General features: G+C 46.0%; 4 protein-coding genes across 12 annotated transcripts; 3 read left to right on the plus strand and 1 right to left on the minus strand.

Annotated features, from left to right (window-relative positions):
* Positions 1–5,773: 5,773 nt before the first annotated feature.
* LOC137769706 (uncharacterized) lies at positions 5,774–26,037 on the plus strand. Its single transcript, XM_068551727.1, has 5 exons — positions 5,774–5,819; positions 5,904–6,050; positions 6,323–6,499; positions 23,713–24,031; positions 25,836–26,037. Exons 1-5 carry the CDS (start codon positions 5,774–5,776, stop codon positions 26,035–26,037), a joined length of 891 nt encoding a protein of 296 aa, XP_068407828.1.
* On the plus strand, positions 26,006–32,964 carry PDCD2 (programmed cell death 2). The gene is made up of 6 exons (XM_068551730.1): positions 26,006–26,340; positions 26,949–27,191; positions 27,556–27,687; positions 29,642–29,745; positions 30,968–31,081; positions 32,357–32,964. The coding sequence occupies exons 1-6, from the start codon at positions 26,058–26,060 to the stop codon at positions 32,513–32,515; spliced, it is 1,035 nt and encodes a 344-aa protein (XP_068407831.1). The 5' UTR covers positions 26,006–26,057; the 3' UTR covers positions 32,516–32,964.
* A 2,967-nt stretch (positions 32,965–35,931) lies between these two features.
* TBP (TATA-box binding protein) lies at positions 35,932–52,565 on the minus strand. Of its 8 annotated transcripts, XM_068551005.1 has the most exons (11): positions 50,910–51,037; positions 48,944–49,010; positions 48,621–48,682; positions 48,044–48,084; positions 47,699–47,903; positions 45,089–45,477; positions 42,361–42,448; positions 40,519–40,610; positions 39,310–39,477; positions 38,002–38,096; positions 35,932–37,303 (listed from the first exon to the last, which is right to left on the minus strand). In XM_068551005.1, exons 5-11 carry the CDS (start codon positions 47,750–47,752, stop codon positions 37,224–37,226), a joined length of 966 nt encoding a protein of 321 aa, XP_068407106.1. In that variant the 5' UTR covers positions 47,753–47,903; positions 48,044–48,084; positions 48,621–48,682; positions 48,944–49,010; positions 50,910–51,037; the 3' UTR covers positions 35,932–37,223. The 8 variants fall into 8 exon arrangements, with proteins under 8 accessions (XP_068407106.1, XP_068407105.1, XP_068407104.1 ...); XM_068551004.1 differs by lacking the exon at positions 48,621–48,682; XM_068551003.1 differs by lacking the exon at positions 48,621–48,682 and having other exon boundaries at positions 48,913–49,010.
* Positions 52,566–52,642: 77 nt separating this feature from the next.
* PSMB1 (proteasome 20S subunit beta 1) lies at positions 52,643–70,394 on the plus strand. Of its 2 annotated transcripts, XM_068551391.1 has the most exons (6): positions 52,643–52,808; positions 57,297–57,404; positions 60,239–60,320; positions 62,758–62,887; positions 68,950–69,056; positions 70,107–70,394. In XM_068551391.1, the coding sequence occupies exons 1-6, from the start codon at positions 52,696–52,698 to the stop codon at positions 70,290–70,292; spliced, it is 726 nt and encodes a 241-aa protein (XP_068407492.1). In that variant the 5' UTR covers positions 52,643–52,695; the 3' UTR covers positions 70,293–70,394. The 2 variants fall into 2 exon arrangements, with proteins under 2 accessions (XP_068407492.1, XP_068407493.1); XM_068551392.1 differs by lacking the exon at positions 57,297–57,404.
* The last annotated feature ends 33,113 nt before the right edge of the window (positions 70,395–103,507 follow it).

Genomic DNA, 103,507 nt, shown 5'->3' on the forward strand with positions numbered 1-103,507 from the left:
GTATACTTTGGAAGGGCAGCAGCTGGGGGGGTCCAGCACTCCAAGGCTCCCTCTCAGATCACTAGAGACTTTCTCAGCAAGGGCACATTGTCCCTCATTCTCATCTCCTGTCAGGCCAGCAGAACCACTTCAAGAGATGGCAGGACTGGGCTGCACCTGGGGCGTTTGTGGCATGGGTAAGCAAACGCCCAACCTGAGCATTTATGGTGAGGACTGGAAAAAGTCTGCGCTGCCTCAGGCTCACCTGTTTGCCACATGCGAGGGCTCGCCTGAAGTCTGACTGAGCCCCTCTCTGTGCTGCCCAGCCTGCCACTATTGCACACAAGTCCTGGCAAAAAAAGGTATTCATGGCATTCACCTGGCAACCTCAGTCCCTCTAGCACAGTAAGGATGAGCACAATGAGGTACTTCCCCCAAAAGTGGGACAGGTGTGCCACCTTACCATCAAGGCGCCCAGGAAAGCTACTCACAGGACACACCACCACAGTGCTGACACAAGGGGCTTGGCTGGGAATAGGAAACAGCACTGCTTGGTTTTCAGCACCTGAGGGACAACCTGTACAACTCCAGAGGCACCACAGAGAGTAGGTGACACATGCTCACACACCAAGGAGGCATGCAGCAGAGCGGTGGGATGGCTCTCCCCAGGGCAGAGAGGGCCACTTGCAAGACACGCCAGGAAAGTGAAAAAAGTGTCTGTTGCATCAGACGACCACAACCACACTGATACCCTGAAGCAAAGGACAAAAGAGTAAGTTCAGGATAGAGTCGGCACTCCTGCGTTCCACACACCACCAATAGGCAGGGGGGGAAAGGCAAGGGCCCCAAGGGCAGGACAACAGTGGCCCCATTTGCTTTGAACTGCCAGCCCTCATCTTGTTCATCTTAGCCCCAGCCCTGGAGAGCATGACAGAACCACCAATCCACGTGCATGCAATCCCCAAAGGGGAGATCCAGGGAGACCGTCACCAGCAGGGCCTGTTTCAGCCTCACCACCACCTCTTCTCAGGTGACAATTCTGGGAACATTACATCTCACACATGACATGACACCTGTGAGATGAACTCATCACAGCCACAGCAGAGTAGAGGACCCACACTGCATGGCCTCACTGCCCTTGGGTTGCCAGGGGCCAGAGATGGAGTATGATGTAGGATCAGGTCAGCTGCACGCACACCTAAGAGCCGATGCACACACCCAGGCAGGCAGCTCAAGAAGCAAGGGGAGAGCCAGGTGCAAAGTTGTGCTCAAACCCAGAGCACTATGCACGTCCAGAAGCCCAATGTCCCTGGCAACACGCACTGAAGAAAACCACACCTCTCCAGCAGCAAAAAAAATGCCCACATTAGGTGAAAAACTTACCACACCCAGCAATGGGGGCTGGCTATTCACAAATTGCAGGGGGGGCCCCCGGCACCTCAGCCCAGCCACTGGTCCCCAGCACTACCCCATCTCTGCCAGCCCCAGAGCTCTCACGGCCATCTCAGGGTAGCGGGGCAGCAAAGGGGGGTGGGGGGCAGGAGCGGCAGGAATGAGGGAGAGAGTGGGCGGGGTATGCCCTCTCCAGTTCGCCCAAGTTGGCAGGTACCGGTCCGTCAGTGTCTCTAGATGGGGACTTGGGGAAAATTCTGCAGACGCACCTCTGACGACTGGGCCCCAAGAGGGACAACACCCAGACCCGTGCCGCCCTATCCAGGTTATCTCTCATGGCCCGGGGCCGTCCCCACCTCCTGAGTGCGACTCCGAAAAATCTATCAGAAAGAATCCAACCCCCAGGACTCACGCGTGCCCGCCACTGAGTCCATTCCACGCTCCACGGGCCTCAGCACACACCGGTCAGTCTTCACCTCGGGAGCAGGAAGTGTAGAGGGAGTGGGGAAATTAGTAAGGTTGACAAAGAACAACCGCGCCACAGGCGTCTGGGTGCAGGACACTCTCGCTTTCCTCCCCGCAGCGCCGGGCCATCGTAGGGTGGGTCCGTGCAGCCAAGGGGCGCTGGCGGACACTGGTACGCCGGCCCAGGCGGCTCCACGTCCGGGCGGAAGCGCGGCGCGGACCGCTCCCCTGTGAGCCTGCGCGCCCAGCCTCCGGCGAGAGAACGACACGCCCACGCCCCTGCCTGACCAGGAGAGATGCCGCCAGCTTCGCCGGGCTCCCGGAACTCCGCTTCCCGCTCGGAGGCCGCGTCCCATCCATCGCAAAGGTCGCCGGAGCTCCAGAGGGAAGAGACGATATAAAAGAGGCCGCCAGATGGCGGCCGACAACCGGCGCGAACGTAAGCGGGAAGATCCCGAGCGCCCGGGAGCAAGGACGCAGCGCTGGCCGCCCCAAAGCCAGAGCTTGTCCCGGGGCGGGTGGAGGGCGTTCGCCCCGGCCCTGAGGCATCCTCGTGGCACTTAGCTCCCGGTTTCGCACGGCACAGCACGGCACGACCGACCCCGGCAGCACACAGGGGGAGCGGGGGCGGGGAGAGGAGGCTGGGAAGATATTGGCTGGCGTCTGCCGCCATGGAAACACACTACCCACGCGATTTCCAGGTGGTTAAAATTCCACGGAGACGCCGGCGCGGCCTGGTGGCCAGCAAGGGCTGCCCAGAGTGCAAGAGCGAGATCCTGGCTCCTAGAAAGGAGGGAAGCCGTGGTCTGGCAAACCGAAACCCAGCAAGTGCTCAGAGAACAACAATGCATGAGTCGGTTTTCATTCCATACTTTCGAACGGAGGAGGTCTTTCGAATGTACAGGCAAAGCCCAGAAGCTGGAAAGGAAAGGCTGATACGCTCAAACCCATACAAGTGGAAATAAAAATCTATCTCTGCATAGACCGTGACAAAGTCCAAAGACAACAAATTGGTGTGTGGGGGACACTGGGGAAAATGCACTTGTGGTCATGAGGACATGGATTTCAGCATGACTTACCACAATAACAGGGGGGAAAAAGTGTGTGTGTGTCAATAGCTATCCACTATACACCCAGTTCCATTACATCTATACAGTGCAACATTGTGTGTTTTGTGTGTTTGAAATATGTTAAATGATGATGATAAACTATAGTCCAATAACAAAAACAAAATAAAACAACCACCCAAAACTCAAGATGTAGAACTTCCAATGTCAGGCATTAAAAAATAAATTTTAAAAAATGGAAAAAATATATATATCTGATAAGGGGTTCCAATCCAATCCCTAACCCTAACCCTAAACCGTGCCCTAACCCTAACCCATACCCTAAACCAGTACCCTAATCCTAACCCTAACCCTCACCCTAAACCCTACCCCTAACCCTAACCCCTAACCCTCACCCTCACCCTCACCCTCACCATGACCCTCACCCTCAACCTCACCCTCACCCTACTGTTTTTCCAAGTATAGTTCCTGCTTCTTCTTTTCTCAATTATTCTAACAAAGCCCACAAATGTCCTCAACAATCTGGCTTAAACTTTCTTGAAGTCCACACCCCATTATGAGCTTATGCTCTGGAACATTCATAAGGGGAAATACAGAGACCATCAGATGCACCTGTCCATGGGTTGAACATGAAGCCCACCACTATCTGTCCTTCTCCCACCCATCACCCTGGTCAGGAACTCTTGGTGTTATCATCACTGGTAACCTGCAAAAGAATATGACTGAAATCTCACTAATTCATTTTACCATCACCCATTGGTCATCTCTAATGGATATTCCCTCCAATATCATAAAATGATCTAATCTCCAGATATAATTGCTATTATCTTCACAAAGCACAAGATAACATTTTAGTGCTTATGACCTAACTCATTTTGCCTAGGGGTAAAGAGACCCTAACAACACATCCCCAATCACTGAAACATAAAGACACCGGTTATATTTCCTTCTATGTGAACAGGAATTTGTATGGGTTTCCTCCAGTCTACTAGCTCATGAAGGCCATGTCATATGCCAGTGTATCTGTTCAAATGCAGGCTCTGATTCCACCTGGTGAATAATGCGCTCACCTGGTTCTAGGTGTTGGATACCATCCCTTCCCCTCCCCTGTCCCACAGCATCTCAGCTCACTTTTCAGGTCCAGACTTTTCCTATGACTCTTGCTCATCCTGCTTTAGTTGACTCTCTTATTATCTACATTTAGTCAGTGAGATTATTACTTACTTTTCTCTATTACTGTTATTGAAAAAGCTAGAAGCAATAGGGTACATTTGGGAATATGTTCATGAAATAGTATGGAGGAAAGGGCTTTTCATAGACAGCAGGTTCTACATTAGTAAATATGCAGGTGATATCACAGGACTGAGGAAGTGCTGATCTGCCCCAGACACACAGGTATGACATCTCAGTGCAGGAGAGGAGCCAGTGTTACATGTACAAATGTGTCAGTCAGAGATGAGGACTCAGATTGGTCTTTCCTGGTTCCCAGGAGAGATAACATCACTGATGACGTTGATTACACATCCAACACTCATGGCAAACCCACTATAAAGTTCAGACATGCTGTTACTATCGTGATCCCCAATTTACATCCTTGCAGACGGAAATGCACATGGTGAGGCCACATCCTCAGTGCCCACAGTGAGATGGGGTGGAGCTGTGCTCTGCTCTCCAGCACCACTTTCTTATATGACCTCAGGCACAGTCCCAGAACTCACTGTCCCAGGGACTCGGGAAAGCTGCTCTGAGGTGGCCTTTTCAAGGGAACCTGCTTCCTGAAGTGGGGGCTTTCCTCTGACCATGACACCCTCAAACTCTGCAAGCCATTCAATGTGAAGGTTTACTTCTACGAATCATGCATGTTCTCTCACCCAGTGTGGTGGGAACTGTGTTGCCTGAGCTCCAGTGTCACTGGCTGTGACAGAGAGAGTTAGAAATAAACACTTCTAGAAGGAGTGAGTGTGCGCACAGTGACCAGGTCACCTGCCCAGCATGTTGGAGTCCTGAGGAGCTTCCAGGAGCTGTCTGTTCTTAGTCCTTGGTAGCCTTGGGGATTCCGCAATGTCCACCCACAAGGAGGGAGTCCTGAGCTTCCTGGTGTTCCTGACACTCAGTTGTGCACAGGGAAAAAGCAGGACAGGCTACTCGCCAAGTCAGCAATGCTGGGAAAGATGACCATGTCAGCAGAAATGACTACCTTGTCCACACAATTACCTGTGTGGTTAGTTGTAATGAACAAATCCACCTCCAGAACAACTCTTGAAAATATTTAAGCTGTTTCAGGTGAAGAATCGGTCACCCCAGTTAAGTCAGACAGTAAATGTCTTGTAAATTATGATGAACAGTGAATTTTACACAAATTTGTCTGAATTCAAATTGGTTATTACATGTATGTTTTGTCTCCAACATTTGAATATCCAATAAATAAACATGAGCTAATGTGGAAAGCCAAAAATAAGAGTTTGTGTCTGACAACTTGGAGGACCCTGAAGGTGAGTTGGGGATTTGATAAGTGAAGATATGTACCTCCATGGGATTAAAGTCTATTCCCAAAATCTACCATTGAGCCTTGAGCCTTGACCACATCTGTTTTCCTGACCAGCCTTAAAGCATTGTTTCATTCCTGGACAAAGAGGCACCAGGAATGTGAGGAGGATCCCAGGTGGGGGCTGAGTTCTCTGAGGGCAGTCAGCGCCCTCCTCACAGGGGGAGCCCCAGAGACAGGGGCCTCCTTTCACTGCTTGTTATATAAAGGTCCCTCCCACATGAAAATATCCGTGTAAGTCAGAAGATAAAAAAACACTTAAATTCAGGTATCTCCTCGTACTTGAAGAGATTTTCTGGGATTCACTCATCTCACCCACAAGAAGATGAACCAGCTGTGGTTCTTCCTCTCTCTGCTGTCAGCTCCCAGAGGCGAGTGTCTCAGGGATTCAGACATGAACATGCGGGGAAGCTGCATCTGAGCCCATGAGTCCCGGGGGTTCACTCTGTCCACAGGTGTCCTGTCCCAGGTGCAGCTTCTGGAGTCAGGACCCAGCCTGGTGAAGGCCTCACACACCCTCTCCCTCACCTGCACTCTCTCTGGTTTCTCATTAACCAGCTATGGTGTAACCTGGGCCCGCCAGCCTCCAGGAAAGGGGCGATGTGGAGCAGTCGAAGCACAGACTATAACTCAACTCTTTTTTTTTTTTTTTAACATCTTGATTGGAGCATAATTGCTTTACAATGGTGTGTTAGTTTCTGAGTTATAACAAAGTGAATCAGCTATACATATACATATATCCCCATATCTCCCCCCTCTTGCATCTCCCTCCCGCCCTCCCTATCCCGCCCCTCTAGGTGCTCACGAAGCACCGAGCTGATCTCCCTGTGCTATGCGGCTGCTTCCCACTAGCTATCTATTTTACGTTTGGCAGTGTATATATGTCCATGCCACTCTCTCTGGGACGAAGTGAGAGAGTGGCATAACTCAACTCTTAAGTCACGGCTCAGCATCACCTCCAAGAGCCAAGTTTATTTATCGCTGAGCAGCCTGACAACTGAGGACACAGTCGTGTATTACTGTGCGAGAGACTCAGTGAGGGGAAGTCAGTGTGAGCCCAGACACAAACTTCCCTGCACGGGGACCCATAACAACCAGGGAGTGCCCAGGACACACCAAGTACAAAGCTGAGCCCCAGGAGCAGGTGCGGATCGGGGCTGGGAGGGGATTCCTGTTAGAACTTGTGCCTTCCTCTTCCTGCCCAGTAGTTCCACCAGAGACCCTCTTCTACATCCTAATGTTTCATCGTTGTGGTTTACGTCATGCTCACAAAATTGTGTGTGCATATATATTTTTTTATTTTAATTTTTTTATTGAAGTAGGGTTGAGTTTAAACACACACACTTAATGCTCAGCAGTTACAGTTGTTTTTTCTGCTTTATTTTTCTTTTTATCAAAGGATCTCAATACAACACCAAGGCTCACCATCATTTTCCCCGTGAGTCTGATTCTCGAAACTGGTGAATATCCCGAGAAGGCACATGAGATTTTTAAGCATTATTAATTTCAGTTTTGTTTTTGTTCATGTCGATGGAAGAGACACACCCTCCTTCTTTCAGTTAACCTTCACAGTGTGAATTCTGTAGCTTGCTTGCATTGGTATACACACTAATGTCAGAATGTCCCAATACTTCATATACAATGATCCTCATTAGTCACAGATACCATATCTGCAAATTCACTTACTTGCCACCTTTTATTAGCACCCTAAAATAACTTCTGTCATTTCATGTTCATTCATGGAAAATTGCAATGTGGCCGGTTCTTTGAATCACCCAAAACAGACACACACACTTTCCCAGCTAAGGTCGGTCAAGGTGATACTTTCTATTCTTGTTGCAACTACTGTCATAGAAATGAGCACTTTCTGGGGTCAACCTAATGCCATGCTTTTTCCTTTTCTGTGATTTTTGGCAATTGTTTAAAGTACCCCCAGGCATAGTACTGAAGAACAGTACAGTGTCCCTAAGCACAAATGGTTGTGAGTGGACCTAGGAGAAAATATACATGACAGATCAGCTTCATTCAGGCATGAGGTATGTGGCCATGGGCTGTGAGATTGATATTCATATTTCCAATATAAATCTCATGCAAAACATGAAGACAAAACTCACTGCTGCATATTTGAGGCAGCTTTGGAAACTTAGCTTAATTCCAACTGCAGCATGGCAAATGGGGGCTTGTGGCCAAGAAGAGGGTGGGGTGGAATGGATTGAAAATTACTAACAAAAGAAATATAGGCTGAGGGGATTCTGGTTACATAGACTCAAAAGGATTCTTGCTAAAGGGAGACCATGGTGATCAGATATCACATATGTGATAAGATATTTGATGGATTTGATCAAATATCGAGGGTGATCAGAGTTCAAGGGTTGGGAGTTCATATTAATCTGAGGTAGTGGTTTCTTGACAAAACTTGGTCATGTAAATACAAACACAGAAGCCCACAGGTCAAGACTAGTTGAGAAGAGCATTTCAAGTAGCCTGTTGCCTAAGATGTGGTCAAGGATCATTCTCACACTTGAGAAGAGAAATGTTGAACACAAAAATAAACCAGGGATGCACACACACACACACACAGAGAGAGAGAGAGAAAAGACTAGCTGAGGACTCATTGAGAAGGGGTCCATCTGCAAACGAAGGAGAAAGGACTTAGAAGAACCCAAATCTGCTAACACCTTGATCTTAGACGTCTAGCATCCAGATCTGAGAGAAACGTATTTCCTTTGTTTACGCCACTCAGTCTGCTATTCTGTAATGGCTGCACTCACCTACTAATACACAAATGATATAGAAACAGACATGTATATGGAAATAAAAGTATCATATTGTAAAGGAAAAATCACCCATTCTTCAGAGGTGACATGATGTTCATACCCAAAAAGACATATATGTGCCTATTGTAACATTCTTTAGAATTTAGAATAGATGACAAATGATTTCTGGATAATTTAATGTCCAAATTATATTGGTTTGAGTATAACTTGGAAATGAATAATATAAAAATTGATCAAAGTTACAGTGCAATTTTTCTTATCAAACAAAACTCGAATTTTTAAGGAAGGACGTTTTAAAGTATATCCAAAATTTGTGGGGGTATTGCTATGTAAAGCATTGTAAACATAGGATGAGAGGTGAAGAATTATGATATAGAACAAGAAAATAATAGAGCACGTGCTATTGAACTGTGCTCACTACATTTGTAATAAAAATGCCAACACAGTGTGATGAAATGTGTAAAGCTGGTGTGTGACGAATGAGAAAGTGCACAGCACTTGTTTAACAAGCATCTCAGAGTTAGAACAGAGATACAGAGAAGGTGTGCAGGAGGCAGAGGAGGAGGCCGGAGGTGGCCGGGAAAGGACGAGAGGAGGAGTGTGAGAGATGCCCAGCTCTAGGCGTTAGGATCGGATGTGTCCTCAGGAAGTTTTCACATGAAACCCTGGAAGGGAAAGGAAGTCCTGCTGTGCTTACTGTCACACCCCTGCCCTCTGACTATCCTTTGTCCAAACACTCCTGTTCTGGAAGGGCAGGACCTGTGGTCAGTGAACAGAAGCTGTGTCCACCGTGGATCTCAGCAAGCACACTCCTCCAGAGCCCCAGAGAGGGACCAGCCATGACCATCTTTATATAAAAACATTCTCCCCACCTGCACATCACATCCTGGGCTCAAGGGGAAAGCACAGCACCTGTGCTGTGCGGAGTCAGGGTTCTCATCTTCACTGACATAACTCTCTGAAAGTCAAACATTTAATCAAAAAGAACATGAAATCCTTCTGGCTATTCCTCCTCTTGCTGGCGTCTCTCAGCTGTGAGCATCTCCTGGGTCTGAGGAAGGTGGAATTATGGGGTGACATCTGTGAACTGCATGTCTCATTACTTTTCCTTCCCCAGGTGTCCTGTCCCAGGTGCAGGTGTAGGTGTTGGGCCCAGGACTATTGAAGACCCTCTACCTCACCTGCCCTATTTCTGGATTCTCCATCCAAAGAATGCTGACTGCTGGGACTGGATGCCTCAGCCCCCAGGGAAAGGGCTGGAGTGACCGAGGTGCTTTGGTTCTAGGAATAGCACAGCATACAACCTGTCTCTCCAAAAATGACTCTCCACCTCCAGAGACACATCACAGATTCATTTTTCCCTGCAGCTCAGCTCCGTGATGACCTAGGACACAGCCCTGTATTACTGTCCCAGGAGGCACAGTGAGAAGTCAGGGTGAGTCCAGACAGGACCCTCCCTGCAGGGGCCGCTCCAACCACCAGGGGGCGCTCAGGGCCATCAGGAAACAAGAGGACCAATTTCAGGGCAGGCGTAGAAGTCATGGAGGGGTTTTTTCTCAGAAGCTGGGGTTTCTCCACTGGATCATTTCCGCCCCTGCAAGCTCCATCCATCATGATTCCAGGGAGCTTTCCTGTTTCTGAACTTGGGACTTTATTTCATGGGGTCAGGCTTGTCTGTCTTTCCCCATCTATCTTAGGACAGGCTGCACAGAAATTTTACTTCATGGATTATGAGACCTGGACGACAGCCCTGTCTGTGGTCTGACCTGAGTCTCCAGAAGACGAGACAGGGCCAAGGCTGGATGTGATTGTTTTAATATTTACAACTACCTACCTGTACTTAACTATTTCAGAGTTTTATTTTGTGATGATAATTTATCCCCAAATTAACTGATCTTTAACATATAAAACATAACAATTTTTAATTTGTTTTATACATAGAATAATTTGGGTTGTAATTCTTCAAATTACATTAAAACAACCAAAATGCATGCAATTTGTTTCCCAGACACAGTATGACAGAAGTTAATAGACCTTCACCAATAACCATATCCCTCCCCTCAGGAGAGCACAGCTAATCATCATTTCCTCTTGTCTCTTACATGTTGGTTGTGGCCAATTTCTCTCTTCTAAGCAAGGATGCTTGCAGGAATTTCCACAAGTCCATCCCAGTGACCTGCTCAGTAAATTACAGAAAAATAAAAAGTAATAAAGTGAAAAAAAAAAGTGTCATAGGAAGTAAATCTTTTTTGACATAAAACAGGCTGCTGGTTATTTCAATAGCAAAAATGAGTTTATTTGGGACCAACCAAGAATTACAATTCAGGGACTGTAGTCATGATGAGCCACGTGTACGTCCCCAGTAAAATAGGAGAGAATAACTCTTTTATCAAGCTAAAAAGGGAGTTGAGTCAGCTATAGTGAACTGAGTCCATGTTTTGTTTCTTTTGTTTTTGTTTTGTTTTTTGGCTGAGTTCTTGCCAGAAAAGAAGATGTAAACTTTCTTCCCCTTCTTGGATTCTGAGATCACCGAAGGGCATGCCAAATTGCCCTTCTGTTCACGCAATTTTATTCAATTGAGGTTTCTCTTTATTATTATTATTGCTGTTTCTGTTGTTGTTATTTTACATTTTCCACTTTTTTTTACACCTGTCTGTTAATTTTAATCACAGGTAAAAGCTGAAATAGACAATAACCTTTTGAACCAATTAAATATAATTTTATGAATTTCTCTCCATGACTTCTAATTATCCCACCATGAGATTACAAATTTCATTGCAGAGAAAGGTTTATTGTTTGGGGCTTTTTAAATTTTTTAATTAGTATATTTTTATTGAAGTATAGTTGATTTACAATGTCGTATTAGTTTCAGGTATACAGCAAAGTGATTCAGTTATACATACATGTATGCATATATATTCTTTTTCAGAGTCTTGCCCCATATATGATATTACAAAATATGGAGAATAGTATCCTGTGCTATACCATAGGTCCTTGTTGATTATCTATTTTATATATTGTAGTATGAATATGTTAATCCCAACTTCCTAATTTATCCCTCTTTCACACCTGTAATCTGCTGTTTTCGGATGGAATGTCCTATAAACATCAATTAAGTCTCTTTGTTCCATTGTGTCATTTAAAGCTTGCATTTCCTTATTAATTTTCTGTCTGCATGATTGATCCATTGCTGTGAGGTGTTAAAATTCCCACTACTATTGTGTTACTGTTGATTTCCTCTTTTATAGCTTTTAGAATTTGCCTGTGTATCGTGGTGCTCCTATGTTGGGTGCATATATATATTTATAATTGTTATATCATCTTCTTGGGTTGATCCCTTGATCGTTATGTAGTGTCCTTCCTTGTCTCTTGTAACATTCTTTATTTTAAGGTCTATTTTATCTGATATGAGTATTGATACTCCAGCTTTCATTTGATTTCCATTTGCATGGAATATCTTTTTCCATCCCCTTATTTTCAGTCTGTATGTGTCCCTAGGTCTGAAGTGGATCTCTTGTAGACAGCATATATATGGGTCTTGTTTTTGTATCCATTCAGCGAAACTGTGTCTTTTCTTTGGAGCATTCAAACCATTCACATTTAAGGTAATTATCAATATATATGTTCCTACTACCATTTTCTTAACTGTTTTGGGTTTGTTTTTGTAGGTCCTTTTCTTCTCTTGTGTTTGCCACTTAGAAGAATTCCTTTACCAATTGTTGTAGAGCTGGTTTTGTGGTGCTGAATTCTCTTAGCTTTTGCTTGTCTGTAAAGCTTTTGATTTCTCCATCGAATATGAATGAGATCTGTGCTGGGTAGAGTAATCTTGGTTGTAGGTTCTTCCCTTTCATCCCTTTAAATATATTGTGCCACTCCCTTCTGGCTTGTAGAGTTTCTGCTGAGAAATCAGCTGTTAACCTTATGGGAGTTCCCTTGTATGTTATTTGTCACTTTTCCCTTGTTGCTGTCTTTTTTTCTGGAATAAAAATTTTTATTAGTATACTTGCTATGCAATATTATATGAGTTACAGATATACAATACAGTGATTCACAATTTTTAAAGGTTATACTCCATTTATAGTTTTTATAAAATATTGGCTATATTCTGTTGTATAATATATACTTATAGCTTCTTTTTTTTTGAATTATAGAATTTTATTTATTTTTTTATACAGCAGGTTCTTATTAGTTATCCATTTTATACATATTAGTGTATATATGTCAATCCCAATCTCCCAATTCATCACACCACCACCCCCTGCGCCACTTTCCCCCCTGTTGTCCATACGTTTGTTCCCTACATCTGTATCTCTATCTCTACCCTTCAAACATGTTCATCTGTACCATTTCTCTAGGTTCTACATATATGCATTAATATACGATATTTGTTTTTCTCTTTCTGACTTACTTCACTCTGTATGACAGTCTCTAGATCCATCCACGTCTCTACAAATGACCCAATTTCGTTCCTTTTTATGGCTAATATTCCATTGTATATATGTACCAATCTTCTTTATCCATTCGTCTGTTGATGGGCATTTAGGTTGCTTCCATGACCTGGCTATTGTAAATAGTGCTGCAATGAACATTGGGGTGCATGTATCTTTTTGAATTATGGTTTTCCCTGGGTATATGACCAGTAGTGGGATTGCTGGGTCATATGGTAATTCTATTTTTAGTTTTTTAGGGGACCTCCAGACTATTCTGCATAGTGGGTGTATCAATTTACATTCCCACCAACAGTGCAAGAGGGTTCCCTTTTCTCCACACCCTCTCCAGCATTTGTTGTTCGTAGATTTTTTGATGATGGCCATTCTGACCGGTGTGAGATGATATCTCATTGTAGTTTTGATTTGCATTTCTCTAATAATTAGTGATGTTGAGCAGCTTTTCATGTACTTCTTGGCCATCTGTATGCCTTCTTTGGAGAAATATCTATTTAGGTCTTCTGCCCACTTTTTGATTGGGTTGTTTGTTTTTCTTAATATTGAGCTACAGGAGCTGTTTATATATTTTGGACATTAATCCTTTGTCCATTGATTCATTTGCAAGTATTTTCTCCCATTCTGAGGGTTGTCTTTTCGTCTTGTTTGTAGTTTCCTTTGTTTTGCAAAAGCTTTTAACTTTCTTTAGATCCCATTTGTTTAATTTTGTTTTTATTTCCGTTGCTCTAGGAGGTGGATCAAAAAAGATCTTGCTATGATTTATGTCATAAAGTGTTCTTCCTATGTTTTCCTCTAAGAGTTTTATAGTGTCCGGTCTTACATTTAGGTTTCTAATCCATTTTGAGTTTATTTTTGTATGTGGTGTTAGGGAGTTTTCTAATTTCATTTTTTTACATGTAGCTGTCTAGTTTTCCCAGTACCACTTATTGAAGAGACTGTCTTTTCTAGATTGTATATCCTTGCCTCTTTTGTCATAGATTAGTTGACCATAGGTACATGGGTTTATCTCTGGGTTTCCTATCCTGTTCCACTGATCTATATTTCTGTTTTGTGCCAGTACCATATTGTCTTGATTACTGTGGCTTTGTAGTATAGTCTGAAGTCAGGGAGTCTGATTCCTTCAGCTCCGTTTTTTCCCCTCAAGACTGCTTTAGCTATTTGGGGTCTTTTTTGTCTCCATGCAAATTTTTAGATTTTTTGTTCTAGTTCTGTAAAAAATGCCATTGGTAATGTAGATTACTTTGGGTATTATAGTCATTTTCACAATATTGATTCTTCCAATCCAAGAATATGGTATATCTCTCTATCTGTTTGTATCATCTTTAATTTCTTTCATCAGTGTCTCATAGTTTTCTGCATACAGGTCTTTTTTCTCCCTAGGTAGGTTTATTCCTATGTATTTTATTCTTTTTGTTGCAGTGGTAAATGGGAGTGTTTCCTTTATTTCTCTTTCAGGTTTATCATCATTGGTGTATAGGAATGCAAGAGATTTCTGTGCATTAATTTTGTATCCTGCAACTTTACCAAATTCTTTGATTAGCTCTAGTAGTTTTCTGGTGGCATCTTTAGGATTCTCTATGTATAGAATCATGTCATCTGCAAAGAGTGACAGTTTTACTTCTTCTTTTCCAATTTCTATTCCTTTTATTTCTTTTTCTTGTCTGAATGCCGTGGCTAGGACTTCCAAAACTATATTGAATAATAGTGGTGAAAGTGGGCATCCTTGTCTTGTTCCTGATCTTAGAGGAAATTCTTTCCGTTTTTCACCATTGAGAATGATGTTTACTGTGGGTTTGTGGTATATGGCCTTTATTATGTTGAGGTAGATTTCCTCTATGCCCACTTTCTGGAGAGTTTTTATCATAAATGGGGTGTTGAATTTTGTCAAAAGCTTTTTCTGCACCTATTGAGATGATCATATGGTTTTCCTTCTTCAGTTTGTTAATATGGTGTATCACATTGATTGATTTGCGTATATTGAAGAATACTTGCATCCCTGGGATAAATCCCACTTGATCATGGTGTATGATCCTTTTAATGTGTTTTTGGATTCTGTTTGCAAGTATTTTGTTGAGGATTTTTGCATCTTTATTCATCAGTGATATTGGTCTGTAGTTTGTTTTTTCTTTTGGTAGTATCTTTGTCTGGTTTTGGTATCAGGGTGATGGTGGCCTCATAGAATGAGTTTGGGAGTGTTCCTTCCTCTGCAAATTTTGGGAAGAGTTTTGAGAAGGATAGGTGTTAGCTCTTCTCTAAATGTTTCATAGAATTCACCTGTGAAGCCATCTGGTCCTGGACTTCTGTTTGTTGGAAGATTTGTGATCACAGTTTCAATTTCATTACCTGTGATTGGTCTGTTCAGATTTTCTATTCTTCCTGGTTCAGTCATGGAATGTTATACCTTTCTAAGAATTTGTCCATTTCTTCAAGGTTGTCCATTTTATTGGCATAGAGTTGCTTGTACTAGTCTCTTAGGATGCTTTGTATTTCCGCAGTGTCTGTTGTAACTTCTCCTTTTTCATTTCTAATTTTATTGATTTGAGTCCTCTCCCTCTTTTTCTTGATGAGTGTGGCTAATGGTTTATCAATTTTGTTTATCTTCTCAAAGAACCAGCTTTTAGTTGTATTGTTCTTTGCTATTGTTTTCTTTGTTTTTATTGCTATAAACTTCCTTCTTACAATTGCTTTTGCTGAATCCCATAAGTTTTGGATCGTCGTGTTTTCATTGTAATTTGTCTCTAGGTATTTTTTGATTTATTCAGTGATCTCTTGGTTATTTAGTAGTGTATTGTTTAGCCTCCATGTGTTTGTGTTTTTACGGTTTTTTCCCTGTAATTGATTTCTAATCTCATAGCTTTGTGGTAAGAAAAGATGCTTGATATGATTTCAATTTTCTTAAATTTACTGAGGCTTGATTTGTGACCCAACATATGATCTATCCTGGAGAATGTTCCATGTGCACTTGAGAAGAAAGTGTAATCTGCTGTTTTCGGATGGAATGTCCTATAAATATCAATTAAATCTATCTGGTCCATTGTGTCATTTAAAGCTTGTGTTTCCTTATTAATTTTCTGTTTGGATGATCTGTCATTGGTGTAAGTGAGGTGTTAAAATCCCCACTATTATTGTGTTACTGTCGATTTCCTCTTTTATAGCTGTTAACAGTTGCCTTATGTATTGAGGTGTTATTATGTGGGTGCATATATATTTATAATTGTTATATCATCTTCTTGGATGGATCCCTTGATCATTATGTAGTGTCCTTCCTTGTCTCTTGTAACATTCTTAATTTTAAAGTCTATTTAATCTGATATGAGTTTTGCTACTCCAGTTTTCTTTTGATTTCCATTTGCATAGAATACCTTTTTCCATCCCCTTATTTTCAGTCTGTATGTGTCCCTAGGTCTGAAGTTGGTCTCTTACAGAAAGCATATATATAGGTCCTGTTTTTGTATCCATTCAGAGAGCCTGTGTCTTTTGGTTGGACCATTTAATCCATTCACGTTTAAGGTAATTATCCATATGTATGTTCCTATTACCATTTTCTTAATTGTTTTAGGTTTGTTTTTGTAAGTCCTTTTTTTCTCTTGTGTTTCCCACTTAGAGAAGTTCCTTTAGCATTTGTTGTAGAGCTCGTTTGGTGGTGCTGAATTCTCTTAGCTTTTCCTTCTCTGTAAAGCTTTTGATTTCTACGTCGAATCTGAATGAGATCCTTCCTGGGTAGAGTAATCTTAGTTGTAGGTTCTTCCCTTTCGTCACTTTAAATATATCATGCCACTCCCATCTGACTTGTAGAGTTTCTGTTGAGAAATCAGCTGTTAATCTTATGGGAGTTCCCTTGTATGTTATGTTATTTGTCGTTTTTCCCTTGTTGCTTTCAATAATTTTTTTTTCTCTTTAATTTTTGTCAATTTGATACTATGTGTCTCGGCGTGTTTCTCCTTGGGTTTATCCTTCCTGGGACTGTCTGTGCTTCCTGGACTTGGGTGGCTATTTCCTTTCCCATGTTAGGGAAATTTTCGACTATAATCTCCTCAAATATTTTCTCGGGTCCTTTGTCTCTCTCTTCTCCTTCTGGGACCCCTATAAGGCGAATGTTGGTGTGTTTACTGTTGTCCCAGAGGTCTCTTAGGCTGTCTTCTTTTTTTTTCATTATTTTTTCTTTATTCTGTTCCATGGCAGTGAATTCCACCATTTTGTCTTCCAAAGACAAAATGTCTTCTTTGTCTTCACTTATCCGTTCTTCTGCCTCAGTTATTCTGCTATTGATTCCTTCTTGTGTATTTTTCATTTCAGTTATTGCATTGTTCATCTCTCTTTGTTTGTTCTTTAATTCTTCTAGGTGTTTGTTCTTTAATTTTTCTATGTCTTTGTTAAATATTTCTTGCATCTTCTCAACCTTTGCCTCCATTCTGTTTCCGAGGTCCTGGATCATCTTCACTATCATTATTCTGAATTTTTTTTTTCTGAAGGTTGCCTCTCTCCACTTCATCTAGGGTTTTATCTTGTTCCTTCATCTGGTACATGGTCCTCTGACTTTTCATTTTGTCTATCTTTCTGTGAATGTGGTTCTTGTTCCACAGCCTGCACAATCGTAGTTCTTCTTGTTTCTCTCAACTCACCTTTTGGTCTGTGCATGAGTCATGGAGCTTGGCGAATCACAGTAGATTATTGTGAGCTTCACTGTGTGGTGGTGACTCCAGTGAAGCTACTCTATCAGCTGTGATTTTATTGCTGAGAAAATTAATCTAACACTGGTATCTTGTTTGTGGCTATTGACCTGGAAAATGCTATTTTTTCTCAATATCTGTTAATGGAGCCATAAATATTAGAATGGAGTAATGATGATCCAGATATTGTACTGATGCAAGGAAAAAATGTGGTTTTTGAGGTGTGCAATGGAATGAAACTTCCTGTGGACCCACCTGGTGCTTTCACCACAGGACATCCTCTCAAATCACAGATTCACAGGACGAATGGTGCACAAGGGTGGTCTGAAACTCAAGTTAGGAAACAACAAAACAATATAATAAGCGCCTGGGGTTGGTGAGAACCACATCACAAGAGAGATGACAGGGAAAGAAAGAAGGAAGGACGAGGGAAGCCTGACTCAGTCCCTCGCCAGTTGAAAGAACAGGCTTGCCCACATTCAAATTTACTTCAAGCTTGAGGGTAAAATCCACCCTTTGTCTGTGGGAGCTCACAGCTCTATCCTCTGAAAGACTGAGGTCTTGGGGGGAAGGCAGAGCTGTGGTCTAGAAGAAGATGAGGCTGTGGGATCTTCTCCTCCGCCTGGTGACAGGTCCCCAAGGTGAGGGTCTCAGGTGTCAGACACAGGTCTATGGTGTTGGCTGTGACTGCAGGTGACTGACAGTGACTGATTCTCTTTGTTCACAGGTGTCCTGTCCCAGGTGCAGCTGCAGGAATTAGGACCCAGACTGGTGAAGCCCTCCCAGACCCTCTCCCTCACTTGTGCTGTCTCTGGATTCTGCATCACAACCAATGCATATGATTGGACCTGGATATGCCAGCTCCTAGGGAAGGAGCTAGAGTGGATGGGATGCATACATTTTGCTGGTGGCACAGCATATAACCCATAACTCATGAGTACCGTCTCCATCTCCAGGGACATATCCAGGAACAAGTTCTCCCTGCAGCTGAGCTCTGTGACCACCGAGGACACAGCCCTGTATAACTGTGCAAAAGATACACAATGAGGGTAAGTCAGTGTGAGCCCACACACAAACCTCCCTGCAGGGAGATAGGAGAGGGGATGTAGGGAGCGCTCAGGAACCACAATTGTGTGCTTTAGCTCCAGGAACATGTGCAGATATAAGTTAAGGGCTGGTTTCCTGTCAGGGTCTGCAACTTCCTATCCATGTAGCAGTTTTCCCTGTGGAACCTCTCTGGGCTCATGATTCTCTGCATAAATATTCAGTATCTCATAGAAGATTTGTTGGAATAAGAGAAAACTACTCTCACATGCACAAAAGGCAGAGTCAGTTACAGTCGCTGACTCCTGTCCCTAAATGTCAATCAATTATCAAATCTATGTTGAGTCAGCTGCATCTATAGAAGAGTCTCTGTGGAACTCAAAAATGCAGATCAGCAAACCCCAGTCCATCACCCCAGCTAGCCAGCAGGGAACGGCATAAAGTGCAGGCTGGGGTCAGGCGGAAGAGGTGTTATAAATCCGAAGCCATATAGGAAACATTGCTGGTGGCCATGCTCTTTGTCTTGACACCACACTCACAGCTTTAATAGTAGGTGACACCAAGAAAGGACACAACGATCCCAACTGAAGCTAGGTATGGATGTCTCCTTTGATGATGGGACACACGCACACCCCAAAAGAATATGAGTGTTATCACCTCCACTATTAAGGTGTCTGTTGAGAGAATGTCAGGCCTTTCAGCAAGTCAGAAATGGCCTTATATAGAGAGGAGTGGGGACTGGTTCAGGGTTTTTACTGTGCTTCAGGGGTGGGGAAAAGCAAGGGCCCCTCTCTCTGAAGGGGCTCCTGTGGTTCCAATCTTCCACCAATATCAAAGGAGACAGAAGCTATGCTTTCCTACCAGATGTCCCATGTGTGAGCAGAATCAGTAGAGTGAGAAATGAGCCTTAAGGTTCAGCCATCAAACATCAACTATAGAGTATGACTACCTATTTCACTTCAAAACTAGAAAATGAGTTAAAAAAAATAGATAAATGGGGGAGGGATCAAGATCCCTCACCTTCTCCCCACAGATACATCAAAGATACACCTACATGTGGATCGAATCTCACAGAACATCTACTGAATGTTGGCAGAAGACCTCAGACCTCCAAAAGGGCAAGAAAATTTCCATGTAACTGGGTAGGGCAAAAGGAAAAACAGAGAGAGAGAAATTAATCAGGACAGGTTCTGCACTGCTGGGAGGGAGCACTGAAAGAGGAAAGGTTTCCACACACTGGGAAGTCCTCCCACTGACAGGGACAGAGGGGGAGCTTTGGAGCCTTGGAGATGAGTGCAGCAAGAGGTGTGCAGAGGGCAAAGCAGATAGACACGTGCAGAGACAATAGGTGCTGACTGGCATGCACCAGCCTGAGACACTCTTCCGCTGGGGTGGGGGCTGGTTGCTGGGGCTTGGGCTTTGGAGGTTAGACCCTGTGGAGAGGACTGGGAGTGGCTGTGCGAAGACAGTTTGAAGGGTCTAGGGTGTGGTGCGCCGCAACCGAGGGAGTCCAGGAAAAAAACCTGGGCCCGCCAGAGAGGCAGGGTGCCATTGTTGGGAGGTGTGGGAGGAGAGGGGCTGGTCCACCAAAGTAACATCTTTCTCCGTGGCCTCTCAGCCATCAGGGCACTGCCTACATGAGCTACGGGAGCTGGCACTAGCCGCTGCCGGCATCTCGGACTACAGAAGCAGTGCAGATCACTGCTACAGCCGTATGTCCTGCGTGCAGGTGCAGCTCACTGCTCCCACCTTCCAGCGAGCATTCGCGGCCCAACAACACCAAGGGTCCCACAGCCCGGTGCCAACTCCTGCCCCCGCCTCCCTGGGAGTGCATGTGACCCACCACCACTGCCAAGCTTCCTGTGACCCAGTGCCACCATTACCCCCCCCCACACCCTGGGGGTGAGCTCAATGCCCCACCACTGCTGAGGATCCCGCAACCCAGCACCAGCCACTGTCCCACCTCCCCAGGGGTGTGCACGGTACCCGCCGCCACTGCTGAGGGTCCATGACTCAGTGACAACCACTGCCCTCGCTCCCCTGGGTTGTGTGTACTCTGCTACCTCTGCCAAGGGGCCCTCAGCCGTGAGCCAAGTGCTACCTCCACCTTCCTGGCAAAGTGCACACAGGCCAGCACATGCTGAGGAAAGAGACCATAAGCATCCAAACCAAGAACAACCCTCACGCCAAAAAAAATTAAACCCACGCAAGCTACGTAGGGACGCTTCAGCATATAAATAGCCCTCCAAGACTACAGTAGATATTTGTTTCTGCTGAACTCACAGAGTAAGAGAAACGTAAGCCTAACGAAGAAGCAGAAGAACCACTCTCAGTTAAAAGACCAAGAGAATTCCCCTGAAGGAACAAACAATGAAACAGACCTCTTCAGTCTAACAGACATCAAGTTCAAAAAGTCAGTAATGAAAATACTGAAGGCATTAAGAAAGGCTATTGACAGAAATGCAGATTACTGTAAAAAGGAACTAGAAACTACAAGGGGAAGCCAAGAAAAATTAGAAAATTCATTTGCCGAGATGAAAGCTGAGCTCAAAGCAATAAATAGCAGAATGAATAATGCAGAAGAAAGAATAAGTGACCTGGAAGATAGAATAATGGAAATTACCCAATCAAATCAGCAGACAAAAAGCCAAATGCAAAAAACAAAATGAAAGTAATATGGGATAACATAAGATGGGTCAATCTACACATAATAGGGATTCTAGAAGGAGAAGAAAGAGAAAAAGGGGTTGAACATGTATTTGAAGAATTTATGGCTGAAAATTTCCTAAACCTAAAGAACAAAACAGATATCCAGATACAGGAAGCACAGAGGTTCCCAAACAAGATGAACCCAAATGGACCTACACCAAGACATATTATAATAAAAAATGGCAAAAGTTAAAGAGAAGATTCTAAAGGCACCAAGAGAAAAACAAAGAGTTAATTACAAGAGAACCCCCATAAGGCTATCAGCTGATTTCCTACAGAAACTCTTCAGGACACAAGGGAATGGCAAAATATATTCAAAGTCTTTAAAGAGAAAAATCTGCAACCTAGAATAATCTACACAGAAAGGTTATCATTTAGAATAGGAGAGGATATAAAAAATTTCTCAGACAAGAAAAAAACAAAAACCAAATCCAAAAAAGAGGGGATATAGGTATACATATAGCTGATTCACTTTGCTGAACAGTATAAACTAACACAATATTGTAAAGCACATATATTCCAATAAAAATTTTTTTTAAAAGGGGACACCAGGGTCACACGGCCTGCATGGCCCAGAGTGACCACTAAGGGACACCGTCACCCCGACAATCCAGTAACTGAGCATCTCCTGAGTGCTTGTCTTAGCAACTTCACTGGAGAACATTCTTTAAACTCCCACCACCCATCCAGGTTCAAGGGATCTATCACACTGCAAGTCAAGCTGAGAGGGGTGAATACCCTCCACACGTTCATGTCTTGCAAGTTCCGTTCTCTCTTTCCCTTGTTTTCATGTTAGTTCTGCACAAATGACTGTACACATTGCTCTTACTGGGATAAGGAACGTTCTCAGACATTAGCTCCAATGAATCCTCTTTATGTCTCATTCTGCACAACCTCTCTGTAGCTTTAGTCCTCGCTGGTCACTTCCATCTTCTTCAAATCACCCCTCAGGTGGTTTCTCCTGTCCTCTCTACTTAGCACGTCCTTTGATGTATCTTCCACATCTGCCTGACAATTAAATGTACAGTTTCTCAGGGATAAGTCTGCTTATCTAGGCTAAAATACACTACAGCAATTCACATTGTAAAGTCCAATCAAATGAATTAATCTTTGAGGTGAAACAGTACTTCATGCTTGGAAATGTTGGTCTCCTGGTCAGAGGGCAAAAGAAATCAGATTTCAGTGACATTAAGGATTCTAACACAGCTCTACCAGTTTTAGTGCCCTCTATGTTCATATCAGGCTTTTCCATCCTGTGGACAATAGAGGATGACCATTGTCTGATGAGTTTTTAGATAAAACATCAAAAAAAAAGGATCCATTCAAGAAGATATTGATAAATTTGACTTTGTTAAAAAATTAAAAACATTTGTCCCACAAAAGATATCATTAAGGAAATGAAAAGACAAATGTAGATTGGGAAAATGTATTTCAAAATCATATATATGACAAAAGATGGTGTTCATAATGTGTTAAGAACTTTATATACTATGTGGGGAAGCCCTGGACCCTCTGACCACGGGGCCCAGCCCCAGGGACACGGGAGAGGGAGGCTGGGAGTGAGGGGTTTCCTGTCAGGGTTAAAGTTTACATTACTATGACCAAATGTATGCTATGAACCCTTTTCAATTTCCCACCCTGAACTCGAACTTCACAGATAATAGTAGACAGAGACAGTAGATTAGTTAATCCTCTGCCATAATCATTTCAACCCTGGAAGAGGCTGGATTACACAGATGCACAGTCACTTTTTATTTTCAATGTTTTCTTTGTATAAGAGTGTGATTATTTCTGATGTGATTAGATTGGATCCTCTGCAATATGACATGAGCTGGCATAAGAGAGGACTTTGCCCAGGGTACCATAAATACAATAATAAAACTTCCAGCATCAATAACCCATACCATGCCTCTGTTTGGAATGTAGTTACTCAAATTACAGTAAAATTGTAAACGGTTAAATTAAAAATATATATACTGGAAAGATCTGTTCTTTATATTAAGAGCATTTTTAAACCAATATAGACATCAAATAATTATTTGCATATGAAATTATGGTTATAAAATTTTGACAGTTGTAGATATATAAATGTGCTGTGTTTCAGAAAATATCTGAACAAATGCTAAACCCTTTAATATCAATTTGAAAAACACATGAGATTTGAAATAGTCCACCATTTATTCTTATGCTTAGGAAGGAGATGCCTTGTTTTAAACTGATTTCAATGTATCTCTTAAACCAAGAGCTCCCCTAACCCAGATTCAAATACCGAGTGAGTTTGAAGGGAAGAGAACTCACAGGGGCCCAGAAAGATCACAGGGAGTGTAACCTCACTCCATCCCCACTTATAAGAACAGGGCTTCCCCACATGCAAACTTGCCTGCAAGCTCTAGGGTAAAATCCACCCTTGGGTAGTGGGGGCTCAAAGCTCGCTCCTCAGGCAGGGCTGAGGTCTCTGGGGAAGGCAGAGCTGTGGTCTAGAAGAAGTTGCAGCTGTGGGGTCTTTTCCTCTGCCTGGTGACAGGTCCCCAAGGTGTGTGTCTCAGGTTCAGGGCAAGGGTCTATGGGGATGATTGTGGCTGCAGGTGACTAAGAGGGACTGATTCTCCTTGTCCCCAGGTGTCCTGTCTGACCTGACACTGCAGGAGTCTGGCCCAGGACTGGTGAAGCCCTCACAGACCCTGTCCCTCACCTGTGCTGTCTCCGGGGGCTCTGTGACCAGCAGTTACTACTGGAAGTGGATCTGCCCGCGCCCTGGGAAAGGGTTGGAGTGGATGGAGTACTGGACAGGAAGTACAAGCTACAACCCTGCTTTCCAAGGCCGAATCTCCATCACTGCTGACACGTCCAAGAACCAGTTCTCCCTGCAGCTGAGTTCTGTGACCACCGAGGACACAGCCGTGTATTACTGTGCAAGAGACAGTGAGAGGAAGTCAGTGTGAGCCCGGACGCAAACCTCTCTGCAGGGAGACAGGAGGGGCTGGGCTGCAGGGGGAGCTCAGAGACTAGGCCCAGGAGCCGGTGCAGAGGGTGGCAGGGAAAGGGGCTTTCGGTTGGGATCAAGAATTACCTCTCCAAAACATTCAGCTGCCCCAAGGGACATTTCATGTTTTTTCTGTCTCTGAATTCTCATATTCTCAGCACAGCCAACAAACAAGAAAGTTACATTGTCTATTTGCAGATGGGATATCATCAGTCACTAGGGATCTGTCCATCAAGTTCCTATATCTTATTTATTTTTCTTGACAAAGAGAACATCCAGAAGACTCTCAGCTTCCCTGTGATTCGAAAACATTTCCACAAAGGGAGGTACCAGCACATTTCATCAACCCTGTGTCCAAACCCAACTTCGACCCCCTCACACACAGGTGGCCCGCATATAGGCCCTCCTGTCAGACAGGTACATATGACCTCAGGGGGTTATGATCAGTGCACCCCCAGGACCTCTGTCCACAGGGTCTCTCTCCCCCCAGGATATGTTAACCTCCTGCTTCTGATTTACTGGGGTGGATGTTGAACCCACCCCAACATAACCCTCTGCCTTCTACCTTTTAAATTCTCCCTCTACCTGTCCTAGACCCTGAGCACCATGGGGTTAGGGTTAGGGTCAGGGTTAGGGTTAGGGTTAGGGTCAGGGTTAGGGTTAGGGTTAGGGTTAGGGTAGGGTTAGGGTTACGGTTTAAAAAAAGCACACAAGATCTCAGAAAACCAAGTAGTGTTTCCCTCTGTGAGGGGAATTTATGAGGTAAATCTCCATTTGAAAGGGTGTCTCCCTCCCTGACCAGGAATAGGGTGACTGAAGCTCAAGAAACTTTTACCTATGGAGAAGGCCTGGACTTAAATCTATATAACAAACATACCCTTGTTTACTATGCACTGCCTGATAACCTCCTTTAACTGGCTTCCCCCCTCTCCCAACACCTTTCTTTTTTTAACTGAAGATGGTATATAAGGGGGATTAGGTCATTTCCTGAGTTAGTTTTCCTGGTGTTGACCTGAAACAGACAGCCAGATATTTCTCCAGCAAATATGGGTTTATTCTCAGGATCGGGAGGAAATCACAACTTGGAGGGCTGCAACCACAGCAATGCACACGCGCATCCCCGTGAGTCAAGGGAAGGAAAACACCTCTGTAGAAAGGAAGAGGACACTGGGAAGCCTATAGCAGAGTACACAACTTTTTACTGGCTGAGTCCTTGAGTCCTGGCTCAGTCCTTTCCTGAGGCCAGGAAATGAGAGTCTTTCTTCTTACTGTGGGGCTCTGCGATTGTGGTAACGCATGAGAGCTCTCGGTTCTGGTCTCCCAGTCCTATTTAATTGAGGTTTCTGCTTATTAATTTTTACAACACTAACCCCTAACTCTTAGCCCTTGGCCCAATCCCTAAACCCAAACCTAACTCCTAACCCTTAACTCTAGGCCCTAACCCCTAAGCTTATCCCTTCCCCACCATCCTAAACCCTCTCCCTAACTGCACCCTTCACGCCACGCTCCATCCCTTTCCCGGACCAACTGGGCCAATGACATTTCTGAATCCTTCAGCATCTCCACCCTGCCTCTCCCCAGCACCCTACAGCCCCACCTCCAGGGCTCAGTAGGCGACTGGGGTCATCCGCCCCTAGGTGAACGGATATGTGCCCCCACACCTAGAGCGCTCAACAGTGTCCGCAGGACGTGCCCAGGCCGTCAGGAAGTCAGAGAGCCCGCCCTCCGCTGCACGTAGCTCACCTAAACGCCCTCCTAGACCTCCACGAGACCCCCGAGGACTCAAGCGGCTTCGCGCCCCTGCCCCAGCAACCAATCGGAAGTCAGGGACAACGAAGCGGGCCCACGCCGGGCCTCCCCATGGCCCCGCCCCCTCTCCACTGCCGTCCAATCCCTTCTGGCCCGCCGTCCACTGCGCTTCCGCGCCGACTTCCGCTTTCGGCAGCGGGGCGGCAGTCTGAGGGGCCTGCTGCCTGCGCCCATGGCAGCCGCGAGCGTCGGGCTGGCTGAGCTGGGTTTCGTGGAGGCGGCGCCGGCGTGGCGGCTGCGCAGCGAGCAGTTCCCCAGCAAGGTGGGCGGCCGGCCGGCGTGGCTGGGCGCAGCCGGGCTGCCGGGGCCCGCGCGGCTGGCCTGCGCGCAGTGCGGCCGCCCACTGGCCTTCCTGCTGCAGCTGTACGCGCCGCTCCCGGGCCGCGCCGACGCCTTCCACCGCGGTCTTTTCCTTTTCTGTTGCCGAACGCCACCGTGCTGCGCCGGCCTACGCGGTGAGCGGCCCGAGGCCCGGCTAGCGCGTGCGCGGTGAGCGGCCCGGGGCCCCGGTCGCGCGTGCGCGGTGAGCGGCCCGCGGCCCCGGTCGCGCGTGCGCGGTGCGCGGCCTTGCTCGCGGTCAGGGCCCAGAAACCGTGCAGCCTCCTCTGCGCCCCTGCCGCGGCCCTCTCCCCTGTACCCCGCGAGCGTTTCCGGGGGTGGGGGGGCGTTCCAAGGGCTCGCGCCTTCTTCGCCCCTAGATTTTTGTTAATCAGTCGGTAGTAGGTGTGGTACCTTACGTTCAGATAATAGAATCTGTAATTTTTTGGAAACCTGGGTTCCAACACGTTTCTCATATGTATGTAGTCTGACTTAATGTTACTTTTGTTACTAATTTGAACAAGCTCAAAGAGCCTGCTTAGTTGTATAGACTTTAAAAAGTTTCTCGTTTTCACTTTTTTTTTCTTCCTTTCCAGAAAATAAGCTCTTTGAAAGCAAAAACTTTATTCTGTGTTTCTTTTTAAAAAATGACTGTCTTTTCAGTCCTGTGTGAAGGCTCAAATATTTGAATTGCTGTGTTGTTTTATGTAAAACATGTATAACGTTTCTCCTTCTGTCTCCTTAGTTTTTAGGAATCAGTTGCCCAGGAGAAACGACTTCTACGCCTATGAGCCACCTTCTGAGGATCCCCCGCCAGAGACAGGAGAATCCGTGTGCCTCCAGCTCAAGTCTGGGGCTCATCTCTGCAGAGTTTGTGGCTGTTTAGGCCCCAAAACATGCTCCAGGTGTCACAAGGCACATTACTGCAGTAAGGAGCATCAGACTCTCGACTGGAGAGTGGGACATAAGCAGGCTTGTACACAAGCAGGTCAGTCAATTCTGTTTTTATTTTTAAATCTCAGCTCAGTTTCATAGTGTCTATCAGGCCAAATCTTTCATTTTGAGGATAAACGTTAACATTAGAAAAGATGTAATACTTTTCAAAGTTTTGGTTAACTAGTGACATAAACACCTTTATGAAGAAGTCACTGTGAGGTCTCGCCCGCTCACATCCCAACCTAGCTTTAGTGTAGTCATTTAATTTATGACCCATAATCTAAAATGCTGGAGCTACATATGTTAATTACTAGGGAAAACTGTTAAGACATGGAATACGCTTCAGATGTAGGAAATTATTTGACCTTCCAAATTAAATGATTACAAATGATGCTAGTTACCTTACTTTGTTTCAGGTGATTTGGACAGTACAGTTCCAGACCACAGCTTCCTTTTTCCAGAATTTGAAATTGTAATAGAAACAGAAGATGAGATTATGCCTGAAGTTGTGGAAAAAGATGATGAATCAGAGATTATAGGTAGCATGGGTAAGGAATCAGTTTCAAAACTTATTCGTTAAATATACACTACTATGTATAAGATAGATAACTAATGAGAACCTACTGTATAGCATAGGGAACTCAGTGCTCTGTGGTGAACTAAATAGGAAGGAAATCTAAACAAGGGGATATATGTATAAGAAAAAAAGGAAAAAGGTGGGGGGAAGAATACTGAATCTAGTTGAAGCAGAGAGAAAGTAGAGGGTCCAGTGTCCCAACATTCCAGCCTCAAGGGACATGTTCTCACTCATTTCAGGGGACACTGAGGACCTGCCATGGAAACCTAGGGATTAGAGAACCAATTTGGAGACACCTGTCTTAGATCATTGCTAAGACAACGTTTTTCTTTTTAACTAATATATGAGAAGATTCAGTGCCAGATGTTTAAAAGCACCTAGGAAGAGGGGTGCTATGTTTGTTGGTGGGTAGCAGTGTTAGAGAGTGTGCTTTGGGGAAGAATTCACTGATGAAGGAGTCTGATAGAAAATTTCCAACAACAGGTGAGAGAGAACTCCCTGTATTGAGTGTCCAGTGAAATGAAACCACGCTGTATCTAATCTGGACAGTGCGTGCCATTGATCCATGCTGTCTCTACTCCCTCAGACGTGGGGCCAATAAAGTAATAAGCAATAAAAGTGTAAAAAAAAGAAGAAAAAACCTCTTTCATTAAGTGATTAAATATAATGCTTGAAAGGGAGGGCTCAATATGCCAAGAAGAGAAGCACTGATAGGAAAAGGCAACTCACTTGGGAGGCTGCAACCTATACTTTTCAAATATTCCCTCATTTGAAGATATCCTTTCTGTACTTCCCTCCTTGGCATATATAAGGTATGTTCTGGTTCCTGTGAAGATGTCAGAGGAAGCATCCAGGTGGTCAGTTGGGTGGGGCTGCACAGGATGCTGGAAACTTGGAAAGTTTATCTGGCTCCAGGATTTGTTTCTCTGATTGAGATGGTGGACATGAGAGTGCCTCGCAGTGTTTGGTGGGCAGCAGGGGCCCTTTTATCTGGCAAGTTTCAGATACTTGATCTTGTCAGTTACCACAAGGTTATCATACTCTGGAGCAGTGCCTGTGCTGCGGCTGAGCAGTAGCCAAAATTTATCCCACACTTACTCTGTACCACGGGCCTTTTGTGCATGATCTTACTAAAATCTTGACATCAGAACAGTATGTTAGAAACTCTGCCCCATTTTGCAGTGAGGAATTTGAGGTTCTGGGTATAACTTGTTTGGTTGTATAACTGACTAAAGTTGTTAAGTTCTAGAACTGAAGTTTGAACTCACATCTTATTGACTCCAAAACTTGAGCTCTTAACCACCACAAAATGTAGATTTCAGAATCTAAATTAAATTTTAGATTAGAATGTCAGCTTACTGGCTTACAGTTCCCATTCAGGGTATCAGAAATGTCTTCTGAGTTACAAAGACTCGATCCTGTTGGGGATGGCGGTGTTTCAGGTAGCTGAGATTCCAGAGGTGAGTGTGAAGGAGTGAGCTGGTAGGGTTAGGGCATGTGATAACTGTATGAGTGTAAGGGAAAGGAGAGATGAAACATGAAGAGATTGGAAATAAGAGTCCAGGTGGGTGAAGGACACTAGTGATAAGCGGGGCTCGTGTTTTTGGGGTGCGCTTTCGTGGGCTGGGCACAGCAGTCCTCAGACTGGGACTTGGGGTCTGTTCTTTTAATTTGCAGTTTTAAAGAGAAGCTCTTACTAGGAGCCGGCATAGTAATAATGCTTCATGGAGTACCTGCAAAGTCAGATGGTCTTAAAGCACAAACATTAATGAATTAAAATAGGAAAGCCTGTGGAAACATCTGGCCTTCACTGTCTGATTTAACACTAAGTTGGTTGTTTAAAACTGGCCTCCCTCAGCATGTGTTTATTGTCAAGACATGGAGATTATTCCTGTTGCATAATAGTTATGTTGATAATTTTTTAGGTGAAGCACCTGAGGAAGAATTGGATTCCATGGCAAAACATGAATCTAGGGAAGATAGAATTTTCCAGAAGTTTAAAACCAAAATATCCCTTGAACCAGAACAGGTAAAATAGAATTCATATACAGCTCCTTCTGTTCTTTTCAGGTGGTGTTTTAGGGGTATAAACCCTGAGTTAGGGAATTCCTGGCAGTCCAGTGGTTAGGACTCTGCACTTCCATTGCTGGGGGCCCAGGTTCGATCCCTGGTTGGGGAATTAAGAAACCAACCTGCCACATTGGCACGAAGGCCACTGTGGTTTTGTGAAAATAATAATGGGTTTTGCTGTTATGAAGAATTCTGGCTTCTTGAATTACACATCGACCTTCTGATGTAACTATCTACAGCGTGGGGGAAAAAAAAAAGAGTGGTTTTGAGGATTAAGGTACATTGTAGACTCACAGTAAGTATTCAGCAAATGTTTCCCTTTGCCGCTTTTCTTCCATTAACTTTATTCCCCTTAACTTCCCTCACCATAAACATAAATCACTAAAGAAGACAGCTAAATTCCCATAAGCCAGTCGCTAGAGCAAATAAATATCCAGGGGCTTATAGGAAGAGTAGGTCTAGGTCCTAAATACTGAGAAGGTAGTTTTTAGCAACGCATATGCTTTTAACAAGAAATATTGAGGAAAGTCACTCATTTGTTATATGAGATGTTATTATAACAAAATTTACTTCTGTTTTATTTATCTAAACACTGTGGCTCACTTGGTATTTATTCCTTTAAAAATTGTAAACTAAGGTTCCGTATATCTGTGTGAAGGTAAGCACAAACCCTGGGCTGCATTTTAGATTCACAACCTGGTAATGGGGAAATAGGATTATTGTTAGTCTCTTCACAAAATAGTCATAGGATTCAGATTCTAACCATATGGACACCTAAGAAAAATAATTTGGATATCCTGAATCAGATAAGCGGAAACAGTCCCTTTGATCAGGGGTCCCCAAACCCGGGGCCGAGGACTGGGACCATGAAGCTTCATCTGCCACTCCGCATCGCTCGCATTAACGCCTGAACCACCCCCCTTCCCCCTCCCTGTCCGTGGAAAAATTGTCTTCCACGAAATGAAACCGGTCCCTGGTGCCAAAAAGGTTGGGCACCGCTGCCTTTGATGACACTGAGAACGGTATTAATGGTGCCCAGTGGAGGGGCGCAGGGGAACAGACAGTAAAGTGGTTTTCAGATGAGCGTTTCATCAATTGTAAGAGTATGTACAGAGTTTCTCTAGATGATCCTCAGATCACATGAGATGTTGGTGATTTAAACTGATCCTGATTGATTTTAGATTCTCAGATATGGCAGAGGGATTGCCCCCATCTGGATCTCTGGTGAAAATATCCCTCAAGAAAAGGAGATTCCAGATTGCCCCTGTGGTGCCAAGAGAATATTTGAATTCCAGGTATGACCTTAAATAAGTACTATTTTAGTATATAATTACCCTGATTTATAATTTTAAGCATTAAAAAACTGCCAAAGCAACATATGTGTATGGGTCCCTATGGTATTATGGAAGGTTCCCTATAATGAAAATTAGTAGTTTCCTGCCCCACCTTAGGACTTGTTGCAAGGAGGGAATTATCTTTTACTGGTTATCTGGTAGTTATTTCTATGTTTAAATAGCATGCTTTTTCTGAGACTTACCGGTTTACTAGTTTTTTAGACATTATCTGTTGACTGACTTTTGCAGTAGTGAGGATTTAAATGTAGTCATGCACACCATCTAGACCATCGCCCACTTCCCAGTGTGGTTAGGGTTAGGGTTAGGGTTAGGGTCAATATTATTTTAGTGCCTCTATTGTTACCTTTATAATTTAAAATAATATACCTTTTTTACAGTCTTTGACTCTGTCCTTTGTGAGAGTGTTTCAGAACGCTTACTCTGTTTAGTCTTGGTTTGTAGATTTGTTAGGAGAACAAATTAATGTAATCATTAAGGTAAAAATTTTTTTCCCCCGAAAGAAATTGTTAGCATCAAGATCCATTTGGGTTGTGCGGAAGTGCTCTTGAACTGTGGATTCACTAACGTTATAAAGCGATATTTGTTTCTTAGGATAAAAAAAGGATTTTTGAGGACTGATCCAAAACTGATTGGTTCTTACTGCCAGAGCTCTGACTGACGCCCAAGATGAGCTGACGGTGGTTGTATAAGGCAATTTGATAACAGTAGTGGCAGTGCTGGCTCTTAACTCTTTCCCATGAGACCACTGACTCATAAGACCCATTTCTAGTCTATACAAATACATCAATAGATTTCCTTTTTGTATTCTACTAGGTTAGTGTTTCTTCAGAGTCATAGTAACAGCATTTGCTATTCAGGTTGTAAATAACCCAAAATAAAAGTTGCCCAAATAGAAGCCTCATCCCTATTTTGTGGCATATTATTAATAAATAATTAGGTTAACAGCCAGGTCAAATAGATCAGCTGATCTTATTATACTTAGGAACTTCTTCCTCAAATGAAAAAGAAAGACACCAAATAGAGAGGGACTTTAAAGAAACAGAGTTGCAGAGTATTTTTAGATTGTTAAATACGTTAACACCGTAATGTCTGTAATCTTGCTGTGGAGTGTGGAGATGGAGAGACCAGGATCCCCAGGAAGGCCTGGTCTGTTGAAAGCAGAGACCGTGCTCCTCACCGCCGAGGAGCGCTCTGACTGTGCCATCCTTTTCCCAGGTCATGCCTCATCTGCTCAACTACCTGAAGGCCGACAGACTGGGCAGCAGTGTCGACTGGGGCGTCCTGGCCGTCTTCACCTGTGCTGAAAGCTGTGGCCTGGGCACTGGCTACACAGAGGAATTTGTTTGGAAGCAAGATATAACAGATGCCACCTAAAGACAATGGTGTAAAGCCTTAAAATATTCATCATCTCTTAGACCTTCCATTTCTAGGACTTTATCCTAAGGAAGTAATTATACCAGAGATACACAAAGATGTTGTTTTAGGTGTTGTTTACATTGTCTAAATATTAGACAGAAATGTCCAGTGGCAGGGAATTAAGTAAATTCTGCTGTATGTCCAGCAGGAGGCTACGCAGTCTTAATGATACAGACTTATATGCACATCAAGTAAGATAAAGATGCCACGGTACCATTATAGATGGTATTCACAGTATGCTATTTTTGTAAAAATATTTATACATGTGTATGTACACCAAAAATATCTGGAATGATATGCACTAGATGTGAACTGGTTAACTGAACAGTGGGACTAAGTGACATGATCTTTTTATATGTATATTTCTTTCTATAATAAAAATGGGTTATGTGCCTAATTAAGTCAAACCATCACTCAGGCTTCCCTGGTGGCGCAGTGGTTAAGAATCCGCCTGCCAGTGCAGGGGACACGGGTTCAAGCCCTGGTCCGGGAAGATCCCACATGCCACAGGGCAACTAAGCCTGTGTGTCCCAACTACTGAGCCTGTGCTCTAGAGCCCGCGAGCCACAATTACTGAGCCCGCGCACCTAGGGCCCATGCTCCACAACAAGAGAAGCCACCGCAATGAGAAGCCCACATACCGCAACAAAGAGTAGCCCCCGCTCTCCGCAACGAGAGAAAGCCGTGTACAGCAACAAAGAACCAAAGTAGCCAAAAAAAAAAAAAAACAACCATCACTCAGAGCATTTCGCCCCTAAAATTTGCAAAGTTAAAACAAGGAGAAAAATATTTGGGTAAAACCCCGAGACTTCCTAAGTTCAAAGAGAAGCTATACTTCAAAACTCACCTTGGTCAGCCAGTGGCACTGCTTATAGACCAGAGACTGAAAGGTCTTCTTTCTCCATCTCCCCATCTCATAGTACTGTCCACATGGCAAGTAAACCCAAATAAGGACAGGGAATCAGCCACTGGAATTTTTCCCTGGGTCAGCCTGAGGGAAGGCCCTGAGGTAGCTTTCAAGTGAGGGATATTGTTTCCGATGCCTCTGTTTACACAAGCGGTTCCTAAATCAATGCCATCAACCATGCTAAGGCTCCTTCCAGCCCCAAGTGATTTATACTTACCTTGTGATAATTCCCAATTCTCTTAGTGCTGGGCAGGCTTCACTGCTGCGAAGGCAAACCTAAAGAAACATTGCTGTTGATCACTGCTTGAAGACCAGCAACTAGTTCTCGTAACATCCCTGCTAACCCTGAAATGCACTGCCACCATAAACATCTTTTTGGAGGTAATGTCACTTGGTAACATCACTGACTTGGCTATTTCACTATAGTTTTATATCAGGAAATCCTGGCGTTTTAGTCCATATCCCGTGTGTGTGAATATGTATGTAATTTATATAAAGATACATAAGATACTGGACTAGTGGGGCCTTCATAGCCCAAACTATAAATAATTCAGAAGTTTGCCCAAGTAGGACAGCATCCTGACTGCTAAGGACTTTTTAAGCAAATTGATTAGGGTCTATTTGGAGAGATCCCCAGATTATGTAGACATTCTTGCAGGCATGTTGGGAACCCGCCAAGCTATCCTTTAGGTGTGTATCCCTGCCAAGGTCTGGAGATGACAGCAAGTTCACAGGGCATTTCCACTTGGAGACGGACTTCCAGCACTGACTTGGCAACCATGTCCAAAAAAAGCAACTAGTTGAGACTAAAACAAAAATAAGAAAGAAAATTTAGATAAATAAAAAAACAACTCAGTTGCCTCTAGATACGTCAAGACATTTAAAAACCTTCATGCCAACCATGAAATGATGGACACATCTCGCCCAGCAACTGCTCCTGCGGAGGACATCAATCACTACTGCCGACCCATGCATTGCTGCCCCCCAAACCTCTGCTTGGCCCAGATACTGCCTGACCAGGCAGCTCGCCCTACTGTAGAGAGCAGTGCATTCACCTGTCCTTTTTTATTTGATATATTATTGAATGCTGGTCTCATCCTTTGACAATTCAGAAATCATAGCAAAGAAAAAATGTTTCAGTGCTTTTGATATTCATATTAGTGGTAGTGTTCTGTTATTCTAACTAACTCATCGTCCCACGTGCCTTTAAAAATTAAGGGTTCTCAGCGTAAAATACTTAATATAGAACTGACCAAATAAAAGCCCTGTAGTCTGAATCTGGATTGGATATATTAGTATGAACTCACGAGGTATTTTATCTTGAAAACTTTTAAAGGGAAGGAAGCAAGCAAGCACTTATCCTGCTATGTGAAAGAAGTATATCACTATATAAAAAAGTGTTCTAACAAATCATGAAAAAAATAATTAGAATTTTATCTTTTGCAACCCACTAATGAATTAGTGGATCAATCAGAAGATGACAATCAATCAGACGTTAGATTCCTAACAAACACTACTTACAGTCTTTACAAAGGGATCAAGCCTTTAGATGCAGTCAGCCACCGGCACGAAATGCAGAGAACAGAGGAATACGCTGGCTGCACCTTCCTGAGTTTGCAAATAGCAAGACAGACTAAGAAACTACTAGCCAAACAGCCTATAAATTTCCTTAAATGAGATGGCAGGGGAGCTTAATAAAACAGACATAAAAAAATCAATTTATTAAAATGGAAGAGTGACCTACATTGGTGTTTAGGTAATCACTGTAAAAGGATAATGGCTATTTGGGTGGGTGGTGTGGCTGGACTGGAGCATACAGAGTAACAAGAATTCAGTAAAGTGACTGGAAATAAATCTGTCACCAATAATTTTAAAGTCTTATGAAAAATGCCATTAATAACAAACTAAAATACTTAGGAATTAACTTTTATGTAATGTAAAGCCCTATACAAAAAAAATTACGAAACTTTACTGAAGAACCTAAGAGAAGACTCACACGTGGGGAAACAATTCTTTCTTGAATAGAAGGAGATCATATTGGACTGATGTCTTTCCAATTCATCCATACATTACTGACATCACTAGTGATTGGAAAATGCAAGAAAAGGGCCCTTCATACACCATGTTCTCTCTGGAGTATAATCTGGTATGGATCTATCAAAACCTAGGATGTATAGATGCTCTTAATGCAGTGACTCCTCTTCTAGGCATGTTACTACAGAAATACCTGTACTTATCCACAAATACACATAAAAGGATGTTCCCTGCAGCACCTGTTTATAATAGTGAAACACTACAGATAACATAAATGACCATAATTACGGAAATGGTTAAATACATAAACTTGTGTAACCATCAGATTACACCATCAGATTATATCATGTGGCACCATCAGATTCCATTTCATGGCAGTATGTTTGTCATGGAAAAATGTGTATGATACAGTGACTAAAAAAAGGAAGCTATAAAATCAAACATATGCTTTACTATTTTTTCAATATGATAACAAAAGCACCCCCAAAGGAAAAAATCTGAACAGAAGAGGGCTGGGGAGGCACCCACCAATCCGGTAGTTAACCTGGGGAAACAGACAGAAGGGAGAGGAAGGAAGAAACTTCCTGGTTGTATACCGCTGAGCCGTCTGAAAAAATATTTTTACAATTAAAAAGAAAAACACGCACCCGAACAATGAACCCCAAGAACTTACACACGCTCACCTGATATTCGTGAGAAAAACAGATACACACCTCAGCAGTCAGTGGATGACCCCAGCTCTAACACTGAAGGCCTTTGGCTTAGAGCCCGTGTTTGCCACTTACGGGCTCTGTAACCTTGGGCAGACCCTCAGCTGGGGCCTACCTTGCCCTACTTGTGAAAGAGGAACAAAACCTAACTGCAGCTTTTGTGAGAAGGCAACGTATCTGGGAAACGGGAGGTGCTCAATGTATGGGACGTAATAAACACGTTTTGTGAGCAACTTAAAATTTTCAGACAATTCTTCCATTTTCACTGCAACATACAATGAAATGTTGATTGAAACAAACAACAAGCAAGCAAGCAAGCAAACACACTGAAATGGTTTCAGGCATTATATCTAAAATACGACTTTTTAAACAGTATGAGCACATGAATCTTACAAAGTTTCATTTATAGCATCAATCTTAACACTTTTATAAACAGCATTTATTGTACAGAGTACTCTGAAGGAAGAAAAATATGTACAGCCATTTGTTTTCATTAATACATTTCTATTCTGTCCTGCAATACTGAAAAGGCGGAATGTGGCACAAAAATAACCCATAGGAGTTACAAATTAGAAAACAACACTTTTAAAAAAGATTTTTACTTTTCTGGTAGAAATATAAAACCTGTGGTTTATGGGGAAGAAATTAAACAAAATAAAGTCCAATCGATTGTTGAGGTGGCTTTAACACTTAAAGTTTTGTCCCTTAAACCAACTTGTCAACAGCAGTAAGTGTTTAAAATCTAAATATAAATAAACGGGCAGCGCTGCCCAAATAGCAGCACAGTTCGAGCAACTTACAGTAACACTTCGGTGTTCTCTGTGTAGAAATAATACCCCCTTCCTGGCATCCCTATGGGGTACACATGCAGGAGAGCTTCACCTCGTGCTGCAACCTACAACCGGACATCCATCCTCTCATCACATGGGGCCGTCCACAACACCACTAAATGTACCAGAACTGATTTGTTTTAAAAAAACAAGTGGGTGGGGGAGGCAGGAGTACATGACAGCCATTACGTTGTCTTCCTGAAACCCTTTAGAATAGGGTAGATGTTCTCAAAGGCTTCATAAATTTCTGCTCTGACTTTAGCACCTATGAAGACAAGTTGGAGTAGAGAAGAGTCTGAAACGGCATTTGTTAACATAAAACCACAAGCACAATTCTCTCCACACCCAGTAAGACAGATGCATTAAAACATCAACGATGGACCCTTGTCATAATCCTATTTTTGTTTTTAAGGTGTTATTTTTTTAAGTTGGCTTTTTAAAAAAATTACAAAAGCAGCGCCCCAGGTGACTCCAGCTTCCTTCCCCACAGTCTGCCCATGTGACCGGTGTTGGTTTCTGGACTGTGTCAGAACCCAGCAGGGCAGCAGGGAGAGTGGCTGAATCTTATTCTCCCAATCGCTGCCTTCAAACAAGCTCTTTTGAATCTTCCTTTGTTGTCGCAACATGATAATGGTGATGAACCCCAAAGTTTTAGACGATGGTACCCAACTTAAAACGCCATCTGTTATGCAATGTAATGCCCACCTCCCCCTTCCCCCCCCCAAGGTCAGGCTTCAGCTGAAGCACCAGCAGGGCTGTGCTCTGACTGCCCTCGGCTCACTCCCTCTGCTGGGTACGTTTCCCGTCAGAGTGTCAGGGTCAGGGGAAGAGGAAAAAGGGGCAAAGCTTCTTTACAAGTCACTAGTCAACTGTCCCGACAATGTGATATTACTTCTTAGCACTGAGAAAATGCCAATCTTCACACTTCCAAAACTTCGAACACTACTTCCTGTTGCAACTTACCTGTTAATACAACTTTTCCAGAAACAAAAATAAGGAGAACAATTCTCGGTTTGATCATTCTGTAGATTAAACCAGGAAATAACTCTGGCTCATAACTAGAAGGAAAATGGCAGAAACAGTTTAGAAATTTACAGCTGCTCATGCCTTTAGGAAAAATGGGGACCTGAACAAGGCAAAGTACTGGGTAAGCAGCACACTAATGAGGAGGTGAAGCCCAATTCTTAAGTAGCATCACAGGAGAGAGTACTCAAGGCCAGGGAGGCCAACTTGTAACTGGCACTTGAAGACCAACTAACTCTATTTCTAATGAATCTGGATTTCCGGACATAAGAACAAGAGCTTTATTAAGTATGTTCTATAGTCTCCGACCTTTATCAAGTTTCATTCTGGACAAGTTTACACCGACTTACAAGAGCCCAATAATCATTTATTTATAAGATCTGACAGTCACACATTTTACCTTCTAATCATTCACATCTCATCTCCTTAAACTGAAATATCTCTAGCTGTTAACTTTGTTCAGGCAATTTAACCAAAGCGATAGAAAAGATACTAGTAGGAGACTGAATCTTTCCCTGACTATGCTGTCTGACTAAATGCACTATTGGTATGTTTTATTCTAATCCTAGTAATCTCATTTTCTTAGGTAGAGAGATTGAAAACAGTTAGGATATGTGACTGTGTTTAACCTAGTGGAAAATTCAAGATAGGCTTCTCTGAGGAAGAGATGCTGGGGTGGATATGTGAAATGCCAGTGGGACTTTCCTAGGTGAAAAGTGAAACAAGAGTGTGCCAGGTATAAAAGTGGGATGTGCAAGGGCCCTGGTGCAATAAGGGCATGATAAGCCTTGGGGGTGCTACGAGCAGAGAGGCTGGAGAGGTGGGCAGGGACTACCTGCCTTGCAAGTCTTCGTCAGGAAGTAGCAGGGAAAATAAATGTTGCCTAGCACAAAAGATTCAAACAACTGGGGAAAAAACTGATACAAGAGGTTGTGGACTTTGTTCATGCATTTAAAATGTATTTAGTGAGCAATAAAATGATAAAACATACAGAAGGGGAATCAATTTCATCCCAGTAAAGGGGAGTTTTGGGTGTCGTTAAGTGAAATGACAGGGAAGTAGGAGGCTGGTGAGAATAACAGGTGTTACCAAAGACATCAGGAAGAAACTTCAACAGTAAATATACCTATAAGTATATCATTTGTTCTTACATATTAATTAGTTTGCATATGTTTTCTCACGAACAGTGTTTCAATAAATTACAAATTAATTGTTGCCAAAAGCAATCACAATCCATTTCAGACTCACCTACTGAACTGTTGGTGGGTTAGCACAAGGCCTTCTAACCTTATAGGGAACTTCACGTCGCAGCTCCCCACCATGTTCTGAATCTTGAAGTCCAAGAACTTAGCTGGGAAACCCAACTTCTGTACAACCCTGGCATATTTTCTTGCTGCTAGTCTGGACTGTTCTTCACTAGGGAAAGAAAAAGTGAAATATTCATACTCAAAGACAGCTAAAATAGTTATTTAGATGAAAAACTTATAAAAAGCCCAAATTAGGAAAGATATTTTATAAAGTGTAAACTGGTCACCCCTTCCAATAAAGAAAAGCTCAACAGACATTAACAGTTTTAGGTACAAAGTATTCCCATGTCCTTGACAGAAAACTTAGGCCTACCAAAATGAATACTTTCAATTCACCAAATTACTGATAGTCCTAGATTTTTTAAAAAAAATATTTATTTATTTATTTGGCTGTGCCGGGTCTTAGTTGCAGCACACGGGACCTTCATTGCGGCACGCGGGATCGTTAGTTGCGGCATGTGGAATCTTTAGTTGTGGCATGCAAACTCTTAGTTGCCGCGTGTGGGATTTAATTCCCTGACCAGGGATCGAACCCGGGCCGCCTGCATTGGGAGCACAGAGTCTTAAGCCACTGGACTACCAGAGAAGTCCCGACAGCCCTAGATTTTAAACATGTGAAACATAATATCATCATCACCATTATCATTAATGTTATTGTATTTTAGCTCACAGGTTTCTACTGAGATGAAAACTAGCAAGCTTCATTTGGACAGGAAAATAATGATGAGACTTATACTCAAAGAATGCATACACTAATTCCTCTTTTATGTCAAGTCTTTCTTTATCCATTCCTAGAAGTCATCTCTTGGACAAAACTATGACTTAGCAGGGCAGGCTCATGTAACAAAAGCAGAATGAAAGCAGTATCATCGTCGACAAAAGGCCCTCAAGTGCAGGGTCATGCATGACAAAAATGAGGCATGCATACATGCTGAATTGTATGGAAATAAGGTGATAGCATACACCCTAAACTAATGCCTGATTTTAAGAAAATGAAGTTACTGCTGTCTAAAAGTGATGAGAATCAACTATTTTAATAAGAAAGCAACAGTAACATTTTATTAAAGTATTAGCCTAACACCTAGAAACCATGACACAGCCATTTCTTTCGTAACATACAGACCAGGACGATGAACTCCTTTAAACCCACCTCTTGGCTCCTGTGCACACCATCTTCCCAGAACTGAATATCAGTGCGGTGGTCCGGGGCTCTCTTATTCTCATGATTACAGCAGCAAACCGCTAAAACAGCCAGAGACAAGAGTTAATGATGTCATGCCAGACTGCTGACTTCTGTCAGGAGAACTAGACAATGAGAAAGAACACCCCAAATAGGAACAAGGACCTGGTACTTAGACAGTTATCAAGATATCTGTCATGTGTTTCCATACAGGACTCCCTCACATCACCATGTGCCACACATCTTTTGCATACGGAGCAAACACATAAGCTGTGACTGCTAAGGCGGCTGGACCGAGATCTCTGTGTTCTGTCATACACATCCCAACAACTGAAGACAAGGAATATCTGCAAAATATTTTGCTTTAACTATACATTTTGTGTTATTAATTTTTTTTAGGCAAATCTACTGATAAACCTTTTCCACCTCCAGAAGGAATTAATAAATCAGATTACAAGCATATCAACGCATAGTGACGTTACCTCCTGTTTCCAATACTTTTAGAAACTGAATTGGTGGATTGGCATTTATATAAATGCAATGGCCTCAGTGATTAGGTTACATGATATAAAGCAGAAAATTAGTTTCAAAATAACTGAAATTTTAATATCTGCTATCCAATTACACATGAAAAAATTCATATTATTTCTAATCAAGATCACTCTTTGACAAATTAGATTGCTTTCACAATTTTAGCTTAAAAACTACTCTATGTCTTCTGATTTTACCACCATGTAAAAATGTTAGCATTATATTCTAGTTTATACAAGTCCCAGGAAATGCCTAATTATTTTGCATTTCCTAAATTCCCTCTACTGGTTTTACTGCTTGGATAACTAATATCATTTCATTAGAAAAAATTATGTAAAATCATGTATTCAACTTAATAAAATTCTGACAAAAGATTCTTATAATGCTACAACTCATATGGATTTGCCATATGCGTTAGGCTGTTATTTTTTTTTGTTTAATAAATTTATTTATTTTATTTATTTATTTTTGGCTGCGTTGGGTCTTCATTGCTGTGCACGGGCTTTCTCTAGTTGTGGCAAGCGGGGGCTACTCTTCCTTGCAGTGCGCGGGCTTCTCATTGCGGTGGCTTCTCATGTTGCAGAGCACGGGCTCTAGGCGTGCGGGCCTCAGTAGTTGTGGCTCACGGGCTCTAGAGCGCAGGCTCAGTAGCTGTGGTGCACGGGCTTAGGTGCTCCGCGGCATATGGGATCTTCCCAGAGCAGGGATCGAACCCATGTCCCCTGTACTGGCAGGGGGATTCTTAACCACTGCGCCACCAGGGAAGCCCTAGGCTATTATCTTAAAATCAGAAAACTTGTAGGTATTTTTCCCTTAATCTTTTTATTATAACAAAATCGGCAGTTATACAAAGGTAGAAAATATAATAAACTTCTTGTACTTATTATCCAACTTTAACAATTATTAACTTTTGGCTAATCTTGTTTCATCCATGCCCCTTTCCCAATTCTCCAACTGGATTATTCTGAAGTAAATTCCAGGTAGCATGGCATTCTATTCTATATAGTTTTCAAAACATAAATGGGATCATACTATATATTTTGTTCTGTAACTTCACATGATCCCCTCACAATGGATATGTCAAACTTTATCTTGTGGACTGCTTTATTCCTAGAGTCTCTTACTTGGCAGCTATTCAATAAAAATGCTGCATATTTTGCTTTAAATCCTTGTTTTGCTGGTGTCAACAAACTTAAACACAACATATTCTTTTTGATCTAGAGACCTTTGGAAGAAAATTCTGTATTATTATAGTCTGAAATACATTAAAATTGTTCTGACCTTGGGATTATATTCAGCATTCCGGGCACGAAGTGCAATAGTCTTTAGGTCAAGTTTACAACCAAGATTCACTGTGGATACAATATTTCTGTAAGAAATTAGAAAAGAAAACATGATTATTTACTGTCAGTGTTAGATGATTACCTAGAAATCGTACTCTTTCATTAGAACTAATTTAATGAAATTTAATGAGATTAAATTAGTTTAATTTAAACTATCTTAATGTTTTAAATTAAAATTTTAAAAAATTGCTGACATTTATTAAGTGTTTAAACAAGTACCAAACACCATGCCAACATTTTACAAAGATAATCTCACTTAATACTTACAATGCACTATGAAGTAATAACTATTAATACTGCCATTTTCAGATGAAGAAGCTGAGGCTCAAATGGGGGTAACTTGCTCTGTATACACATGGCTCCTAAGTGAGGTATGACTTTCTCACTTCTCTCAAAATAAGTATCTTTTGGAAGAACAAAAGTTCAATTATCTTTGACAAAGGAAGAAAACCAGTGTTTTCCTCTGATTAACCCTCAGTAAGTCATGAAAAACAAACATGACCATTTATTATCTGGGTCCAATGAACACTTTTCATTTTTTAATATTCTTATATAATTTTATAAATAACTTATAAATTAGTTGTAACATCACTCTCTTGTGAATACTGATCCCAGATTGCAAATACATCTCCAACTGTTCCAGCTCATGGCTGCTTCTGGGTCTTTTTTTTGCACTGTCAAAATGCAATACCTTTGAAAACTTGATGGCTCATAATTAGGTTGAAAAGACGTTAGGTAGTCTTCTTTAATACACAACTGTAATGCCAGTTAGGATGATCAACTCAGTGTTCTCATTTCTACATCACCTATTTCCTTCCAATCAATTTTACATACACAAGTTCACAGAACTTTCTTATAATCTATGTTATTTCTGTAGAATTGGTAGTAACATCCCTACTTCCTTTTCTGATTTTAGTAATTTGAGTCTTCCCTTTTTTTGTTAGTCTAACTAAATGTTTGTTGATTTTTTTCAAAGAACCAACCTTTTGTTTCACTGATTTTCTCTATTGTTTTTCTTTTCTCTATTTCATTTCTCTCTGCCCTAATCTTTACTATTTCCTTCCTTCTGCTAGCTTTGGGGTTAGTTTGTTCTTTTTTAGTTGTAATGTTAAGTTATTGATTTGAAATATTTCTTGTTTTTTAATGTGATCATTTATAGGTATAAATTTCACCCATAGCACCACATTTGCTGCATCCCGTATGTTTTAGTATGTTGCATTTTTGTTTTCATTTGTCTATAAGTATTTTCTAACTGCCCCTGTGATCTTCAATCCATTGGCTGTTTAAAAGTGTGTTATTTGGACTTCCCTGGTGGCGCAGTGGTTAAGAATCCACCTGCCGATGCAGGGGACACGGGTTTGAGCCCTCGTCCGGGAAGATCCCACATGCCGCGGAGCAACTAAGCCCATGCACCACAACTACTGAGCCTGCGCTCTAGAGCCCACGAGCCACAACTACTGAGCCCACGCACCGCAATGAAGAGTAGCCCCTGCCCGCCGCAACTAGAGAAAGCGCGCGCGCGCGCAGCAACGAAAACCCAACGCAGCCAAAAATAAAAATAAATAAATAAGTAAGTTTATAACAAAAATAAATTAAAAAAATAAAAGTATGTTATTTAATTTCTACAATCTTGTGAATTTTCTGGGACGCTTTGTGGAATACCAGAAATATTACGGTGTTGGCAAGAAACAAACACCCCATCTGAACTGGGTAGAATTTACGATTTAAACCAAAGGTGCAAATTAAATGCACACAGGAGCCAGGTAAGTGTGCAGGACAATAGGGTATGGTGTTTATAGAGGTGAGCTAACAAGTGCTTATCTTTCTAAAATCATTAAGATTAAAACTATTTTGTTTTTTAAATTGTTTCAGATCAAACAAACACCCAAGGCAAGATTTAGGTCACTGGATAACAGTCAGGATCCATGGCTAAACACTACTTAGTTCTAAAAATGATCAGGAATGACTTACAAGAAAACTGGGTAACACAGTTGTTACAAATAACCCCTGATGTGGCCATAAACTTCCTAAAGGCAAAAGCTATATACTTCTCAGTGACAGATATTTAACAATATTTGTTTGTTTTTCAGGAAGGAGAAATTTTCCCTACCCGTCCCCTACCCCCCAGTTCTGTTATATATAGGACCTATTTCAATTAGATAGAAAAATTCATTTAGGACAAGAACAGCCATCCTCAGCTTGTGGAAAGGGCACAGTTCTTCAAAAATTTACATGCAGCCCTTACAATAACCAATGAGGGAAAACAAGGACCACTATGAACTATAATGATTCTGCGACTAAGTTATTAATCTTCCCAAAGATTAAAAATATCACAAGGGAAGGAGACTACATAAAGCTTCATTTGGTAAATCAGCTACAGCAAAATGTCTACAATAACAATAATGCAATCCAAATTGGACGTCATTGGCCCAAGCATATAAGCACAGCTACTAAATTTCTCAAGATGTTATGAGAACCTTTTACTGGGGGCACTGACTCACTAAGACAGCTTTCCTTTTCTTTCTCAAGTGAGAGATAAAGTGCGTTTGGATGCATGGTCACCATTAGTGCCACACAAATCAATCAATCCATCTGAGAACAAAGAACAGCAGCACAGCTCCAGGGGACCCTCCAGGGCAGGGAAAGGACGTCCAACAAGTACTCACTGCAGCTGCGGCACAATCCCAGAGCTCTCCGAGGCAGGCGTGGCGGGGGTAATGGGGGTCATGGGCGTCATGGGGGAGGGATACAGCGGAGTGGTGCCCGGCAAGGGCGCGGTCGTAAGAGTCTGTGAGTGGAAGAGCTGTGGTGTCTGGCCGGAGGCCCCCTGGGTTGCCTGCTGGGACGTCGACTGCTGAACGGCTGCCACTGCCGCCTGCTGCTGCTGCTGCTGCTGTTGCTGCTGTTGCTGCTGCTGCTGCTGCTGCTGCTGCTGCTGCCTTTGCTGCTCTTCCAACACAGACAGACTGTTGCTGCTCTGAATAGGCTGCGGAGTCAGTCCTGTGCCATACGGCATCATCGGACTAAAGATAGGGATTCCAGGAGTCATGGCACCCTGTGGGAAGTTAGGAGAGCAATGGGTTAGGCTGGCTGCTGTGAGTGTCTGCAGGACTTGGCTGGTAGAACAGCAGGTGAGATTTGCAAAGACAGGCCCCTTCCGAGTACAAATGGGGTTATTTCGCAGTAATGGGGAGGAACTTGCTATTCTTACACACATCACTTTCTTCTTCAGCATAACACAGTAGCTAAGAGCTTAGGATGTGGACGTAGACCTGGGTGTGAAATCCAACTCTGCTACTTACAACACGTGAGAATTTAAGGAAGCTCCTTAACCCTTCAGGCTCTACAGGATAACAATGCTCTAAGACTTAGAAAAAATCGAGAACTTCTACTCTTTGAAAGATACCATTCAGAAAATTAAAACTTGGGACTTCCCTGGTGGTCCGGTGGTTAAGAACCTGTCTCGTAATACAGGGGACGCCGGTTCGATCCCTGGTCAGGGAACTAAGATCCCACAGGCTGCGGGGCAACTAAGCCCATGCGCCACAACTAGAGAGCCCGAGTGCCGCAACTACAGAGCCCATGTGCTCTGGATCCTGTGCACCACAATTAGAGAGAAGTCCGTGCACCACAACTAGAGAGAAGCCCACGTGCCGCAACGAAAGATCCCATGTGGCACAACTAAGACCCTACGCAGCCAAAAAAATAAAATAAATAAATATTTTTTAAAAAAAGAATTAAAAATTAAGCCAAAGACTACGAGAAAACATCTACCATACATATATCTGAGACAGAACTTGTATCCAGACTACAAAAAAAACAATCAAAATTCAATAAAAGATGAAAAAATAGACCAATAAAGAATGGGCAAAAGATGTGAAGGACATTTTACACGTGAAGATCTGTAAATAGCTAATAAGCACTTGAGAAGACGTTCAAGATCATAAGTCAACAGGAAAATGCTTGTACTTCTAGAATGGCTGAAGTAAAAACCCAAGTGCTGGTGAGAATGTGGAGCAACTAGAACTCTCACAGGTCGCTGGCAGAACTTCAGAACACACTTTCTTATAAAGTTAAACACGCACTTACACAATGACCCAGCAATCCCACTCCTGAGTACTCACCCAAGAGAAACAAAAACATAGCAGACATGGGGAATGTACACAAATGTACAGCACCTTTATTCATAATGGCCCCAACCTGGAAACAACCCTAATGTCAGCAACTGGAAAATGGACAAACTGTGGTACACCCATACAACAGAGTGCTACTTGGTGATAAAAAGGAACTTGCTGATATACAGAGAAGACAGACACAAAAAAAGCATATACTGGTATGATGCCATTTGCATGATATTCTAGAGTAGGCAAAACTATCTCTAACTCTGGAAAGCAGATCAGTAGTTGCCTGGAGCTAGGGGAGTGACTGCAAAGGGGCAGGAAGGGATTTTTAGGGTGACTGAAATGTTCCATAACTTTCACAGGTGCATACACTTATCAAAACACATACTTAAAATGGGTGTTTTTGGACTTCCCTGGTGGCACAGTGGATAAGAATCCACCTGCCAATGCAGGGGAAACAGGTTCGATCCCTGGTCTGGGAAGATCCTACACGCCACGGAGTAGTGAAGCCCGTGCACCACAACTACTGAGCCTGTGCTCTAGGGCCCACGTGCCACAACTACTGAAGCCCACACACCTAGAGCCCATGCTCTGCAACAAGAGAAGCCACCACAAGAAGAAGCCCGTGCACCGCAACGAAGAGTAGCCCCTGCTCACCGCAACTAGAGAAAGCCCGCGTGCAGCAACGAAGACCCAACGGAGCCAAAAACAAAATTAAATCTTAAAAAAAAAAAAGAGTGTTTTTATTTAAGTATGTAAACTACATTTCAACAGAAGATACTTAAAAAATTTAAAAGTGGCTACATTATTTGGAACCTTAAACATAAAAATGAAAAGATAAAACTAGAAAATAATTTGGCTAGAGTTATCTCCAAAATCAAACACCCTATAATCACTCGGACCACTTTCATAAGTGTTTATCAAAAGATTAAGTTTTATAGACAAATACACATTTTAGCTTCCAAACAAACTCCCCAAATCAAACACTATCATGCCTATTTAAAGCCTAATAGAACTTCTCAATGAAATAAAGGAGGCTTAAAAAATATAAATCCATTTTCAACAACAGATGGTTAAATTCCCTTGCTTCCCTTTTACACTGTCTCTAACAATGCAGATTCTGTCCTACGTGTACCCTCCCTCCAGTTGTGTTACCTGAGGGGAGGCCAGGCCCTGGGCATAAGGTGGGAGGCTGTTGTTCTGATCCATGAGGTTCACTTTCTTCTCGCAAATCAGAAGTCTTTGGACTGGGAATCACCGCGGCACTCAGTCTTCTCCTAGAGCATCCCCAGCACACTCTTAGCGACTTCCGCAACTCTCTGGGTTATCTTCACGCACACCAAGAAACAGGGACGCTGCTCTGAAAAAAGTTTGAAGTTTAACGTAAGAATACAGGTAAGCTATACAGTCTTATAAACCAGTTTCATGGTTAAACAAAAAACAAACAAACAAAGAATGAAAAAAACCAACGAAACTATTTTGGAATATATTTCTTTTTACCTTACAAAGCTGAAATCTTATTCCTTCCACATTTCCTGTGACTGCATGCAAAATTACCAACAGGACAAAAAATTAGTTTTTTATGTGTTTAATTTATATATAGTCTTATAATGTTAAAAATTAAGGTACATAATCAACATTAAAAACTTTTGGGGAAAAACACCCAGGGAAGACAAATTCCTAAGGAACCTGTCATATCTGAGTAGAAATATTTATTATGCACTGTATACACAGCGCTATTAGGCTAAATTCAAGTTTTAAAGTATTCCATTCAGCATTCTATCCTCTGCAATGTCTTGGGCATTAAGTTTAATAAATTTTGAATTGGATCCAATACACTTTAGTGTGCTCATTTATTGAACAACTACTTTAAATAAAACACTGTGTTGGGCTTCCCTGGTGGCGCAGTGGTTAAGAATCTGCCTGCCAATGCAGCGGACACGGGTTCGAGCCCTGGTCTGGGGAGATCCCACATGCCGCGGAGCAACTAAGCCCGTGAGCCACAACCACTGAGCCTGCGCGTCTGGAGCCTGTGCTCCGCAACGGGAGAGGCCGCGACAGTGAGAGGCCCGCGCACCGCGATGAAGAGTGACCCCCGCTCTCCGCAACTGGAGAAAGCCCTCGCACAGAGACGAAGACCTAACACAGCAAAAAATAAATAAATAAGTAAATTTATAAATAAAACACAGTGATAGAAACCGTACAGACATAAAAATAAGCATCATGTTTTTATATATGTAATAACTTTACTTCTTCAGAACACATAAATACAAACTATGCCTGTATCTGGCTTTCCTCAAATCATCTCTTTACTGGCTACACGTTTGAAATTTCTTTTAGTCAAAAGAACCGAGTGACTGATGAACTACCTCTTATTGTTTAGTTCAGATGGATTCCTACCGTGCCCGGGGCTGCTGTGGGAACTGACCGATTCAAACAGGACCGATTAACACCTCAAGAACAGCATCTAATTATCACACAGTAAGCACAGGATAAATGTTAGCTATTGTTATTAGATTTCAGTTTAAACATTACCATCTAATAAGATATTCTCACACAGAACTTACAGATCTTAAAGTTACAAGTTATACGTCAAAGACACACATGTAACTCAAGCACGTACTGGTACAAAATAGGCACTCAGAAAGAATCTGATAATGACTTTGAAAGGACAAAGGACTCCAAAGACTATATATATCCTACATATTCATCAATGGAAAACAGACCAAAAAAAAGAGAAAACTCTGCTTCAGAAAACATCAGACATATAAGAAAATTATGCTCTTTCGGACACTGTTATCCTCTTACAACAACAGAACTGCTGCAAATATAAAAATGAAGAGGCATTTGATCCCTGGCATCAAAGAGTTCAATTTGAAGGGTTTGTAAATAATCACTGCAAAACTTAAGTGCTATAATAGCAGATATGCACTATGCTAAGCCCCGTGAGTGAAGAAATCAGCAATATATGTCTTTGTAACCTCTGTACTTAGTACAGGGCCTGGCATATAGTATGTGATCATGAATGAATGCATACATGCCACACAAGACAATATAACTGCCGAGTGTTCTGAAGAGTATGTTCATACAGCAGGGACCATACGGCTTGGGTCTAGCAAGGAGAGAAGGAATTTACATCCAGCATTTCAGGCAGAAGAAAGATCAAGCAGAAAGAGACAAACACTGAAGGAGCATGCAGTATGCAAGCAACAAATTTAGCATGACTGCATGGAATGTTCCTGCAGGGGATGCGACAGCAAATATAAGTGGGGTCACATTATCAGGATTTTAAGTCATTATTACATAAGCAATACGAGCAGTGACAAGGTTTTGCAGTGCACCATGAGTAGATCTACTCTGGCAAGAGTGTGGATGAATTCCAAGAGATAAAACTGGAGGCTGGAAGTTCGGTTTAAGACTCACTGCTGTGGTTCAGGCAAGAGCTAATGAGGGCAGGATTTAAACCACTCATTAATATGACTACAGATTATCCAGAAACTGGTGGCTCCAGACCCCTTTTTACAAACTAAGTCTAGAGAAGAAATCTGAGGAACTAGGTTGAGGCCTCATGTTACCATCTTCAGAGCTCATCTCTCATTCCCAGTGACGGAACTGACCATCTTTCCTCCCCTGTGTCATTAAAACCGCACAATTACTACCGCACTACTTTATCCTCACAAAAGAGAGTTGTTTGCAGAATCTCCTCATTTTTTAGTCAAATTCGATAGTTTTTGGAGATAATCACTGATGAGGGAAAAGACTCAATTAATTCTGCATAGCCTTCTAGTGACTGCATATGTCAGTCAAGCATAACCTTTTCGGAGACGCCTACCTGGAGTTTTAAACGAGAAAACCACACAGTCCAGGGCCTAGAGAGGGAGACCTTGTAAGGAAAGTGGTGTGTATTTGTATCTTACGCTCTAGCGTGCCTGGAGTCTCCGGCCTCTGACAAAACGTTAAAAAGTCTCAAGGGCAACTTTATTATATAAAACCACCACTGCTGGTAGCAAAACAGGTGGGCACAGGCCAGGGTGAATCTGCCTTTCAATATCGAGAAAAATTAACGGATGGCAGGACATAAAGACTCCGCGTCTTGGAAGAGCGGGACTGTCCTGTCCCAGGCCCCTCCCGGCACCCTGCACCCCACGCTCGTACAATGGGAAGCCGCTTTCGAACCACGGCAGAGAAAGGCACCCGGCGGGGTCGGCAGCCGGTACAGGCCGAAGCTGCGGCAGCACGAGCAGGAGGAACAGCCCCCGCGCGGTCTCCCCATCCATTCCGCGCCTCCTCCCACCATCACCCCAGGGCCCCGCTGCAGTGGTCACCTCTACACGAAACCTCAGAGAAAAGCTAAAAGGGCTGTTACCTGGAGTCACTGCAGAGACAACTACCGGTCGGCGAACACGAAGTTTAGCCGCTAACGGCCAAGGCGCCCGCTACGGCGACCCTTCCCGACCCTACAGAACTCCTAGCGCGCGTTGTTAACGTCACTTCCGCCAGTTCCGCCCTCGGCTTCGGCCGGCTACCCGCCCTGGAGCGCCGGCCATGGGAAGAGTGGGCGTTGCGTCACTTCCTGTGATTTGCTGGGTATTCGGCTTAAGGGAAACAAGGGGCGGGGCGGAGCTCTTCTGCCTTCCGGGCGAGGCCACCCTGCCCCAGAGTATTCTACGATTGGTTGTTGCTGGATGTAGTAGGCAAGACATTGATTTTTAAATGTTGACTGTTTAAACCCACTAGCGGTGTGACATTTAGCAAGTTACCAGACCCCTCCGCCTCAGTTTCTTCGTCTGTAGGATGGAGTAATAATAGCACGTGTCCTCTACGGATTGTGAGATGGATTAAGGAAATGCATGAACAGTGCCTGGCACATGGTAAGCATGTCAGCTATTCTCAAACATGTAGAATGATAAACAAACAAACAAAAAAACACCTGGTTTACAAATTCGATTATATTTTAATTCTGCTGCTACCATCTTATGCAGTATTTTCACATTGGTCACAAAGAGACTATAGGTAGTTGGACCCCAGAGTACCTCTCCTATGGCTCATTTAGGCATAATTACATGTTGTAATGCTTGTTAATTTGCTTCCTTTGTACTTAATATAATCAATGAGGTTGTGAGCTCCTTAAGGATAGGAAATGTTTTACAGAATTTTTGTGTCCAGGACAGTACCTGAATAAGTACAATACTTCTCTGTCCATAACCATCAAAGAAAATCCTTTGTTTACAGTAAAGTATGGGGAAAGTTTTAATTAAAAAAGTACTTTTCAAAAATCTTTTCTGCTTCCAGAATTGCATGTATATATCAGACAGTCCATTCGATATTAGCCAGCTGCTTGCTTGCTTTTTTACATAACATTTTTAAATTGTAAAATATAATATTCATATAAAGAAGTACATAAACCCATGTACAGATTAACAGACGGTATTAAATCAAGTGAAGACAGCCAGTACTGCCGGCACCACGACCCCCTACCCGTCCGCAGCCACACAGGCCCTTCCTACTCACTGTGTACCCCTAAGGTATATAGTACGTATTCTTTCGCTCAACGTCGGAAGACTCATCCACGTTGATGTGCCTTCTTCGCTCTAGCTGAAGTAGGTTAATTTTTTTGCTGTGACACACCCCTCAGTTGCTTTATCCATTCTGCAGTTTATGGACATTTAGCTCATTTCCACTTTGGGGCCATTAAGAACAATGTTCTATGAACATTCTTACACGTCTTTCTGGCTAGGGTACATACCTCGGCGTGAAACTGCTGGGTCATGATGCGTGTGTATTTTCAACTATGCCGAGTAATGCCAATCCCTGTTCGAAATATGGCTGTACCAATTTACGCTCCAGTAGAGTCTTCGAGCTTCCGTTGCTCCATAGTTTTGCCAATTTCTTTGTAAGGTCAGACTTTAAAATTGTTATCCATCAGGAGTGATTTCGAATGTTTCCTTGGGAGAGAGAGCCTTTACCTCGCTGTCAGCTCTCTTGCAAGAGCGGGCGCCGGCCACTCACTGGAAGGCTACCGCGCTTGCCTCTAGGACCGATGACCGGCGTGAGACCGAGCGGCCGGAGGCAGCGCCGCGGAAGCCGGAAGTGGCGCCATTTCCGGTAGGGGCCGCCATCTCGCCGTGAGACAGCAGGAGCGGAGCCGCGGGATGTTGTCCTCGGTAGCCGCGTACTCGGGCCTGGGCAGAGACCCGGCCATGGAGCCTCACAGCGCCGCGGGCCCTTTGCAGCTGCGCTTTTCGCCCTACGCTTTCAACGGAGGGTAAAGCCCGGAGAGCCGCCGCTTCCTCCTTCTCCCCCCACCCCATGTCCCTGCCTAAGGCTGTCGGCATGGCTACCCGGCTTTGCCCCGCCAGCCGCAGGCCTCCCTCTCCGTGGTTGCTCGGTTCGATCTTGTTCCTCAGGGCTTCACCTTACAGGCCAGTCACTGGGTCTCGATGTGGACGGGCAGGTTTGCGTGGACAGGAGGTAGAAATTGGTATCTGGGCTCTGCTCTGGAAGAGCTTTAAAAATGGACCGAACCTTTCCTTACTATCTGAATGGGTTTCTCGCGCCAGCAGGCAAGGGGCAGGTTGAGCACCTGAGATGAAAGAGGGTTGATTGGCCGTGTCGTTAGATGTAGTTGTGTCTGCAGCTAAATCAAACTACTTCATCATTTTCTGTTATGTTAAATAGCGGGTAGGATTAGTCGGCCAGACTTAGTTTCATAGATAAGTGTTTATTTTTAAGGGTTAGCGTAAGTTCAGGAAAAAAAATACTCAGAAGGGGGACCTTTGAATATTGTATTCTTGCATGTTGCATTCAAGTTGTCTTTTTTTTTTTTTAGTTACCATCTTTATCTTATATAATACTTTTTTCCTTGATAGTGCACTAAAAGAATCAGGGTTGTGGAAAAACACTCTGTTTAGGACTCCTAACAATGAAGAGCTGTATATTTAAGCACTGATTATAGTTGACCAACCAAACTTTGTACTTTAAAATATCCCCACCCAATTGGAACAAACGGATGGTCCTTTAAGGCAACCAGGTTAATTAATCAGGTCCTTATGGATTTGAAATTTTAATGCAGATTTTTGCCGTATGTTGCAAACAGGGTGGAAGGCCATGATTTTAGCCTTGTTTCTGCTACTAAAGAGCAGTGTGGTCTTTGGGTACCCCTCAACTTCTTGAACCCAGATTTCCTTGTCTTTCTTAGCTACTCATATTTTGGCGGGGGGGGGGGGTGGGCGGGAGGAGAATCAAAAGAGAAGCATTTTGTAAATTGAAAGCAGTTACCTTTTTTAATCCTCACGATGACTGAGTGTTAGATGGTATATGCCTCAATTTTACAAATGAACCTGGGCCCTTAGAAGTTAAATTTTTTTAGTCACGGAGCTGGTGTGAAGTTGAGCCCCAGGATTTGAATCCATAGCTGTGTTGCCATGGAGTTTATGTATGCTTTTATTATTGCACTTCTAAATATTTCCTATGACAACTAATGAAGTAGTTATACCACAAAATGCGTTAATAGACCCATTTCATGAGGCAGTTGCAGATTCTATATAAGACTTATAAGGTATTCAGCGTTCATTATTCACTTTTTAACCTTTGTAATCCAATTACTGCCCTAAAGTTAGTTGCTGTGGCTTTCTCATTATTGAATTACCTTTTCTCAGTCTTCGTTCTTTTTCTTTAATATTTACTCCTGCTGGCTCTTGGGCAGCGTTTGCTTCTACAAAATAAGACTTAGTCCTGTGTCTTTTTCTATTCTCACTAAACGTGGTTAAACTCCAGTTGGTGAGCCTCCACGTTTGTCACTGAGTGCTCGCACGTGTTTCATTTATGGGACGATATTCCCAAATCTGTTTCTCCAGTTGTACCTTTCATGAGCCCCTCGATTCTGGCTTCTTAAATACAACTTTCCACCCGGATTTTCTGCCCTCACCATAACTTAAGATATTAAAACAAAAAGCAAACTAATTATTCCTCTCAGTCACTTCTTTTTTTTTAAACATCTTTATTGAAGTATAATTGCCTTACAATGGTGTGTTAGCTTCTGCTTTATAACAAAGTGAATCAGTTATACATATACAATATGTTCCCATTTCTCTTCCCTCTTGCTTCTCCCTCCCTCCCACCCTCCCCATCCCACCCCTCTAGGTGGTCACAAAGCACAGAGCTGATCTCCCTGTGCTATGCGGCTGCTTCCCACTAGTTATCTATTTTACATTTGGTAGTGTATGTATGTCCATGACACTCTCTTACCCTGTCACATCTCACCCCACCCCCTCCCCATATCCTCAAGTCCATTCTCTAGTAGGTCTGTGTCTTTATTCCCGTCTTGCCGCTAGGTTCTTCATGGCCTTTTTTTTTTTTTTTTTTTTTCCTTAGATTCCGTATATATGTGTTAGCATACTGTATTTGTTTTTCTCTTTCTGACTTACTTCACTCTGTATGACAGACTCTAACTCCATCCACCTCATTACAAATACCTCCATTTCATTTCTTTTTATGGCTGAGTAATATTCCATTGTATATAGGTGCCACATCTTCTTTATCCATTCATCTGTCGATGGACATTTAGGTTGCTTCCATGTCCTGGCTATTGTAAATAGAGCTGCAATGAACATTTTGGTACATGACTCTTTTTGACCTATGGTTTTCTCAGGGTATATGCCCAGTAGTGGGATTGCTGGGTCGTATGGTAGTTCTATTTGTAGTTTTTTAAGGAACCTCCATACTGTTCTCCATAGTGGCTGTATCAATTAGTCACTTCTTATTTACACTGCTTATAATTAGGCCATCATGCTGCTTGTCAGAGTTTAAAATCTTGGATGTCAAAATTGGCTCTTCCAGCTTCTAAGACATTTTGGTAGTTACAGAAACCTGTACAGTTTGTGTGTTTATGTTTTTTGGATTTACCTGTTTCTTCCTGTTCACGTCGCTACCTTCCTACTGCATTAGTCTTACTGAAAGAGTTTCCATCCTATTTCACATATAGTGTTATTGTCACAGTAGTCTTCTTAAAACTCCACTTTGCAGATGGAACTTTTCTCATTCTGCTCGTATAACCTTTGGTTCCTCACAAAAATTCCGAGATCTGTGCTTTTCCATGTGAGAGCTTCTGCGGTTGGATCCGTCCATGACATACGCCTTATGCCACTCCGCTTGTATACACAAAAAGGGACACCTGAATAAGTTGTTTGAATGTCCTGTTTGAATTATACCAGTTTTCCTTTATTCACTGTTCATGTTATGTGCAATACCATCCTTTTCTACTTGGGACTTCTAGTGCCATCCCACCTCGGTAAGAATAATGGCCGAAGTTTTCTGAGCGCTTATGTTCTGTGAGGCACAGTGCAGGTGCTTTATGTGGGTCATGCCGTCTAACTCTCACAGCCACCCTTTAACACAGCAGCTGCTGATACCATCAACTTGAACTTGGATGATTTGTCCAAGGTCACAGAGCTGTTAAGTGGCAGGGACGGGTTTCGGGTAACTCCAGAGCCCAGGTTCTCAGTGATCACACTCTGCTGTCTCGTGCTTATGCCACAAGGATCATAGCTAACACTTTCTGGAGGACCAGTTATGTGTCAGGCACTGGTATGAGGGGTTAACAATTATCAACTCATTTAATCCTCTAATACCCAAATAAGGTAGCTACTGTTATGATCTCTGATACATATATGAGGACACTGAGGCCTTGAGAAGTTAAGCAACTTACCCACCGTCTCATTACCTGCTAAGCAGGAGAGCCAGACTTAGAACCCAGACGGTCTGCTTTTAGAATTCATGCTCTAGGCCTCCACTAAACTGCTATCATGAGCCACACAGCCACTAAGGGAAAAGTTTGTTCTTTGTTGGTCCATTTTCCAACGGATATTTGGGTGTCTTCCTGAGTGCAAGGCATTATATAAAGACTTGGATATAAAGAAATGAAAAACATTAAGCCTTTGGACTTCCCTGGAGGTCCAGTGGTTAAGAGTGTGCACTTCCAATGCAGGGGGCAGGGGGTTCCATCCCTGGTGAGGGAACTAAGATCCCACATGCCGCTTGGCGTGGCCAAAAAATAAAAACTACAGAATTAATTTTACGGGGGTCGGGGGTGGTGGTGTGATGAATTGGGAGGTTGGGATTGACATGTATACACTGGTGTGTATCAAATGGTTGACTAATAAGAACCTGCTGTATAAAAAAATAAAATTAAAAACATAAAAAGGGGGATAGGTTCTTAAAATGAGCAAAAAATATATGTATATATTTATACATACGTGCTTATGACTTTTATGTGCAAGAGAATATAGATTTTTAAAAAAGAGAAAACAAGATAAATTTAAAAGAAAAGAAAAACACTAAGCCTCTCTTCCCTGAGCTCGGATGGCTTGTGTTGTAGTGCCACTGTCTACACCTAACTGCCCTTCCACCCCCCCGGCGGGCAGGGCCATGGCCTTTGGCTGCTTTATAGTATCGGTAGATGTTAATTTTTTGATGATGGTGATAAGTTAGTGATTTTTTTCTGTTACCTTCTGCTGAGGAGCCTGTAGCTCTGATTCAGGTTTGTGTTTTTTACGGAGTACTTAATATTTTTTTCCCGGATGACCTGTAGCCAGGGATCCTTTCCCCTGATCTTTCCTCTTCCGTCTGAACCCTGCACTTGCTTACGTCTAGTATATTTTATCCCAGTATATGCTGTGGAGCATTCTCATTTTGGGAAAGCTCTTGTTACCATCCAGAAGAATTCATGAATGTTTTGTCTTTCTCTTCCCCTCAGTACCGTATTGGCAATTGCAGGAGAAGATTTTTCAATTGTTGCTTCTGACACCCGACTGAGTGAGGGGTTTTCAATTCACACGCGGGACAGCCCCAAATGTTACAAATTGTAAGTAGATATTTCTAAGGACGTGCTCTCAGCATCTCGTGATTTAATACTGCAGGAGATTTAACTTCTAAATGACTTGTTGCATGAATTTTTAAATTGCCTGTTTGGAGCTTAGCTTGCATTTTTGTTAGGAAATTGTTTTCTAATAATTCAGTATGTAATCTTCATGATATTTGCCATATCTAGGTACCAGCAGTGTTTTTGGTAACTTAAATATTTTTTACCTCAACGTCTTATGAAAATTTCAAATATACGACAAAGGTAGCATAATTTTGTAGTGAACACTCACACACTATCACCTAGATCTTATCAGTATTTTATTATTCTTACTTTATCATACATATTTTCATCCTTCTATGCATCCATTAATATGTTGAAATTTTTTTTTTAATCTGCACCTTAAAAAAGAAAATAACCTGAAACGTGCAATTCAACCATATTGTAAGCAGTTGTATCCAAGGTTCACAGTTTTAATGGGGTGCTTATATTCTTTCTAAAACATAAGAAAGTCATGTGTACGGGGGAAGAAAGTCTGCATAAATTACCTAAATGCATCTTGCATGTTAGCGGTGTTTGTACTCAACGTTTTTAGACACAGTTAAAAGTGGTGGTTACGCCTGCATTGGTCCACGAGATCGTCTTAACCTTGAATTGTAGCAGGGGTGGACTGATGAGGTTCGGGTCCTCTGGGTGGGCCTTGCGGTGCTGCAGGGCGTGGGCTGGCCCACATCTTAACCTAAAGGACAGTGACCTTGTCTTCATCTTCCCAGTTCCCTTTCTGTCCACTTCTGTCTTTTGATACCCCTTTCTCTTCTCCAATTTGTAGTGCACCCATGCTATAATTTTTCCTTCTAAGTTGTAACTTTTATAATTTGAAAGTAGTAACGTCATAAATACAATTTAAATACGTCATTTTATATATATTATCCTTGTGCAAGATTCTGCTCATCTTTGTAATGTTCTGTTTTAGTTTGTGTGCTGCCTAAGTGAATACCCAGTTTTTTTAAATGAAGTTCTTCAGGTATATAGAGACAGAACATTAATGACTTCCTGTGTTCCTGCCGTGCATCTTTTGCGCTAGACCATACATGCAGGTGAATTGCCTGCGTGCCCCTGATCCCATGCCCTTTGGGGCTGACCTAGAGCCAAGTCTGCCTCTTCCTCACCTGTTGGAGACTTACATTTCCTCTTTATTCTTTGCATAAGAACGCCTCTTCATTTATGTACCTGGATATTTGGCAGAATCATTCGGAAGCTCAGGTTTTGTTCTACCCTCTTGGTACTGTCAACTCTTCTCGGTAGTATAGGCAGTGAAGCCTTATGGTGTATTGGGGGGTCCTTGGCTCAGTGCAGTGAGGTTGGTTGTAGGGGTAGATCAGGAAGTGCGGGTGATGCCCCTGGAGGTGCCAGTGGTCTCCGCAGCTGGACAGGTACGTTCTGTGTGAGTCATCCTTGTATTTCTGAAAGGAAGGGTATCATGTGGCCTCTGCTGATTATTTCTTGATGAGATTGGTTTGTGTTTCCTTATACATGTCAAGACTTGGGAATTAGTTTTTGAGACATAGATGTGCCAAAATTTTATCTGTTTCCCTCTGGTGGGCATTTGGGTTGTTTTTGTTTGTTTTGTTTTGGAGAGCCATTAAAATAATATGTATACTTGCACACAGGTGAACCTAGAGTATATCTTTGCAAACTTGCATAAGTATATCGACTGGATGAATTTCTAGCAGTGGAATTATTGAGTGAAAATGGTGTGCATTTAAATTTCTACTAGATACTGTCAAACGAGCCTTCTAAAAGCTTGCATCAGTGTATACTCTTTGCCAGCATCTTGAGAGTACACATTTCCCACCACGTCACCAGCATTAGGCATTTTTCGTCTAATAGGTTGAAATCATCTCGTATTTAGATTTGAATTTCTGATTGGCGTGGAGGTTCTTTTATATGTTTATGGTGACTCGTGTCTCTTTTTATGTGACTTTTCATATAAGTTACCCATCTTTCCATTGTGTTTTTTTTTAATTGCGATATAATTGACATATAATAGTTTCAGGTATGCGACATAATGATTCTGTATTTGTATATATTGCAAAATGATCACAGTTAGTCTGGTTAATATCTGTTACCACACATAGTTACGACATTTGTTTCCTTGTGATGAGAACTTCTAAGATCTACTCTCTCAGCAACTTTTAAATATGCAGCACAGGCTTATTAACTGTAGTCACCATGCCGTGTATTACATCCCCATGAGCCATTGTGCTGTTAATGCTTTTCATATTTTTAGGAACCCTTTGTAGAATAAGGAAATTAAAATTAGACTTTGGTGGTATGTACTACACATATATTTTCTTAGTTCTTTTTTTTTTCCTTTTTGGCTACGCCGAGTGGCTTATGGGATCTCACTTCCCCGACCAGGGATTGAACCTGGGCAACGGCGCTCTCGGTTCTTTTTTTTTTTTTTTTTTTTTTTAAAACTTTGTTCATTGTATTTTTATAGAAGTTTTAATTTTTTATGTAATCAAATTTATAAAGCTTTTCTGTGTGGACACTGGATTATATCATATGTAAATTGGCTGCCCTCAACCTAAGGTTGTAAAAAAATTCAGTCATATTCTCCTTAGTCCATTCATAGTTTCATTTATTCTTTTGAGTGAGATGCTGGGGTACAGGACCTTCCCCCCGCCTCCCCCCAAAAAGAGCTAACTAAATAGTTGTCCCATTACCATTTGGTGAATGATGGGAATGGGAGTTTTCAATTTAAAATTACCCAAGACATGTTTTCCTGTACTGTCAAACCAACTCAGTTTCCTGAAATGTGGTTTTCTTTACAGAACAGACAAAACAGTCATTGGATGTAGCGGTTTTCATGGAGACTGTCTTACCCTGACAAAGATTATTGAAGCAAGACTAAAGGTAGATGCTTTTGTATATGTCTACACTATGGAAAGCTAATAACAGTTCTTTAGACTCTTTTAAGCGTGCATCATGACTTGCTCAGAATAGCTGGAGAAGAACTAGTTTAGCAGGTGAAACTATCACCTCCCCTGGAAAGGAAATGATACTGTTGCTGCAGCATCATCGAAGTAGCATAATGTGAAACTACAGCAAGTCCCTCTTGTTAAAATACATGTACAGTATAAAGTAAAGGATTATCTACCTTTTTTGAGGCAGACTGGGAGGGGTTTCTTCTGAAGATACTCTTCCCTCAGAAATGAAACAAATCTGTTTCTGCAGAGGAGGCAAGCTTTTAGACCGAAGCCTGGTCTGGAGTACCGTCAGCTGACGTGCTCTCTTCATAGCACTGCACTGTTGGCAGGAGCAGGGGAAGAAGGAACAAACCAGCCGTTGGCGCTGGAGGCACGACCCACGCCATTGTCACCACCTACCCACGCCGTTGTCACCTACCCCTCAACAGGCTTTCGTTGGTCTCTAGCTGAGGAAGGAGATTTGACCCAAGGTGGATGAGGGTGGAGGAGACGAAGAAAAGGGTGGTATTCGGAAGAAGTAAGAGAACGAGACAGACTAACCTGTTTTACAGTTTTTAAAGGGCTGACACTGCCTGCATGTCTTCCGTGGGAGCTGGGGAGGCATAGAAAACAAAGGAATGCTGACTTGATGAAAGCAGAGGCCCGTCTGGATTTTCATTATCGCCCGTGTGCATTAGCAGTGTTTGCTGCAAGTGGTTTCAGGGAGAATAGGATAGGTGTAATTTGGACTGTACTAAAATGGATTTTATCTGTAATAATAACCAGTAACTACTCTCTTAGTTGGTAACAGTATAGGGTTAGAGTAGGATTCTCAATCACCATGTGTCAGTATTCAGAAATGTAGCTCTGTTGCTTAATCAGTTATAGCCTGCTGACATTTTTTAAACTGCTGACATTTACAGTGTCAATATTATATGCTGTTAATTTTCTTATTTAATTTTGTAGGCTACGTGTCGTAATTTTTAATTTAGTAGTTGGTAAGTCCAGCTGGTACATGAAAAAGTTAGTCGGGTTGGTCGCGTTCTGTTTTGCCTATTTGTGAATAACCCTTAAGATTATGAGTGATGTCACTGGAGTATGTAATGAATTTGTTTAACTGATACTTGCTTTCTGAATGTGTAGAAGTGATTTCATTCAGCATTTATCAATTGTTAACATTTATTTAAAACCTATTTATATTGAAAGCTTTAGTGACTTGTATTTATTGATGTATTTGTATGATTCCTAATGCATATTTTATAAATGGCATTTAGAGGACAAAAATAAACATTGACATGGAGAGTAATGTTTTGTTAATAAAATAAAACAAGCAACAGTGAGTTCAACTCAATGTACAGTCCTTGGAATTTTTCTTTCATATAGTATTGTGTAGATGGTGAGGTGAATAAATGTTGGTGCTTGGTTTTGAAATGAAATGAAATCAAGAATTTTCTTTATAACCGTGGAAAAAATGTTTCTATACACCGATTTATCCAAGTAGCTCATTTCTCATCTTTCTTCAGTATTTGTCATTGTTTGATTTTATAGTACTTCTTAGGTTTCTCTTTAGAGATGTTTGCTATGTAGCTGACAAATTGCTGAACTTAAATTTATTTTATTGGATAATTTGGGATTCCCAAGGATGTAGTAAATCTAAGATTGGAAATCACTGTGTAAGATGCTATTTTGGATACTTCTGTTCTCCATGGTAGATGCTCTAAGGATCAAGACCACTGTACTGTATTCACACACAGTTGGGGTGCTGCCCTCATATCTCACAGGTATCTACTCTGCAAAGAGAGCGACTTACAGCTGAGTCTGATCAGGAGTTAGCATAGCAAATATCTTCAACTTTATGAGCCATTTGGTTTCTGTGGCAACTGTTCAACTCCGCCCTTGTGCAAAAGCAGACATAGACAATATGTAATGAATGAACGAGACTGTGTTCCAATAAAACTTTATAGAAACAAGTGGTGGGCTGGATTTGGCCCATGGACTTTCCTGACCACTGTCCGTTCGCAGAGTGGAGAGCTGGATTTGGAACACCCTCTCCAGGTCGCCTCTTATGCTCTGTTTGTGTATATTTGCTCTGGAGTTAGCAGTGCCTGGGATGAGGATGGCATGGAAAGTAGTCTTTAAACCAAAGAGCTGAGGGCAAACTTAGCATTCTTTCCCACAGAAGTGTTTGTAGCCCCCCAAAATGATAGGACATAATAAAGTATTATTTTATTTTAGTAGTATTGTGTTGTTTGATCATGAAAGAAACAGGCATCCTTTCCCGCTTCACCAAGATAGGCTTTCATTCTTTTCAATTTACTGTTCATTGTTCTAGTCTTTAATATACTCTGCCCCTACATGCCTGTTATTTTTGTTAATAATTGCAGATGTATAAACATTCCAATAATAAGACCATGACGACAGGGGCGATTGCTGCAATGCTGTCTACAATCCTGTATTCTAGGCGCTTTTTTCCCTACTATGTGTACAACATCATCGGGGGACTCGATGAAGAAGGTAGGATGTTTTCTTTCTGGATGATGAATGGGGTGGCATGTCTTAGATGTGTGTCTTTCCAACCAGAGTTGAAAAGAACCAGATACCCTCTTCCCAGCAACTTCATTTTCTCATAATTAAAGCAGTGAAGAAACTGAAGCTGAAAGGGAAATAAATGATTATCCAGAGACACACAGCAAGTGGTGTATTAAGTGAATGTTGGGCAGTCAGTTGTTTTACTATTTTCTCAAGATCTTGCATGAATTTGATAGTATATTTAGCATTTTAATCTTACAGAAAGAAACCTGACTTGGAGAAGCTTGACCTAAGTATGATGATTCTAAAGTAAGACAAACATACTTGACTTCAAAAGGTTTTTTTGAAAGTAATGTGTTAAAGAAGTGCATTTCCACCAGTGTTTTTGGATCATTTTTAAAATCCCTCTTTGATTTTCTGTCAGAGTCGTACCAGGAGGGCCAGGGAAAATCAGCATTGTTACTTGACATTTCCATGCTGTTTTTGATCCAAAGCATGGATCAAAGGGCAGCAGTGTTTTTCACCAGGTCTGATTTGAATTGACTTTTAGTTGCTTCCAGAAATCAAATACAATCTCCCAGGACAGATCTGTGCTGCCTTTTAGAGTAGTCCATTGTAAAAAGAAGTTACAGAAATGTCTTGGGTATCATTGAAACGAGTCTACCTTTCTGAGAGGGAAGGTTTCTGGGTAGGATGGAGTCAGGTTCTTCTCATCTCCTCTCTAGTTTTTCCTCCTGTCCGTTTCTGTTCCGTAGGTTTTTTCTTTGTTCTCCCTCTCTCTCTCTCTCTCTCTCTCTCTCTCTCTCTCACCTCTGCCCCTGTATGTGACCTCTGGGAGCATTCTCATCATTTTACCTACCATGGTTTATATGAGGACAAATTAGGTTGACACAGTTTTTTCAGGCTTTCAAACTTGCTTGAAAACTAAGAGAAAATATAAAGCACAGAAATGGTACATAGAAATTAATTACACTTAACCTGGGTAATTAAATTCTAGCCACAGGTTAGCTTGCCTAACCCAGCATGCTGGGCACTTCTGGTGCCTTTTTTGACTTCAGTTATGTCTGCCTTGAATGTTGTCAGGTCAATAAGTTCAGATTTTAGCAATATTAGTAACAGCTGCCGTTGAATCTCAGCAGCCGGACAATGTCCTTTGAGTCTTCCTGAGCGTCAGGCTGATGGGAGAAACCTCATGTGTACTGAACGGCAGAGCTTAAGGTTTGGATCTGTTTGACTTCAGAGCCCTGTGCTTTGATTTCCACGTGATTACACTCTTGCTTGTTTTGGTGGTATTCTCAGGCATTTCTAACCTTTTTTTCCCCCCTCTAATCTTGTCTGGTTTGATTTGATTTTTATTCTTTAGAGGAATTTATGTGTGTAGTAAAGCCATCCTTTGCCTTCTTTTTCTGTTTCCCAGGACAGTCTCCAGCTCTTTCACCCGTGCTCTCCTCGTGCTTGGTTTATTTCCTTGTTTGGTGGTGTGCATCTCTAGAGAAATTTCTGAAGAAAGGAGTCAGGAGACCTTTTTGAGTCTTTGTTTTTCGAGTCTTCTCTGTATCCTAGTGTTGTGAGAGGTTACAGCGAGGCTCCTCGTCCAGAGTCTTTTCTCATTTCCTTTGTCTCCTCTGCCTTCTTCTTGCCTCTCCTCCTCCTCCTCTCCCAGCCCTGCCTTCTCCACAGCCACCTGGGCTGTGATCCCATAGGTCCTCATTTTTTCCCCTGCGTGTTGTCCACCTGTTTATTTTTTTGTTCTGCTCTGAAGATTTCCTCAACTTCAGTGCCTCATTCTTTACTGAGCTTTCTATTTTTGCCATCATTAATTTCCAGGAGCTTTTTCTTATTTGTTAGCTCCTTTATTTTTATTTTAAGTATCCTGTTACTGCTAGATTTCTTTTGTACTTCCTTTGAAGTTTTCCTGTGTTCTCTACATTTTATCCAATTGCTTTTTTTTAGTGCATAATTTGATAAGTTTGGAATATGTATACACCCACTGAGACAATTTATTCCTTTTTAAAAAAATTATTTATTTGTTTTTACTTTTGGCTGTGTTGGGTCTTCGTTGCTGCACACGGGCTTCCTCTAGTTGTGGCAAGCAGGGGCTACTCTTCATCGCAGTGCGCGGGCTTCTCATCGTCGTGGCTTCTCTTGTTGCGGAGCACGGGCTCTAGGCGCACAGGCTTCAGTAGCTGTAGCACTCGGGCTCAGTAGTTGTAGCTCGCGGGCTCAAGAGCGCAGGCTCAGTAGTTGTGGCGCATGGGCTTAGTTGCTCCGCGGCATGTGGGAAGAGATCTTCCCGGGCCAGGGATTGAACCCCTGTCCCCTTCATTAGCAGGCAGATTCTTAACTACTGCGCCACCAGGGAATCCCTCAGATTGCTTTCTTCATCTTGTTTATTTTTGGCTGCTGCCTTCTACGTTGGAGGCTTCCTTCAAATTTCTTTTGAATTTTGGCCGTCCATTTGTACTGAAGAATGATAATCAAAATCTGGTCATAAAGGTCTGCACTGATGGAGCACATCAGCTCTCCATTTAACACTTCTGTTTTTGTACCTGCCTTTTACCTTGTCCGTGCTTAAGCCTGGTGCCTGCAAGTCCAGAGCCTCTGCTGAAGTTTTGAGATTTTTTTTTTTTTTTTTTTTTTTGGCTGTGTTGGGTCTTCGTTGTTGTGCGCAGGCTTTCTCTAGTTGCGGCGAGCGGGGGCTACTCTTTGTTGCGGTGTGCGGGCTTCTCATTGCGGTGTCTTCTCTTGTGGCGGAGCATGGGCTCTGGGTGCGCAGGCTTCAGTAGCTGTGGCTCGTGGGCTCTAGAGCGCAGGCTCAGTAGTTGTGGTGCATGGGCTTAGTTGCTCCACGGCATGTGGGATCTTCCCGGACCAGGGCTTGAACCCGTGTCCCCTGCATTGGCAGGCGGATTCTTAACCGCTGAGCCACCAGGGAAGTCCCTGTTTTGAGATTTTATTTCCTGTCTTTTGTGTTGGTGGAAGTGGGGCTCTGTTCCTATGGAGACCCTCAGGACACTGGGTCAACAGCTGACTTCAGGACACAGTCAACAGCTATCTACTTTGACCTCTGTGCCCTTACCTCGCCAGTTGCAATCATGCCCTCTTTTAAAAAATTTTCCCCAAGTTAATGAGGGCTTTAGTTTTTCTGTAATGAAGACAATAATGCTTATAGAAGTCAAATAGTACTGGGAGATACAAAGATAAAAGTAGTAATCCCCCAAAGCCTGTCCCTAGAGATAATTACTATTCAACTTCTAGCGAACATGCTTTTAGATATCTTGGTATGCACACGTGAACACTACATAAGTAGGATGTAGTTTATACGTTTTTCTGGGACTCTACAGTGGCTGTATTATCGCTGAGGTAGTTTTATGCTGGTGGATGAAGACATGCGTATGATTTCAAGGCTGACATACGGGGTGGAGCTGCACCGTAGTTTCCCCACCAGTCCCCTGAGGGTCATGTAGGTTGTTTCCAGTTTTCTTAATGTAAACAATATGACAACTCCTGTACATACAATTTTGTGTACTTCTCCGACCCTGCTTATCTCCCTGGAAAAAATTCCTAGAAGTCGAGCTTCCGGGTCGGAGAATATCTATATGTTTTGCATTCTGCTGGCACCATGGGCTGGGCCTTCAGAAAGAGTCCTCCTGCACTCTACCAGCAGCGGTGTGAGTACCTTCTTTTATTTTGGGGTTTTTTTGGTTCTGTTTTTGCATCCTAACCAGTATCAGAATTTTAACACATTCTGTGTCTTTGCCTAGTAAATACTTTGTTGTTTTAATTTATATGTATTTTTTGTTTATAGAGGTTGGGTGTCTTCGTGTTTATTGCCCTTTTCACTTCTTCTTTGGAGACTGACCCATGTGTTAATCTTTGCTCATTCCCTTATTCGCGGGTTAGTCTTTTTCTTAACTGATTTATAAGAACAACTGTGTTAACCCTTTGTAATGTATGTGGTAGATACGGTGCAAGAGTGTTCTTGGTCTCTGCCCCTTTGGGATGTGTCTTTAGCTACACACAAGTTCCTGAGTTTCATCCAAATCTGTCAATCTTTTCTTTATGGTATTGAGTGTCTTAACTTTGTTAGAAACGCCTTCCACACCAAAGGCTTACCTGTGTTTTTTTCTAGGACTTGTCTGGTTTTATTTTATTTTTTACTTTGAAATCATCGCACTTTTTAAGAATTATTTTGATGAGGAAAATCACTTTATACCTACAGTCAAGACAGCCTTCTGCACTCATGTTACAGATGTCTCTTGCTTTTTCTAAGGGAGTCTTTGAAGCTGTGGTCTTGGGTACATTCCACTCTTTCGTTTCCCTCAAAGCTGTTGTGTGTGGTTTTCTGAGATTGGTTTGCCTTTGGGTAAATCTTTTGAGCCTCATTTTACTTGTGGCCTATTGGCCTCATGAGCGATACGGTTGTTCCTTCAGCTTTATACCTCAGAGCGCTTCTTTATGTGCTGAAGTTAGTGGCCTTGCTCGCTGTGACCTTGTTTCTTGTTCTAAGCTTGCTCCCAGCAGAGCACTTCTCCAGGTTCTTTCAGGTGCTGCCTCCTCAGCCGGGTTAGGGTTACGGTTATATCTCCGTAATTCTGCTGTGGGAAAAATACACACAGCTAACGCTGGCAGTTGTCCATGGTAGGAAGAAGATTGTCCTTATCTCGCATCTCCCAGGGTAACTACTGGAGTGTTTCAGTTATGGCATAATGTGTTTTAAAAATCAGGTGTGTCACTTTTAAGTCATACCTTATAAATGATCCGTGATTTCTCACACTCAGAACACAGTTGTTTTTAAAAGGCCTTTTTAAAAATTAGTCACATGTATTCTTTGTAATAAACTCAATACCAAAGCATATAAAGTGATCCGCTTCTTTTCTTGTCTGTAATCCCACAAAGATGGATAACTACAGTTTACTTATTAATCTTTCCATACGTTTTTGTGTGTATATATAAATGGGTGTACAGTTTACTTAAGGCCTTTAAACAAAAATAGGACTGTACTCTGCATACCACAGAGCTCTTTATTTTACATTGTCCTACGGATGTGTCCCACAGACCTGTCTTCCTCTTCGTAGTCTGCACATTGCTATCTTGACATATCATTTTCTGCTAATGGATTTGGTTGCTTGTAAGTTTTTGCTCTGTAAGAGATACAGAAATGATCTTGTACATATTGCTTTGTGTGTTTATGTAAGCATTACTTGTAGGTAAATCTTAATTCTGTAAGTGAAATTACTACTGGGTCATAGGGTACGTACTTTTTCTCTCTACTCTTCACTGCGGTGCACGGGCTTCTCATTGCGGTGGCGTCTCTTGTTGCGGAGCACGGCCTCTAGGTGCGCGGGCTTCAGTAGTTGTGGCTCGCGGGCTCTAGAGCGCAGGCTCAGTAGTTGTGGCGCACGGGCTTAGTTGCTCCGCAGCATGTGGGATCTTCCCGGAGCAGGGATTGAACCCGTGTCCCCTGCATTGGCAGGCGGATTCTTAACCATTGCGCCAGGGAATTCCAGGGAAGTCCCTGAAATTTCTTCTTAATTAAATTGATGTTTTTATGGTGCTGATGCTAAAGAGTGTGCTTACTGTTAGTTTAAAAATACACGGTAAGCTTCCATGCTTCTCCCATGCAGCACCAGGGAAACCTGACACTTGTGTCTGTACTGCAGCTACACCAGTTAGCTTTTTACGAACGTTGTGAGGAGTTTGGTGCAGAACTTAGAGCAGGACCTGTGATTGTTAACTAGTGAACCTGTGAGACCACATACATAGTGGGAGCCACGGCGTGGTATTCGGTGATGGTGGCTTGAAGAGAGCATGAAGCCCCTGGTGGCAAACACCATAGCGGACAGGAGTGGGCAGGTGGGCCTCCGATTGCGTTCTGAGGGGAGGGGAGGGGAGGGGAGGGGAGGGGAGGAGCAGACTGCACTTCTTCTGAAATTTTAGCCAAGTTGATAGTCCATTTTGTATCACATTTTGATTAGATTTATTTTTACCACGATTTGGGAATGTGGTCAAGATGCATCCTTACGGAGACTGTTTTCTTCTTTAAGGGAAGGGAGCTGTGTACAGCTTTGATCCGGTGGGGTCCTACCAGAGAGACTCCTTCAAGGCTGGAGGCTCAGCCAGTGCCATGCTGCAGCCCCTGCTTGACAACCAGGTAATAAGACTGCGTCCAGGGCTGGTGGCATTAACACGAAGTGCCTTCCTCTGCATTCTCTTCATTAGCTTAGGGGAGCGCAGAAGTCAACGCTTTCTTGTGATTCACTGCTGAGCTTGCTTGGCTGATGTGCCCCACCCAGCCTTCTTGTCTCTGTTCTACTGGTTCTCCTGCCGCCACTCACTTCCATGGCTCCAGCTTCTTCCCTGTTTTCATGACTTCGAAGGCGCTTCTGTCTACAATGGTTGGTCCATGTTTTTTGTTCTCCTCTTGCCATTTTTACCTGAAATCATGAAAATGCATTTCTCCCCCAATCTCACCATTTCTGTGTCACCTCATTTTGTATTCTAATTTCCAAGTATATCTTTAATTTGCCCCCTTTTCTGTTAGTGCTGGCTGCATTCAGGCTTGCATGGCATCTTGCCTGGATCATTGTGTTTATTTCCTAACATCCTGTTTGCCTCCAAGCTTACTTCCCTATTTCATCCTCCTTGCTTATCTAAAATGTGTTATGTAATATGTAGTTACTTCTGCTTATTGCTTATCTGCCTCATCTCCTGTCGCTCCGTATTCCACTCAGATCCTTGAAATGATGTGCCTTCCCATCTCCATCCCTTTGGAGATACCACAGCCTCCGTCCGGAACGTTACTCCATCCTTTAACTCGTTTATCCTTTAGCACTCCTCTACTCAGATGTATTTTCTGCTGAAGCTTTCTTTTCTTCTCCCGGGAGATTCAGTTATGACAGCTTGGGGCTCTCCTGGCTCTATTTTCTTCTTAGTTTCAGCACATTCTGTAACGATAGTTTGCTTACATATGTTCACCCCTCTACTGTATGCTTTTCAAGAGCAGTGGCTTTGTCTCAGTGGATATTTGTCAGGTGTTAGGTATGTGTAATTCAGCCAGGTCTGGAAATATTTCAGTTGAGGGACATTTGAAGTTTGTGTGATGTGTTCATTTTGAACCCTGAGACGTGTGAAAGCCTTGGGGGAGACTGGACTGCCTTTGTATGGTCACATGATGCCTCATCCAAGTTTTCTGTCCCACCAGGTTGGTTTTAAGAACATGCAGAATGTGGAGCATGTCCCACTGTCCTTGGACAGAGCCATGCGGCTCGTGAAAGACGTCTTCATTTCTGCCGCCGAGAGGGACGTGTACACTGGGGACGCACTCAGGATCTGCATCGTGACCAAGGAGGGCATCAAGGAGGAGACTATGCCCCTGCGGAAGGACTGAGTTCTGTGCCGTTGTCCTTGATCAGTTCAGAACTGGTTAAGTTTGTACCTGGGGACTGTTGGACCGATCTGTTTTATTAAAGAATAAAACCCCAAGCACTTACTTTGTTATGACTTGTTTTCTTCCAGGACAGAACTAGGAAGTAGAATTTCTTTTTCCTTCCATTTTCTTCATTCTTCCTGTATTTTTCTGTCCTCCAGAGCTGTTTTGTATTTTAAGGATACAAAATCTTTTAGCTTTCATCTATCTGGAAAAGTTCACTGTTTTGATCAGCTTATCGTCTTACAAGTAGTCAGCCCATCTCATGAAGAGAGTGTTTGTTTGGAATTTATTTAGTCCACCCAGCTTGCCTTGAAGGGCAGATTACCTTTAAACCATCTCAATTTTATTAAGACATTAATGGATGTAAATACAATATGTTAAAATTTATCATCCCTGGGATTGTTAAACAGTCTGGAATGGCTGTTTTGGAGGAAAATCTTTAAATCAACCAGAATAGAAGAAAATTGTAAAAGTAGATAGCCCTGTAAACGGGCTTTAGCCAGAAATCTGGAATAATTTTTATAAACACTTTGGGAATGTTAAAATTGATACCTAAATTTCGATAGAGTTTTTGTTTTAGAGCTATTAAGTGCATTTTGACTCCATCAAAATGCGATGGAGTCAACATTGGATTTGGAGTAATTTTCTTGATGTCGAACAAGTCAAATTTTGCGCTACGTAGGGGTGTGATTTGCCTCGCGGCCAATTTTACTGTTGGCCTTCCATGAAGAATTTAAATGATCAAAACCCCGTAGAGGATACGTATTTTAAAATTTGCTCGAGAAGTATTTGTTGAATACTCTGTCACAGGCACCAAGGATGCAATGGTGACATCTCATTCGTTTCTCTTACAACATCACAACTGGAAACTAGACTATCCCACTCAAAGTACACATTTGTCTTTATTATACCAGTTATCCAGAGACAGACACAGAATCAGTAGGATACAGCCGGAGACTTATTACTGGTCACTGGCTCACACGGTTATGGAGGCTGAGGAGTCCCGTTCCCTGTGGTCTGCAGCCTTGAGACCCGGGAGAGGTGGGGGGTATGGGTTCCAGTTAGAGTCTGAAGGCCTGAGACCCGGAGAGCCGACGGGGTGACATCCTGTCCGCAAGGACGAGGGACGACGGCAGTCCCAGCGCAACAGGGAGGGAGAACAATTGGATGATGCCCACCCAAACTGGGGAGGGCAACAGCCTCCTTACTCGGTCCAGTTCAAATGCTGATCTCACCCAGCAACCCTCACAGACACCTAGAAATAATGTTTAGCCATGTGTCTCGGTACCCTGTCATCCAGTCATTTTGACATTAAATTAACCGTTATATAAGCTACAGGTGTATTTTACTTTTTGTTTCAAAGGATTTTCTGTTGATTTGGGATTCAGTTTTTCACTGCTTAAAATTATATATATTGTGTATATATATATGTTTCTATAAGGTCCTCACCTCCCAAGTTTTCTAGGACCATTTTTTCCCCCCACCCTCAGGTACAAATTATTTTAGCATAATATTCCTCTAGACCGTGAACGTGGTCTCATTTGAAGGTCTTGTCCAGAATGTGCTAGATATGGACCCTTCTGGAGCTCCCTCTGACTCCAGTTTGAGTGGCTTTTATAGGTCATTCAATCTCAAGTGCTCACCTTAAAAAGGCAGCCTTTTAGCACTTAGATAGATTGGAGGTGCCAGTCTTTAAGGTCCTGATTAGAAAGCTGCCATTATGTTGTGACTTTTTGCTTTATAGATGAGCTATATTCCTGCCTGTAGCACAGAATTGAAAGAATCTGATAATATTAGAAATTGTTGGGGCAAAGGAGCACTTACTCTTTGGAGGTATTAGCCATGGCTTTGGTTTACACACACTGAATTGGAATGCTGTGTAGATGTTTGTTTTTTCTTTAATTATCAGAGAAGAAATGCTTTTTTGCAGTCTGCTCGACAGGGCTGCCCAATGGGGTAGCGCCGGCTCAGAGCTGAGCCTGTGACGGGCAGGGGCTACTCTTGTGCCTCTGAGTTTCACACGCAGCCACATTGCCCGCTCTAATTGCAAAGACAAATCAGGCTGTGAGACAGTGACTCTGCAAGCCTACTTGAGAGGAACATGAACCACTTAGTAGGAAAATGGTCTTTATTACTAAAATGTCTCAATGATTACCCTGATGGGTTTTCCCCCTGCTTTTCTGTACCTGTTAACCTAGGAGAGCCCTTCAGTAACGTCTTCTGACTCCAGGGTCTACCATTCCCTCTGTTTGTGACTTTCAAGGTGTGACTAGTGGGTCCCCTATATCAGAATTATGTAGAGCGCTTGTTAAAAATGAATTCCTGGGGCTTCCCTGGTGGCGCAGTGGTTGAGAATCTGCCTGCTAATGCAGGGGGCACGGGTTCGAGCCCTGGTCTGGGAGGATCCCACATGCTGCGGAGCAACTAGGCCCTTGAGCCACAACTACTGAGCCTGCGCGTCTGGAGCCTGTGCTCCGCAACAAGAGAGGCCGCTATAGTGAGAGGCCCGCACACCGCGATGAAGAGTGGACCCCGCTTGCCACAACTAGAGAAAACCCTCGCACAGAAACGAAGACCCAACACAGCCAAAAGTGAATAAATAAATTTTTAAAAATAAATAACAAATGTTCAAGTACAATTGGTGTCTTTCAAAAAAAAAAAAAAAGAATTCCTGGCCCACCCCAGACACATTGTCCTGGTTTCTGGACTAGGCCATGAAAACTTGCATTAGGAAACAAATACCCAATGTGAAAACTCCCGTAACAACTCTTCAGGCAGGCCCAGTCGGAGGAACAACCCTTAGGAGACATACAACGAAGGACTGATTACAGGTTTGACCTCGTGCCGTTACGAGGGGCCGGTTAGATGTGCGTGTGCTTGGTGCCGGGGCCCAGGGCACCGCGCAGCCTAGGCTGGTGGGAAGGGACACTGGGTGTGAAGGGAACACACGGCCAGTCTGGAAACTATGAACTGGGGCGTGAGGACATTCTCAGCAGCCCCACTACCTCCAGAGATGGCTACAAGGGGCTGGGCTAAACACTCACCCGGCACAGCAGCCGGGAGAAGCTAGAGGGAGGCCGGCGGGAGCTGAAGGCACCACCACGCCCACCAGATGGGCACAAAAGGAAGACGGGTGCTGCCTCACCTCACCGGCCAGCCCGCTTCCTGAGTCGGCAGCAGCAGGCCACACCTAAACGTGGGAAGGACATTCAGGTTCCCACCCCACAGTGGAGGAGGCAACTATGTCCATGGGCGATTTGGACCGTGGGCAGCCCGAAGGCTTGGAGAGCTGGGGTACAAGAACCTCCTGCTACCGTTCTGCCGGTTAGGCCAGAGGGTATGAGAGAGTTGTCTGTTAACATCCGGGGCCGGGTTACTCTCTTGGACGGGGAGGGGCTCACGGTGTGTCTGTAGTGACTCTGGGCACGTCCAGCCGAGGAAGAGGCCCTGACCATCACGGCCACCATCACCCTCTCTGAGCAGGTGCCCAGCGTCTCTGTCCTGAAGGCATCTGCTCTCCTCTCTCCTCTAGCATGAGATTAAGTGCCCATGTGGCTCTCCCTGGTCTGAGTGCCTCCTTGGAGTGTGTAATCATCTTTGAAAAATGTTTTTTCTGTAGTAGGAAAATCTTTTCAAAAAACAGCCTGGGAAAACAACAAGCAACAAGAAACCAACATGGGGTATGAACTGATATCCACAGGGCTGACTTAGAAAGTATAGGTGACCTGGAGTGTGGTCTCACACACTGTCCTCAAGCAGACCCACAACCTGTGCCTCTTCTGCAGTGAGATGCTGCTGGAGGGGCCCTGCCGGAAGCTGTGGGTTTGGAGGAGGAGTTGGCTGCGGTCCAGGGAGGCCATCGGACCCTCACTCTTAATGGAAGTCAGATCTGTGGGCCACTCTCCCCGAGGCCACCTGATGGCAGTGTTGTCTCATCTGGCTGGCCATCCTGCAGCTGGGGACCTGGTGTTCGGTAAGGAAGCATGTTGCTGGCCCAAGTTCTCCCAGCGCAGACTGCTGAGCTCCTGTGAGAGCCCTGAGCCTGGTGGTAAATCCTGTTTGGTAACCTGGAAGGAGGGTTGCCTTGCTATGTGCTAAATCCCCCTCACCCTCATATCAAAGTGGGAAAGGACAGGAGATGAATGCAGAAAAATTGGTAGTAATCGATACTGGCAGAGATAAACCGAAAAGTTGGGAGGTAGTTATCTATACTGGAGGTTCTGTGTATGTGTATGGGTGGGAGGGGAGAGAGGGAGAAAGAGAAAGGAGGGGAGAAAACATCAGAACACAGAATTTCTTTGGAAATGGGGAAATTTACGGGGTTTGCTCAGGTAGCTGACTGGTGGTAGAATGGAAATTAAGACTCAGTATTCGTTTTATGCTACTGGGCTCTCTCTCTGGGGTTTCTTTGTTTTCTGCTACCAGTAAATCCTTTTACTTCTTGTACTTCAGTATGTTCCTTTCAGATGAACTGTGATGTTATGATGCTCTAAGGACCCAAGGCTACAAATGCCACTGAGATTCGTGGGTGAAGATTTTGTGTAGGCGCTCATGGTAGAAAATATCCACAAAGTCATGAGCACAATCTCCATTTAATGAAGTTCTAAATCCCAGTGAGTGGGCTGCTTACTTCAAGTAGTAACTACAACCCCAAGAAAATGCAAGAAAAGACTTGCTTTTCTTGCATTTAATTTAATGCCTTTTGATTTAATAGGAGTTGGCCTCTACTGATTTCCTGTGCCACTGGCAAGGCAGACATGTGTTTTTCTTATATATCACAGGTAATTTTGCCTTTCTTCTCTTTTGCTCAGAAGAGAAATCTGGTAACCCCGAGGCTGACCTGCCCTAACTGGAAAAAGTTCAAAAAGGAAAAAGGAAAGCTTGCCATTATAATGACCACATTTTCTAAGCCAAAGTTTGAAACATGCTGTAATATACGGTCTGACCAAACATTTCAATTCAAGGCTGTCTTTCAAGTATTAACACTTGTAATAGACCTGTTAAGAGTACCTATTTAGTTTTGTTTTTCTTTCCTAACGTTTATTTTTAACTATTTCAAAACCTGCACCTGGATTATGTTTTCTTCCCCTTCTGATAATCTCATCAACTTTTTGAATTGACTGTTGAGAACCATGAGGCTGGCCTAGAGGCCGAAGACACGGCTGGTCCGTTTGTGGCGATGCTGCTGGTTTTCCTCTTCACTTAAGATGCTAAGAACGTCCACCTACAAACCTGAAATGTTGGCTAGCATCTCGGGAGGTCATCTCAGACTGTACGAACTCTGTTATCACTGCTTCCTGGGAGGGGTGCTGTGTACGAATCTCTGGAAGCTTGTAGGCTTGGGGAAGGCCTCCAGGAGAACTGCCAACCATCCTGCTCCCGGACTCTGAGGCTCTGAAAGCCTTAAGTGTCATGGAACACTCCCCATTTGTAGGATCCTTGTGAAACTTCTCAGAGGGAAGGGGAAGGTGTGAACAGGGAGAAAGACACAGGGTCAGGGACAGGAGACCCTGGGTAATGTCAGAGAGCCAGGGTGGCTGGTCATATTCCTTTCTGCAGGCTCTGAAAAGAGTATGAACCATGTGAGCTGGGACTTGAGAACAAAGAAAAGCCAGGGGTTTGAGGATCTTGGGGATGAGTTTGCAAGGCTCATTTGTTCCCCGAAATACCAGCTGAGCACCATCTCCGTGCCAGGCCTGGGGCACAGCACTGACAGACACCAGTCCTCTGGAGAAGCTCATCTTATGTTGGGGGAAGGGAGACAGTCAACACAGAGGAATATAGGTTCTAGAGGGAGCAGAGCAGGAGGGAGGCTGTGCTGGCGATTCTTCCTGAGAAAGAAGCCAAGCGCTTAGTGTTGTGCGTCAGCGGGAGGCTGGGATCCTAACGCGAAGGTTGAAGCCTCAGCTTCTTCTTGTGCGGTGTTCCTGGTTCCCTTTGAGAAAAGCACTGGAACTCGGCCCATGTGGGCTGTTGCTGGTGGGGGTCCCGACGTGCAGCACATCTAGGTAAATAAAAACCTCATCCAGACGCTGTTTCTGTTTTAAGTTCCTTATAAACCAACCATTGGGAATGATTGAGCAATTTATGAAATACTGACTACCTAGGAACTCTGCAGCCCTTAAAAGTAGTGCCCGTGAAGCCCTTGTGGTAACACTGCAGAATATCAGGGCAGAACATTACATGAAATCCACAGAATGAAAATTGTCTGTGCGCCATGACCATAGGTATGTGAAAACATGAATATAATAATGCAGAAGAAAAAACATCCAAATTAATACAGTGGAGTGGCCCAAGATGGGTGGTTTTCCTTATTTTATAGACCTCCATAATGATATTTTGTCATTAAAAAAAAAGTTTTAGGTAAAGTTTTGTAAATTCAGAATTCTACATTTAATAACTCCTCTTCCATTTTTGCCAACCTCCTCAAAATATTTTATTTTGAGTGTGGATGCAATCTAGTAATCAACTTAATGAGAAAAATCTAACTGGTAATTTGGTTTGAGTTGGTAAAAAATTAGGTTGCTTGACAGAGTATCTCACTTTTAACCAGCCACGTTGACATCAAGAGATATACCTGATCATTTCCTAATTGTTAACTAATAAAAACTATTGTTTTCATGGTGCTATTTTCATAAGCCACAAATATTTTGGGGGTGGGTAGATGGGGCAAGCATGGGGCTAGCGGCAGAGCGCGTGCCTGCGGTATTTCAGGACTGGTGGGCAGTTAGGCAACGGCATGGCCAGACTACTAGTCTTGTTTATCTGTCGAATTATGAAACTGGAACCCTAGCCTTTTTAGAAAGAGGTGCACAAAGTCTCTGGGTTGTCTGGAGAAAATCACAGAGAATTCTTACTTCCCTCAGGCTTCATGAAGGTGAAAGGAGTTTTAACCTTTAGCAAACATTACAAAATTCTAACAAAGAAAATGATATTGAAGGGTGTAGAGTTTCCCTCAAAAAGACACGCTAATAAATGCTTAGAGGCAATATGTCCCCCACAAAAAAATTAAAGAATAACTCCAGGGGAAATCACCAATGCCTTTTTTATTCCATTGGAACTTTGGAGTAACGTCAAATATCAACACTTCAAAAACAAGAAAAAAACACATTCTTTCTTACAGTTTCCACAAATTGGAGGGAAACAATTACTGGTCAAAACTTATCAGGAAGTTTGGTGTAGTTTTGGGGGGCATTTTAACTTCTCTTCTCCCCTTGATAAATTTGCATTGTCCCGTATCCCTCGTAATTCTATGAGAAAAATATGTGTGTGATTTTACACTGGAGAAGACTTTAATATGAGATCTTCATTTGCTCAAAATTTACAGCCAGTTTTGAGCCCTCCTGATACTTCAGTGCCTCCTGTTCTGCATCTTCTATTAAATAGTAGAAAGAAATCTTCTATTTGATTCTAAAGAATCTATTTGATGTGAAGAAATCAGATGAAGTCCTATAACTTCATCCATAAATATTTCAACCCTCTAAAAGATAATGATCATATTTTAAAATATAATCACAATTTCATAATCATACTTTAAAAGATTAACTCTAATTTCTCAACGAAATATCCAGTCTATATTCAAATTTTCTCGATTGTCTCACAAATGTCTATTTACTGTTCATTCATATCTGGAGCCAAATAAATCAATCTCTCTCTTCAATCTTCCTCTCCCTTGCCAATCTCTCTCTCTCTGTATTAATCTCTTTCAATCTCCTGAAACTCAAAGGTCAAAGAAGCCAGGTGCTTTGTACTGCAGAGTTTCCCACTTTCTGGATATTGCTGATTATATTCCTGTAGTTTCTGTACTTGTCTTTTCCTATAAATTGGTAGTTAGATTTAGAAGCTTGATCAGATTCAGTTCAATTTTTCATCAACAGAGCAATCTAAGTTTATGTCTTACCATTGCTTAGATCGGCAAATTTGACCTGTTTCTATTAGTCGAACGATAATCCACTGTGATGTGACACATATCTAAGTGCCATTGGTGGTTTTAGTTTATGCCGCTATAAGATAAACTTCAGTTCCTAAAAAAGCCACAACGTTCTTTCAATCATAGGTTCCAAACTCAGACAGGGCAGGGCTTCAAACTTCCCGCTTGTGCAGGTCAGATGGTCCTTTCCCCCTGCCCTGGGGTGGGGGCACCTGGCCTCTGCTTGAGCATCTCCTGGGATGGGGTCTCGTCCACCCAGCCCAACCCCGGGGCCACGTCGGAAGCTCCCTCCCAAGGTCTCAGCTCCTCCTCCAGGGCAGTGCGTTTTCTTCCAAGGTTTTTGGTTTTTTGTTTTTAAACGGGGTTTCTATCATGTTACCCTGCTCTGTGTTAATAATGTAAATATCGCTTGCTTTCTGAAATAACACACCTTCCAGACGATCCGGCCCCCTAACTGAGGGAGTTTTGCTTGCTCTTGCGAATCCTCTTACAGTTCAGCCCCTGTATTCAACACTCTATCTCCTATGCCTGCTTGTGGTCAACACCTCTGTTCATATTTTATTCTAGGGATAATAGTAAGAATGCGTTGCTGTTAGTTTCATTGTCACCTCTGCCTTTATCTTTATTGTTCCCATTGGGACTGTTTTTGGGAGAGGGACTCAGGGAACCTACCAGCCAAGTGTCCGCTCCAGCTCACTTCAGCTCCAGATGGCTCCTGTGGGCACCGGGGCAGAGGGTCTGCGTGACTGGTGCCTCTTCTGGGAGGCCCAGGTTGTCAGGTTCCCTTTTAGAAACTTCAGAGTCAAGCTTTTCGCAGTGATGACTCCTCGTGCGCCAGCTGCCCTGCCCGCTCCCTGCCTGCCGGGCTCAGACCCCTGATGGCCTTAAAAGGAGAGTCAGAGGGTGGGCTGCACAGGCGCAGCTTCTCTCTGAAAGCGCCGAGGGAACAGTTTGTGGGAGCGAGAGGGTGCCTCCCAGAGCTTGGCCTCAAAATAGCCTGGTCGGCTTGAGCTTCCCTTAACAGCCGGCCACAAATCAATCATCCACAAGCTATGTGAAGCCTTTGTAAACCTATTTATATTTTACGTCTGGGCCACTCTGAAGAAGAATTGAATCCAAACGATGATTCCTGAGCATATTCTCTCTCATTTTCCTTAAACTAAAGCTATCTTTAAGTTTCAAGGGTGTCCTCTTGCCTCTACGACCTGGAATTGGGTGGCGTGTGACATGTCACATCCACTTGTGAATGTGCCGTGGGGAGGTCCAGCTGCGTCTATGATACCAATTCATTGTCACTGTCACCTTCAGATGGAATACTGTTGCCCAAGTGACATCAGTTTCTGGGCGGAAACTAAGTGCCTTGCCTTTTGGAGTAGATTCCCTCTCAAGGAATTGTCCAGAAGAGGAGACACTTATTTATCTCAGCTTCCTCCATGACTCCGTTCCAAAATCAGCTTCTGTAGGGACAGTATTCCTTGCAAATGTGGCAGATGGTCAGGGCAAGATCACAGCTCTTGTCCTTCCTTTACAGCTGTGACAAATGTATGTGCCAGGAGGTTGAATTAAGGAAAGTTACAGATAGGAAGCAAATTTACGTGGACTTCCACCTAGAAAGAGTCGGAGCTGGGCTCATTCAGCAGCCAAGACAGACCTGGATGCCAAGAGGAAGCCAGGGTGTGCCATGAGCCCCGGGGTGTTTACAAGATGCCAGCTTAGAGGGGGCGTCCAGGGACGATATTTTGGAAAATCTGACATGAATTGGACATTAATGTGAAATAAGGCCCAAGAAGAGGCTCCGCTTTCTCTGTGTTTGCAGGGTGACTGGGCAGCGGTGCAGTGGATGGCTCTGTGCTCGGGTCCGCACTGCGCTCTGCCCACCCCCCACCGGCACCGGAGCGGCTCTGCAGACCAACGTGGCGCAGCCGAGCCGCACCGGCGCCCTCAGGTCCCGGCCTGTCTTCCCACCGTCCCTTTCCAGTGACAACAAACTGCTTGCTGTGGGCCAAAGACACTTGCAGAGTCGGTGGCTGTCGGCCCTGGGGCCCAATTCCCTCCCTTCCCAGCCATGCGGCCTCAGACATCCTCACCTGTGAAATGTGTGCAACGTTAGGAGGCGCGGATGAAGTGATGCGTGTGAGTGCTCAGCCCGGACCCCGACGCGCAGCAAGTCCTCAGTGAATGGCAGTTACTTTCTTTAAGCCTCAGGCTGTTCCCGTTCTCTGGAGGGCCCACAACCGAACCCCCTTCTATCTGCCTGGAAACTATTTTTTTTTTTTTCTTTTTGGCTGTGTTGGGTCTTCGTTGCTGCTCACGGGCTCTCTCTAGTTGCGGCGAGCAGAGGCTACTCTTCGTTGTGGTGCGTGGGCTTCTCACTGCGGTGGCTTCTCTTGTTGTGGAGCATGGGCTCTAGGCGTGTGGGCTCAGTAGTTGTGGCTCACGGGCTCAGTAGTTGTGGCTCACGGGCTCTAGGCGCACAGGCTCAGTAGCTGTGGTGCATGGGCTCAGTAGTTGTGGCATGCGGGCTCAGTAGTTGTGGCTCGTGGGCTCAGTTTCTCTGCAGCATGTGGGATCTTCCCAGACCAGGGCTCGAACCCGTGTCCCCTGCACTGGCAGGCGGATTCTTAACCACTGAGCCACCAGGGAAGCCCTACTTGGAAACTCTTATTTGTCCTTCTTCTCCTTCAAGTCCCAGCTCAGGGGTGCCTCTGGGAAGCCGCCCCTGACCCACCTGTGCCTCCTCTTCCTTCCCTGCCTCGTCCCCACTCCCCTCTCCTCCTGCACAGACGTCCTGAGGAGGGTAACTCCTCACTGCATGGTGACTTCTGGCTGTTACCCTAGAGGGCTCGACATACATGTCTACCATTACTGATGAATAAATATTTGTTAAAAATAATTAATTAAACAAACTCAGGGCTTTATTCAATAAAACTTTGGCTGGAAGCTATAAATATCTTTGATTCTTGAAGAATTCATTGTTACTAAATGCAATTTTGTAAGAAAAACCTTCCTGACACAGGGTGGGTCAATGGAGGCGGGGTGGAAAAGATAAAAAGAATTCTTGGTGGTAGGAAGTTTGAGGAACCGCTGTGCTAGCTTCTCCTCCCATCCCAGCGGGAGCTTTATCTCCAAATTAAGCATTTGTTTCTGAGCTTAGGAGGCAGCAGCTGCCACTGAAGGTAGGATACGGTGCTTTGCAGCTGACCAGTCAGTGCCTTTCCTGGGTCACTTCCCCCTTCTGCCTGGCATGCGCCCCTGTTGGCCTTCTGTGGGCTGGCCTCCAGTCCCTGGCCACTCCCTAAGGTCCCTTGGGGTTAGTTTGATGCAAACAGTTGGATGGGACCAGCTCCTCTCACCTCCTGCCATTTTGCAGTTAAAACTCTATGCATGCAAAATTTTGTAAATGACCCAGCATGATATGGTGACTATATTTTCAGACCCCAAAACTGAGTTTGTGTTAACCAAAGATTGATTTCAGACTTGTGAACTCTTTTATATGAGGAGTCTTATAAAGTTACAAATATTAAATCATATTTTATGATGTATTCTTTTTTTAAATAAATTTATTTATTTTTTATTTTTGGCTGCATTGGGTCTTCATTGCTGCGCGCGGGCTTTCTCTAGTTGTGGCGAGCAGGGGCTACTCTTTGTTGCGGTGCGTGGGCTTCTCAATGCGGTGGCTTCTCTCGTTGCGGAGCACGGGCTCTAGGCGCGCGGGCTTCAGTAGTTGTGGCACGTGGGCTCAGTAGTTGTGGCACGTGGGCTCAGTAGTTGTGGCTCGCAGGCTCTAGAGCACCAGCTCAGTAGTTGTGGTGCACGGGCTCAGTTGCTCCGCGGCATGTGGGATCTCCCCAGACCAGGACTCGAACCCGTGTCCCCTGCTTTGGCAGGCAGATTCCTAACCGCTGTGCCACCACTGTGCCACCAGGAACCACTGTGCCACCCTGATGTATTATACTATCATTGTACTCTCCTCCCAAGTCTATACTAACTGCACCTTTCTCTCTTTATTCCATCCAGATACAACTGGAGAAGGTCTTTCCTCCTAACAAAGATCAGTTATTTCACAGGAATTTCTGACCCCATTCCTTCTCATTGTCTAGGTCTTCTTTCCTCCTATAACGCCCTCCTCCGTTGTGAATTACTGATCTTTCTTTAGGACTTGGTCATCCTCACTGGTAAACTGATGTGCTTTAGGGTCTCCCACATAAAGAAACAAGAGAACCGCTCTGGCCTCCTAACCCCCCTCCAGCTGCTGTTCCATTACTCTGATTCTCTTTATAGTCAAATTCCCCGAAAAACTTTCTGCAAACACTGCCCGCAATCCTTCCCTCCACGTGCCCTCCTGCACTCTGACACATCTAAGGGCTCTTGTCAAGGCACCACGGATGTACTCAGGCCAAATCTAAAAAAGAATTCTCTGGCCTGGACTCCCTTCTGCCTGTCTCGGCTCTGTGACGCCGCACTCTCCGGAGCTTTCTCCTGCTTCATTAGCTGCTCCTCGGACTTCTGTATGCTTTCTCCTTCTTCATCCAAGTTCTGGTCGTGGGTGTTTCTTAGGGCTCTGGAGGCCACTCGTGAAGAAACTTGGATACGCTTGGCTTTTGTTAGTTAAATTTTTGTTATTATATTATGCTACATGACTATATCTTTTCATTAAAAATCCACAATTACAGAAAGAGTTAAAATTCCACTAACCACTCCCACCAGCCCCATTCTCGTCCACAGAACTAATCACGCCCCAGGCCTGGGGCTCTGCCAGCCTCGCCAGCCGCTTCGGGTCTCCAGGCCACCAGCCACCTCACCTTCTCCCCTCCCCAGACGTCTTCACGCCGTTACGAAGGGCTTCCTTTGGCTCTTCAGGTGCCAGCTGTCATCTCTCTCATCTACCCTGTCTGAGTACTTATTCTTTGGAAGAGCAAACTGATTATTTTGTTCCTAGTAATTAGCATAATCTGCAACTATTTGTTCACTTGTCTTGAGTTTACTCAGTCTCTCCCGTTAGAATAAACCCTCTGGGAGCAGCAAGTCTGTGTCTCTCAGTGTTTCAGTCCCAGTGCTTGGAGCAAACAGGGCACATGGAAGTAGCACAATACACGGTTGGCAACTTCAATGCAGCCTATGTTTGGTGCCCATCTCACATGTACATACCCTGAGACTACATGTATGTGTACATATGTATACAGTCAACCCTCATTACCCATGGATTTCATACTTGTGAATTTGCTACTTGCTAAAAATTCCCAAGGAAGGAGAAGATCGGAGATGCACAACCTCCCAGAAAGAAAGGCAAGTGAGCAACACAACGCAACACAGCACAACACACACCGCACCACAGTCATCGGCGTTCGAAACGTCGGAGCACGAGAGCCTTCCTCCCAGATATTAGCTGTGCTCTATTTCCCAGAGTCGAGATATCTCCCCAAAGCCTTTCCCAAATGAAGAAACCTTCATCTCTTTTAGCCTCAACAGGCCATGTATCCAGAGCTGTATGTTGTCTTTCATATTAATAGACTTACTTCGTTTAAAGGGGAAAAATTTGCCTAAGAACCTGGCTACTAGAGATCTAATCCAGTGCCCTGTTTCTCTGGAATCCAGATGTTCACAGATGTGGTAATGACAGTGAGGAAAGGCACAGAAAAGCTCGAGGATAAGAGGGGTTACTGCTCTCTCCCCTTCTGGGAGTCCCGGTGCCTCCCCAGGGGCCGTGGGGAGTGGTGCTGAAACCCAGGAAGCTCTGTCCCCAGACGCTTCTGGAAGCCGACACATTCCCGCTCTGTGGTATGTAGGTCAGAGGGCTGTTTCCAGATATTCTCTTTTCTGCTGAGCTTTCTGTCCAGAGCACCTGCTGGTTTCCCAGCCCCTGTGCCCATTCTGGGAGGAGCCTCATTCTTTCCCTGCTCTGTTGTAAACAGTAGGTGCTCAGAGAGCCTGGGCCCGAAAGGCAGGGCCGGAGGCCACGCGTAAGCTGGCGGGGGGCAGGGCTCCTGAGAGCGGGCGGGAAGCTGGCACCGCCCGCCCAGCCTGCGGGACGCCCTGCGTGGGTGGCTGGCTCAGAAGATGGGGCTCCCTCGTCCCTTTCTGGAGCACCACGCCCTCCCCACCTCCGCCATTGTTTCCTGCTGTGGCCCCTTGCGCGGTGTCTGCTGGTTATAATCTTGTCCCCTATCGACTGCAGCCAGGAGGGCAAAGCTTCACACGTCTTGCTCGCTTGGACGGGTGCCTGGGCCTCAGGGTGCACAGCAAGTGGTTTTGGTGAACGAGTGGATCCAGCCCCTGCTTGACCGGTGACCGTCTGTACCACACAGCCTGTGACACGGGACAGACCACTTCAGGCCTCTGACCCTCCGCTCCTTCAAGGACACAGGTTTTGAGGGGACTTTGTGATTCTATGTCATGAAAGTGAAGCCACACTGGGAACCAGCAGACACAAGCTGGGGAGTTGCCCTGGACAGAAATGGGTAGGCAGGAGGGCTTCCAGAACCATCAGAAAGCACTCCGTGGGGTAGAGGTAGGAGGGCGGCAACCGAGGGGACAAAGGAAAACTCCTGCCCAAGGAGCAATCCTCAGACCACCCCCTCACCAGCCCCCCTCAGCCTGGAGGCTTGGCTCTGACCAGGAGGGCCGCGTCTTCTGTAACAGAATTCGTGCCATTTAATCCTGACAGTAGCCCTACTTTGTCACACAGATGAGGAGCCTGGGACTCGGAGAGGGTACATCCTTCCCCACAGTCACCGTAGCTGGAGAGGCGAAGAGATCGCATCTGACCCCAAAGCCTAAAATGTTACAGATCTCTTAGCTTCTGACACTTCCCTGAAAACTGCAAAGGACAGCGGTGGTTAGGAGTTCAGGCTGTGAAGTGGGAACGCAGGGCGAGACTCCTGGTGCTGCCCTGTCTGTGCCTCAGTTTCCACATCTGTAAAATAACGGGGATGATGGTAGTGGCTGTGCCACAGGGTTAAGTGACTTAAACTGAAAACACACCTGACAAGTAATACATGACCAATAAGCATTAGTTATTACTATGGTTATTATACTTAAAGAATTACTACAATGAGGAGAAAACCTGCTTTTCCAGGTTTATCTCCTGTTGCTTTTGAATCCCCTCCGACTCTGTTCTAGATGAGAAATCCGTGAGGAGAAAGTACTCAGACAGTCAATGCTGGTGGCCCAGACCTGTCTGAGGTCCCCACTTACCAGCCTTCTGGGCAGAGGGGAGGGAGAGCCATTGTCTAGGTGACATCTGCCTGACTGCTTTCAATGGTGCCTCATTTCTTTCAGGTTTGGGGATTAGCTCGTCAAGCTAGTTTGTGTGGCCGCTTTGAAGGAGACGCGATCCTGGGAGAGCCAAGGACTGGGGGGTGACAAGGAGGGTGGAGGCTCAGCGGGTCAGTGTGCGGCCGGGCCCCTCGGAGGCCTGGCTGAAGAGAAGACAAACCCCCAGACACGCAAGGGCCGTTGTGCCCGCGGCTCAGGCTGACCCTCCCACCTGGGCTGCAGGGGCTCATGTGGCTGCAAAGGGGGGATGCAGCCTTCGGATCAGGAGGGGTCAGGAGAGGGAAGGAAGATGGTCGGCCCAGGACACGCAGCCCCTCTTAGGTGGCCCCTTCCCGCCTGGCCCCTGCGCCGACTCCGCTTCTCGTTACCTGTTCTCTGTGTGTCTTCTGGCTTTGGCTTCAGCTGCCAGCGGCTCAGTTCCTGCTGCCTGTCTGTCTCGAGTTCCAACTCCTGCAGAGAAGCTGGCCGTCCCCTCAGTTTCCCATCAGCCCCCTGGGCCTCCTGCCTCTCGGGCCAAGGGCACATTCAAACGCTACCCTTGAACTAGGAGTGACTTAAGAAGGGCAGTGAGCACTGCAGGGGCTCCTGTGTGCGTCTTCTGGACGTCCAGGGCTTAGCGTTGAGGCCAGGTAGCCAGGGCATGACTGTTAGGGGTGGAAGCAGAGACAGAGGCAGAGAAAGACACAGACAGAGAGAGAGACAGAGAGAGACAGAGAGACAGGGGCAGAGACGCACACAGAGAGGACGGAGAGGCGACCGGCACCTGCTGGAGGTGAGCACAGCCTCCTCTGACTCAGCCCCACCTCCTGGAAAGGACGCCCCCATTTTATGGACGAGGAAGTTGAGGCTCAGGGAGATTCAGGGGCACCTGGGTTTTGCTCAGCTTGTCTGACCCCAGCCCTCTGAGTGTCCTTACTCCCGCGGAAGCTGTGGAGGAAATTCAAAAGGAAGAGATGGAGAGAGCAAAATTACTGTGTTTGCACCGGGCCTGAGGGCAGTTTGCCAAAGGTGGAGGGACGCCCCACCTGTGCAGACCGGAGAGGCTGGGTGTCCCCGGGTCAACTAGGAGTTGACGGAAAGGGCCACGACGGCAAGCACGACAGCTCCCCTCGGGGAGGAGGGAAGGCAGCTTGGCGGGGGGAAGATGGAGGCGCCTGTGTTTATTAAATCACACGGCGGGGTCTGGAGGGGGAGGGGTGCCACGGGACTCGCTAGGGTGGAAGAGGTTCCCTGAGTGCATCTCACGGGGGCCTGGCTGGGAACGCAGCCGGCGGAGCTGAGCGAGGGAACAGACACACAGGACTAGCTGTGGGGCGGCTGGGGAGGAGGGTGGAGATGGCGGCCCAGGAAGGCTTCGAGGGGCTTCCGTCTGGGGCCACTGTCCTGGTGGTGCCCCGCCCCACCTGAGGTAGTAGAACAGCACCCGGAGGGTAGGGAGACACTAGGGAGTTGCCTACAGAGCACAGCGTCTGTGATCAGACTCTTGCGCGGTGCTGAGATGGGTGGAGGGGAGAGAAGAACCGGGGAGAAAGGACTTCCCAGCAAACAGCTGGATCTCAGACACCGGCAGAGCCTGTCAGGCGACGGTGTCTCAACGATAATGCTCGTGTGCGTGTGACACACGAAACTGTCTAATCGCTCCTTTTATTCTCAAAACCATGCTTGGATGCAGTAACCAGCTGTCGCTATGACAACACTGCCGCAAGTCATCACCCCAGTGCTCAGTGGCGTTGGACGATAAGCTCCCTTTCTCACTCGGGGTCTGTGGCTGCTGGGCTGTGGGCAGCAGGCCTGGCAGGTCCCCTCCTGGGACGAGGGGGGAGGCTCCGGGCCTGGCTCAGCGGTGGCAAGCCCTCACTATCGTCCCACGAAGGCGGGGGGGTGGGGCTGGAGGTGAGGACGCACTGAGCAATAGCTCAGTCGACCGGCTTGTTTCATAGCTAAGAAAGAACAAGGCCCAGGGGTTGACTTGTTCATCAGTGGCATTCTTCACCTCCAGAAGGAGGGCAAGCGTAGGCCCAGCTGGGGGCAAATACAGGATCTGGGGGTCAGAGTATAGCTGCAGATACCCGCATCTATTTAAGCCGGTTCAAGCAGAGGAGGACATAACACAGGGAACAGACACTTCCGGAATCTGAAGCCGCGGGGCAGGCTCTAGGTTGGACTTCCAGAAACAACCCCTGCCCCACCCTCTCAGGACTAGCCCGGTGAGAGGGCTGGTGCTCCTGCTTCCAGGATTAGAATTCAGGACGTCAGATGCCCTGCAGGCACGCAGACCTCAGGAGAGGGTGCTGGTAGCTCTCTGGGCTGCCAGGCCCCACCTGCCTTGTTCTTTAAGCAATAAGGAGCGATCTGTGGGGACTTAGGGCTTCTCTGCTAAACGACACCAGCAGAGTCCTCACGATGGGACTCGAAACAGAGCTGCTCTTCCCAGCCCCAAGCCTGACCCCGGGTGCTCTGTGGCATTGTGCCTGCGTGAAGGTCCTTGGGCATGGGCAGCCTTCTGAGCTGCCCTCACCAGCGTGTGCAGGTGTGTGCACATGTGTGCCTGTGTGTGCGCGTGCCTGCCTACTTGAGTACAGACCTGGGTTTGGATTCTGGTTTGGAACCCTGGACCCACCACTTGTCAGCTGTATAATTTGGGGCAAACGCACAGCTTCTCAGGCCTCGGTTACTCACCCGGGAAGAGGGCTGCCAGCACCAGGCTGACTGCCCGGGAGCCTGGGAATTTCCCCGGGAGCCGGAGGGTGCTGCTGGGGTCTCCGAAAGGGCCCTGACAAGGCGCCCTCCTCCGCATCTGGGTCTCAAGCAAAATGAGACCCCCCGGTCCTGGGTCATCGTGCAGCCCCAGCCGGACCGGTGACTCCCTTCATCGAGAAGGCAAACCGCGACCGGTCAAGACACCGTGACTGTGCTTTCCAGTCGCAGGCAGTGGCGCTCGGGGCCTCACTGATAAACATTCACCTCCCAGAGTTACTGCGGACAGCGAAGGACATCATAAAGTCAAACGCCAAATGAACGTGGCTTGTTTAGGACTCACTGGCTTCCCTAGCGGGACTTGGGAGGGTCTTTCATGGGAAAAGAACTGACCACGGCGCCACGCGAAGCGGGAGTGCAGACGGCCATCAAGACCACCTCCCTCCTCCACACCCCACGGCTCGCCGTGTGCCAGGGCCACCTTTTCCAACCGCAACCCTGGGGACAAACCCCGTCAGGTGGCCCCCGGCAGGGGCTCTCGCTCATCCTTTCTTCGGACGCACCACTGACTGTGCTTCGGATCTCAGCTGAAGTTCGGGGCTGACCAGTGAGACCCTGCCTGACAGAAGGGTGGTAGTGGGGGAGTCTGCGATTCCTGACTTTCCTTTCTCGCTGTCTGGAGTCTCCCGGAAGCCCCACCTTGTCTAGTCACCACACCAGCCTCCCTTGAACCTTTCTCAGTGGGACGAGGGACCAGGGGAAACAGTCCCCTTCCCTTTTTGCTGTCCCAGGCAACTGGTGACCGACCAGCACGACGGCTGCAAGCTGGGCGGGGTCTGGCTGGCTGGGGAGGCATGAGAGGGACTGACACACCTCGGAACTGCCCAGATCATTCTGTTACTGTGGATCACAGCATGTATTCAGGCACGGTCACTTGAGAAGAGAAAAGAAAAACAAAACAAGACAAAACCAATGAGCTAAAACAATTAAAAGGTAAAAGGAAAAACACCAAAGTTAATTATCTACTTTTCTTTCTCTTAGGTTGTCAAATAAAGCTCATATCCCTACCATAAAAAAACATGAAAAAGACTTCCCTGAATTATGAGCACTTGTGGCAAAATCCACATTTTTTAACATATGAAGTGCCACACTGAATCAGTCGCCATGGTGAGTGTGCCGTTACAATAACTAACATTCGTGTCGTGTTTAGACTGTTCAAGGACTTTTACGTAACTTTCCATTGGATTCCATGGTAACGTTTGCAGTACAAGTTGTTGAAAGCATCATTCAGCTTTTTAAAATGAGGAAACTGAGAAGACTCATGATTTGTCAAGGCCTCTTTAAGGAACATCAACACATCTGGGGAGACCACGAATTCTTAGTGATGGGGATGTGGTTGGGGGGAGGGGAAGGCGGTGAGGAGTGGGTGGGAGGTGAACTCCAGGGCGAGAGCCAGGTGGCAGCCGCTGCGTTTGCCGGGTCTCCGCCCCTGCTCCTCACCCTGAGAGGGAGGCACCACATCCCCGCGTTGGAAGAGGGCTCCGAGGATCAGAGAGGCTGAGGAGCTTGTCCAAGGTCACACAGCTAGTGCCTGCTCATGCCAAGCCCCTGTGCTTTCCTCCGGCCTCCCCGCCCCCCGCCCCTGCCAACCCTGCACCGGGAAGGGCCAGAGTGTGACTGGGGTCGTGAGCCCAATAAGGTGGTAGAACTTTGGGGCCAAGGGCCTTAGGGATCATTTAGCCCCTCACCTTAGTCCTTTTCTCCTGGCTGGTGGGTTGGGAAGCGGATCCCTGAACCTCTGTCCACATCTTGGCCTGAACTGCCCACAAGCACCGGCGTCCGGTCGGGTGGCCCAGGGCAGCCCTCCACTGGCAGGAGGGGACTCAGCACCACAGGCCCTGCTCCTCTGCGTCTGGTCTGAGGTTCTCCTGCCCGGGAGGGAAGGACAGAGGACGCACCTTGAGATTCAAAGTTTCTATTCATAACAAAGTTCTCCCCAGAAGAAGGAAGGGGGAACTGGATAGCTCTGGGAACCAGTAACAGGATAGGGAGTTTTTAACCTGTGCAGACCACCTGTCGGAATCTGGCTGGCCGGCCTGACAGCGGCTTGGTGAGGGGTGGTCTCATTTGGGGTGGAGGGGCAGCTGTGCCCGGTCGCCACCCACCCTTAGCCAGTACCTCTGCTGACAGAAGCAGTCGAGGGCTGGGGTCCAGGGCGGCTGCCCTTACGCTCATTCATTCTGTTCCTTTGTCACAGGAACAGTGAGTGAGCACCTAGGCGAGCAAAGCTCCGCTTCCTCAGGGGGCAGATGTGAGAGGGTACGGCCTGGGCTTGGGGCTCACCTGGGGCCTGTCCAGAGGGCGTCTCGTCCCGGGGGTGCAGGCAGGGGTGCCCCGAGTTTGGTGTGTGTTTAGTGGACGGCTGCTCCATCCACTGCTAAAGGGGGCCTTAGTTAGAACTCTGTCGACTTGACTTTCAAACCACTAAGACCATCTTTGGTGAGCCAAGATCAAGGGTAAATTGTGTAGCCATGAGTCAGGCTTTAGAAAAACTGGCAGAAACAATCTTGTGTAGGTATTTTTTAGGTTGGCAAATTTTAAGTAGAAAATTGTCTATTCTAGGAAGGATTTCTGTTGACAACTATCTCACTAGTTTATGGTGTATAGCAGCCAATGACACTTCTTGTAGACAAAAATTAAGTTCTTCCTGAAATAGTGTTTTCGTTGGATTTGGGCCACAGGGCTCAGGTGAACTATGGTTACCTGCAGTTTGCTTGTTCTGGGAAAACTTGTTGGACAGCCGAAGTCTCCATGCACGTCCGAGCCACGGGGGCAAAACCCAGATGCTCAGACAACACTGCTAAACAGTACCTGAAATGAGCAGAAACAACTAACATACATCATTTGAAGAGTTTCGGGTGAATGATTGTTCCGTGGCAGAGGCTAGCCCTCAGGAAGGTTATATCCAGCATCAAGTCGTGTATCCAACAAACATTCACTGAGCAGCGAGGGTGTGCAAGCTACCCTAAGAGAGCAGTCCCCCCGCAGGGGCACGCACCCCCAGCCCCACGCTCCGGGCACCATTTTAGAGACGTTTTTGAGTGAATGTGCTCACGTCACCAGGGCTACAGTGACACACTCAAGTGGCCGGCCCTTGGTTTCCCAGCTGAATGGGAGAAGTTCAGGGAAATCGGTCATGGTAACAAGTTCAGGTGTATCCACTCCAGCTACTAGATTAAGTTTGTATGCGTCCATTTGGCCGAGGTGTCCACCGCTGTCCCTCCCAATGTGTCCTGCCCTCGCTCTTTATCCTTTGAGTTCTGGCTCCTTCTGGCAAAGTCACATCGGGCAGCCCTCTGGACTCCAACACAGCTTGCAGCTCTGTGCCTGGCTGGCGAGGGGCAGTTTGTGGAAAGCAGGATTAGAGGCCTCAAGCCAAGGACCTGTGAAGAGGGTCCGCTGCAATGCAGACCCCACAAAAGCATCTTCTGTGCTGTAGCAAGGTCACCCTTTCGTCTTGTTGTCCCTGGAGGGGCTGCCGGAGGGCACCTCTTGAAAGTTCAAACCCATGCACCTTTGCCTCCTCACCCGGGGGCCAGCCCCAGGCAGGTGTGAATTCCCGTCTGGGGGCCGTTGTGGGACGGAGCTGGAGACACGGCCTGGCTCCTTTGATCTCAGACACTCTTCAGGGTCGTTTGTGCGCCGAGTCGGAGCGGCCTCACTTCTCAGCCTAGTGTTGATGGCTCAGTTCCCAGAGGCCTGCGGGCAGGCAGCAGCCCTAGAAGCTGAGAGGGCAGGCCCTGGTGTCGGCTCTCACAGGGAGAGGAGGGCGAAAGCCAAAGCTTCCATTTGGCTCTTTTATATTCATGGTTGCTTTATGTTTTTAACCTTTCACGGGCTCCAGTGAACAGACTTTAGGGGCTTGTGAGGGAAGGAACCTCAAAAGCTCATTAGATCCAGCCCTCTGCCTCAGGTGGGACCACACCCGGAAGCCCCACGGTGGGGTGGGGGGGGGACAGATGGCGGCCGCCCACCCGCTGGAGGGGCAGCCCCCGCTGGAGGGGGTGTGCTGGGCGGGGGCTCCAGGCTCCTGCTGGCCCCTCTGTGTGCAGACCTGTGCTGGTGACAAACAAGCCCAGACTAGCTGGGCCCTGGTGACAACTTTGGGCCTGTAAGCAAAACCATCAGAGAACATCTGCTTGCCTCTCACAGGTTTAAAAATAAATTATGCACCGTGGAAAAGGTCCCCTTTCCCTCCTACCCTGCACCCTTGTCCCCAGAGGCCGTGACGAGCACCCTCTGATACCACTGCCTGCCCTCATCGCCCCTCTGTGACCACGTTTCCCACAAAGGCAACCGCCCGGCTGATTCTTTCTTTTTTTAAAATAGAAGTTTAAGCCGTAGAACAATATAATTTGACATCTGTACACACTACAGCGTGATCACCACCACAAGTGTAGTTTCCATCTGACACGATACCGCTGAGTATCTATGAGCTTGTTTTTGTTTTGTTTGTTTCTCAGATTCCACAGATGAGTAAAACTGCACAATCCGTCTTTCTCCATCTGACTTATTTCACTTAGCATAATACTTTCAAGGTCCATCCATGTCGCAAATGGCAGGATTTCATTCTTTTTTATGGCTGAGTCGTATTCCATTGTAAATACATACCACATCTTCTTTATCCATTCGTCTGTCGGTGGACACTTGGGTTGCTTCCACGTCTTGGCTGTAAAGACACTTCTAAATAGTGCTGCAATGAACATTGGGGTGCATATAAATTTTTGAATTACTCTTTTTGTTTTCTTCAGATAAATGCCCAGAAACAGAATTGCTAGATCATATGGTAGCTCTACTCTTAGTTTTTTGAGGAACTTTCATACTGTTGTCCACAGTGGCTGCACCGATTTATTGTACATCCCTGCCAGCAACACACGAGGATTCCTCTTCCTCCAACATCTGTTATTTCTTGCCTTCTTGATGGTAGCTCCCAGGCTGATTCTTAGCTTGATTCCACTTCTGTAACAACATGGGGTGCAGGGCAAGTATCGTTTGACTGACACCTGTCCCAGCCCCCTTTTCCCTGAGCCCTTCTCCCAGTTCGGCTGGGAGGTGGGGGGATGCCAATGTCTGCCCCCCTCCAGGCCACACTGATCCACCAAGGCTGTCTGTCACTGGGAGCCGAGTTTCTCCTCCAACCAGAGAGGACCCGTATGCACAAGTGCTGAGGTGCCATCCCCACCAGGAGCCAGGGAAAGCCACTATGAGCCTAAGTAACATTTTGCGAAGCTGGTCTCCTCCTCCCAGGCCATTCCTTTTCAGCCCTCCTCTTACGATGCCCTGGCTGACAGTGTTGGGGGCCACCTCTGCCTACGGGCCAGATGCCCCGCTTCCTTCGCCAGGCCCTCACGTGATCGACCCCAACACTGCCGCCGGCCCAGGCAGTGGGGGCCTTGGGTTAGCGGTACACAGAGAGAAGCTTCCGCTACCAGTGGTGACCCTCGCGCTCGGCGCTGCCTGCGGTGGCGGTGTGGGTCCTGAGTGTCATCCACTGCTGGCCTTTTGAGGGCACCTGTCTCTTCACCTCCCCGCCCCCCCCCGCCCCAACTCTGTGCACAACACCAGAGCTTGATGCTTAGTAGGTGCTCAACACTAATTCAAAAAGATACATGCACCCCAGTGTTCAGTGCAGCACTATTTACAACAGCAAAGATATGGAAGCAACCTAAATGTCCGACAGGTGAATGGGTAAAGATGTGGTACATATAGATACAATGGAATACTACTCGGCCACTAAAAAGGAATGAAATTTTGCCATTTGCAGCAACATGGATGGACTTCTTAGAGAGTATTATGCTAAGTGAAATAAGTCAGACAGAGAAAGACAAAGACGGTATGATATTACTTATATGTGGAATCTAAAAAACAGAGCAAACTAGTGAATAAAACATGAAAGAAACAGACTCACAGATATAGAGAACAAACTAGTGGTTACCAGTGGGGAAAGGGAAGGGGGGAGGGGCAATCTAGGGGCAGGAGGTTAAGAGAAACTGTTATATATAAAATAAGCTACAGGGTTCATTGTACAGCACAGGGGATAGAGCCAATATCTTATAATAACTATAATTGGAGTATAACCTTTAAAAATTGTGAATCACTACATTGTATACCTGAAACATATAATATTGTACATCAGCTACACTTCAATTTAAAAAAAAGTCTGTTAGTATTGCTAAGCCTGTGAGTATTTTCTGTTTATGTTACTTATTTGGCACATAAAACACAGGTCAGGAATATCAATACTTGTCTGCACTACACAAGCTGTGTGGTGGTGAAAGCTTGGGGACGCCTGACAGGGGCCAGACGTGGAGCTTGTGGAAAAAAGCAGCTGAGGGTCTGAAGAGGGCTCCACGGCGTTGGATCTCTATTTTATTTGGATTTCTATTTTATTAGGAGCATTTCACAAGCGGAGAGTGGATGTTGAATTTCATCCAACGTTTGTCAGCATCTATAAAGACAATATTTTTATCTTTTGCTCTACTAAATTGTGGTTCATATCAAAAGACCTAGTACTGGCCCATTCCTACTTCACTGGAAAGAAAACACTGCCTGGAGACGCCGCGCTGCGCACCCTCTGACACGAGGATGGGGGGCCCCGACTCTGCCCCCCAGGGGATGGGCTGTGCGTGGGCATGCACGAGCACGTGCCTCGGGCCCGGGTGCGGGGGTTCTGCAGGGCTGTGACCAGCGTAGGGGTGGTTAGTGTCTTCCCACCTCCCCACCCATGGTGGCACCGTTTGTGGCTTCTCGCAGATTTGCTAGTGACACTGGCACACAGGTCATTTAAAGTTCCTTATGTTTGGGGGAGGTAGTTTCTTTGCTCATTTATGTTTTCCTATGCCTCTATTTCAGTGAGAAGTGTGGTTAGCCTTCTGGGGTGCTGAGACGTACGGTAACAATAGGGAACAATTGGTCACTTTGGGACCGACACGGGGCAGGCGCTGGACAGACGTGAAATCCAGGCTGAACACGGGATGGGGAAGGTCACAGGCTCTGTGGCTTGGCGGCATTGCTGTGAATTTTGGATTTCTTTGATTACGCAATGATAAAAGTTACACCAAAATGCAAACGCTCCATCGCTCAGCAAATCCTTCAACAAATATTTTTTGCGTCCCTACTGTGTGCTAGGCATTTTGTATGTTATAGTATGCATTGTTTTTCTTGGAAAATAATTTAGCATTTCCTAGGCCACCCCTGGACCTGGCTGTTGGACTCGCAGGCAGGCCCACATGTTTGCTTTAGGTCACTTGGCCAGATCCCCAGAGACCCTCGTCGCAGGGGCCTCTGACGTGCGGCCTCCTCCCATTGTGTGGTTAAAGCAGCCGGTGGCAGCCCCGCTGTCTGACGAAGTCATGCAAACTTCACGGATTAAATCGTGCGGCAACACTGCCTGCTTCTCGTCATTGCCATTTGATGGGAGGGATTTGTAGTATTTAATAGTTTTATATATTTAACAGCTCTTTGTCTAAGAAGCTTAACACAACACACACTGCCAGCCACGTGGGCCCCGCGTGCTCGGCGTGAGCGGAGGCTTCCGCTCCCCTTGGATCTGCAAGTCCAGGCACCACCCGTGATCACAGTCCTCTGGCCTCCGGGTGCCCTCAGGGAGGGGTCAGCAGCCTGGGTCAGGAGCAGCTGGGATTCCTCCGTGCTTCTATGCTAACTTGCTCATTTTTGTGAAAGCAGGAAAAAAAAAGAAAGGAAACTAGCCTCAGCAGGAGACAGCACCAATTTGGATCAGGGCAAAGTGAACGCTTCTCTGGGGCCCTAAATCCCATACACAGTAGGGACTTTAAAATGTGACTTTCCCAGGTTCCGGGCATGCCAAGTCCTTGCCACTCAGCTCAGCAAACAGGAGGGGGCTGTCGGAGAGCTTCTCTGTCTGTCTGTTTCGGCCTCCAGAGAACCTCACCACGCAGGGCTGCTCTCGCTGTCTTCCCCCATCCTGCCATGGGCCAGCAGGCTGGAAAGCCCACCGCTGGCGTGGAGACAGCGCCCGGTGCTGAGGCCCCCTGCCCACCGTGGCCCGAGTGCAGCAGAGGCTCAGCTCTGGTGGCCGCATGGCTCCCAGCGCACGGCAGTAATGAGAGGGAGGCCCAGAAGAGGAGGGAAGGCGCAGGACGCCCCACTGACGGACGGCCCGCCTCAGCACACTGGAAACGTGGCACCGTCACCAATCCCCGAGCCTCCAGGAAGGCGGCCCGGCGGCGGTCCGCGTCCGTGCGGTGCTCCCGCGGCCCCGGCACCGAGCGGCGTCCTGAGCAGCCTACACGGGACCATCGTGTCTCACCTGGGTTTCCCAGGCGTCTGTGGCACTGTCTCCCTTCTCTTCGGACCACTGCTCACAGCTGCTGCTCTGTCCTGCAGGGTCTGTCTGAGAAAGCGTGAGGCCCAGGCGCTAGCGACACCCATGGAGGGACGCTGCCTGTGTCTCGCAGCGCTGCCCGGTGCATGGGCGTCACCAACGCAGCGGCAGCTCCACAGAGGGAGCGCCGTGGGCGGGGCACTGTCCCGAGTGCACAGCCGAAGTACCCCTCATTCAGAGGACCGGGGCGTGTTCCTGGCACTGGATGTGTTTCTGGGAGCCATTCTGGCCTCGCTGATCTTGGCTGGGCTGGTGATACTCTACAGAGGAGACGGGACGGGACGGGCTGGGCTCTGAGACAGCAGACGGCGTGGCCGGACTGTCCCTTAGGTGGTCTTCAGATTGGCCAGGAACAGGGAGCGGCCGGGCGGACCGGCCTCGTGGAGTGACCCCACCGCTCCCCGTCTGGTTCTGAAGAGTTCAGCTACTCATGTGATGGTTCAAGGTCCATGTTCCACTTTTCTGACTTCAGGCAAATAGTTCAGAAGTTCACCTCTTTCAGGCTCCGCTTTGCTGCCCATGAAGCTGGCCTGGTGTGTCCCATTGTTCCCGTCTCCTTGGATGGGTCCACATGCTCCTGCAGCCCTGTTGGTCATACAGAGAGACTTTGGGTTCTCAGTGGCTGGGAAAAGCTGTCACTTTCCTGCCAAGATTCTTTTTTGCTAACTCCCACTAGCTGGACGTTTTCTTTTCTTTTTCTTTCTTTCTTCTTCTTTTTTAAATTTTTTTATAAAAGCGGTAACTACCATTTTGCTGTCCCTGTTATGGGACACCTTGCACACATTATGTTATTTATTTATTAATTAGGTGGACGTTTTCTTACCCACTCCTTTCCTTCTGGCTTTGTGTAAGCATATTACACTTAGGGCTATGCAGCCATGTTGTGACCATGAGGAGACGCTCACCCAGTGCCCTGGTATCAGTGAGCACTGAAATAGCCCTGAGCTCCCCACCTCAAGACTCCTTGTTCTGTGAGAAAAACAGCCTGTTTGCTGAAGCCACTGTTATTCCAGGAGTCTGCTACTTGTAGCTGAAAGCATTCCTTTTGACGCAGGGAGGATTTGGACAGACCACTGAGTAGAAAGGGGGCTCCAGGGATGTGCTGGGGGGTCGGCCAGTTGCTGGCCTGCTTCTGATGACACAGAGGGTGGGCTTTTCTAGAACACTGCTCAGCCAGCCCTCGCAGGGCCAGAGTCACCAGGCAGCATCAGGGCAGCGGGCGTGGACGTGAGGCCGGGAGCCCTGACACTCACGGCTAGCGTGGCCGGGCCCATCAGAGGCGCCACGAGTGTGTCCCGGAGGGGTCGGCCCAGGCACCTCAGCCCAGCCTTTCTGATGGTGTGGCCTGGCCTGAGCCTTCCCCAACGCCTGCTCCCTGCGGCTTTACCCCAGGCTGGATGGAGGCTCAGACATGCGGCCCTGTTTGCCTGTCCAGCTGAAGCCACCGCCCGCCCTCTCGCGCCCCTGCCGCTTTCCCCAGGATTTACTGTGTGTCTGCTCCACGCCTGTCCCACCGGCTCTCCCCACCCTCACCGAGACAAGGTTTGCTGCCCTGATTGGGGGACCCCGTTTCCCAGAAGTCTGACCGAAACCTTGGCCCAGGCCTGAGCGTGGCCCGCACCCCGCCCCCTGCAGGGCTGGCTGCCCCTGGCCCCTCGGGCCCCCCTGCGTCCTCACTTCCGCTTCCTTCGACACCCACGTCTGCTGTTCTCAGTACGTCACGGGGTACGCAGTCGCCCCGGGGCTGTAGGCCCTCCTGTCTCCTGAGGAGTCGGAGCCCTGGGGGCCTGTGGCAAGATGCTGGCAGAGGGCTTCCCTGGCTCGGATGTGGCCTCCGTCGCCCCTGACAGGGAAGGGCTGTGGCGCCGTGGGACGGGAGCAGAGTGCTGGGCCCCCTGGAAGCCAGCAGAGCCGGGTCGCGGTGACCTGGGTGGGTGGCTTGTCTCCCAGAGCCTCGATTCCCTGATCTGTCGAGTGGGTTAGAGGCACGCAGCTCCCCGGCCAGCGCCGGGGCCCACCGCCCTCCCTCCTGGGCCCCGCGCCGCTGCCTCCGGCCTCCAGGCCGCGGGCTCCAGGTCCTGGGCCCTCCGCTGCGGGAACGGAGCGTTTGGGGCCCCGCCTCAGAATCTTCTCAAAAGCAATATTCTGAGCACCCCTGGGGGCGAGGCAGGCCTGAGTGGAAAGCTTCCCAAAGTGACTTTTCTTCCACACCCAGCCTCACCCTGCAGCCAGGACCCTGGAGGGCTGCCCGGGGCCCGGGGCCATGCCGGGGAGCGGGAAGGCTGGGGGACGTCGGCCCGCCCGCCAGCAGGTTCAGGCTGCACCCCTGCCTCAGCCTTAACCCCATCAGGTCCTCGGGGGCCACACGGCTCCATTGCCCGTGTTCTGAGGGACAGCCCTGTGGGTCTGGCTTGTGCTCCAAGGGCAAAGGCCGACATAATCCCGGCTTTGGGGGCTCAGACCCCTGTGTGGGGTTGGAGACCCCGGAACTTGCTTCCCACCAGCTTCCCAGCAGCGGAAGTGTCTTTGCAGCGATTCCCACAGGGAGCAGCCCAAGTCCGCCCAGGTGGCACCTGGAACCCCAAGCCATTGCTGGGGTTAGGTCTGCGGCCTGGGGGGGCCCACAGCTGACCTTTCTCATCTGCCAGCTGCCCTGCGCTGCCACCCCGCCCCTCCTCCGGGTTATGCAGATCTGTGACTCCCTCGGAGGAGGCCCCGGGCAACCCTGGAACCGGCAGGAAGGTGTGATGCTCGCCAGGCTCCCACCCTCTGCTGGCAGAGGTGCAGGCGTGGCCACTTCGAAGCCCAGGGAGGGCAGTGTCCCGAGCGCCTCCTGCCGGCCCCTCGCAGGTGGGAAGTCCAAGTGTGAAGCTGTTCACGGCGGCACATCCCTCTGCGGCCGAGGCGGCGGTTGGGGGCGTCGCAGCTTGCAGCCCCGCCTTCCAATCGCTTCACCCAGAGGGAGGCCCAGGCACGCTCCCCCCGCGCCCATGCCGTCGGCTGGAGGGGTGGACGTGGTCGTCCAGCTCGTCCTGGAGTCTCCTCAGCTCAGAAACACTGTGACTTGTGACACTGGTGTGGTGCCAGCACAAGGGCAGGGGGACACCGTCCGCCGGAGACAGGGGCCTGGCGTGTCCGTGGCAGGTTGGTCGGTGGAAGGGTCGCCTGTCCCATGTCCCCAGATAAGAGCCAGAGGTGGGCTCACTTTTGTTTATCACGTGTCACGTCTGCATGGGGGGCTTGGGGGGAAACTTCAGAGGAGGAAGCCTGGGCCGGGAGAGCAGCGCAGGGGGACCAGAGGGAACCCTTCTGCCCAAGGCCCCCGCACCGAGGGCGGAGCGTGAGGCCCTGGGGGGTGAGGGGCGTCGCCCTCGGGCGATTCAGCGGCTGGCCCGGCCGGGTGTTGGGTCCCGGCACCCGGGTGGGTAAGCCTGGAGCCTGGGTGGGGCACGACCCACCGGCCCTCTAACCAGGTCCTCGTCAGCAGGTGAGAGCCGGCAGGACAGAGCTTTTCAGCCGTTTGGGGTTCCGGCCGCTGGGTCGGGCAGGAGCTCTGAGTCCCCCGGAACAGGCTCCCGTGGGTCAGGCAGAGGCCTCCGGTCGAGAAGGGGGCATATGGACCACAGAGCAGCTGCGGATGTCGGGGCCTGGTCCCCAGCTCCGAGAAGGAAGGTGGCCCCCGGGATGTTCTGTGCTGTCGCCACTCTGCTCACGAGGGGGACCAGGCCTCCTGAACCAGGATCCCCAGGAAACTTAACACACAAATTCAGGTTTGAGCAGCATGAGGTACCTCTTAACCGGGGCCTTCCTGCCTCCTAGGGGCCCGTGCGCCTTCAGCGAGCCCTGGAGTTGAAGCTGGATGTCAGCAGTGAGCCTGGTTCCCCAAGTCTGGTTCCCGGGCCAGGGGCACGTGCAGCTCCTCGGAAACGTTAGAAATGCAGGTTCCTGTGCCCTCCCGGTCCTGAACTCTGGGTGGTTCTGGCCACAAAGTCTGAGATCCACTCAGTCCGCTACAGGGGCCTGAGGAAATGTGGCCGAAGGGGCTGGTTCGGTGGTCAGCGAGCACCTGGCCCAACATCTGGGTCACACGTAACAGCCACTCCGAGTGCAGGTGCATATCCGGTCTCGTTTAAAGAAAGCAGATTCCTGTGTCTGCGGGCCACAGCCAGAGCCCCGCCCCCTCGGGGCTGGGGCAAATCTCTGTTCCGTTCCTCATTCACGAGAAAAGTGGAGGACCCACGGATGGCAGTGCCAACACTGCCCCAGAGGGACACCAGGGCTGGTGCGACGGCACCCCCGGTCGGAGGTGAGGAAGGTGTGCCTGGCCGTGCCCTCCTCTGTCCTCTCGCGCACGAGCAGAGCTGGGTGGTGACAAGCCAGCCCCACCGCCCTCTCTGCCGCTCCCCAACCCAGGGCCGCATGGCTCCCTCTCAGAAGAGGGTAGGGACGCTGCCTCCCCCAAAGTCACTGGGACTCCTTCGGCAGGGGGGTCGCGGCGGCCCAGAGAGCTCCAGCTCTGCCTGAGTTGAGCTGGGGAGAGGCGAGGTGGTGGCCGGCTGAGCAGTGACCCCACCCCTGCCTGGGAAACTGCAAGCAGACACTCCACAAACCCCTGCTGAGTCAGGTAAGGCCACTTCTCCTGGCGGGAAGAGGAGAAAGAAGAGCTGGCTGGTCTTGCATGGGCAGCAGCTGCTGAGAGATTTAATTCACACACACACACACACACACACACACACACACACACACACACACACACACACACTGTAGACCCAGATGAGGCAACACCGCACCGCGGGAAGAGGAGAAAGAAGAGCTGGCTGGTCTTGCATGGGCAGCAGCTGCTGAGAGATTTAATTCACACACACACACACACACACACACACACACACTGTAGACCCAGATGAGGCAACACCGCACCGCGGGAAGAGGAGAAAGAAGAGCTGGCTGGTCTTGCATGGGCAGCAGCTGCTGAGAGATTTAATTCACACACACACACACACACACACACACACACACACACACACACACACTGTAGACCCAGATGAGGCAACACCGCACCGTTCTCGCCAGGAGGGCGAGGCCACTGCGGATCTGCCGGGACAGAGGATTTAGAGGTGCCTGCTGTCAAAGCGATCACCCGAGTATCCCATCCACAGACTGTCAGGTTCTGCGGTGAAACATGGGCTTTGGACACAAACACAGCAACGGCACTGCCGCCTGGGTCCCAGGCAGATGGGGCTGCACGTCTGTGGCCCCCAGGCCCCACCTCCTCCTGCCCTGCCCCCATCCCCACTGCTGAGGAACCCACGGGGCGGGCGCGGCACATCCGCTGAGAAGCAAGAACCACGGCTCAAGGGTGACTCCCAGTGACATCGAGCTTTGGGCCCACCCCTCGGGGATCCCACCGGGGTGGGTGGGGGGGGGGAAGGGAGGAAAGCGGCGACTGTTCAGACCTCCCGTGTGCTGGGCACTGCATGCCAGTCCTTACATGATACCCAGTATTGTCCTGCTTTCCGAGCTGAGGGAACTGAGGCTCAGAGAGGGTAAGTAACTTGCTGAAAGTCACACAGCCAGTCTCCCAACCACCTTGGCCACATGGCCCCGGCCCCTCATGCCGGCCACGGTTTCTTATGGAAATCAGGGTCGGCTTGTGCCTTGCTGGGGCCCTGGGAGAAAACTGGACTGGCTCAGAGAACCATGTGTGGGGCTGGGGAGTGGGGTCCAGCCCCCGTGAGCTGGACGTGCTGCAGGGAGTGTTTGTGATGGGAACCCCAGCCCCTCCCATCTTCTCCGCCTCCTCTGCAGTCCACCTGACGTGGGGCTGAGGGGGTCTCCTGGCCCCCGGCACAAAGAGCAGCCGACAGGACCGCTGGGCGAGTGGCTGAGGCCACTTACAGTCAGTGCAGGGTCTCTGTGTGCTCAGCAAAGACGCTTACAGAGAAGCAGCTGTCTCATTTAGCCCAGAAATTTAAAGTACCCGTCATCACAATCACACAGCCAAAACAGAACAGCTACCTCTGTGGGCAAAACTAAAACTGAGCTGGGCAATCAGACCTGGCTTTGCGGCCCGACTACATGTAGAGGCCGCGGCTATAGCTTCTATAAACCAGACGCTGTTCTCCCCACAAGAAACAGGCACAGAGGGAAGAAGTCAACGAGGCTCCTTTGGGAGACTGGTTTCCCACCTGTTACAGACACTCCAGAATGAAAAAGGCTCTTCGGCTGCTGTGCAAACCCTAGTTTCTCCTCAGATCCGTGGGAACAGCTGGAAACTGGAGCCGGGCTCCGGGGGGAGATGGTCAGCTCGGGGAGGACAGCGTCTGGACAGCGGGCAGGTGCCGCAGAGCTACAGACCCCAGACAAGGGGACAGCCTCCTGCCAGCCTGGTCGAGCCCCCGAGCTGGGCCCACCTGGTGCCAGCCTGTATCTGGCATGGGACTCGCGTCCCCGGGAGAGGGGCAGGTTCACAGGCTTGGAGACCTCAACCTTAAACCCGGGTCCCTAGTTCCAAGGCTCTTCAATTCTGTTCACCTTGAGTTTAGCCCACAGCATACATATGTCCAGCTTCCTCGTCTTTTCCCGGTGACTTCGTCCCATGCGATCACTGCTTCGTTCGTGTGACATGGGTTGTGTGGGGAGAAGGGGTCCGTCCTCAGGGCGGAAAGGCAGGGCTCCAGCTCTCCGTGGGGTCAAAGTCCCTCGGCTCCACTGACCTCCAGGAGCAAGGGTCCTGCTCAGACAGCCCTATGAGTTTGAATAAGTGATCAGAAAAGGCAGTTCCAGCGTTTCTGTGCCTTTTCAATTTGTAAATGTTTCTGAATTGCAGTGTTTTCTCTCCAAATTAAC

The sequence above is a fragment of the Eschrichtius robustus genome, chromosome 9 (genome assembly GCF_028021215.1).
Source record: "Eschrichtius robustus isolate mEscRob2 chromosome 9, mEscRob2.pri, whole genome shotgun sequence".
NCBI lineage: Eukaryota > Metazoa > Chordata > Mammalia > Artiodactyla > Eschrichtiidae > Eschrichtius > Eschrichtius robustus.

What these genes read in the sequence shown, in the direction of transcription:
- LOC137769706 (XM_068551727.1), top strand. Translation starts at nt 5,774, where the DNA reads ATGAACCAGCTGTGGTTCTTCCTCTCTCTGCTGTCAGCTCCCAGAG. An exon ending in CTCAGTGAGGGGAAGTCAGT is followed by an intron (nt 6,500 to 23,712) that starts GTGAGCCCAGAC and finishes CCTTGTCCCCAG; the next exon opens with GTGTCCTGTCTGACCTGACA. An exon ending in GACAGTGAGAGGAAGTCAGT is followed by an intron (nt 24,032 to 25,835) that starts GTGAGCCCGGAC and finishes ACGCCCTCCTAG; the next exon opens with ACCTCCACGAGACCCCCGAG.
- PDCD2 (XM_068551730.1), top strand. Translation starts at nt 26,058, where the DNA reads ATGGCAGCCGCGAGCGTCGGGCTGGCTGAGCTGGGTTTCGTGGAGGCG. An exon ending in GCAGGCTTGTACACAAGCAG is followed by an intron (nt 27,192 to 27,555) that starts GTCAGTCAATTC and finishes ACTTTGTTTCAG; the next exon opens with GTGATTTGGACAGTACAGTT. An exon ending in TATCCCTTGAACCAGAACAG is followed by an intron (nt 29,746 to 30,967) that starts GTAAAATAGAAT and finishes GATTGATTTTAG; the next exon opens with ATTCTCAGATATGGCAGAGG.
- TBP (XM_068551011.1), bottom strand. Translation starts at nt 47,752, where the DNA reads ATGGATCAGAACAACAGCCTCCCACCTTATGCCCAGGGCCTGGCCTCC. An exon ending in GTGTGCACAGGAGCCAAGAG is followed by an intron (nt 39,478 to 40,518) that starts GTGGGTTTAAAG and finishes TTCTTTCCCTAG; the next exon opens with TGAAGAACAGTCCAGACTAG. An exon ending in TGGAAAAGTTGTATTAACAG is followed by an intron (nt 37,304 to 38,001) that starts GTAAGTTGCAAC and finishes TTGTCTTCATAG; the next exon opens with GTGCTAAAGTCAGAGCAGAA.
- PSMB1 (XM_068551391.1), top strand. Translation starts at nt 52,696, where the DNA reads ATGTTGTCCTCGGTAGCCGCGTACTCGGGCCTGGGCAGAGACCCGGCC. An exon ending in TTATTGAAGCAAGACTAAAG is followed by an intron (nt 60,321 to 62,757) that starts GTAGATGCTTTT and finishes TAATAATTGCAG; the next exon opens with ATGTATAAACATTCCAATAA. An exon ending in AGCCCCTGCTTGACAACCAG is followed by an intron (nt 69,057 to 70,106) that starts GTAATAAGACTG and finishes CTGTCCCACCAG; the next exon opens with GTTGGTTTTAAGAACATGCA.